Source organism: Plecotus auritus (genome assembly GCF_963455305.1).
Source record: "Plecotus auritus genome assembly, chromosome: 2".
NCBI lineage: Eukaryota > Metazoa > Chordata > Mammalia > Chiroptera > Vespertilionidae > Plecotus > Plecotus auritus.
This window is the reverse complement of record NC_137771.1, coordinates 113,677,628-113,821,806: the sequence shown is the minus strand read 5'-3', so window position 1 is coordinate 113,821,806 and position 144,179 is coordinate 113,677,628. Positions and strand designations below refer to the sequence as shown.

Genomic DNA, 144,179 nt, shown 5'->3' with positions numbered 1-144,179 from the left:
CGTCTGAGGACTTGGCTCTGGGAAGGGAGCTGGAGTGACTGACGCAAGAATCCCTGTGCTGAGTCTTTCTCTAATACTATAGTACGCATCTTTCTTGGGTAGAGCACTTCCCTCGTTGCTGCATCAGCCTGTGAAAAAGAAATTGCCCACCTTCTGGCCCTTTTCATCTCTACACTGCAAAACCTAAGCCATACTGAGAAGTCAGCTGCCTTGATCAGGGTGTACAGGGCTTGGCAAACTCAGGGGGTGTCAGTGACTGAGTTGTCACACTTTCCCATGAACCTTACTGGCACTCCCCCAACATAAGAGATCCAATAGAAACAACTTCCATCTTTCTGCAGACCCAATCTCCAGTCCCTGGAGGCCTCTGACTCCTAGTGTTGCTGCCATGCCTAGGTCAGGGCAAAATCTAAGACAGACTAAGTAGTGTGTCTCTGGGGCAGGGACCACAACCAAAACCTTCCCTGAAGCCTGAATGACACCTCCCCTGCCAGAGACTGTTTCAGTGGCTAAAACTAAAAGGCAGCCAGCAGGGTGAGGCAGGTGGAGGAAGATAACATTGGAGTACTTTAGGACTTTTGTTGACCTGCCCTCAGACCCAGTGCTGATAAAAGCCAGCCTTGGTATACAGCTTGGTCCTTCCCATGCACACGTAAGCCCAGCAGAGGCAACCACAAACAGTGGATCACTTGTAGCTCCAAACAAGTTGCTGAGGACCAGACACAGACAGTGTCAGATACTGGCCTGCACCAGAGTCTCTCCCAATACGTCCAGAACAAAAACATCCAGTGGCCAGCATGAGGCAACATTGGAGCAGGATCCAATTACTTCACAAAGAGCATATCCAAGGGGATATCTCAGCAGGCACTAAAACCTGCTGAAACAAATTCCACTATGTGTGGTCAACACCTGCACAGCAGTTTGCATACCAGGATTAAGGTTGAAGCTCATAGTAAGATAACCTAGGGGTTGATCCCTAGGGGTCAATAGCAATCAAGACTCAATTACAATAGAAGGGCCCACATAACCTACACAAGGGACATTCCTAGAGTACTCAGATCAGTGATCAATGTGACTGTGCCACTGGGTGCTACAGGATATCTACTATGTAAGGCCATCATATGAAGACTGGGAGTCATAGCAGATCTACAAAAAACATACAAACAAATACAAAGTGGGAGCCAAAATGGGGAGACAAAGAAACAAGCCAAAATGAAAGAACAGGAAAAATCTCCATAAAAAGAGTTAAATGAAATGGAGGCAAGCAATTTACCAGATATACCAGTGGCTAAGACTACAAGGCAGCCAGTAGAGTTCAAAGAAATGGTTATAAGGATGCTCAAGGAACTTAGTGAGAACTAACCCAGCATGAAAACATACATATGAACCATGAAAAGAACCAATTGGAAATGAATATTACCATATCTGACATCAAGAATATACTGGAAAGAATAAATAGTAAGTTAGCTTAAGCAAAAGTTAGCTTAACTAAAAAGCTTAAGCTATTTGGAAAAAGACACCCAATCAGAGCAACAGAAAGAAAAGCTCATTTTTTAAAAATGATGATAGCCTGGCCAGGTTGGCTTAGTGGTTGAGCATCGACCTATGACCCAGGAGGCCATGATTCAATTCCCAGTGAGGGCACATGCCTGAGTTGTGGGCTTGATCCCCAGAGAGGGAGGGGGGCATGCAGGAGGCAGTCAATCAATGATTCTCTGTCATCAATGATGTTTCTATCTCTCTTTCCTCCCCTTTCCTCTCTGAAATCAATAAAAATATAGTTTTTAAAAATGAGTATAATTTATGGGACCTTAAGAACAACATGAAGCATAAACATTTCTGCATCATAAGTGTATCAGAAGGAGAAGAGAGAGAGCAAGGGATTGAGGAAATATCCTATCTAATAAAGAGGTAATATGCAAATTGACCATCACTCCAACACACAAGATGGCTGCCCCCATGTGGTCAAAGATGGCTGCCCCTTTGTGGACACAAGATGGCTGCCACAAGATGGCCGGCAGGGGAGGGCAGTTGGGGGCAACCAGGCCTGCAGGGGAGGACAGTTGTGGGGGACCCAGGCCTGCAGGGGAGGGCAGTTAGGGGCAACCAGGTTGGCAAGGGAGGGAAGTTAGAGGTTACCAGGCCGGCAGGGGAGCAGTTAGGTGTCGATCAGTCTGGCAGGGGAATGGTTAGGGTATGATCAGGCTGGCAGGCAGAAGTGGTTAGAGGCAATCAGGCAGGCAGGCAGGCAAGCAGTTGGGAGCCAGCTGTCCTGGATTGTGAGAGGGATGTCCAACAGCCCATTTAGGCTTGATCCCACCTGGATCGGGCCTAAACGGGCCTTCAGACATCCCTCGAGGGGTCCTAGAATGGAGAACATGCAGGCTGGGCTGAGGGACAACCCCCTCTGTGCACAAATTTCGTGCACTGGGCCTCTAGTTTTAAGAAATAAAGACTCAAAATGTCCCTAACTTGTGAAGGAAAAAGAAACACAAGTCCAGGAAGTGCACAGAGTTCCAATCAAGATGACCCCAAAGAGCCCAGATCAAGACAATTCATAATTAAAATGGCAAAGGTTAAAGAGAAAATCTTAAAAGCCACAAGTGAAAGGCAATGAATTATCTCCAAGAGTGTGCCCATAAGGCTGTGAGCTGATTTCTCAACAAACATTTTAGGCCAGAAGGCATTGGCATAATTTTCAAAATGTTGAAAAGTAATGACCTACAACCAAGACTACTTCACCTAGCAAGACTATAAAATTTAAAATTAAAGGAGAAATAATGAGCTTTCTAAATAAGAAACAGCTAAAGCAGATGGTTACCACCAAACCTGTATTACCACAAATATTAAAGGGCCTGCTTTAAGAAGTATAAGGAGCAAAAACTAAACAAACAAACAAAAAACACACACACAAAAAAAAACAGAAGGAAACAGTAGAAAGAATAAAATGGCAATAACTACACACCTACGGATAATTACTTTATTTTTGCAATTTAAATTTTTTATTGTTTAAAATATTATATATGTCTCCTTTTTTCTCTATTGTTCTCTCCCCGGCTGATCCCACCTCCCCCTAGTACATGCCCTCACCCCACTGCTGTCTGTGTCCATGCATACAAGTCCTTTGGTTGATCCCTGCCTTAGTTTCCATTCCCCTGCCTTCCCTCTGAGGTTAGATGGTCTGTTCAATGTTTCTATGTCTCTGGATCTATTTATGTTCATTAGTTTATGTTGTTCATTATATTCCACAAATGGATGAGATCATGTGATGTTTATCTTTCTCCAACTGGCTTATTTCACTTAGCACAGTGGTCGGCAAACTCATGAGTCAACAGAGTAGCAAACCACGGCTCACGAGCCGCAGTTTGCCGACCACTGACTTAGCATAAGTCTCACAAGGTCCATCCATGCTATTGAAAATGGTACGATTTCTTTCTTTTTTACTGCAGTACAGTATTCCATTATGTAGATGTACCACAATTTTTTAATCCACTCATCTGCTGATGGGCACTTAGGCTGTTTCCAAATCTTAGCTATTGTAAATTGTGCTGCTAAGAACTTAGGGATGCACATATCCTTTCTGATTGGTGTTTCTGGTTTCTTGGGATATAGTCCTAGAAGTGAGATTACTGGGTCAAATGGGAGTTCCATTTTTAACTTTTTGAGGAAACTCCATACTGTTTTCCACAGTGGCTGCACCAGTCTGCATTCCCACCAACAGTGCACTAAGTTCCTTTTTCTCCACAGTCTCACCAGCACTTGTTGTTTGTTGATTTGTTGATGATAGCCAGTCTTTGCCTGGCTAGAGGTGTCATTGTTGTTTTGATTTGCATTGCTCAGATGATTAATGACTTTGAGCATGTTTTCATATGTCTCTTGGCCTTCTGTATGTCCTCTTTTGAAAAGTATCTATTTAGGTCCTTTGTCCATTTTTTTATTGGATCATTTATCTTCCTTTTGTTAAGTTGTATGAGTTATCTATAAATTGTGGAGATTAAACCCTTATCTGAAATAACATTGGCAAATATGTTCTCCCATGCAATGGTCTTTCTTGTTGTTTTGTTGATTGTTTCTTTTGCAGTGCAAAAGCTTTTTATTTTGATGCAGTCCCATATTTTTATTTTCTCCTTAGTCTCCATTGCTCTAAGAGCTGTGTCGGTAAAGATATTGCTACGACATATGTCACTATCTTGCTGCCTATGGAGTCTTACAGGATTTTTAGGGTTTCCCGTCTTACATTTAAGTCCATTAGCCATTTTGAGTTTGTGTTTGTGTATGGTGTAAGTTGGTGATCTAGTTTCATTATTTTACATGTATCTGACCAAATTTGCCAGCACCATTTATTGAAGAGACTGTCTTGACACCATTGTATGCTCTTGCCTCCTTTGACAAATAATAATTGAGCATAAAGGCTAGGGTCGATTTCTGGGTTCTCTGTCCTGTTCCATTGGTCTATATGTCTGTTCTTGTGTCAGTACCAGGCAATTTTGAGAACCGTGGCTTGGTAATAACAGCTTGATATGTGGCATTGTGATCCCTCCAAAGTTGCTCTTCTTTCTCAGGATTGCTGTGGCTATTTGGGTCTTTTTATATTCCAGATGAATTTTTGGAGAGTTTGTTCTAGGTCTTTGAAATATGCCATTGGTATTTTAATGGGATTGCATTGAATTTATAGATTGTTTTGGGTAGTATGGACATTTTAATGATTTTGATTCTACCAATTCATGAACATGGTATGTTGTTCCATCTGTTTATATCTGACTCTATCTCTTTTTTAAATGTCTTGTAGTTTTCTGAGTAAAGGTCTTTTACCTCCTAAGTGAACTTTATTTCTAGGTATCTTAATTTTTTTGATGGTAAATATGATTGTTTTTTTTTTGTTTGTTTGTTTGTTTTAGTTTCTCTTTCTGTGAGCTCATTATTGGTGTATAAAAAGGCTATAGATTTATGGGTGTTAATTTTGTATCCTGCTACATTGCTGAATTCATTTATTAGGTTTAGTAGGTTTTTTTTTGTTTTTTTGTGTTTTTTTTTAAATATATTTTATTGATATTTCACAGAGAGGAAGGGAGAGGGATAGAGAGCTAGAAACACCGATGAGAGAGAGACATCGATCAGCTGCCTCCTGCACACCCCCCACTGGGGATGTGCCCGCAACCAAGGTACATGCCCTTGACCGGAATCGAACCCGGGACCCTTCAGTCCACAGGCCGACGCTCTATCCACTGAGCCAAACTGGTTTTGGCAGGTTTAGTAGTTTTTTAATGGAGTCTTTGGTGTTTTGTATGTAAAGTATCATGTCATCTGCAAACAAGGACAGTTTAACTTCTTCTTTTCCAACTTGCATGCCTTTTATTTCTTCTTTTTGTCCATCTGCTATGGCTAGCACTTCCAGTACTATGTTGAATAAGAGTGGTGAAAGCGGACATCCCTGTCTTGTTCCACTTCTTAGGGGAAATGAGATTAGTTTTTTTCCCATTTAGTATGATGTTGGCTTTAGGTTTGTCATATAAGGCTTTTATTATATTGAGGTATATCCCCATTTTACTGAGAGTTTTTAATCAAGAAAGGGTGTTGGATTTTGTCAAATGCTTTTTCTGCATCATTTGATATGATTATGTAATTTTTGTCTCTCACTTTGATCATGTGATGTATCACGTTTATTGATTTTCAGATATTGTACCATGCTTGCATCCCCGGAATAAGTCCAGCTTGGTCATGGTGTATGATCTTTCTAATATAATGCTGAATCCAATTTGCTAGAATTTTGTTAACGACTTTAACATCTATGTTCATCAAGGATATTGGCCTATAGTTCTCTTTTTTTGTGGCATCTTTATCTGGTTTTGGAATTAGGGTAATGCTGGCATCATAGAAAGAGCTTGGAAGTGTGCCTTCCACTTGAATTTTTTGGAATAGTCTGAGGAGGATAGGTTTTACTACTTCTTTGAATGCTTTCTAGTTCTCCCCTATAAAGCCGACTAGACCAGGGATTTTGTTTGCTGGAAGATTTTTTATTACTGCTTCAATTTCTTTGGTAGTTATGGGCCTATTCAGGTTTTTTCTTTCTTCCTGATTGAGTTTTGGGAGCTTGTATTTTTCTAAGAAAATGTACATTTTGTCTAGGTTGTCCATTTGGTTGGAATAGAGTTGTTCATTGTATTTATTCATAATCTTTTGTATTTTTGAGGGAATGGTTGTTACGTCAGTCACCTCTTTCATATCTGATTTTGTTTATTTGGGTCCTTTCTCTTTGCTTCTTGGTGAGCCTGGCTAGAGGTTTCTTGATCTTGTTTATCCTTTCAAAGAATCAGCTCTTGGTTTTGTTGATCTTTTCTGTTGTTTTTGGTCTCTATGTCATTTATCTCAGTTCTGACCTTTATTATTTCCTTCCTTCTGCTTTCATTGGGTTTTCTTGTTACTCTCTTTCTAACTCTTTGAATTGTAGGGCTAGATAATTTATTACCATTATTTCTTGTTTATTGAGATAAGCGTGTAGAGCTATGAACTTTCCTCTCAAGACTGCTTTCTCTGTGTTCCATAGAGTTTGGATTGTTGTTTTTTCATTGTCATTTGTTTCCAGTGTACTTTGTATTTCTTCTTTGATCACTTTGGTAACCCAATCATTGTTTAATAGCATGTTATTTAGCGTTCAGGTGTTTGAGTTTTTTCATTGTTTTTATTGTAGTCGATTTATAATTTTATGCCACTGTGATCTGAGAAGATGCTTGATATAATTTATATCTTCTTGAATTTGAAGAGACTTTGCCTGTGTCCCAATATGTAGTCTATCTTGGAAAATGACCCATGTGCACTTGAGAAGAATGTATATTCTGTGGCTTTGAGGTGAAATGTTCTGAAGATGTCAATTAATTCCATCTGGTCTATTGAGTCATTTAGGATTGCTATTTCTTTGCTGATTTTTTGTTTAGAGGATTTATCCAGTAGTGTTAGTGGGGTATCAAAGTCCCCTACTAAGACTGTATTGCTGTCAATCTCTCCCTTGATATCCTTCAGAATTTGTTTTATGTATTAGGATGCTCCTGTATTGGATGCATATATTTTTACCAGAGTTATATCTTCTTGTTGAATTGTTCCCTTTAGTATTATGAAGTGCCTTCCTTATCTCTTCTTATGTCCTTCACTTTGAGGTCTAATTTGTCAGATATAAGTATTGCTACCCCAGCTTTGTTTTTTCATTTCCATTCACCTGAAAAACCTTTTTCCATCCCTTGACCATCAGTCCGTGTGAGTCCTTTGTTCCGAGGTGGGTCTCCTATAGATAGCAGATATATCAGTCATGTTTTCTTATCCACTCAGCTACCCTATGTGTTTTGATTGGGGCATTTAATCCATTTACATTTAAATTTATTATTGATAGGTACATGTGTATCACCATTTTTATTCTTTATGCCTGTGTTCCTTCTTTCCTTCCTACTTATTCTTTTTACAGCAGACCCTTTAGCATTTCCTGCATAGGTGGTTTGGTGGAAATAAACTATCTTAGTCCTTTTTGTCTGTGAAGCTCCTTATTTCACCCTCAACTTTGATTGATAGCCTTGCTGGGTACAGTATTCTTGGATTCAGACCCTTGCTTTGCATGACTTTTTATATTTCATTCCATTCCCTTCTGGCCTGATGTGTTTCTGTTGAGAAATCAGCCAATAGTCTGATGGGAGATCCCTTGTTGGTAACTTTTGTCTCACTCTGGCAGTCTTTAAGATTCTTACTTTGTCGTTGGTGTTTGCCAATTTAATCATAATGTGTCATGGTGTCAGTCATTTTGGGTTCATCTTGTTTGGTAATCTGTGAGCTTCTTGGACTTGTGTACATTTTTTCTTCCCAATATCAGGGAAGTTTTCTGTCATTATTTCTTCAAACAGATTTTCTAATCCTTGCTCAGTTTCCTCTCCTTCTGGGACCCCTATTATGTGGATGTTGTTTCATTTTGTGTTTTCCCAAAGTTCCCTTGGGTTCTCCTCCTGTTTTTTAAGTTTTTTGTTTTGTTTTTTTTTTTCCCAGTTGCCGCTCTGCTTGGGTATTTTTTTTCTACCTTGTCTTCTAGCTCACTGATGCGGTCCTCCACTTCTTCTAGTCTACTGTTAATGGTTTCTATTGTGTTATTGCAGTAATGTCATTCTTCATTTCTTCTTGGTTCTTCTTCATTTCCTCTGTTCTTACACATATTATTGAATTTTATTTCATCATTTTCAGCATACTTATGACCATTGCTCTGATTTATTTCTCTGACATTTTTCTTGCCTCCATTTTATTTACCTCCTTTTCCCATTATTCCACCTTTTCTTTCATATGGGGTCTGTTTCTTTGTCTTTCTATGTTTGCTCCTTTCAGGGTGTCTGGTTATGTAGCTCTCTCCCCTGCTTTCACTTAAAGGCACAAAATACAACACGACAACACACAATACACAGGGCACCAAACACAAATGTATTCAAGTTACCAATAACCCCAAATAAAGGTGACCACCAGAAAAAAGAGAATTAGAGGAGAGAAAAGAGTTCAAAAATGATATTGTGAAAAAGAAAAAAAATGTAAGAGAGAAAAGAAAGAGAAGAAAACAGAAGGGGGAAAATATATGTATATGGAGAGAAAACTCCAAAAAACAACAACTAATCCAAGAAATGCAAACAAGAAAAACCCAGAGATGAATGCAAACAACAAAGAACAACTTCTATAAAAAATGCAAACAACAAACACCCACATGAATCTGAAGAAGCAGAGCTTATTTGCAGAAGGTAAGGTCAAGGAATGGAATGAATGGGGAAATAGCCACATTTCAGTATAGAGGAGATATAAAAAGAATGAGTGTGTAAGAAGAAAAGTAAAAAACAAAATACAAAAAGAGAGAAAAATATATATATATTTATATTGAAAATATATATAAAAGAACATTTATATATACAAAACATATATATATATATATATATATATATATATATATATATATATATATTCTCTTTCTTTAATCTATCTATCTATGTATTCATCTGTTATTGGAAATGGAACTGGAGAGTAGATAGGCCTGAGTTGGTGATTGGAATTAATTAAGCTCTTAGTAGAAGAGAACAAGTGAGGAGAGGAAAAACAGAAACAAAAAAAGGAAAAAAAACTAACAAACAATCAAACAAACAACAAGACAGAAAGAAAGAAAAAGGAAAAAAAGTTTTGGTTAATGAAGAAAGAGAGGAGAGAAGTGTGTATGGACTTGCAGCAGAAGAGAGAAAATTAGATTTATGAGTAAAGTCAATTTTTAACAGGGAGTAAAAAGAAAGGATAGAGAAAAACTAAAGCAGGAATAGGGTAAGAGAAAGAGGACAAAAAATGCAAAAAGGAGGAAGAGAGTTTTGGCATAAAGGAAAAATTGAGATAGAGTAAAATAATGCTAAAATAAAAATAGAATGTAGAACTAATCCTAAAATAAAATAAAATAAAATAAAATAAAATAAAATAAAATAAAATAAAATAAATAAAAAATAAAATAACATAAAACTTAAAAAGTAAAATAATAGTATTAATAATAGTAATTAAAATAAAAATATAATAATAAAAAAACGTAAAATCAAGTGAGAAAAACAATTTAGTTTCTTAAGTAAAAGATAAAAAAATAAAAATTGAAGTAGTGAAGGTCATTCACTGCCTTTACTCTTCTGCCTAGCACATCTGTTTCCTGTCAGGTAGTTAGCACAGTGCTGAGGTTCCCTGTGATCCATGGCTCCTCTATGTCATAAGCACAACCTTGTTTTCAAGCAGGCACGATATCTCTGTCACTTTGTTTCTCTTTCAGCCTTCAGTTGTATTTTCACAAGAGTCAATTTCTGACACAACCCCTGGGTGGCAGTGTTTCTGTATTAATTTTTAGGACTAAATGGCCCCCCTACCCAGTATTTAGATTCTTCTTTCCCTTCTGCACTTAATACTTGGTTGGAGGGACAGACTGACCCAGAGCTGGTTTCCTGCTCATGTCTCCTTATTCTGATCTCCAGTTTCCACAAAAACAACTTTCTCCTGCAGTCTCGGTGAGTGTTTTTAATTGGAAGATCCTATGTACTGGACTTAGCAGGCAAAAGCAAGGAGGTAAAAAAAAAAAAAAAAAAAAAGACAAAGGAACTGTGCTGACTTGCTTCTTTTTCCACTGGCAATGCGTGGGCAGTATAAAACTTCAAGCTGCCTTTCTAGTGCACAGTTTCCCATGGCTGTGGGCTTAAATCTAGAGTCCCCCTCTGCCAGCAGCCCTGTGGACCCCCTTCCACATTCAAGGGCTACACTGACCCCAAGGGCCAGGGGTTTGGTGGAGCGCAGTCTCCCTTTGAGTCTCTAGTCCGCGCTGTGTGCTTTTCTCCCTCCAGCCTGGATCCCAGATCTCACCTCTCTCTAGGTCAGTGGTTCTCAACCTTTCTAATGCCGTGATCCTTTAATACAGTTCCTCATGTTGTGGTGACCCCCAACCATAAAATTATTTTCATTGCTACTTCATAACTGTAATTGTGCTACTGTTAATGAATCGTACTGTAAATATCTGTGTTTTCCGATGGTCTTAGGTGACCCTGCTAGCAGTTCTCAACCTGTGGGTTGCGACCCACAGGTTGAGAGCTGCTGCTGTAGAGCCTAAGACCATTGGAAAACACAGATATTTACATTACGATTCATTAACAGTAGCACAATTACAGTTATGAAGTAGCAAGCCTATTCAGGTGTTTTTGTTTTGTTTTTTTTTTCATTCTTCTTGATTGAGTTTTGGAAGGTCATATTTTCCTAGGAATATGTCCATTTCCTCTAGGTTGTCCAGTTTGTTGGAGTAGAGTTGTTCATAAAGGTTTATTATAACCCTTTGTATTTCTGTGGGGCCAGTTTTTACTTCACTTCTTTCATTTCTGATCATGTTAATTTGGGTCCTCTCTCTTTGCTAGAGAGAGGTGAACCTGGCTAGAGGTTCATCAATCTTGTTTATCCTTTCAAAGAACCAGCTCTTGGTTTTTTGTTTTGTTTTGTTTTTGTTTTTGTCTCTACATTGTTTATTTCTCCTCTGTTCTTTATTATTTCCTTACTTCTGCTTACTCTGAGCTTTTCTTGTTACTCTCTTTATACTTCTTTAACTTGTAGGATTAGAGGATTTATTACCATTTTTTTTTTGAGGTAGGTTTGTAGAGCTATGAACTTCCCTCTCAGGACTGCTTTCACTGTGTCCCATAGAATTTGGATTGTTGAGTTTTCAATGTCATTTGTTTCCAGTGTGCTTTTCATTTCTTCTTTCATCTCTTTCTTAACCCAATCACTGTTCAATAGCATGCTATTTAGTCTTCAATGCTTGATTATTTTCATTGTTTTTATTGTAGTTGATTTCTAATTTTATGCTATTGTGATCTGTGAAGATGTCTGATATTATTTCTATCTTCTTGAATTTGAAGAGAATTTGCCTTTGTCCCAATATGGGTCTATCTTTCAAAATGTTCCACGGGCATGTGAGATGAATATATATTCTGTAGCTTTAGTGTGAAATGTTCCAAATATGTCAATTAATTTGATCTGATCTAGTCAGTCATTTAAGATTGCTGTTTCTTTGCTGATTTTTTTGTTTAGAGGATTTATCCAATGGTGTCAGTGGGGTAGCAATGCCCCCTACTATGATTGTATTGCTGTCTATCTCTTCCTTGATATTTCCAGAAGCTTTTTTTACATATTTGGGTGCTCCTGTTTGGGTGCATATATGTTAACTGGAGTTATATCCTCTTGTTGAATTTCTGCCTTTAGTATTATAAAATGGTCCTCTTTATCTTTTGTTATAGACTTCACTTTGAAGTCTAATTTGTCAGATATAAGTATTGCTACCCTAGATTTTCTTTTCATTTCTATTTGCCTGAATAAATTTTTCGCACCCCTTCATTATCTGTCTGTGTGAGTCCTTTATTCTGAGGTAGGTCTCTTGTAGAACACAAATATATGGGTCATGTTTTTTTTTTTTTTTTCCATTCAGCTACCCTATGTCTTTTGATTGGAGCATTTAATCCATTTACATTAAATGTTATCATTGATAGGTATTTGTTTGTTGCCATTTTTATTCTTTATGCCTATGTTCCTTCTTCCCTTTCTCTTTCTTCTTTTTACAAGAGTCCCTTTTACATTTCTTGCATTGCTGGCTTGATGGTAATAAATTCCCTTCAATTTTGAATGATAGCCTTACTGGCTATAGTATTCTTGGATTCTGTCCCTTGCTTTACATCACTTTGCATATTTCATTCAATTCCCTTCTGGCCTGATACGTTTCTGTTGAGAAATCAGTTGATAGTCTAATGAAAGATCCCTTGTAGGTAACATTCTCATTCTCTCTGGCAACCTTTAAGATTCTTACATTGTCATTGATGTTTGAAAATTTAATTATGATGTGTCTTGGTGTCTGTCTTTTGGCATTTATCTTTCTGGGACTCAGTGTGCTTCTCAGACTTGGTGACTTTTTTCTTCCCCAAATCAGGGAAGTTTTCTGTCACTATTTCTTCAAACAGGTTTTCTATTCCTTGCTCAACTTCCTCTCCTCTGGCACCCCTATTATGCGGATGTTGTTTAATTTCATGTTGTCCCAAAGTTCCCTTAGGCTCTCCTCCTGATTTTTAGGTTTTTCTTTCCAGTTGCTGCTGTGCTTGGGTGGTTTTTTCCTACCTTGTCTTCTAACTCACTTATGCAATTTTCAGCTTCTTCCAGTGTACTGTTGAAACTTTCCATAGTGTTTTTTCTTGCAGCCATGTAATTCCTCATTTCCTCTTTATTTTTTTCTTCCTCTTCATTCTTTTTTTTAAAATATATTTTATTGATTTTTTACAGAGAGGAAGGGAGAGGGATAGAGAGTTAGAAACATCGATGGGAGAGAAACATCGATCAGCTGCCTCCTGCACACCTCCTACTGGGGATATGCCTGCAACCAAGGTACATGCCCTTGACCGGAATCGAACCTGGGACCCTTGAGTCTGCAGGCCAACGCTCTATCCACTGAGCCAAACCGGTTAGAGCTTCCTCTTCATTCTTACACATCTTGTTGAATTTGTCTTCCATTCTTTTCAGCATTATTTTAACCTTTGATCTACATTCTGTCTCTGACAAATTGCTTGCCTCCATTTTGCTTATTTCTTTTCTGGAGATTCCTCCTTTTCTTTTGAATGGGGGTTGTTTCTTGGTCTCCCCATTTTTGCTCTTCCTTTGTGTTTGTTTCTATGTATTAGATCAAACTGCTATGCCACCCAGATTTTTTGAGTTTGTCTAATATATTTGACTAGAGGCCCGGTGCATGAAATTCGTGCATGGGGAGGTGTGACCCTCAGCCCAGCCTGCACCCTCTCCAATCTGGGACTCCTCAAGGGATGTCTGATTGCCTGTTTAAGCCCAGTCCCAGTAGGATCAGGCCTAAATGGGCAGTTGGACATCACTCTCACAATCCTGGACTGCTGGCTCCCAACTGCTCACCTGCCTGCCTTTCTGATTGCCCCTAACCGCTTCTGCCTGCCAGCTTGATCACCCCCAAACCACTCCCCTGACAGCCTGATTGATGCCTAACTGCTCCCCTGCCAGCCTGATTGCCCCTAACTGCCCTCCCCTGTAGGCCTGGTCCCTCCCAACTGCCCTCCCCTGCTGGCCATCTTGTGGCAGCCATCTTGTGTCTACATGGGGGCAGAATCTTTGACCACATAGGGGCAGCCATCTTGTGTGTTGGAGTAATGGTCAATTTGCATGTTACTCTTTTATTAGATAGGATAGAGGACTGGTGCATGGGTGGGGGCCGGCTGGTTTGCCCTGAAGGGTGTCCCAGATCAGGGTGGGGATTCCCTTGGGGCATGGGGTGGCCTGGGCAAAAGGCCTGTGGTGGTTTGCAGGCCAGCCACACCCCCCGGCGACCCAAGCGGAGGCCCTTGGATCTGGGATTTATTTATCTTCTATAATTGAAACTTTGTAGCCTTAAACAAAGGCCAAGGCAGGCCAGGGCTGTGGAAGCTTGGCTTCCTCCATCGCCAGGGGCAACTCAAGACTCCTGCTCTCTCTAACTCTGTGGCTGCCACCATTTTTGTTGGGATTTATTTATCTTCTATAATTGAAACTTTGTAGCCTTGAGTGGAGGCCTGGGCCCACCAGGGTGTGCAGAAAGCTTGGCTTCCTCCATTGCCCGGGAAACCCAAGCCTTCTGCTCACTCTGTGGCTGCAGCCATCTTGGTTGGGTTAATTTGCATGCTCGCTCCTGATTGGCTGGTGGGCATGGCTTGTGGTTGTAGCAGAGTGATGGTTAATTTGCATATTACTCTTTTATTAGATAGGATATTTTGTGGGACCCAGTGGTGTAATCTCTCAAGTCTTCTGGGCTGGGTATTCTAGAGCTGCCCCCTACTTGGATATTTGTGTTCTCTTGATTTAACTGGTCTTGAGTGTTATTGTCCCTTTCGTAGATGGAGTTTACTCTCTGGGTGTCTGGTTATGTGGCTCTCTCTCTACCATGTTGACCAAACACCACAAAATTCAACTGGACAAGACATAACACAAAGTGAATAAAGCATGAATGTACTCACAACACCGATAACCCCAATAAAATTGTATACAGAGAAAAGAGCATTAGGATAGAGAATAGAGAGCAAAAATTATATCAAGAAATGCAAAAAAAAAGGTAAGAGAGAAAAGAAAAAGACAAAAAGGAAAACTAAAAATATATGGGGAGAGGACAACACAAAACAAACAAATAAAACAAAAAATATAAACTGCAAACACTCAGAAAAATGGAGGAGGGCAGAATCTGTGGAGGCAGAACTTATATAGAGAAAGGAAGGTTAAGGAATTGAATGAATAGGATAAGAACCACAGTTTAGCAGAAGAGTTAGAAAGAGAATGAGTGGATAAGCTGAAAATAAAAATAAATAAATAAAACAAAAATTTTTAATTTATTTATTCATTTATTTTTGGAAAAAACATAATAGAGGAGAGAGCATATAGGCTTGATTTTAGTGAGTGAAACTAATTAAACAATTAGGGAAGAAGAGAGCAAGAGAGGAAAGGAAAAACAAAAGCATAAAAATTGACTAGAAGAAAGAGAAAAGAGATGGGTACATGAACTTGGAGCAGAAGAGGAAAATTAGGTATATTAGGAAGCCAACAGAGACTACAATAATAATAATATATCAATAAATCAGATAAAGGAGATCCATTTTTGACAAGGAATAAAAAGAAAATCTAAAGTGGGGACAGAAGGAGAGAAAACAGGATGAATAAAGGAAAAGTGGGAAAGAAAAGAAAAAAATAAGATAAAATAAAATAACAATAAGAAAATAAAAGTAGAATAAAAAAATAAGAGAAAAGGATTTAAAAAATAATTTAAATAAAAGATAAAAAATAAAAAAGTGAAGTGTTGTTCACTTCAGCTGAGTTTTAATGCCCTGTGCAGGCTGCTTTGAGACCCCATTCTTCTGTTCTGTCTACCACTTCTCAGTTTCCTATTAGATAGTCAGCACTGTGTTGAAGTTCCAAGCGGTCCACTTCTCCTCTGTTTGTGTCTGTGTCCACAGCCCTGGCTGCAAGCTGGTGTGACCTATCTGCCCACTTTGCCTGCCTGCCTTCTTTCAATCTTAATTACTCCAGCATCTGTTTCTCACAGGGCTTTAAGTGGGGATGTGCTGTGTTGCTTTCCAGGCCCCTCTTCAATCCAGTCCCTGAGGCTCTTTGGGGTTAATCAGTGTTTTTGTTTCCTTTGTAAAGCTCAAAGGAAAGCTGGGTGTGGCTGTAATAGCTGTCTTGAGACTGCTGGGAGGGGCTGGCTTTTCAGGAGAAAAATGGCTTCTTAGATTTGGAGGGCCCTGAATGTCTCAGTGCTGGATTTCTGGTCACCTCTCACTGTGCTGCTCTCCTCCTCAGCCTCTCCCCAGCCTACACAAATTGGCACCTCTAACTGCACTCAGGTGAGTGTTTGTAATAAAAAGGTCCTATGAACTGGGTTTAGCAAATAAAAACAAATACAAAACAGAGGCAAAACAACCACATGACTGTGAGTTTCTCTCCTTCTAGCACTGCAAGGCTCAGGCAGCTTTTCAAGCCACCTTGCTGGGCACAGCATCTTGTGGCTGTGGACTTAGATCTAGATTCCACAGCTGCCAGCAGCCCTTCCAGAGTCAGATGTTATTCCTGCCCCACAGGAATGCAGACTTGATGCAGTGCAGCTTTTGTTCCTTCTGACCCTCTCTGTCTGGTGGCCATCCATCTCTCTCGAGCCCAGTTCCCAGAACTTACCATTCTCCTGGCATCCTTTGCCTTTCCTAGCTGTGAACTGTCTCACCAGCTGTGTCTGATTCACCAATTCCCGTTGGATGTTATTTGATTTAGTTGCTCCTTCTATCTGCTCTGGGACAAGATGCAGGACCCATCTATCTATTTGGCCACCATTTTTCCTCTCTCCCAAAAATTATTTTAAATATAAATAGCTTAAATGCTCCAACCAGAAAACATAGCATAGCTGAATAAGAAAGCAAGACCCAAAGAAAAACAAAAAAAATATATTTAATAATAATGAAAGACCCATATATATCCTTTCTGCAAGAGATTAGCCTTGGGGGGTGGGGGAGGGAGATACACACAGATTAAAAGTAAAGGAATGGGCAAAAATATTTCAAGCAAACTGATATTTTAAAAAATCCCTGAAATAACAATACTTATGTCTAACAAACTTGACTTTTAAACAAAAGCTATAATAAGAGACAAAGCCAACATTACATAATGATAAAGGGAGCAACCCAAATAAAGAATATAACCCTATAAACATTAATGAATCCAACAGAGGAGAACCTACATATTGCTAGACATAAAGGGAAAAATTGAAAGAAACACAGTCATAGTAGGAGATTTTAACATCCCCATTGACATCAATGGATAGATCTTCCATACAGAAAAATCAACAAGGAAATAGTTGCCTTAAATGACACACCAGATCAGATAGATTTAATTTATATCATCAGAGCATTTCACCCGCAAACAGCACAATATACATTCTTTTCAAGTGCACATGGAACATTTTCTAGCATAGACAACATATTAAAACACAAAACAAATCTCAATAAATGTAAGAAGATTGAAATCATATCAAGCATCTTCTCTCACCATATTGGTATGAAACTAGAAATCAATCACAAGAAAAAAAATTGAAAAATACACAAAGACATGGATGCTAAATAACATGTCACTAAACAATTAATGTGCTAACAATGAATTAAGGGAAAAATCGAAAGATACCTTGAGAGAGAAAAACCAAGATGGTGGCATAGGTAAACACCTGAACTTGCTGCCTCGCACAACCACTTCAAAACTACAACTAAAAGACAAAATGAACATCATCCAGAAACACAGGAAGGCTGACTGAGTGGAAACTCTACAACTAGAAGGAAAGAGAAAAGCACATTGAGACTCAGAGGAGGTGGGCAAGTAAAGGCAGAGGTACGGAGGAGCGCATGGAGAAGGCTGGCAACTGAGTACGCAGCTGTCTTTTTCAATCCAGAGGGAGACACAAGCTCTCGATTGCTCTGAACTCCAGTTCCAGGAGAGACTCTGGGGACCCAGACTCAAACGGGGAGAAACTGGACTGTCTGGCACCCAGTGGAACTCAAGGGAGGCTTTCTCTCAGAGGTGCTTACAGCGATTACTGAGGGACACTGAGACCTGAGGGCCTCTTAAGGCAGGGCTGACGGTCAGCCATTGCTGTTTGCTCTGTCCTGAGACCCTGGCCCATCCAAGCTGTGTGCAGAGGCTTTTGCATATGAATGGCCTGGTCCTTTGAAATCTAAAATTACCTAACAAACTGCAGCTGAGTCAGAGAGACCCAGAATCCAAAAGAAGGCCCAAGGCCCCACAGCAGCTTGCATTGCTTCACAACTGGGCCTTATTTGGGCACCTCCAAAACCCAAACAAAGAAGAGTAATCTGCAGATCTCTCCGTAGCTCCTGCTGGGTGGCTTCAGGCAGAGGCTAAATTTGCACCTCCTTGGAGATCCAAGAGCCAGTGTACCCAGTGGTCAGAGTGGGACCATCCAGATTACAACCCCTCAGATCCATAAGGGACACACTCAGGGGGCAGACTCAGTGAGCATCAAAGCCCCACTGAAGCAAGTCTTGCCTCATAAGGGTGTCTCCAGCACAGAAATTCTCCCATTGTAGACAGAGCTGATCCTCACAGCCAATTGGTCTGGAGGTCAATTCCTCCCAGTGATACCAACAACAATCAAGGCTTAACTACAACAAGACTGTGTACACTGTCTGCAAAGAGGTGCACCAAGAGTGTCCACCTCAGGTAACTGGGGAGGCTGAGCCACTGGGCCCTATAGGACACCTAGCACACAAAGCCACTCTATCAACACAGGGAAGCAGCCAAAATGTGGAGACAAAGAAACAGGTCACAAATGAAAGAAATGGAGGAAAGCAAACTATTGGATATAGAGTTCAAAACCATGGTTATAAGGTTTTTCAAAAATTTTCTAGAAACCACCGATAAATTTAGTGAGACCCTCGAGGATATGAAAAAGGACCAACTAGAAATTAAGCATGCACTGACTGAAATAAAAAATAATATACAGAGATCCAACAGCAGACTAGAGGACCGCAAGAATCAAGTCAAAGATTTGAAATACAAAGAAGCAAAAAAAAAAAAAAAATCCAGAAAAGCAAAAAGAAAAAAGAATCCAAAAATATGAAGATAGTATAAGGAGCCTCTGGGACAACTTCAAGCATACCAACATCCAAATTATGGGGGTGCCAGAAGAAGAGAGAGAGCAAGATATTGAAAACCTATTTGAAGAAATAATGACAGAAAACTTCCCCCACCTGGTGAAAGAAATAGACTTACAAGTCCAGGAAGTACAGAGAACCCCAAACAAAAGGAATCCAAAGAGGACCACACCAAGACAAATCATAAATTAAAATGCCAAGAGCAAAAGACAAAGAGAGAATATTAAAAGCAGCAAGAGAAAAACAGTTAGTTACCTACAAGGGAGTACCCATACTATTGTCAGCTGATTTCTCAACAGAAACTATGCAGGCCAGACGGGAGTGGCAAGAAATATTCAAAGTGATGAATAGCAAGAACCTACAACCAAGATTACTCTACCCAGCAAAGCTATCATTCAGAATTGAAGATCAGATAAAGATCTTCACAGATAAGAAAAAGCTGAAGGAGTTCATCACCGCCAAACCAGTATTATGTGAAATGCTGAAAGGTATTCTTTAAGAAGAGGAAGGAGAAGAAAAAGGTAAAGATAAAAATTATGAACAACAAATACATATCTATCAACAAGTGAATCTAAAAATCAAGTGAATAAAAAATCTGATGAACAGGATAAACTGGTGAATATAATAGAATCAGGGACATAGAAAGGGAGTGGATTGACAATCCTCGGGGGGAAAGGGGTGTGGGTGCGGAAAGAGACTGGACAAAAATCATACACCTATGGATGAGGACAGTGGGGGGAGGGGGAGGTAAGGGCAGAGGGTGGGGTGGGAACCATGTGGAGGGGAGCTATGGGGGGAAAAAGAGAAACAACTGTAATAATCTGAACAATAAAGATTTATTTTAAAAAAAGATACCTTGAAACAAATGAAAACATAACAATCCAAAATCTATCAGACCCAAAGAAAACAGTCCTAACAGGGAAATACATAATATTACAGGCTTTCCTTAAGAAACAAGAAAAATGTCAAATAAACAATAAAAGTTTACACTTAAAAGTACTACAAAAAGAACAACAAATAACCCTAAGTGAGTAGAAGAAAGGAAATAATAAATATGAGAGCAGAAATTAACAAAATGAAATCTAAAACAACAATAAAAATATCAGCAAAACCAAGAGCTGGTTGTTTGGAGAAGTAAATAAGATTGACAAACTTTTAACCAGACTCCTCAAGAAAAGGAGAGAGGACCCAAGTAAATAAAATCAGAAGTAAAAAAGATTGTAAGAAAATATAATGAACACAAAATGCCAGCAAATTGAACAATGTGCATAAAATGGATAAGTTCATAGAAACATACAATCTTCCAAAACTGAATCAGGATGAATCAGAGAATGTGAATATACTAATCTGATTCTCTGATTCATCCTGATTCAGTTTTGGAAGATTGTATGTTTCTAGGCAAAATCGATGCAGTAATCAAAAAACTCCCAGCAAACACAAGTCCTAGACCAGATGAATTCACAGATGAATTTTACCAAACAATCAAAGAAGAACAAACACTTATTCTTCTCAAGCTATTACCAAAAGTTCAAGAGCAGGGAAGAGTCTCAAACTCATTTTACAAAGCCAGCATTATTCTAATTCCAAAATCAGCTAAAGACACTGCAAAGAAATAAAATCATAGCCCAATATCCCTGATAAGCATACATGCTAAAATCCTCAACAAAATATTAGCAAATCCAGCAGTACATTACCAAGGTCCTAAATCATGATTAAGTGGATTTATTCCTGGGATGCAAGGTGGCTACAATATTTGCAAATCAATAAATGTGATCACCACATAAACCAAATGAAGGATAAATATGACATGAGCATATCAATAGATTTAGAAAAAAATGGTTGACAAAAATCTAGCACCCATTTATTATAAAAACTCTCAGCAAAAGTGGCAATAGAGGGAATATACCTCAACATAATAAAGGCCATATATGACAAACCCACAGCCAACATCATACTCAATGGGAAGAAACTAAAAGCATTTCCCTTAAGATGAGATACAAGACAGGTATGTCTGAATTCACCACTCTTACTCAACATACTACTGGAAGTAGTAACCTCAGTGATTAGACACAAAGAAGAAATAAAAGGCATCCAATTTGTAAAGGAAGAGGTCAAATTATCATTATTTGCAGATGACATGATACTGTACATAGGAAACTCTAAATACTCCACCAAAAACTCCTAGAACTGGGAAATGAATTTGGTAATGTAGCAGAATACCAAATTAATATTCAGAAATTGGTGACATTTTTATACATCAATAATGAATGATCAGAAGAGAAACTAATAAAACAATCCCATTTTAATATGCAACAAAAAAATAATAAGATATCTAGGAATAAATTTAACCAAGGAGGTAAAAGACTTGTATTCAGAAAATTATGGGATACTGAAGAAAGAAATTGAGGAAGATATAAGTAATTGGAAGCATATACTAAACTCATGGATAGAAAGAATTAACATCATTAAAATGTCCATATTACCTGAAGAAATCTATACATTAAATGCAAATCCTATCAAGTTACCAATGGCATATCTCACAGAACAAGAACAAATATTTCAAAAGTTCATATAAAACCACAAAAGATTCTGAAAAGCCTCAACAATCTTGAGAAAGAACAAGTTGGAGATATCATAGTACCTGATATCAAACTATATTATAATGCCAAAATAATCAGAAAAGCATGGTACTGATATAAAAATAGGCATATAGATAAATGGGACAGAATAGATAGCCCACTAATAAACCCATGTCTTTAAGGTCAATTAATATTTGACAAAGGAGGCAAGAACATATAATGTGGTAAAAATAGTCCATTCAATAAATGGTGTTGGGAAAACTGGACATATACATGTAAAAAAATGAAACAAGACTATCTTCTTACAACATACACAAGAATGAACACAAAATGTATAAAATACTTAAATGTAAGTTGTGAAACCATAAAAATCCTAAAAGAAACATAAGCAATAAAATTTCTGATATTTCTTGTAGTAATATTTTATTTCTGATACTAGAGATCCAGTGCACAAAATTCATGCACTGGAGGGGTGGTCCCTCAGCCCGGCCTTGTGCCCTCTCATAGTCCAGGACCCCTCAGGGATGTCTACTTGCTGGCTTAGGCCCACTCCCTGGGCGATTGGGCCTAAGCCAGCATTCAGACATCCCTCTCGCAGTCTGGTGCTCTCACAGTCCAGGACCCCTCACTCCTTACTGCCCACCTGTCATGAAGGTGGGAGAGGCTCCTAACACTGCTGCAGCACTCACCAGCCAGGAGCCCAGCTTCTGGCTGTGTTGCATCCCCTCCCGCCTCTGTGGAAGGCACAGCACCAGACCGGAACTGCACCGCCCCATCTCCCACAGCCTCTGCGGAAGGGGCACTGCTGGGACCAGGACTGGGCCCACACTGCCACCTCTCCCATGGCCTCTGAGGAAGGGGGGATGCTGGGACCACCATAGCTGGCCTGGTGGTGCAGGTCCACTGGCCCCACCCCCAGCCCAATGGTCGTTCCGGAAGGTTGTTCCACCATCCAGTCTAAGTAGCATATTAGCTCTTTATTGTATAGGATATTGCCTCAGGCAAGGGAAGCAAAAGGAAAAAAAATGAGAGTGCATAAAACTAAAAAGTTTTTGCACAACAAAGGAAGCCATTAACAAAATCAAAAGGCAACCACTGAATGTGAGAACAAATTTGCCAATGATACATCTGATAATGGGTTAATTTCCAAAATTCATAAAGAGCTTTTAAAACTCAACACCAAGAGATCTCAAGGAAGGTCATTCCAATCAGACAGAAAGACCATTGCCAAGCCCTGAGGTGGGTAAATTCCAATATGGTAGGAGTAGAGTAAGCTAAAAAAAGAGAGAGAGATTAGTGGGAAGTAGTGCAGATTATTCTATAGTCTTGTTCCTCAAAGTGTGATTTTTAGAACCAGTAGCATTAGTATCAAAATTTAGGAGCATATTAGAAATGCTGAGAAATTAAAAATGCTGGTGGAGTAAGTGAATGTTGCAGGGACACCCAAGACCAAAGTGAAATTACAACTAAAATACAGAAAAGCTTACTGAATAATCAACAGAAGACTCGCTGGAAAGAACTGTGATAACTGAGGATTGGAAGTGAAGACTGCATACAGACTGGTAGGAGGGGAGGACACATGAAAGGGTTGGTGGGCTCCCACAGACAACTATATGACAGCAAGCTGGACAAAGTTGATGAAGTGGACAAATTCTTAGAAAAATAAATCTTCCAAAACTGAAACAGGAAGAAGCAGAAAACTTAAATAGGCTAATAATAACTGACAAAATAGAAGCAGTATTCAAAAACCTCCCAGCAAACAGAAGCCAGTACAGATGTTTAACCAAACATTCAAAGAACTATTACCTATCGTCCTCAAAGTATTCCAAAAAATCTAAAAGGAACACCTCCAAGCTCTTTTTATGAGGCCAGCACTACCCTAATTTCAGAAACAGATGAAGACACTACAAAGAAGAGAATTACAGGCCAATATCCTTAATGAACATAGATGCTAAAATCCTCAACAAAATATTAGCAAATAGGATCCAGCAATATATTTAAAAGGTCATACGCTATGACCAAGTGGGATTTATTCCAGGTATGCCAAATTGGTACAATAATAACCATTTTTGATAAAAACTCAGAAAAGTGGGAATAGAGGAAGCATACCTCAACATGATATAGTCCATATATAACAAACATACAGTGAACATCATACTCAATGGGAACAAAAACCATTTTCCCTAGCAACAGGAACAAGACAGGGATGGGTGCTTTCACCATTCTTATTCAACATAGTACTGGAAGTCCTAGCTACAGCAATCAGATAAGAAGAAATAAAAGGCATCCAAATTGGAAAGAAGGATATAAAACTCTCATTATTCTCAGATGACATGATATTGTACATACAAAACTCCAAAGACTTCACCAAAAAACTATGACATTTAATAAATTAATTTGACATTGTAGCAGGATACAAAATCAACATCCCAAAATCAATGTTTTTTTTTTTATACACCAACTAGAGGCCCAGTGCATGGATTAGTGTACTAGTGGGTTCCCTCAGCCTGGCCTGCAGGGATCTGGCCAAAACCAGCTCTCCGACATCCCCAAGGGGTCCTGGATTGCGAGAACCCTCCTGCAGGCCCAGCCCCCAGGACCTTGATGCCCACCAGCTCCCTCCTCCCTCCTCTCTGGGTGGGGGGTGCAGGTGAACCAGATTTGGGGCCAACAGTGCCCCAGCAGCAACCTAACCCAGGGCTGATTTCTCAAGGAATCAGGCTCCCTCCTCTACTTGTTGAAGCATCTGCTCCCTGGTGGTCATTGCATGTCATAGCTACAGGGCGAATGGTCGAACTGTTGGACGGTCGCTTAGGCTTTTAAGTAAATATAGATAATGAATTCTCAGAAAGAGAAACTAAACAAGCAATACCATTTACCATTGCCACAAAAAATTAACATACTTAGGAATAAACTTAACCAAGGAGGCAAAAGACCTATATTCAGAAAACAACAGGATGCTGAAAAAAGTGATAGAAGAAGATATAGACAAGTGAAGGAATATACCATGTTCATGCATTGGTAGAATCAACATCATTAAAATGTCCATACTACCCAAAGTGATCTATAGATTAAATGCAATCTCTGTTAAATACCAATGGCATATTTCACAGACCTAGAACAAACTCTCCAAAAATTTATATGGAATAAAAAAAGACCCTGAATAGCCACAGCAATCCTGAGAAAGAACAGAGTTGGAGGGATCACAATACCAGATATCAAGCTATATTACAAAGGTACTGTTCTTAAAACTGCCTGGTACTTGCACAAAAACAGACATATAGACCAATGGAACAGAACAGTGAACCCATCAATTGACCCAAGCCGTTATTCTCAGTTAATATTTGACAAAGGAGGCAAGAATATACAATGCAGTAAAGACCGTCTCTTCAATAAATGGTGTTGGGAAAATTGGACAGATACATAAAGAAAAAAAATGAAACTAAACTACCAACTGACACCATACACAAAAATGAACTCAAAATGGATAAAAGACTTCGACGTAAGACGGGAAATCATAAAACTCTAAAAAGAATCCAAAGGCAGCAAAATATCAGACATATGTTGTAGCAATATCTTTGCTGATACATTTCCTGGTACAATGGAAACTAAGGAGAAAATAAACAAATGGGATTACATAAAAATAAAACGTTTCTGCACAGCAAAAGAAACCATCAACAAAACCACAAGAAAGCCCAGTGCATGGGAGAACATATTTGCCAATGTTACATCCTATAATGGTTTAAACTTCAAAATTTACAGGGAACTCATACAACTTAACAAAAGGAAGATAAACAATCGAATCAAAAAATGGGCCAAAGGACCTAAATAGACACTTTTTGAAAGAGGACATACAGAAGGTCAAGAAGCATATGAAAAAATTAACAAAGTCACTTATCTTCTGAGAGATGCAAATCAAAATGAGAATGAGGTATCACCACACACTTGTCAGAATGGCTATCATCAACAAATCAACAAACAACAAGTTCTGGGAAGGATATGTAGAAAAGGGAACCCTCATGCACTGCTGGTGAGAGTGCAGAGTGGTACACCCACTGTGGAAAACAGTATGGCGTTTCATCAAAAAATTAAAAATGGAACTCCCATTTGACCACTTTTAGGAATATGTCCCAAGAAATTAGAAACACCAATCAGAAAGAATATAAGCACCTCTATGTTCATAGCATCACAATTTACAATAGCTAAGACTTGGAAACAGTCTAAGTGCCCATCTGCAGATAAGTGAATTAAAAAAACTGTGGTACAGCCGAAGCCGGTTTGGCTCGGTGGATGGAGCATCGGCCTGCGGACTGAGGGGTCCCAGGTTCGATTCCGGTCAGGGGCACGTGCCTTGGTTGCGGGCGCATCCCCAGTGGGGGGTGTGCAGGAGGCAGCTGATCAATGTTTCTCTCTCATCGATGTTTCTGACTCTCTGTCCCTCTCCCTTCCGCTCTGTAAAAAATCAATGGAATGTATTTTAAAGAAAAAACAAAACAAAACAAAACAAAAAAAAAACTGTGGTACATTTACACAATGGAATACTATGCTGATGTAAAAAAAGAGAAAGAACTCTTACTATTTGCAATAACATGGATGGACCTGGAGAGCCTTATGCTAAGTGAAATAAGCCAATCTGGAAAGATAAATATCACATGATTTCATTCATTTGTGGAATATAATGAACAACAAAAACTGATTAACAAAAGTAGATCCAGAGACATAGAAGCATGGAACAGACCATCAAACATCAGAGGGAATGTAGAGGAGGATACAAGGGGTGGGGGAATAAGTAATCAACCAAAGGACTTGTATGCATGCAAATAAGCATAACCAATGGACACAGACATAGCGGGGGGAGGGCATGTGCTTGGGGGACAGGATCAGCCAGGGAGAGTCAATGGGGTAAAAAGTAGACATATTTGATACTTTCAACAATAAATAATTTATTTTTTAAAATGAGAAAGAACCTAAATAGACACTGCTCCAAAGAGGAGATTCAGATGGACAATAGACATATGAAAAAATGCTCAAAGTTACTGATCATCAGAGAGGTGTGAATTAAAATGACAATGAGGTATCACCACACATCTGTCAGAATGGCTCTCATCAACAAATCAACAAATGACAAGTGCTGGCAAGGATATGTAGAAAAGGGAACCTTAGTACACTACTGATGGGAATGCAGACTGATGCAGCCATTATGGAAAACAGTATGGAGTTGCCTCAAAAAATTAACTATGGAAATTCCATTGACCCAGTGATCCCATTTCTAGGAGTATATCCTAAGAAACCTGACACACCAATAAGAAAGAATGTATGCACCCCTATGTTCCTACCAGCACAATTTACAATAGCTAAGATCTGGAAATAGTCCAACTGCCCATCAGTAGATGAGTGGATAAAAAAGCTATGGTACATTTATACCATGGAATACTATGCAGCAGTAAAAAAGAAGAATAACTTACCCTTTGTGACAGCATGGTACCTGGAGTGTATCATGCTAAGTGAAATAAGTCAGTCAGAGAAAGGTAAGTATCACGTGAGCTCATTCAGATGTGGAATCTAAGTAACAAAATAAAGTGATGAACACAGTGGATCCAGAGACATGGAAGCATAGAACAGTGTTCAATCTCAGAGGGAAGATGGGGAAGGATGGGTGGTGGGAGGTAATCAGCCAAGGACCTTGAATACATATATGTATAACCCATAGTCACAGACAATAGGGTGCTGAGGGCCTTGGGCAGGTGGGATGGCAGGGAAGCTGAAGGCAGTCAATGAGGGATCAAGGGGACATCTGTAATACTTTCAACAATAAAGAATTATTTAAAAATATAATAAATAAATACATATATAAACATTATTTTTAAAAAAGAAATAAGTGCTGGATGAAGACACATCCCCCCCAAAAAAAATAATAAATAAATAAATAAATAAATAAATAAATAAATAAATAAACTCAACACCAAGAAACAACTTAATTAAAAAATTGAGCTAAGGACCTGAATAGACACTTCTCTAAAGAGGACATACAGATGGCCAATAGACATATGAAAAGATGCTCATCTTATCAGGGAAATGCAAATGAAAACCACAATGAAATACCACCTCACATCTGCCAGAATGGCTAACATAAATTAATCAACAAGCAACAAGTGTTGCCGAGGATGTGAAGAAAAGGAAACCTTCCCGCTCTGCTGGTGGGAATGCAGACTGGTCCAGCCACTGTCGAAAACAGTGTGGAGTTTCCTCAAAAAATTAAAAATGGAACTTCCTTGGACCTCACAATTCCACTATTGGAATACAGCTGAAGAAATCAGAAACACTGATTTGAAATAACGTATGCTTCCTATGTTCATTACAGCATTATTTACAATAGCCAAGATGTGAAATGAGTACCCATCAATAGATAAATGGATGAGAAAAAGCTGTGTTACATTTGTGCATTGGAATACTACTCAGCCACTAAAAAAAAAGGAAGTCTTATCTTTTGCCACAGCATGGAATCTATTTCATGTGGAACCTACTGAACAAAATATGCTAACAAACAAAATAGAATCATAGATACATGTAACAGACTGACAGCTGTCATAGGGGAGAAGGACTGTAGGGCTGGGTGAAAAAGGTGAGGGATTAAGAAGAAGAAAAAAACACATAGCTAAGGACAAAAATATGGTGATTGCTAGAGGGAATGGGGGGGGGTGAGAAAGGTAGATGAGGGTAAATGGGGGATAGATGGTGGAAGAAAGAAACTTTACTTTGACTAGTGAAAACATGATGCAGTATGCAGATGATGTTTTGTTGAGTTGTGCACTTGACACATGTATGGTTTTATTAACCAATGTCAGCCCAAAAATTCAAAGAAAGGAAAGAAAAAATGAATTCATAAATATACAAATTTTAAATATATATTTTTATATTATGTGTCTAGGTATACTTTTTACCTGAAAATATATACACTAGAGTGCATAATAATCATTTGAGGGGAAAGGAACTAATGTGGGGAAAAGATAATTTTTTACTTTCAATTTGTTATTTCCACTATAATTTCAAGTTATTTTACATATAAATGTTGTTAATTTTATTTAAAAATAAATAAAATATTGAAGTTCAAAATTATTTGGAAAGACATATATGTAATGGAAAACAGAAGATTAACAAACAATTTTTAACCTGTCACCAGCCTGCTAGATCAATATACTAGGATTTACATACTCAAAACAGCAGCCACTAGCCACAAATGAGTACTGATTATTTAAAAATTGGCTAGTGCCACATTTTGAAATTGTAATATGTTGGAAATATTATTTAAATTAATTGTTTTCTGTTTATATCCTAATGTGGCTACCAGAAAATTTCAAATTACATATATGCTCAAAATATATTTCTATTGACAACAGTACACTAGAATCTATTTAGTAACTTGAGAAAAACATAACTAAACATATTTCAAGATAAAAAATATACAATACATAAATGGACCTCACTTTAAGGAAACACAGAATTATTACAGTTATGCCAAAAACTTAATAGTATACCTTGTGCAAATCACTATTGACTTTAACTTAAAGTTGGGAACAAGATCCTAATTCTTATTCATTTTTCTCAGTTCAGACATTTGCTTATCGACTAAACTAGAGGCCCGATGCACAAAATTTGTGCAAGGGGCTTGGGCCCTGCTGCTGTAGCAGCTGCCTCTGTCTCGCCCCGACCACTGTGGCTTTGTCCAGAAGGTCATCTGGAAGGATGTCTGGTCTAATTAGCATATTACTCTTTTATTATCTCTATAATAAAGAACCAGGGTGTAACATTGTTATGACCGAAGCTCAACCAGACCAGAAGTCAGTGCTGGGTTGCCGTAGCAACCCAGCACTGACTGCTTCCACTGCAGGCTGCAGGCCTGGTGCCCCAGCACTGATTGCTGAGGGAGCTACGAATCAGGGCCAGAGAGAGGCCTGAAGAGAGAATCAGGGACTGATCCATTGCTTCTGTGGCAGCTTTTGACCAGCACTTGCCTCTCTCTTTCTCTCCCAGTCTGGCCAGCAGCCAGGCCTCCATTTCTCTCCAGGACTCCACTGGGGCTGCTGATTAGCCCCGCCTTTCTGATCAGACCCCGTTGATAGGCCCAGAGATGCTGACTGGCATAGAAACTGACCAATCAGAACCAAATCTGGGGGCTTAGAGGTGTTTCTGTCCAGGGAGAGTGGTCAATCTGGAGGCTAGCTCCAGCAATGGCTTCACAAATTTACAGAAAGTGCTCATCAGTGACAGCCTGGACCCTTGCTTCTGAAAGATCCTGCAAGATGGAGGGCTGCAGGTGGTGGAGAAGCAGAACCTGAGCAAACAGGAGCTGATAGCCGAGCTGCAGGACTGCAAAGGCCTTATCCTCCGCTTGGCCACCAAGGTGACTGCGGATGTCATCAACACAACAGAGAAGCTCCAGGTGGTGGGCAGGGCTGGCCCTGGTGTGGAAAATTTGGATCTGGAGGCTTCCACGAGGAGGGGCATCCTGGTCATGAACACTCCCAATGGGAACAATATTAGTGCTGCAGAGCTCACCTGTGGGATGATCATATGTCCAGCCATGCAGATTCCCCAGGCTACGGCTTTGATGAAGGATGGCAAATGGGACCGAAAGAAGTTCATGGGAACCGAGTTGAATGGAAAGACCCTGGAAATTCTTGGCCTGGGGAAGATCCGGAGAGAGGTGGCCGTCTGGATGCAGTCCTTCAGGATGAAGACTGTAAGGTACGGCCCATCATCTCACTAGAGGTCTCAGCCTCCTTCAGCATTCAGCAGTTGCCCTTGGAGGAGATCTGGCCCCTCTGTGACTTCACCACTGTGCACACCCCGCTCCTGCCCTCCACGACAGGCCTGCTGAACAATAGCACCTTCGCCCTGTGCAAGAAGGGCGTGCGCATGGTGAACTGCACCCGCGGAGGGATCGTGGATGAGGGCACCCTGCTCCGGACCCTGCAGTCAGAGCAGTACGCGGGTGCAGCACTGGTCGTGTTCACGGAGGAGCCGCCTCGGGACTCTGCCTTGGTGGGCCATGAGAAAGTCATCAGCTGCCCCAACGTGGGCACCAGCACCAAGGAGGCCCAGAGCGCTGCAGGGAGGAGATGCTGTTCAGTTCGTGGACATGGTGAAGGGGAGAGCCCTCGCTGGGGGGTCGTGAATGCCCAGGCCCTTACCAGCCCCTTCTCTCTGCATACCAAACCTTGGATTGGTCTGGCAGAAGCTCTGGGGACTCTGATGCAAGCCTGGGCAGGGTCCCCCAAAGGGACCATCCGGGTGGTAACGCAGGGCTTTTCCCTGAAGAATGCCGGGGACTGTCTGAACCCTGCAATCATTGTTGACCACCTCAGATGCTTTTAATCATGTGGATGTGAACTTGGTGAATGCCAAGCTGCTGGTGAAGGTGGCCAGCCTCAATTTAACCACCTCCCATAACCCTATTGTGCCAGGAGAGTAAGGATGCAGGGAAGGCCTCCTGAGCGTGGCCCTGGCAGGTGCCCCCTACCAGGCTATGGGCTTTGTCCAGGGCACCACACCTGTGCCGCAGTCACTCAACGGAGCTGCCTTCAGACCAGAAGTGCCTCTCCGCAGGGGTCTGCCCCTGCTCTTGTTCTGGACTCAACCCTCCAACCCTGCCATGCTGCCTACCATGATTGGGCTCCTGGCAGAGGCAGGCATGCAGCTGCTGTCCTACCAGACCTCAGTGATGTCTGATTGGGAGACCTGGCATGTCATGGGCATCTCCTTTCTGCTGCCCAGCCTGGACGCCTGGAAGCAGCATGTGATCAAGGCCATTGAGTTTCATTTCTGACCTTGGGGCTCACCAGGACCAGCCTTGGGGGCTTTGTGATCAACATTGACAGGTCACATTCCTGGGGCTGACACCACTTACGTGGTCTGACCACTGTAATAACCACTTAATAAACAGCCCACCCTCCCCCCCAAAAAAGAACCAAATCTGGGTCAACTGTGAGGAGCCAATGGCTGCCTAGGAGGAGGAGCTTTTGACGCTGACTGGCATAGAAACTGACCAATCAGAACCAAATCTGGGTCAACTGTGAGGAACCAATGGCTTCCTAGGAGGCAGAGCTTTTGACACTGACTGGCATAGAAACCAACCAATCAGAACCAAATTGGTTGGCAGAGGAGGGCAGTTGGGGATGAGATCAGGCTTGCAGGAGAGGGCCATTGGGTGTAAGATCAGGCCGGCAGGGGAGGGCAATTAGGGGCAATCAGGCAGGCAGGCAGAGTCAGTTAGGGGTGATCAGGCAGGCAGGCAGAGGGGTTAGGGGCAATCAGGCAGGCAGGCAGAGGCAGTTAGGGGCGATCAGGCAGGTGAACGATCAGGCAGGTGAGCGGTTAAGAGCCAGCGGTCCCAGATTGCGAGAGGGATGTCCGACTTCTGGCAGTCAGACATTCCCCAAGGGATTCCCTGAATGAAGAGAGTGCAGGCTGGGCTGAGGGGACCCCCTCCCTCCATGCACGAATTTCGTGCACCAGGCCACTAGTTATAGATAATCAAAAGAAGATGACCCAAACAAAAAACAATATTTTTGGTGACATCTTTTCTATCATTTTTTCAGTTAACATTTCATGAATGCTTACAATGGGTCAGGACCTACATTAGGCAACAATAAGAAAAAGAATTTAGACAAATAACAAAAATAGGCCTTGCTTTTCCACTCCCCTTCAGTGAAGTGCCATTCTCCATGGCATACAGGGCACAACCTACTCTTTTAGCCATCATTTAGCCAGGCATGTATTCAAATGTGGTAACACTTTCTCAATGATGTGGCCTGTGAATAGAACCAGAAGAAACACTGAACATGCACTAGTAAAGCTAAATTAACTATAAAATATTTTGTCTATATATTTAATATATATTTGCTATAATAAATATCTCAGTTTCTTGGGAACTTTGCTCTTGGGGAGATCCAAGTTTGAGGATGCTTATTTTCAATGCTGGAACTGTGAAGAAAATGTTCTGCAGAAAACAATTGGTGTACTCCAACAGGCACAAGATTGCATCTGCACCAGCTGTGTGTAATATGACTGCTATCTGTAAAGCAGTAGTATGTCGGGCTGTCTGCTGCAACTACCAAAGGGCCTGGTGCAGTATTTTGGTGATGTCTGAAGATATAGGCAGATGTTGGGAGGGAAAAATGACCACACTGAGCAAGGCCAAGAACCAAAGCACAAGGTAAGTATATTTAAAATAATGGTAAAAATGAGTCGCAGGGCAGATACGCGTGTTAGTAGCTCGCTGGCGGAGACTGGCAGTGGAGGGAGCTGGCTCCAGGGATGGCCTCCTGGAGGAGTTGGCGTTTATGCGTGGCGGAGCAGAAGAGTTTTGCTTTTAGTGCATGCTTACAGTGGACTGAGGGGTCCGTCGGGAGCCTCCCCTCCTCTGCCCTCAGCCCTGCATGGAGCTTGCGGGGGGGTGGGGTGAGCGAGCCAGCCAGTGGGAAGTGTGCTCCCCCGAGCCCAGCGACTGGAGCCGCCCCCTGAGTGCCCAGGGCTATGCGGGAGCAATCCATGAGCGCCAGCCTGGGACCGGTGCCCCAGCTACCGTCCCAGCAGGACAAGCCCGTGTTTGCGCAGCTCAAGCCCCGTGCTGGGCGCCGCAAACCCGGCCGCGACAGGGCACTCTTCTCTGGAGAGGAACTGAGGCACCCGCACCATCACCAGAAGGAGCAGCCTGCACACCCGCAGCCTCCGCAGTATGCACTAGTGCCGGGCCGCGGCTGCCCCTTCCGCCCCCCTGCCCCGGCACGAGGAGCTGGTCCAGACACCTCAGCTTCCTCCAGTTTCTATAATTCCAGACCATAGAAAGTATAGATGAGACAGTGCCTCAGTCGTAGACCAGTTCTTCACTGACAGTGAAGGGTTACATTTACAGTACCAACATGAAGATCTTCCTCCCTGACAACACTCACCTGAGAACTGGCCTCTACAAATCCCAGAGACCTTGCTTAACACATATCAAGACAGAACCTCATATCAGGCCTTAACACACACACCTCTGCTGTTCCGCAGACTACGATGAAACAATTCCAGGACATACACCCTTGCACATACACAATGCCAAGTCAGTTTCTTCCACAACAGGCCACTTACTTTCCCAAATCACCACCAAGCTCAGAGCCTGGAAATCCAGATAGACAAGCAGAGATGCTCCAGAATTTAACCCACCTCCATCCTATGCTGCTACAATTATTTCTAAAGTGGCAATTCACAATCCAAATTTACCTGCCACCCTACCAGTTAATTCGCAAAACATCCAACCTGTCAGATGCAACAGAAGGAGTAACTCTGATTTGGAGAAACAACCCATCTACTACTGCGATTACCCTGGCTGCACAAAAGTTTATGCAAAGTCTTCTCATTTAAAAGCTCACCTGAGGATTCATACTGGTGAGAAGCTGTACAAATGCACCTGGGAAGGCTGTGACTGGAGGTTCGCATGCTCTAATGAGCTGATGTGCCATTATCAGAAGCATACCAGGGCCAAACCTTTCCAGAGTGGGGTGTGCAACCACAGCTTCTCCCACTCCGACCGCCTGGCCTTGCACATGAAGAGGCACCAGAACTGAGCTGCTGCAAGGACCTGCGTGCTTATGCAATCACACTGATGGTCTGTAGTTCACTTTGCAAAATTTTAATTACAAACTTAACTATATATATATATATATACATATATATATATATATATATATATGCAAAAAACTGGAAATGTATATTTTGTATATTTGAGAAAACAGAGAGTACATTGTATTAATGCCAAAGTATTTGGTCCTTTTAGGAATCTGGAATGCTTGCTATAATGTATATGACTTTACTCAAGCAGATTTCATCTCATGGCAGGCAGCACATCTCAGCATGGGTAAGGGGATGGAGGTGGAATGTGTGTTTGCAGAGTTTTTGCCTAAGCACCATCATTTAATGTGACAGTGTTTAGTAAACAAGTAAGTTGGCAGGCACAGGGAGAAGGCTGGATTGTATGTCAAGATTTTATTTGACATCAAGTTGTTTTCAATAATAGAATGTTGGTGCCTCTCGTTAGGGCGCCATAATTGTTGGTGTCCCTTGTTAGGGCGTCATAATGCCAGGGTTCTTTTCCCAGCCTTACAAAGGGTTCAGCATTCTGGAGAAAGGGGCTGTGTGTAGATGATTAAGAAGGAGTCCAAAGATGAAAGATATTTTTGAAAGGCATTGGGGGTCAGAGGAGCTTCAGCTAAAGGGAACTGAAGACTCTCCTCCTTCACTCAGGACCCTGCTTTTATTCACACGATTTATCCTAAAGCAAGGTGGAAATATACACATCAAAGGGTAGAATACAGAAGCATTATCAGTTTGGGGAATAGCCTACAGCTGTTCAGGTGTTTGGCCAACAGGAGGCAATAAAATGTCCGGAGCTGTCTGGCAGCTAACAATCCTATTCAGGTTTGGGGGAAATGCTGTTTAGCCATTTCCAACAGGTAAACTACATATGTGGCTCACCCTTGTTGAGCTTCCCAAGTCCCGTAAACCTTTTGATGGAACTCTTGTAATTATTACATGCTGGAATTGGTTCTCTGCAATAGAATAATTCCTTAGAGGTACGCAGTGTACCTGGCAATTCACAAATAGCCATTGAACAAATAAGTGTTTGTTTTGTTTTGTTTTTTTATGAGTTACCTATATTTGCTATTCAAAATTTTGTAAATATGCAAGTCAGCTTTATAGGTTTATTACAAGTTTTCTAAGATTCTTTGGGGAAGAAATCATAAGGAATTTGAAAATTTCCATGGAGACATTTACAGTTGGAATTTTGTTGCAAGATACCTTTAAAAATCTTATCAAATTCATTTCTTTAGGGGGAAAGATAATCATCATTCAAATGAACTTAAAAAGCAAATTTAATGCACTGATTAAAATAGGATTGTTTATTTTAAATATGGAAGAGTTTTATATGAATTTGAATTCAAGACCTTAAGGATAGTTACAATATATGAAAGTTAAACCTCTTAAAATAAGCTAAACAGTATCATTTTATAGGAGAAGGACTTATGTAGTTTTCACATGGCAATGTTGAATTTATGATGCAGTTTTCTGGTATGAAAATATTAAATTTATGATGCAGTTTTCATATACTGAATTATTTGTTCATGTGGTACTGTTGGTTAAGTGCCAGTTTAAGTGGATTTTGCATGTAGTATACAGTGACCCAGCAATTTTACCTAAATTACAGTGCAGTTTAGTTAATCTATTGTTCATATTGACTCAGTGTCTACCTTTAATTACAAATGATATGTTGAAAACTTAAGGCAAGTGCTGCATATATGTGATATAAAATAGTAATGTGATGCTGATGCTATTAATCAAAAGGCAGAATAAATAAGCAAAATGTGAAAAAGGGGTCTTAATTGAAATGAAATTTTAATTTTTTTAAAAAAATATTTTTTATCTTTATTTATTTTGTGGTAATAGAGTAAATTTTTAGAAAATTTTTATAACTTGATAAATTTTAATTTTGTTTGTTAGAAAAGTTGCTCTTAAAATGTGTAAATAGATGACAAGTGGTGTAAATACTTTGTAAGCATCTTCAAAATGTTTATATGTGGAACATACCTACATAAAAAGCTAAAACCTGAAAACAAAATAATGGTAGAAATAAAGATTTTCAAAATGATAAAACAATTCTTGGTGGAAAACATTGGGGTCTCTGAAGATTTTTATTGTCTTCTTAATCCTCCCTCTCAACATAGCTCCAATTTCTTCTCTAGATAGATGATAGATATATGATAGATAGATATCATATATCCCTCTCCTTCTCTCTCCTCTCTTCTCAGATATGCAGATAATGTTCTATACCTTGTAGAACATCTAAATAAAGAGTTGTTGATATGTCATATGTCTGTAATGTTTTTTGCAAATAATTTATGTCACTTTTTCTAGTAATATAGCTTGGAATAAGTCAGAACCTCTCAGAATATTCCCTCTTCTTTTAGACACTTTAAAGGAAAATATAATCAGGAGCCATAAAAGTGTTTACATTATGCATAATAGATCAGGCAAATGCCAGAAGACAGAGCACTGTAAAGACAGATTACTTCAAAGAATTCCATTAAACTTAGTGTCTTACCTAAAGAAAATGTATAAGGCTGAAAATTTAAAAAGAACTTCCATGTATAAACTAAACTTTTGCTTCTGCATTGGGCTTTAAAAGTACTGATTATGGGATACCATTGTCCCTTGGGTCTGTACACAGGACTCTAATTATGAGTCTTTTCCATATTATCTTGGAAAATGGGAACCACTCTTGATATATTTGCTCCAGAACCAGTTTGTCTTAGTTCCCCAGATTCTTCTTCTCTGTATCCAGGATTATTTTCCTTTTTTCAATTTTTTTAAATCAATATCTTGTTAAGTAGGCAGAAAAAGAGGAGTAAGAAATTCATCTCTTTCTAACAGCTAAGAAGCATGATCTGGTTTACTATCCTTTCATTATTTAAGAAAGAATATCTTAATAGTTATTTTCCTGTTTAAAGGAACAGAAGAAAGGGAAATTAGACATGTATGTGTGAAATAAAGTTTGCTCATTTGAAAGATGAATTACTGATCCTAATTAGTTTTGCTTTACAAAGAGAGAATGACTTACATTATTGCATTCTTAAGAGATTGTAACTTAGTTTTTAAAAATAAAAATATTGCATCCCTTTATTGTGATACTCCTCTGGAGTACATGTTCCTCCTGGGTGGATGTTGTATCATTATATCTCAGTATGCTCTATAATGCTATGCTTATAGTAAAAAGTTAATACATGCTTATTGAATGAATGAATGAAGCACTGTATCAAAAGAATTCTATATAATAAAAGCCTAATATGCTAAGTGTCCAGTCGTCCAGTTGGCCATTCAACCAATCAAAGAGTAATATGCTAATGATATGCTAAGGCTGCTCAACAGCTTACTATGACGTTCACTGACCACCAGAGAGCAGATAGTCGGCTGGTCAACTAATCGCTATGATATGCACTGACTACCAGGTGGCAGACGCTCCAATCAATAGGTTAGCTTGCTGCTGGGGTCTGGCCAATCAGGACTAAGTGAGATGGGCGAGACATACATTGGAGCCCTCCCACGGTCCCTCCCCGCCTGGCCAACCTCCCATGTCCCTCCCTGGCCCTGATCATGCACCAGAGGGGGCCCTTGGCCTGGCCTGTGCTCTCTCGCAATCTGGTACCCCTAGGGAGATGTCGGAGAGATGGTTTCGGCCGATGGCAGAATGACCAGTCGCTATGCTGCTCACAGACACTCAACGCAGGAGCTGCCCTTGGTGGTCAGTGTGCTCCCACTGGGGGAGCGCTGCTCTCCTGCCTCCACAGCAGCACTAAGGATGTTCAACTGCCAGCTTCAGTTGGACATCCCCCGAGGGCTCCCGGACTCCGGACTGCAAGAGGGCACAGGCCGGGCTGAGGGACCCCCTACCTCCGAGTGCACAAATTTCATGCACTGGGCCTCTAGTAGGTTTGAATAAAATAGTAAAAAAATGCATTCTGATAGGCAGTTTGCACAGTGTGAGAAATGGTTGCCTAAATAAGAGTTGCACATTCCCAGGGAAGAAACTTCCACATCTACATTAAGGGATTGGATATTTCATATCTAATAATGTAGTTATAACCAAAGGTCTTATATGCATGCATATAAGCCTAACCAATGGGCATAGACACCAGGGGGGTGAGGGCATGAGTGTGGGGTTGTGGGGGGCAATGAGAGGATAAGGACACATATGTAATACCTTAATGTAGAATAAAAATAAAAACAATATATCTCCCTAGATTTGTTTTATTTTCTTCATTAATTTCTTTATACATATCCTGCCTTGTTTCATAACAAATTTAATGCAAGAAACTATAAATTCAGAGGTAAGATTTATACATGCTGCATGTGTGTGGTTCACATTTTAGGAGGTCAGGCCATTAGACTCACCAAATGAAATGAGCTATTTTATCATTAAATTATAGTCCATTTGTGAACCACTTCCTACCTATAGCATTACTTTTTAAACCAGATATTTATAAAAGTTGCTGTTAGTTATTCTGACGTGATATAGCATGATATGGAGAGATGAAAACAAATACACACAAAGGTGTTTACATTACTCAGATGATAACAAAAGACCCCTGGATGCTGCCTTCTCATAAATTGATATCTGGGTATCCCTTGTTGATTTTTCACTCTACCAACCAAGCCTGTTTTGAAAAGGAAATGTGGAAAAGAGAATGCTTATCCATTACTGTTGCTTGTAAATTGGCACAAGCCCTTTGAAGATCTATTTGATAATATCTGGTAAAGATAAAGAACTTAATACCCCATAAGCTGGCATTTTCCTTTCCAGACATATACTTTCAAAGGACATCTAGACATGTGCATAAGAACCAATGCCTTACAAACAGAAACAATCCAAATGTCCATTAAAAGGGCAAGGATCAAAAATTGTATTTATTATATCCATAAAATGTAATAATAAGCAGTTGCTAAAAATAAATATAATTTTATGCATTACCATGAATTTTTAAAAATGTGATTTTAAGTGAATAAAATGTTTTTTAGAATTTTACCAAAATAATATTTATATAACTCAAGAAAAATAAATAATTTTCTCCCATTCCATATATATTTGATTACATATGGACATATATATATTTATGTATGTATATGTACCGTGTTTCCCCAAAAATAAGACAGTGTCTTATATTAATGTTTGCCCCCAAAGACACGCTAGGTCTTATTTTCAGGGGATGTCTTATTTTTCCACGAAGAAGAATATGGTACACATTTATTGTTAAATGAAAATAAAGGAAATTTATTACCTGTATACGGTACGGTAGTACGGTAGTTGTCAACACAAACCAGACAAACTGTGAATCCTACAGTATCAAGAATTTATTCATTTATTCAATGACAATCATGTCATCATCTTCTGGAACATCATCATAACAATCCAGTTCCTGAATTTCCTGGTGAATTTCTTGTGACTCCATTTCTTTCAGAATCAGTGGACCAAATCTCTCATGTTTAGCAATAGCACTGTCTTTAAATGAGTACTTCTTGTCAAGGTAGCCTGCTCGCAGTGCATTTGCAATGCAACTGTCAGTGATTTTCTCCCATGAATTCTTCACCCAAGTCACAACTTCTTGCAGTTTAGGTTTCACAAAGTTTCCACGCTGATTTCTCTCCATTCTATTTTCAAAGTAGTCATTAATTTCCATGTGCAAATTGTCTTTGAATGGCTTGTTTATTGCAATATCAAGTGTCTGGAGATAGGCCATCATTTCTGCGGGAATCATTATCTGATCTATTTTTCTTTTGTGAAGAAATGTCTTCATGTCTTTAGCGCGGTAAGTGTTGGCTGCATCCCAGACTAGCAGACCTCTTTGGCTTCCTCGCATAACAAGCGGCAGTATTAAATCGACCCACTTCCTTATAACTGCTTGTGTGGCCCAGGCTTTTTCAGTTTCAAGAATAAAAATGCGCAAAACACGTTCAATCTTTTCCTTCTTGCCCTTAGAAATGATTAAAGGTGGGATTTTTGTGCCATCCAGACGAATTGCCAAAATACAGGAAACACGTGCACTTTCGTAAGCAGTGGAGGGAATGTACGCTAAGGAGGCACCCCGCTGTTCAATTGTTGTTTGAGATGATTGGCCCATAAACACTGCAGTTTCATCCATAGCAATCATGTTGGAAAGATTGTATTTAGAGAAGTCAGCATCATCAATAAAGGACTTGAATGCAAGTGCTCGCTTAATAACTTGAGTATCTTCCAACCTAAACAATGTTGTAGATCTTCTTAAAGACAGTTCACTTCGCTGAAGGAAATTATCCAGCCAGTGTTGTGATGCTTTGAAGTCTTCGGGGGCTATGTCAAACTGTGGTGCCATTGCAAGGGCAAATTCTTGAATCTGAGCCCTATTCACAACCAAAGCCTTTGCTCTCCTGTCAACAACCCATTCACAGATCAGGTCTTCCAGCTTGGAAAATAATGGTTGCCGACCTGATCCCCACTTGCGCTTTTTAGCATTTCCCTTGTCCGCTTGTTCAATGAGGTTACCATACTCTGCTCGCCATTTTTGGACCAATTGGATACTCAACATCTTCTCTTTGCAGAAAGCAGTAAGATTTTGGCCCAAGAGTCTTCCACGATTCCTTTCTTGTACTCCACGGAGTAGCTTTTTCTTTTTGCACTCATTTCTAGGGGTTAAAAAAAAAGGAATTGGGGTATCCAGGTGGGGGGAGGGGGATTACTCAAAATGACACAGGGGGAATCACAGGGGGGAATCAAAATGGCACAGGAGAATCAGAGGGGGGATTACCATTTTAGTAACCCCTTTTGATCCTCCTGTGTCATTTTGATTGCCCCCTCTGATCCTCCTGTGTCATTTTAAGTGATCCCCCTCCCCCCACCCCTGTGCCACTGAACACCTTCACCAGACATCCCCCCTACCCCTGGGGCCTGCCTGGGGACTGTCACTGGGCTTGCTGGGGCCTGGATCTGGGCTGGAGCAGGGTCTGCCACTGACTGAGAACCTTGAGTCATCATGAAGGCGGCCGCGAGCATCAGGTAGTGTCACCAGAGACAGACCAGCAACCACCACCTTCGCTGCGTCCCGTCCGCTCTAATCCTCCTGTTCTTCTACACGCATCTGCGAAAGTCTCCTCCTCTCTCCCGCCCCGTGCTCACCACTCACTCAGACCTCCACTCCGCCTCCATACAGCAGTGACGTCAGGACTCCTAGTAACATCACTGGTTGCTAGACGCCAGTTGGGGCGGCCCTAGCGACCAGTTTACGGTAAATTAATGTTCATTCTGAGACACAGCCTGGGGCCTTATTTTCGGGGGATGCCTTATATTTCACCCAGAAGGAAACCTGTAAGTAGGTCTTATTTTCAGAGGATGTCTTATTTTCGGGGAAACACGGTATATATGATTTTTAGGAACACACGATTTTATAGTAAAACCAAGGGCAGACTAACCATAAAACTATATAACTATTCCTAAGACTAGTTCAGTGGTCGGCAAACTCATTAGTCAACAGAGCCAAATATCAACAGTACAACGATTGAAATTTCTTTTAAACTTCTTCTAAGGCCACTTCTTCAAAATAGACTCGCCCAGGCCATGGTATTTTATGGAAGAGGCACACTCAAGGGGCGTAAGAGCCGCATGTGGCTCGCAAGCCGTAGTTTGCCAACCACGGGACTAGTTCATCAGTCTTTGGCCTTAGTCCTGTCCCTGACCTGTAGGCTAACATTTTACTCCATACCCATCCTTGCCCCAGAGGATGCAAACTGGAACACATCGCTGTTCTTGTTTTGTTTTATACAGGCATCACTCTAGATTTAAATAAACTGGCAGCCTCTTCCTTTGTACTAAAAAAGACTAAATTGGTGAGCCTTTTCTGTCATGAAAATTTAATTCAACTATCTAGCTATTAAATAAGTAATAGGGAAGTTCTGTTTAATGATGTAATATTGAATGAACAGACCTTCAAAAATAGTGATGGCATGCCCTGCAAAAAGGCCATGGGCAGGGGTCAATGGTGGTGAGATTATGATGCAATTTTTTTTTCTATTTCCTCTTGGAAAAAAAGGAAGACAGTGAGAATACAGAGGCCCCTCTTTCAGGAGGGACAAGGACAGGCAAAGCAGAACATCTTGAGGAATGACCATGCCAAGCAGCAAAGCAGAGGCTAAGGAGAGAGAGGGTAGCTAACTTTCCTGAGATCCCTGTGTGCCAATATTCATTTGTAAGTCTTTTTTCTAGTACTGCATTCCAACTATGTTACCTTCAAGCCTTGGGTTATGTCTGTTAAACATATTTGTATTGCTATATTTCCTGGAATCAAGGGAGCAGAGCAGAAACCTGCAACCTGATGACAGAGTGAAACTGATACTGACGCTGCTTGAAAAAGCCAAGTGCTTCATAGTGGGAGATGAGGATGCAGTGACCATTTTGAGTAATAAATGGTGGTCCTGGTTCTTCTTTGGAGGTGGGAGATGTTTGGAGAGGAGGACTGAGTGTACCATGAAGGTGAAGGGCAGCAGCAACAGCAGCAGGAAAGGAGGTGAGGCCAGCTCCTGGAGAAACATCACCTGGCTGCAGAAGCATACATCAACAGGACACATGAACATCTGAGAGATCCATTAAGGAAGGTTTGTGAGTATGACCTAGAGAAAGGCTGGCAAACAGAAAAGAGTGGAGGGAAGGGGATATGAAACCTCAGGTTGGTATCTGCTGGGTCTTTGGCAGAACTGAGGGAGAAAGCATGGAAAAAGAAATGGGCAGTGTCTAAACTTTACCAAGTTAGATAGCCTGGGAAGTCTCTGTTGCAGGCTAAATATTCAAAGATTCCATCAGTCAGTCATATGGCCAATACAAATACATAGATGTTTGGCTTTGTACAAGTCAAAGTATATGTTTAATTCACTTAGACGTTTATTTTTTAATTTCAAATTGGTGCTCTAGAGAAAGTAAAAATTAACTTGTCAATTATGACCATAATTTAAAATGCCAGGTTTGATAGTGTTGACAACAATTTAGGGTTGTTTTGTTTTTTTAGAATAAAGTGTTTCCAAATGCCCATGACAAACATTAAGAAATTTAGCAAACATATCATTTAATTTAAAAATACCGATCATGTTTCTATAATTTTCCTACAATTCAAATAATGGCAACTCTTTTTAATCCCTAACATTTCAAAACAACAATAGTAAAAAGAAATCTCTCTTTGCCAAATAAGAAGAACCTAAACTTTTGGCTATCTATAACCTGTGAGGCTGACTTTATAATTTTTCATCATTCTTTATGCTGTTTCAGGCTGCTTAACTATTTTTAGAAGTAGAGATTGTTGCTTATAATGCAGTATATCATGCAACTTCAACTTTTGCAAATTGTGCCATCCAGGGCAATTGACTTGGTGAGCAAAATTTCCATGTTCACCTGGTCAGCTGCATTTAGAAATGTGAGCTGCCTGGTTTCAGTGCTTTTCCCCCCTTTGTATGCAGTGCACTTAAATATCACCTGTATGTTCCAATGAACTGCAAGGTTATCAAAGGTTTGTATTTCCAAATGTCTCTGATACATCAAATGCAATTAAAAATGAAAATAAAGATTTATTTATGTACATAAATAGAAGGGAATACATGCTCTTTTTATTTGTTTGAGGGAGAGAGTGGGTAGAAATCTCGGGAGAAAAACAAGGAAGTTCATGTTCAAACATTTTCAAAATATAAAATATTGTACTTAGAACTGTCAGAAAGTTATACACGATAGAATATTTTATCATGACTCTGGCACAGGAGACATAGAAACCAGAAAAATAGAATATGTCTAATGTATAGTGAAAGCAAAAGTATATACTCCAAGGGAACACAAAAACGACTAAGTGGAAACAAGACTTTTGAAATGAGTGTTATATATTTTCTTTTCTGGTTTCCATTATTTTTAAATTGTTCCTTCAGCCACCAAGTAGTATGATGGTTTCTGAGTAGTGTTTACCTTTGGTGGTGGCTTTATCTTCCCCTGTTGTTCAAAGTGATAAAATACAGCTCTCTGAAGGCTGAATGAGGCAATCCTTTCCTCTGTTATTTATAAGTTGACATGGAACAGAAAGACACCTTATGAAGTTTTATTCATGCCATGTTTCCTCTCCTTGCTGCAACAAGAAAAGCCTTTTTTTTTTTTTTTTTTTCACATGGCTGTCTTTGAAGACGTGACTCAGAAATCTTCATGGCCTCTAAAGGTAAGAGCAATATAGCCAGCTAATAAATTTTCTTCATATTATGACTTAAAATCTAGAGAGTGATACTTTAATTTTTTTAAATTTTAACTCCAAGGAGCATATTGCATTAAATAAATAAATAAAAAAACACACTCTATCTGATAGAATGTGAAAGTTAAGCTGTAAACAATGTCTTAGATATCATGAATATCAACAGTGAATTAATAAGAAAAGCTTCATAGCAAAATTTAGAATGGAAATATTTAAGGCCAAACACAAGAACAGGTTGATCTTCCAAGTTTAAAAGGATTTGAAGAAAACTTTTCACACGTAAGTTAAAAAGTGTTAAAGTACAATTCAGTGTTTAAAAAATTTCCATTTGTTGTTCAAAATAGGTGATACAGTCATTTATTATAATGAATTCAACATGTGTTATCAGTAAATTTTAAAAATGTAATGGACTAGTACTAAATATTTCTGAATTACAAATCAAAAATTCTTTCAAAATGTCTTTGATAGTAAATTATATATATACAAAAAATAACTAACTTAAGCAAGCAGGTTAATTAGGTACTGGAGGAGCGAGCTGGTAAGTTTTTCCTCAAATCCCTGAAATTGTACAAATATCATTAGTGTTGTTTAACTTATCTTACTTTAAAAAACTGCTCAAAAAGATAAGAGATATCATTGTTTTTTAAGGTAATGAATTGCAACCTTACTAAAAACACTTGTGAAATTATATAAAAATGAAATTGCAATGTGCTTTCATTCCATCATCAGAACAAGCCATTAAACTCTAAGCTATAATAAAAAGTGTTATCATGAAGAACTATGATTAATAATTGGTGGAAACCTAACCTAGTTACAAGTAGGGTATTAGAGTCCACCAATTTAAAATATCCTAAATTAAATTAATGATCCATTCAAAGAAATGTGTATGCTTCTTTGCTTCTTTCATCAAAATACACATCGGATACTATTTAATATGGAACAAACAATGTAACTTTTTATTTTAATGTATACTAGTCCATGAGTATCATTGAAAAAGCTCAAACAAATTATAAAATATAGGCTTGAGACATAAAAATCATTCATTTTAATATGCACGCTTCATTTTTACACTGAAGACAAACAAAAATATCTTGGCATGTCTTTTCTTTCATTTAAGATTAACACTAACACTTAGTTCAAAACACTTCATCACTTGATAAAATAAGAGTTACAAAACTATAGCCTGAAAGGTAAAGAGTTGCAGAGTACTTGAAATATTTATGAGCTAGTTATACATTTTTAAAATAGTAGATAGAAATTCAAAGCCAGATGGAAATTCAAAGGAGTTTCTTCTTTATCTGGTGGTCTGAGTCTTTGAAGAAACGTGTGACTAGAAAGTAATACTACGATCAGAATATGATTAACCTACCAAGAAAGCAGTGAAGTTCATTAATGATAAGTGCTCAACACTAAACTTAGAGGTAAAACTTCTGGTGGAAAATTAAATTCCTGCAACCAACTCAAAAGAACCTGTGGAGTGGGTAAAATATCTGTTAGAACACCTAAACTGCTTAAAGGGAATAAAAATGAAGCGTTCTTTTGATTTAGAAATCATGTTTGAGGTGGCAAGTTGAATTATCATCATTATTTACTTAAACAGTTTTGTGGAAAGTTTTCTTCAGATATGTTTAAAGACATTATTTGTAATGTCATGAATGTTCTCTGGCTCATGAAACTATATTGGCAATTATACTTTTCCCAGGGAAGACAGGCTTATTGGACATTTCACACATTTTGTAGGCAGTTCAATTGGCACCACTAAATCAAAGGACAGTCAGAATACTAGATGTCATTAGAACTGAAGAAATATTTGTGTAGTCTGAAGCCCCCTGTTAGGGTAAATAAACACAATTTAAAAACAAGTTGGTATGAAACTTTTTGAGAAAAATGGATTTTCCAGGATGATCAAACCTGATAAAAGATTCCTCTAAAGGCTGCTCCAATGTGAACGGCAATCCCAGAAGATGAAGCAAGTGATCTCAGAATAGGGACCCCAACAGTCTCCAGCTACTGGAGCTACTAATGAATAAAAACTTTGGACATGATCTGCTGTGGGCCCATGTGTATTAATTCCTCTGGACCTGCTGTGAGGTCTAAGAAACTATACAGACCCGGGTCAGGAATGTAGAGCCACTTGACAGACACTCAATAACCTACTACATTTTGTTACAGCAGACATAGATTACATGATAAAATTAGAGTAATTTCCTAAACTTTTTTAATAGTAACATTGACAGAGAGAATCTAACAATCTTCTACCAGCTATTACTAGAAATTGATTCCTACACGTGTGTTTTTTAATTAAAGGATAACATGAGAACAAAGAAGTACATAATGAGCATCCAACTTAAGCTGTATGGTTTTTAAATAAGATGCACTTGTGTAACTACCACCAAGATCAAGATATAGAACATTTCTAGTACCTCATAAAGTTCCGTTTCCAGTCACTAGTGATGTACCTTAACTCCCAAAAAACTCTATTCTTAATTTTATCATCATAAACTACTTGTCCCTAGATCACGATTTTGCCTGTGTGTTTCTCTAAAAGTCAATGGCAACAGGGCTTTGGCACTAATACTGAAGAAAAGATGTTTGTTGCCTGTTATTTTTCAGCAGTTATTACTACACTAACTATTAACTCCTCTCCCAAACGTGATGTAGTGCTACGTAGTCTTCCTCTCAGATTACCACTTAGGGTCCCTTTCAGGCTCCTTCTCAAGTGTAAGAGGAGTCAGTTCTAAGGCCTCTATCATCTGTGTCTGCCGCGATCTGAGAGAAGTTCAGTATGGGGTCCTTGTGGGAAGCAAACTGCTATGTTATGGGTAGAGAGCTCTATTTTAGTAGGGCAAAATGAAAAAAGTTTGTTTCCATATGGTCTTAACCCTGATGCTTGTCCAAATTCTAAATGCCACAGAGCAGTACAAACAGCTGTCTTGGTCTATTTTTGCTACCTTAAGGTTAAATAAATAAATAAATAAATAAATAAATAAAGGAAGAAACTGCTATTGTTCCTCTTTAATGCCACACCTACACAGAGCCTTAATGACCTCCCATTACTAGAAACAGTTTATGTCAGTGTTCAAAGGACCATTTCTTTGATGCCTAATTTCTTTACCAGTTTTTTGTGATTTTTTAAAAAAATCCCTATGTGCTCATCCTGGATAAAGTTGAATTCTCTTTTTTTAAAAAAATAAATCTTTATTCAGATTATTACAATTATTTCTCCTTTTTCCCCCCATAGCTCCCCTCCACCCAGTTCCCACCCCACCTTCTGCCCTTACCTCCCCTCCACTGTCCTCATCCATAGGTGTATGATTTTTGTCTAGTCTCTTCATGAACCCCCCATACCCCTTTCCCCCTGAGAATTATCAGTCCACTCCCTTTCTATGCCCCTGATTCTATTATATTCCCCAGATTATTCTGTTCCTCAGGTTTTTAATTCACTTGATTTTTAGGTTCACTTGTTGATAGATATGTATTTGTTGTTCATAATTTTTATCTTTCCTTTTTTCTTCTTCCTCTTCTTTAAGAATACCTTTCAGCATTTCATATAATACTGGTTTGGTGGTGATGAACTCCTTTAGCTTTTTCTTGTCTGTGAAACTCTTTATCTGCCCTTCAATTCTGAATGATAGCTTTGCTGGGTAGAGTAATCTTGGTTGTAGGTTCTTGCTATTCATCACATTGAAAATTTCTTGCCACTCCCGTCTGGCCTGCATAGTTTCTGTTGAGAAGTCAGCTGACAGTCGTATGGGTGCTCCCTTGTAGGTAACTAACTGTTTTTCTCTTGCTGCTTTTAATATTCTCTCTTTGTCTTTTGTTCCTGGCATTTTAATTATGATGTGTCTTGGTATAGTCCTCTTTGGATTCCTTTTGTTTGGGGTTCTGTGGGCTTCCTGGACTTGTAAGTCTATTTCTTTCACCAGGTAGGGGAAGTTTTCGGTCATTATTTCTTCAAATATGTTTTCAGTATCTTGCTCTCTCTCTTCTTCTGGCACCCCCATAATTCTGATGTTGGTACGCTTGAAGTTGTCCCAGAGTCTTCTTACATTATCTTCAACTTTTTGGATTTTTTTTTTTTTTTTTGCTTTTTGCTTTTTCGGTTGAGTGTTTTTTGCTTCTTTGTATTTCAATTCTTTGACTTGATTTTTGTGTTCCTCTTGTCTGTTTTTGGGTCTCTGTATAATATTTTTTATTTCAGTCAGTGTATGTTTAATTTCTAGTTGGTCCTTTTTCATATCTTCGAGGGTCTCGTTATATTTATCGGCCTTTTCTAGGATATTCTTAAAAAGCCTTATAACCGTGGTTTTGAATTCTATATCCAGTCGTTTGTTTTCCTCCATTTCTTTCGTTTGTGATCTGATTCTTTGACGCCGCATTTTCACTGATTCCCTGAGTTGGTAAGGTAGATTTGTGTGCTAGGTTTCCTATATGGCCCAGTGGGTCTGCCTCCCCAGTTAACCTGAGGTGGACACTCTTGGTGCACCCCTTTGTGGACTCTGTGTACAGCCTTGTTGTAATTAAGTCTTGATTGTTGTTGGTATCACTGGGAAGAATTGACCTCCAGGCCAGTTGGCTGTAAGGATCAGCTGTGTCTATGCTGGGAGAAGTTTGGTGCTGGAGACAGCCTTATAGGACTAGACTTGCCAAATTGCAATAGCCTCTGTGCTCAGCTTGGATGGGGTGGAGTCTCAGTCTTGGCTTCCAGTCAGCCTTGCTGTTGCGCGCATGTGCATGCCTTCAGACCTCTGCCTTCCCGGCTCCCGAGTCTCCGCCTGAGAGTCCAGACTCCCCCCACAAGAGCGTGGGTCCCCAGGGGCTCGTCTGGAACTGGGGTTCACTGCAGTCAGAACTGGGGCTCAATGCAGTCAGGAGCCTCTGACTCCCTTCCACTAGGGAAAGCCTGTGGCACCCTCCGCAGCCTTTGTGCGCACTGGCACACACGCGCCTTCAGACCTCTTCCTTCCCCTGCTCCCGAGTCTCCGCCTGAGAGTCCAGACTCCCCCCATAAAAGCGGGGGTCCCCAGGGGGCTCGCCTAGAACTGGGGTTCAGTGCAGTCAGAACTGGGGTTCAGTGCGGTCGGGGGCTTCCTTCCCCCTTCCGCCAGAGAAAGTCAGCCAGGCTCTCAGCCGCCCTTCCTCTCTGCGCGCACAAAGACCCTTTGCCGTACCTCCAATTCTCTGTGAGCTTTTCTCTTTTTTACTAGTTGTAGAATTTTCACTCAGCCAGCTTTCCTGTGGTTCTGGATGGTGTCCGTTCTGTCTTTTAGTTGTAGTTTTGAAATTGTTGTGCGAGGCAGCAGTTTAGGTGTTTACCTGTGCCGCCATCTTGGTTTCTCCTGAATTCTCTTACATATGAGGAACTTAGTATCTCCAAGAGCAATTCTGTCTTTTTCCAAATTTATTTTTTGGAGATTTAAAAGATTCAGAAAACACCCCCTCCACATACACAGACACAACTTACATGAATTTGAATGTCAGTGAAGATAAATCATTCTAATTTATTGTGAATTATATAGATGTCACTCTAACTTTAGTATATGTATGAGGATACTTGTTCAAATCTTTGTGCAATTGGAACAAATTTCTTTCTTATAGTAAACCAGAACCATTTTCTTTATCCTTTCTATTCATCTGTCTTTAGAATAGTCTGAAATATTTGTCTTTATAATGGCCCCTCTAATATGTGAAAGGTCATGAATCTATTTTTTTTTGGTGATACATGTATGTAATTCTTTTTTTAATTTCTTTATTGATTGAGGTATTACATATGTTTCCTTATCTCCCCATTCATCCCCCCATTCATGCCCTCACCCCCTTGTTGTCTGTGTCCACTGGTTAGACTTTTATGCATGCATACAAGTCTTTTGGTTGATCTCACCCCCTTACCACCACCCTCTCCTGACTTCCCTCTGAAGTTTGATGGTCTGATTGATATTTCTCTGTCTCTGGATCTGTTTTTGTTCATCAGTTTATGTTGTTCATTATATTCCATAAATGAGTGAGATCATGTGATATTTATCTTTCTCTGATTGGTTTATTTCACTTAGCATAATGCTCTCCAGGTCCATCCATGCTGTTGCAAATGGTAACTCCTTTTCTTACCGCAGTGTAGTATTTCATTGTGTAGATGTACCACAATTTTTCAATCCACTCATCTGCTGATGGGCACTTAGGCTGTTTCCAAATCTTAGCTATGGTGAATTGTGCTTCTATGAACATAGGGGGGCATATATCCTTTCTAATTGGCGTTTCTAGTTTCTTGGGATATATTCATAGAAGTGGGATCACAAGGTCAAATGGGAGTTCAATTTTTAGTTTTTGAGGAAACTCCATACTGTTCTCCACAGTGGCTGCACCAGTCTGCATTCCCACCAGCAGTGCACAAGGGTTCCTTTATCTCTGCATCCTCTCCAGCACTTGTCCTTTGTTGACTTGTTGAAGATAGTCATTCTGACAGGTGTGAGATGATACCGCATTGTTGCTTTGATTTGCATCTTTCGGATGATTAGTGACTTTGAGCATGTTTTCATATGTCTCTTGGCCTTCCTATGTCCTCTTTTGAAAAGTATTTAGGTCTATTGCCCATTTTTTGATTGGGTTGTTTATCTTCCTTTTGTTAAGTTCTATGAGTTCCTGTAACAACAGTTACAGGAGATTAAAGCTTTTTCGTTGAAAACATTGGCAAATATGTTCCCCCATGCAGTGGGCTTTCGTGTTGTTTTGTTGATGATTTCTTTTGCTGTGCGAAAGCTTTTTATTTTCATGTAGTCCCATTTGTTTATTTTCTCTTTAGTTTCCATTGCCCTAGGAGCAGTATCAGTGAAGAAATTGCTTTGGCATATGTCTGAGATTTTGCTGCCTGTGGATTCCTCTAGTATTTTTATGGTTTCCCATCTTACATTTAAGTCCTTTATCCATTTTTAGTTTATTTTTGTGTAAGGTGTAAGTTGGTGGTCTAGTTTCATTTTTTTGCATGTATCTGTCCAATTTTCCGAACACCACTTATTGAAGAGACTGTCTTGACTCCATTGTATGTTCATGCCTCCTTTGTCAAATATTAATTGAGCATAGTGGTTTGGGTCAATTTCTGGGTTCTCTATTCTATATATTGATCTATATGTCTGTTCTTATGTCAGTACCAGGCTGTTTTGAGAACAGTGGCTTTGTAATACAGCTTGATATCTGGTATTGAGATCCCACCTACTTTGTTCTTCTTTCTCAGGATTGCTGGAGCTATTCAGGGTCTTTTTTTATTCCAGATGAATTTTTTGAAGGTTTGTTCTAGGTCTGTGAAATATGCCGTTGGTATTTTAATGGGGATTGCATTGAATCTTTAGATTGCTTTGGGTAGTATGGACATTTTGATGATGCTGATTCTACCAATCCATGAACACGGTATGTTCTTCCATCTCTTTACATCTTCCTCTATCTCTTTTCTCAGTGTCCTATAGTTTTCTGCATATAGGTCTTTTACCTCCTTAGTTAAGTTTATTCCTAGGTATCTTAATTGTTTTGGTGTGATGGTAAATGGGATTGCTTTTTTAGTCTCTCTTTCTATAAGTTCATTATTGGTGTATAGAAATGCCATAGATTTCTTGGCGTTAATTTGTACCCTCTACATTTCCAAATTTATTTATTAAGTCCAATAATTTTTTGATGGAGTCTTTATTTTTTTTTATGTACAGTATCTTGTCATCTGTGAATCAGGACAATTTTACTTCTTCTTTTCCAATTTGGATGCCTGTTATTTCTTCTTAGTGTCTAATCGCAATGGCTAGTACTTCCAGAACTCTGTCGAACAGGAGTGGTGAGAGTGAGCATCCCTGTCTTTCTCCTGTTCTTAGGGGAAATGGTTTTAGTTTTTGTCCATTGAGTATGATGTTGGCTGTGGGTTTGTCTTATATGGCTTTTATTATTTTGAGGTATGATCCTTCTATTCCTGCCTTGCTAGTCAAAGTCATGAATCTTTATCCATACCTACACTCATTCTAAAACTGCATAGTATTGATAAACTAAATGAATATACGTGTGATAACTTGTTAATTAATTGATTAATAAGTGAGAAGTAAAAACACTGATAATTGTTTTAAAAAAATTGGTATCTATTGAGGGAGGTATGCAAATGGCAGGCATATGAAAAGAAAGAGGAAAAATAATCGTAGAAAGAATTATTTCTATTCTTTAACAAAGAAGAGTGCTATTTCAGGCACCTCTTATTAGGGCTTATGCACAATTTGGCACAGGCTCCAGATTAATACAGGGGAAATAGCAATCTCCAAATTTCAATCTAAGATATCACTGAAAAAGCAACATTTTTACCTGGCAATAATATAAAAACAGGTAATTCTCTAAAAAAAATATCCAAACATTATAGAAACCTGTAATTATTTAACTTTTATAATATTCGGTGAGCTACAAAGTGATTCATATTGTGAAAGAAAAATTTTTAGTCCTGGCCGGATAGTTTAGTTTGTCTTCCTGATACCAGCATTGCAAGTTCAATCCCCAATCAAGGCACTTACATGAATCAATCAAAGAATGCATCAATAGGTGGAGTAAAAAATATATGTGTCTCTCTCTTTAAACCAATAAAAAATATTTTTTAAATTTTTAATGCTTTTATACAAAATACTGAGACCTAAGTTAAAGTTAGATATTAGATATTACATTGTCCTTAGGAAGCCCATAAATTAGTTATGAATATTCTCATAGTATATAGAATTAAACAAATTAGTTCTCAAAGTATATCATCAGACCAGCAGCATTAGCTTATCTGGGAGCTTATTAAAAATGCAAATTCTCAAGCCCCACCCCAACTACTAAGTCAGAAACTCTGGAGTGGGGCCCAGATATCTTATTATCACAAGCTCTCCAGGTGGTTCAGGTGCTGGCTAAAGGATAAGAAGCACTGAATTAAATTTAGTCATCACAGTACGATTGATAAGGACACAAATTATTCTTCAAATTATGAGACACCCTCATAATATTTGGGGAAGAAAGAATGTGCCTTGAAAGTCATAATATTATTCAAAACCTATATCTAAGGTTATCCTTTTACAAGTAGAAAATACTTGGTTCCTTTTACCATTCCCATTTCATTTGTAGTTTATAATTTTTTAGCTCTTTGAATAGAAGTCTTTAAGGCCTTCAAAAAATACATTTTAGCCAAAACCGGTTTGGCTCAGTGGATAGAGCGTCAGCCTGCGGATTGAGGGGTCCCGGGTTCGATTCCGGTCAAGGGCATGTGACTTGGTTGCGGGCACATCCCCGGTGGGAGGTGTGCAAGAGGCAGCTGATTGATGTTTCTGACTATCTATCCCTCTTCCTTCCTCTCTGTAAAAAATCAATAAAATATATTTAAAAAAATACATTTTAAAAAATAATGTGCTTTGCCCCAATTATCCATTTTTTCTCACATCTATTGCTAGCAATCTTCTACATTCATTTTCTCTGTTTTAGGTAGCAAGTGGTAGTGACAGTGAAAATGAAAAAATAAAGTAAAGCCTACTGCATGGGAGAACATATTTGCCAATGCTATTTCAAATAAGGGTTTAATCTCCAAAATGTACAGGGAACTCATACAACTTAACAAAAGAATGATAAACAATCCAATCAAAAAATGGGCAAAGAACTTAAATAGACACGTTTTGAAAGAGGACAGTTTTCTGGCTATGAGACATATGAAAACATGCTCAAAGTCACTAATCATCCAAGAGATGCAAATCAAAACAACAATGAGATACCATCTCACACCTGTCAGAATGGCTATCATCAACAAATCAACAAAGGACAAGTGCTGGCAAGGATGTGGAGAAAAAGGAACCCTCATGCACTGCTGGTGGGAATGAAGACTGGTCCTCAAAAAACTACAAATGGAACTCCCATTTGACCCAGTGATCCCACTTCTAGGACTATATACCAAGAAACCAGAAACACCAATCAGAAAGGATATATGCGTCCCTATGTCCATAGCAGCACAATTTATAATAGCTAAGATTTGGAAACAACCTAAGTGCCCATCAGCTGATGAGTGGATTGAAAAATTGTGGTACATCTACACAATGGAATACTATGCAGCTATAAAAAGAAGGAACTTTACCATTTGCAATAGCCTGGATGGAACTGGAGAGCATTATGCTAAGTGAAATAAGCCAGTCGGAGAAAGATAAATATCACATGCTCACTCATATGTAGGATATAATGATCAACATAAACTAATGGACAAAAATAGATCCAGAGCAAATGGCAAGGGAGGTGGGGGTGGGGGGTTAGAGATCAACCAAAGGACTTGTATGCATGCATATTAGCATAACCAATGGACATAGGCACTGGGGTGGTAGGTGGGAATTGTGGGGGGTGTGTCAATCTGGGAAAAAGGTGACATATGTAAAACTTTAGACAATAAAAAAGCATCCCCAAAAAACATGAAGGGCAGCAGGAGAGAATCTACCCACTGAATTAAGAAGTAACAAATATTATAAGAAAGACTAAATGTAATAATCTGAATTTAAATGTAAGCTGGGATTTTCATTCTCTTGCAGATGCACGGAACCAAAGAAGTAGAGGCCTGCCTGGTTTTCTTCCTAGAGCTTCAGACCCAGACCACAGCCTTTATGTCTCACCTTCCAATCCAGACAACCAAGTGTGGCAGCCAGGTCACCCTCCACCAGGCAGCCTCCCTCCTGGTCTAGATTATTTAAGCCAGGTGTTTGTTATTTCTCTGTTTCTATATATCTCCCCTTGAAATGAATATAAATGTGATTTCTTGCTTTTCAACCAAGGTTGAAGGACTTCAACAAATAACTCACTGAATTAAGAATAGTATTATGAACCATCAAGTTATAATATTTTATTTATTTCTATTTTGAGGGAAGGAATTTATGTTTACAATTATTACTACTTTTAGTTTCCTTATTTATTTGACAGAGTAACAAGAGCACATTTATCCTCATTGCTCAAAGTATCAGCAAATTGATCCTCAAAGAATTGTCTAATACGTATGTCTCAACACCTACAACTATTTAAAGAATATTTATTGAGTACTTGCTAAAATCAAGGTACATAGAAAACATAAAACCTAGACTCTAATTGGCAAGACAAAAAAAATTTGACAAGAAGCACGAGGCTATGTACCAAAGCCAGATAAGCACACAACTGTAACATGTGCATAGAAGGGAAAAAAGTTGTTATGCCTGAAGAGAGGCTTCTACAATGATCTGAGAGTTCAGTGTTTTCAACTGAATATCAAAAAGTGGATAGATATTTCCAAATCTTAGCTATTATAAATTGTGCTGCTATGAACATATGGGTGCATATATACTTTCTGATTGGTGTTTTTAGTTTCTTGGGATATATTCATAGAAGTGGGAACACTGGGTCAAATGGGAGTTCCATTTTTAACTTATTGAGGAAACTCCATACTGTTCACAATGGCTGCACCAGTCTGCATTCCCACCAGCAGTGCATGAAGGTTCCTTTTTCTCAGCATCCTGACCAGCACTGGTCATTTGTTGATTTACTGATGATAGCCATTCTGACAGGTGTGAGATGGTTCCTTATTGTCGTTTTGATTTGCATCTCTCGGATGATTAGTGACTTTGAACATGTTTTCATATTTCTCTTGGCTTTCTGAATGTCCTCTTTCAAAAAGTGTCTATTTATCAGGGGTCCTCAGACTTTTTAACCAGGGGGCCAGTTCACTGTCCCTCAGACTGCTGGAGGGCCAGACTATAGTTTAAAAAAAAAAACTATGAACAAATTCCTATGCGCACTGAGAGCCCGGGACGAGTCGGCTGCTAAGCAGGACAGGCAGCGGCACCCGGCGGGCCAGATAAATGTCCTCAGCGGGCCACATGTGGCCCGTGGGCTGTAGTTTGAGGACGCCTGATTTAGGTCCATTGCCCATATTTTGATTGGGTTGTTTATCTTCCTTTTGTTAAGTTCTATGAGTTCCCTGAAAATGTTGGAGATTGAACCCTTTTCGGTGATAACATTGGCAAATATGTTCTCCCACGCAGTGGGCTTTCTTGCTGTTTTGTTAATAGTTTCTTTTGCTGTGCAGAAGCTTTTTATTTTCATGTAGTCACATTTGTTTATTTTCTCCTTAGTTTCCATTGTCCTAGGAGCTATATCGGTGAAGATATTGCTTTGGCGTATGTCTGAGATTTTGCTGCCTGTGGATTCCTCTAGTATTTTTATGGTTTCCCATCTTACATTTAAGTCCTTTATCCATTTTTAGTTTCTTTTTGTGTATGGTATAATTTGGTGGTCTAGTTTCATTTTTTTGCATGTATCTGTCCAATTTTCCTAACACAATTTAATGAAGAGACTGTCTTGACTCCAAGGTATGCTCTTGCCTCGTTTGTCAAATATTGAGTATAGTGGTTTGGGTCAATTTCTGGGTTCTCTATTCTATTCCATTGTTCTATATGTCTGTTCTTGTGCCAGTACCAGGCAGTTTTGAGACGAGTGGCTTTGTAATACAGCTTGATATCTGGTCTTGATATAGCTAAGATTTGGAAACAGCCTAAGTGCCCATCAGCAGATGAGTGGATTAAAAAACTGTGGTACATCTACACAATGGAATACTACGCTGCAGTAAAAATGAAGGAACTCCTACCATTTGCAACAGCATGGATGGAGCTGGAGAGCATTATGCTAAGCTAAATAAGTTAGTCAGAGAAAGATAGATATCACATGATCTCACTCATTTGTGGAATATAATGAATAACATAAACTGATTAACAAAAACAGATCCAGAGACAGAGAAAGCACCCATCAGACTGTCAAAGCTCAGAGGGAAGGTAGGGGAGGGTGGGGGTAAGGGGAAGAGATCAACCAAAGAACTTGTATGCATGCATATAAGCCTAACCAATGGACACAGACAACAGCGGGGTGAGAGCATGAGTGCGGGGAGTGGAGGGGGACATGGGGGGATAAAGACACATATGTACTACCTTAATCAATAAAGAAAAAAAGATGGATAGAAATCAAAGGGAAAGCAAACACCAAGTTGATAATATTGTCTTTGACATTGTTGCATCTCCAAGCCAATTTGCTTGAAAAATCATTTTATTATATATAGTCATTAGTCATCATTGGAGTATAAGCATTGATTGAAGCCTTATAGTAAAACAGTAAAGAAATAACATCAGAATTATGTGGCACATGAATAGCAATTATCTATGTATAGTTGTTGTTTGGGTATTTTATCCTACAAAAAATTAGAAATACACCTACACTAATATTGAGATGCAGCACATCTGCTGCAATTTTCTGCTTGTTTGGCATTATTTCAAAGTATAAAGTTTATCTCTTTTAGCAAAATCAAATCTCTGTTAATTCCCTTAAGGTACAAGAGATTTCTGTTATGCCTGATAGATTTAAGCTGCATGCAGCATATGTTCCTGGGAAAATGTTTATTATTGCAGATACTTTCTCCAGAAACCCACTGGCAGACAAATGTACTTTAGAGACTGTGGAGCTCAGGGAGATATGTAAAAGAGCTGGGAAAGCTAACCCACCATCTTCCATCTGCAGAAAGGATCAGCTGGAATAGCTGACTCGAGTTGATTAACTGCTGCAAGCTGTTTAGGAACGTTGTCAGACAAGGTTTTGGCAAGGATAAGAGTAATAGACCAGTAACAGAGGGCTTAGGTTTGATGATCACATACGGTCATCACATATTCTTCTTCCATCCATTAATTATGACACACCTAGAGCAAGATGCTTGACATGAATACATTTTTTTCACATTCAATAAATAGAGGTATAAGCTCTTTGGCTTCAGTTCTAAAACAAAAAGTCAATTTTCCAAGAATATACCTTTGGTAATATTTTACAGAATACAAAAATACACCACAAATTGATGAATATTTTATTTCAAAGGTAAAGATAGTTTATTCATTTTACACTAAATGAATACATATTTGTTTTAAAGCAGTGTATTTTTAACAGAATGAATGACCATTTTAAAAGCTTTCTACCACAAGTCTGTAAGAGACATAGAATGCATTAACTTTTATCTAAAAAATGTAAGAATTAAGTAAAATTATGAACTTTTGAAAATAGTACATTTTCTATAAATAAACAGGAAAATACACAAAAATATACAAAATTCTCTAAATTAAAAAAATCAAAGCAAAATTTTAAAAAATCATCTATTCTCCTTTAATCAAGTTCACTCAATCACTATTGAAAATCTTTTTTTCATTTACAATTTGTAAATAAATTCCCAGGTGTGTGTGTGTGTACACATATGCATATTTGTAGATGCATATTTTTTTCAATAGGTTAAACCTAAGAATGATATAAAGCTTCTCCTTCCAGATTAGATTAACATGTTCAAAATAGTCAAAGATATTTTATTCTACAAGTGTCAAAGGATAATTATTATAATTTATTTATGTAGAGGTAAGAGTAGTGAGTTATAGTCTACAAAAAATGTAAAGATTCAGTTCATTTTGAAGTAGAGTTGAGCCTTGAACAATGCATAGGTTAGGGACACTGATCCCCTGAATAGTCAAAAATCCATGTAAAGCTTTGGACTTTCTCCAAACTTAACTACTATTATAGCCTGTTATTGACTGGAAGCCTTACTGATAACATACTCAATTAAGAAAAATTTTGTATGTTATATGTACTATAAACTGTATTTTACAATAAAGTAAGCTAGAGATAAAGAAATGTTATTAAGAAAATCATAAGGAAGAGAAAATATATTAATAATATTTACTGAAAAAAATGTGCATATAAGTGGATCCATACAATTCAAACTTGGTTTGTTCAAGAATCAACTGTACATATATTAAATGCAATTCCTGAGACTTGCAAACCTGATGAATTATGGAGAAGAATTTATTATTAAGCTATATATTCAATGCTGTCATTAGATATCCATTCTACAACTTTCATACTTCAGGAGTACTTGACTTGCCCTGACACCTGAATATATGATTCAATTAAGTTTAAATTTTATACTTTCCAACAACTGCCAGTTTATATATTAATAGCAATGGATGGAAAGGGCTCATTTGGACCATGGTTGATACATGGCCTAGGAATAAAGGAAACTACAAGAACAACCAAAATGAGACCCTCAAATGTAGGAGATTTCTCACAAAGATATATCAAATCAAGTAAAATGTTATTACAGAAGATGGAGTGAATAGAAGAGTAGAGAAAATATGAAAGACAGGTATTCAAAAGTTCAATAGTATCACTAAAGAATTGCTTTTCTCAGGTTCTAAAATTAGTTTAGTGATGCCAGTGTAACAGACTGGAAAGCATATCAAAATTGGCTACTGTACAGCCAGGGTTCAAGTCCTGGCTTAACAATTTGCAAATTGCAATTCTTGGACAAACTACTTAATCTATCTGGAATTGTTTCTGCATATGTAAAACATAATGATATCTACCTCTGAGTTCTTCTGAGAATTAAATCAGACACTATGTCAAAGTGTTTAGCACAGTGACTACTACAGAGAAGTCATTAAAGGAACAACTGCTATTATTAGATACTAGAGGCCTGGTGCATGAAATTCGTTCATGGGGTAGGGGATGTGTGTGTCCCTCAGCCCAGCCTGCACCCTCTCCAATCTAGGACCCCATGAGAGATATCCAGCTTCCCGTTTCCTGGTAGGATCGGGCCTAAACGGACATCCCTCTCACAATCCAGGACTGCTGGCTCCCAACTGCTTGCCTGCCTGCCTTGCTGATTGCCCCTAACCACTTCTGCCTGCCAGCCTGATTACCCCCTAACCACTCCCCTGACAGCCTGATTGATGCCTAACTGCTCCCCTGCCAGCCTGTTTGCCCCAAATTGCCCTCCCCTGCAGGCCTGGTCCCCCCCAACTGCTCACCCCGGCAGGCCTAGGTCCCCCCCCAACTACCCTTCCCTGCAGGCCCAGTAGCCCCCAACTTCCCTCCTCTGACAGCCTGGTCACCCCTAACTGCCCTCCCCTGCAGGCTTGATCACCCCCAACTGCCCTCCCTTGCAGGCCTGGTCCCTCCCAACTGCCCTCCCCTGATGGCCATCTTGTGGTGGCCATCTTGTGTCCACATGGGGGCAGCCATCTTGTGTGTTGGAGTGACAGTCAATTTGTACATTACTCTTTTATTAGATATGATAGAGGCCTGGTGCACGGGTGGGGGCCGGCTGGTTTGCCCTGAAGGGTGTCCTGGATCAGGGTGGGGGTTCCCTTGGGGCATGGGGAGGCCTGGGCGAGGGGCCAGTGGTGGTTTTCAGGCCGGCCACACCCCCCAGCGACCCAAGCAGAGGCCCTGGTATCTGGGATTTATTTATCTTCTATAATTGAAACTTTGTAGCCTTGAGCGGAGGCCAAGGCAGGCCAGGGCAGGCGGAAAGCTTGGCTTCCTCCATTGCCGGGGGCAACTCAAGCCTCCTGCTCTCTCCAGCTCTGTGGCTGCTGCCATTTTTGTTGGGATTTATTTATCTTCTATAATTGAAACTTTGTAGCCTTGAATGGAGGCCTGTGCCTGTCAGGGTGTGTGGAAAGCTTGGCTTCCTCCATTGCCAGGGAAACCCAAGCCTCCTGCTTGTTCCTGGCTGCAGCCATCTTGGTTGGGTTAATTTGCATATTCGCTCCTGATTGGCTGGTGGGCATGGTTTGTGGGTGGAGTGGAGTGATGGTTAATTTGCATATTACTCTTTTATTAGATAGGAATACAGAGGTACAATTTCCTTTTCCATTGTAGAGCTGATTTTTTATTTTTTTAATAATAATTTATGGTTAAAAGTATTACATATGTCCCCTTTTCTCCCCATTATCTCCTGTCAGGCCATCCCAGCCCCTAACCCCAGGCCCTCACTGTCCATTGTCTGTGTCTATGAGCTACGCATATATGCACACAAGATCCTTGGTTGATTACCCACCACCTTTCCTCCCCTGCCTTCCCTCTGAGATTCTGCACTCTGTTCCATGCTTCCATGTCTCTGGATCCACTCCATTCATCAATTTATTTTGTTACTTAGATTCCACATATGAGTGAGATCATGTGTTACTTATCTTTGTCTGACTGACTTATTTCATTTAGCATGATACTCTCCAGATCCCTCCATGCTGTCTCAAAAGGTAAGATATTTTTCTTTTTTACTGCTGCATAGTATTCCATGATATAAATGTTACCCAGCTTTTTTATCCACTCATCTACTGATGAGCATTTGGACTGTTTCCAGATCTTAGCTATTGTAAATTATGCTGCTATGAACATAGGGATGCATACATACTTTCTGATTGGTATTTTGGGTTTCTTAGGATATATTTCTAGTGGTGAGATCACTAAGTCAAAAGGCAGTTCTCTATTTAATTTTTGAGGAAACTCAATACTGTATTCTATAATGGCTGTACCAGTCTACATTTCCACCAGCAGTGTATGAGGGTTCCCTTTTCTCCACATCCTCGCCAAACTTGCCATTTCTTAATTTGTTGATAGTAGCCATTCTGACAGGTGTGAGGTGATAACTCATTGTTGTTTTGATTTGCATTTCTCTGAGGATCAGTGACTTTGAGAATTTTTTTCATATGACTTTTGGCCATCTGTATGTCCTCTTTGGAGAAGTGCCTGTTTAGGACCTTTGCCCATTTTTTAATTGGATTGTTTGCCTTCCTTTGGTTAAATTGTATCAGTTCCTTATATATTTTGGATATTAATCCTTTAACAGATGTAGCATTGACAATATGTTCTCCCTGGTCTCCCATACACTGGGCTCTCTTTTCATTTTGTTGATTTTTTTATTTTTTGCAAGGCAGAAGATATTTATTTTGATGTACTCCCATTTGTTTATTTTATCCTTAGTTTTCTTTGCCCTAGATTTATCCATAAATGTATTGCTATGAGAGATGTCTGAGATTTTGCTGTCTATGGTTTCTTCTAGGATTTTTATGGTTTCCCAACTTACATTTAAGTCTTTTATTCATTTTGAGTTTATTCTTGTGTATGGTGTAAGTTGGTGGTATAGTTTCAGTTTTCTGCATGTATCTGTCTAATTTTCCCGACACCATTTATTGAAAAGACTGTCTTCACTCCATTGTATACTCTTGCCACCTTTGTCAAATATTAATTGGGTATAATGACTTGGGTCAATTTAAGGGGTCTCTATTCTGTTCTATTGATCTCCATTGATCTCTATTGATCTCTATGCCTGTTCTTGTGCCAGTACCAGGCTGTTTTGATTATGGTGGGTTTATAGTATAACTTGAAATCTGGTATTATGATTTATCCAACTTTGTTCTTCTTTCTTAAGATTGCTGTGGCTATTCAGGGTCTTTTTGAGTTCCATATAAATTTTTGGAGAATTTGTGCTATGTCTATGAAATATGCTGTTGGTATTTTAATAGGGATTGCATTGAATCTGTAGATTGACTTGGGTAGTATGGAAACTTTAATGATGTTGATTCTACTAATCCATGCATATGGTATATTCTTCCACTTGTCTATATATTCTACTATCTCTTTTTCAATATCCTGTAGTTTTCTGAATACAGGTCTTTTGCCTCCTTGGTTAAGTTTATAACTAATTATGTTAATTTTTTGTTGCAATGATAAATTGGATTGCTTGTTTAGTTTCTTTTTCTGAGGATTCATCATTGATGTATAAAAAATCCATCAATTTTGGGGTGTTGATTTTGTATCCTGCTGCATTGCTAAATTCATTTAATAAATCTACTACTATTTTGGTGGAGTTTTTAGGGTTTTCTATGTACAATATCATGTCATTTGCAAATAATGAGAGTATTACATCCTCCTTTCCAATCTAGATGCCTTTCATTTATTCCTCTTGTCTGATCTCTGTGGCAAGACTTCCAGGACCATTATATATAATAAAAGGCTAATATGCAGATTGACCAAACAATGAAATGACCAGTAGCTATGACAAACACTGACCACCAGGGGGCAGATGCTCAAAGCAGGAGCTATCCCCTGGTGGTCAGTGTGTTCCCACAGGGGCAGCACCACTCAGCCAGAAGCAGGGCTCATGGCTGGTGAGCACATTGGCGGTGGTGGGAGCCTCACCCGCCTCTGCAGCAGCATTAAAGATGTCCAAGTAACAGCTTACATCCCCCCAAGGGCTCCTGAACTGCGAGAGTGTGCTGCCCGGGCTGAGGGACCCACTTGAGTGCATAAATTTTGTGCACTGGGCTTCTAATCTATACTAATAAAAAGGTAATATGCAAATTGGTTACAACGCCCGCACAGTAACAACCAAACAGCAGGCTGCGTGGGGTGACAAGGCCGGCAGGGGTTTAACGAGGGACAACCAAACGACTGACCAACAGGTTGTGTGGAGCAACTGGGCCAGCAGAGGGGGCAGCTAGGGGAGACCAGACCAGTAGGGGGGGGCAGTTGGTGGCAACCAGGCCAGCAGGGGGTCATTTGGGAGTGACCAGGCCAGCAGGGAGGGGGGGCAGTTGGAGGGCAACCAGGCTGGTGGGAGCAGCAGTGAGGGGTGACCACGTTGGCAGTGGGGGCAGTTAGGGGCAACCAAGCCAGCAGAGGGGGGCAGTGAGGGGCAACCAGGCTGGTGGGGACAGTTGAGGGCAACAAGGCCAGTGGGGGAGCTATTGGGGGCAACCAGGCCAGCAGGGGGGACAATTGTGGGCAACCAGGCTAGAGGAGGGGGCAGTTGGGGTTGACCTGGCCAGCGGAGGCGGGCGGGCGGAAATTAGGGGGAAACTGGGCTGGCAGGAGGGGCAGTTAGGATCCATCGGTCCCGGATTGTAAGAGGGATGTCCAACTGCTGGTTTTTGCCCAATCCCTGGCAGTTGGACATCCCCCAAGGGTCCCGGATTGGAGAAGGTGCAGGCTGGGCTGAGGGGACCCCCCACCGTGCATGAATTTCGTGCACTGGGCCTCTAGTGCTAAATAAGAGTGGTGAAAACAGATATCCCTGTCTTGTTCCTGTTTTTAGGGAAATGGTTTTAGTTTTTGCCCATTGAGCATGATGTTTGCTGTAGGTTTGCCATATACTCCCTGTGTTGAGATATGCTCCCTCTATTCCCACTTTGCTGAGAGTTTTTATCAAAAATGGATGTTGGATTTTGTCTAATGTTTTTTCTGCATCTATTGATGTGATCATATGATTTTTGTCTTTCAATTTGTTTATGTGATGTATCACGTTTATTGAGTTGCAAATATTGTACCATCTTTGCATCCCCAGAATAAATAACTCCAGCTTGGTCATGGTGTATGATCTTTATAATATAACTAGAGGCCTGGTGCATGAAATTTGTGCACAGGGGAGGGGGAGTCCCTCAGCCCAGCTTGCACCCTCTTGTAATCTGGAACCGCTTGCTCCTAACCGCTCGCCTGCCTGCCTGATCGCCCTTAACCCCTCTGCCTGCCTGCCTGATTGCCCCTAACCACTCTGCCTGCCTGATTGCCCCTAACCACTCTGCCTACCTGCCTGCTTATCCCTAACTGCCTCTACCTGCCTGCTTGATCGCCCCTAACCACCTCTGCCTCAGCCCCCACTGCCACAGTTTCATCTGGAAGGACATCCAGAATGATGTCTGGAAGGTCGTTCAGCTGTCTGGTCTAATTAGCATATTATGCTTTTATTATTATAGATGCTGGATAAAATTTACTAGTATTTTGTTGATTTCATAGACTTTAGCATGTATGTTCATCGGGGATATTGGCCTGTAATTCTCTTTCTTTTTAGTGTCTTTGTCTGGTTTTGGAATTAGGGTAGTGCTAACCTCATAAAAGAGCTTGGAAGTGTTCCTTCCTCTTAGATTTTTTTGAATAGTTTGAGAAGTATAAGTATTAGTTCTTCTTTGAATGTTTTGTAAAACTCCCATGTGAAGCCATCTGAGCATGGGCTTTTATTGGTTGGGAGTTTTTTTATTAATTCTTCTATATCATCAGTTGTTATTGGCCTATTCAGGTTTTCTGCTTCTTCCTGTTTTCAGTTTTGGGAGATTATATTTTTCTAGGAATTTGTCCATTTCATCCACATTGTCAAGATTGTTGGCATATATTTGTTCATAGTATTTCCTTACAATCCTATGTAATTCTGTGGTGTCAGTGCTTACATCTACACTTTCATTTCTGGTTTTATTTATTTGGGTCCTCTCTCTTTGTTTCTTTTTTTTAAATTTAATTCATTGTAGTGTTTAATACAGAAAAGCTTTTCTACAGACTGGGAATCAGGCCAACACATATAAATAAATGAGTTTTATTTATTTTGTGGATTTTTTATTGTTTAAAGTATTACAATAATAGGACATCAGTCCCCTTTTTACCCCATTGACCTCACCCCGGCCACCCCTACCCCTGGGCACATGCCCTCACATCCCACCCCAGTGTCTGGGTACATTGATTATAATTATATGCATGCATACAAATCCTTCGGTTGATCTCTTACCCACCCCCTCCAAACCTCCCCTACCATCCCGCTGTAGTTTGACAGTCTGTTCTATACTTCTTTCTCTCTGTATCTATTTTTGTTCATCAGTTTATAATGTTCTTTATATTCCACAAATGAGTGAGATCACGTGATATTTATGTTTCTCTGACTGACTTATTTCACTTACCAGAATGCTCTCCAGGTTCATCCATGCTGTTGCAAATGGCAAAAGTTCCTTCTTTTTATAGCAGCCTACTATTCCATCATGTAAATGTACCACATTTTTCTAATCCACTCATCTGCTCATGGGCATTTAGGATGCTTCCAAATATTAGCTATTGTAAATTGTGCTGCTATGAACATAGGGGTGCATATATCCTTTCTGATTGGTGTTACTGGTTTCCTGGGATATATTCCTAGAAGTGGTATTACTGGGTCAAATGGCAGTTCCATTTTTAATTTTTTGAGGAAACACCATACTGTTTTCCACAGTGGCTGCACCAGTCTGCATTCCAGCCAGCAGTGCAAGAGGGTTCCTTTTTCTCTGCATCCTCTCCAGCACTTGTCATTTGTTGATTTGCTGATGATAGCCATTCTGACAGGTGTGAGATGGTACCTCACTGTTGTTTTAATTTGCACCTCTCGGAAGATTAGTGACTTTGAGCATGTTTTCATATGTCTCTTGGCCTTCTGTATGTCCTCTTTTGAAAAGTGTCTATTAAGGTCCTTTACCCATTTTTTTTTAATTGGATTGTTTATCTTCCTTTCGTTAATTTGTAAATTTTGGAGATTAAACCCTTATTGGAGATAACATTGGCAAATATATTCTTCCATGCAGTGGGCTTTCTTATTGTTTTGTTGATGGTTTCTTTTGCTGTGCAGAAGCTTTTTATTTTGATGTAATCCCATTTGTTTATTTTCTCCTTAGTTTCCATTGCCCTAGGAGCTGTATCGGTAAAGATATTGCCACAAAAAGTGTCTGATATTTTGCAGCCTATAGCTTCTTCTAAGATTTTATTGTTTCCTGTCTTACGTTTAAGTTCTTTATCCATTTTGAGTTTATTTTTGTGTATGGTGTAAGTTGTTGGTCTAGTTTCATTTTTTTTGCATGTATCTGTCCAATGTTCCCAGTACCATTTATTGAAGAGACTATTTTGACTCCATTATATGCTTTTTACACTTTGTCAAATATTAATTGAGCATAATGGCTTGGGTCAATTTCTGGGTTCTCTGTTCTGTTCCACTGGTCTATAAGTCTGTTCCTGTCCCAGTACCAGGAAGCTTTGAGAACAGTGACTTTGTAGTATAGCTTGATATCTGGTATTGTGATCCTTTCAACTTTGTTCTTCTTTAGCAAGATTGCTACATCTATTTGAGGTCTTTTTTTTTATTCCAGATGAATTTTTAGAGAGTTTGTTGTAGGTCTTTGAAGTATGTTGTTGTATTTTAATGGGATTGCATTGAATTTATAGATTGCTTTGGGTAGTATGGACATTTTAATGATGTTCATTCTACCAATCTATGAACATGGTATATTCTTCCATATGTTTATGTCTTCCTCTGTCTTTTTTTTTTCAGTGTCCTGTAATGTTCTGAGTACAGGTTTTTTACCTCCTTGTTTAAATTTATTCTGAGATATCTTAATTTTTTTTGTTGCAATGGTAAATAGGATTTTTTTTCCAGTTTCTCTTTCTGTGAGTTAATCATTGGTGTAAACAAAAGCCATAGATTGATTTCTGGGTGTTAATTTTGTGTCCTGCCACATTGCCAAATTCATTTATTATGTGTAGTAGTTTTTTATGGAGTCTTTAGGGTTTTCTATGTACAATATCATGTTATCTACAATCAATGACAACTTTACTTCTTCCTTTCCAATTTGTATGACTTTTATTTCTTCTTGTCTGATTGCTTTGGCTAGCACTTCCAATATTATGTCTAACAGGAGTGGTAAGAGTGGGCATCCCTGTCTTGTTCCTGTTTTTAGGGGAAATGGTTTTTGCCCATTGAGTATGATGATGGCTGTTTGTTTGTCATATATAGCTTTTATTATGTTGAGGTATGATCCTTCTATTCCCACCTTACTGAGAGTTTTTATCAAGAAAGGGTGTTGAATTTTGTCAAATGCTTTTTCTGCATCAATGGATATGATTATATGGTTTTTATCTCTCAATTTGTTTATGTGATGTGTCACGTTTATTGATTTTCAGATATTGTACTATCCTTGCATCCTCATAATAAATCCCACTTGGCCATGGTGTGTGCTCTTACTAATGTAATGCCAGATTCAGTTTGCTAGAATTTTGTTGAAAATTTTGGCATCTATGTTCATGAAAAATATTGATCTGTAATTCTCTTTCTTGTATTATCTTTATTGGGTTTTGGGATTAGGGTAATTCTGGCTTCTTAGAAAGAGCTTGAAAGTGATCCCTACTCTTGAATGTTTGGAATAGTCTAAGGGAGATAGGTTTTATTTTTTCTTTGAATGTTTGATAAAAGTACCCTGTGAAGCCATCTGGTCCAGGGCTTTTGTTTGTTGGAAGTTTTTTTATTATTATTATTTTGCTTCAATTTCCTCCATAGTTATCAGCCTATTTTGATTTTTTTATACTTCCTGATTGAGTTTTGGAAGGTCATATTTTTCTAGGAATATGTCAATTTCTTCTAGGTTGACTAGTTTATTGGAATAGAGCTGCTCATGGTATTTTTTTATGAGTCTTCATATTTCTGTAGGGTCTGTTATTATTTCACCTCTTTCATTTCTGGTTTTGTTTCTATATGTCCTCTCTCTTTGCTTCTTGTTGAGCCTGGCTAGATGTTCATTAATCTTATTTGTCCTTTCAAAGAACCAGCTCTTGTTTTCATTGATTTTATTTTGGGGAGCTCTGTCATTTATTTCCACTCTGATCTTTATTATTTCCCTCCTTCTACTCACTCTGGGCTTTTCTTTTTGCTCTCTTTCTAATTCTTCAGGTTGCAGAGTTAGATGGTTTATTACCAGTTTTTCTTATTTGCTTGTCTGTGTTTTTTTTTAGGTAGTACTGTAATGTTATGAACTTCCCTCTCAGGACTGCTTTCCCTGTGTCCCATAGATTTTGTATTGTTGTGTTTTCATTGTGATTTGTTTCCAGGATGTTTTTATTTCTTCTTTGATCTCGTTGGTAACCCAATAATTGTTTAGTAGTATGTTTTTCAGCCTTCAAGTGTTTGAACATTTGTGATTCTTTTTATTGCAGTTTATTTCTAATACTAGAGGCCTGGTGCACAAAATTTGTGCACTGATAGGTTCACTAGGCCTCAACGGCAATCAGGGCCTTCCTGCTGCTGGCTGGGTCCTTCTTCCCCTCACTGCCAGCTGCCAGCTGGGACCTTCCTTCATTCAACACCACCTCCTCGTGGTTAGAGCATGTCATACCAAGTTGTCAAACTACTGAGGGGACAATTTACCTATTAGCCTTTTATTAGCTAGAATAGAACTTGGGACCCTTCAGTCCTCAGGCCAATGCTGTATCCACTGAGACAAACCAACTAGGGCAATAGTTTGTTGTTGATTTTTCTTGTTTTTTTTTTTTGTTTTTGTTTGTGTGTGTGTGTGTGTGTGTGTGTGTGTTGTTTGTTTGTTTGTTATTATTTGAGGTATGCCTGTAATGCTATGAACTTCCCTCTCAAGACTGCTTTTGTAATTTTTGAGATTTGGGGTTGTTGTGTGTTCACTTTCATTTGTTTCCAGGAAGTTTTTTATTTCTTTCTTGATCTCATTGGTAACCCATTCATTGTTTTAATAACATGCTATTTAGTCTCCATGTGTTTTAATATTTTTGTGTGTTTTTACTGTAGTTAATATCTAATTTCATTTCACTTTGATCTGAGAAGATGCTTGATATGATTTAAATCTTCTTGAACTTGTAGAGCTTTGTTTTGTGTCCTAACATGTGGTCTACCTTTGAGAATGACCCATGTACACTTGAGAAGAATGTATATTCTAAAGCTTTGAGGTGAAATGTTCTATCAATGTCCATTAAATCCATCTATTCCAGTGTGTCCTTTAGAGTCACTGTAAATGGGTTAAGTTTTTGTCTGGAAGATCTATCCAGTGAAGTCAGCAGGGTGTTAAAGTCCCCTACTTTAACTGTATTTTTGTAGATTTCTCCATTAAAGTCCTCTAGAAGGTTTTTTATCTATTTAGAAGCTTCTATATTAGTTGTATATATATTTACCAGGGTTATATCCTCTTGTTGGATCGATTCCTTCAGTATTATGTAGTGACTTTGTTGTCTCTTGTGATGACCTTCATTTTGAAGTCTATTTTGTCAGAAATGAGTATTGGTACTTCATTTTTTTTTTCCTTTTCCATTTGCTTCAAAAATTTTTTCTTATCCCATCTCTCTCATCTTGTGTGTGTCTTTTGTTCTGAGGTGGGTTTTTTGTAGACAGCATATAGTTGGGTCATGTTTTTGTATCCATTTAGCTACCCTGGGCCTTTTGATTGAATCATTTAATCCATTTAATTTTAAAGTTATTAGTGATAGGTACTTATTTATTCCTATTTTAATTCTGTATGTCTAGGTATCTCTCTTTTTCTCTTTTCTCATCACAGCAGTTCCTTTAGCATTTCTGATAATGTTGACCTGGTGTGGATGTACTCTAGCCTTGTTTTGTTTTGTTTTGTTTTGGGGGGGGTGTGTTTGGGAAGCTCTTCATTTGATTTTCTATTTGAATAATAGCCTTGCTGCATATAGTAATCTTAGTTTCAGATCTTTGATTTCCATTACCTTGAGTACTTCATGCCATTCCCTTATGGCCTGTAGAGTTTCTGATGAGAAATCAGGTGTCAGCCTTATGGGAGCTCCTTTCTAGGTAACAGTTTTCTTTTCTCTTGCTGCCTTTAAGATTCACTCTTTGTCTTTAATTTTTGGAATTTTAATTATGATGCATTTGGGTGTAGGCCAGTTTGCGTTCTTCTAGCTTGGTGTTCTCTATGTCTCTGGACCTTGTATGAGTTTTTCCTTTACCAGTTTAGGGAACTTTTCTGTCATTGTTTCTTCAAACACATTCTATATCCCTTAACTCCCTTTCTGTCTCTTCTGGCACAATTGCTATTTGAATATTGTTATGTTTCATGTTGTCCCACAGCTCCCTTAAGCTGTCCTCCTGTTTTTTAATTATTATTTTTTTCTTTTTAGTTTTCTGATTGAGTGATTTTTTTCAACCCTGTCTTCTAATTCACTGATTTGATCCTCAACTTCCCCTAATATGTTGTGTATCCCTTCCAATGTGTTCTTTATTTGTGTTATGTCATTCTTTATCTCTGACTGTACTTTTTTCATAGTTATTGTATCTTTTTTCATGCTGTTGAGTTTCTTTGCCATCATTAGTCTAAACTGTTTCAGATAAATTTTCTATCTCTGCTTCATTTTTCTCTTCTTCTGGAGAATTCTGTTTTTCTTTCATTTGGGTTTTTTTTTCTTTGTCTCCTCATTTTGGCCCTGTTTGGGTTTGTGTTAGGTAGTTCCTCTATGCCTCTCAATATCTAGTGCAGGACAATGTCAAGTGCTGTTTCTGACTAATTAGACCAGACAAAGACTCAAAGACTCCAGAGACTACCTCTGTCTACGGACTGATAGGATTCCGACTTGAATAGCCCCAGACAATTGTCCTCAGGTGAGGCAAGAGTTTTTTTCAACAGGGTGGGGTGGTTGCTTCTGCCTGGAGGCTAATTGTTATTTTTAGTCTCTTAAGTGGCCTCAGGACAAGGTGTTTTACAATAGGGTAAGTCAACTGTTTCTCCCCGCCTCAGGCAAGGCAAATGTCTGTGTGGGAAAGATGTCCTCTGCTGTGTGAGGGAATGACTCAGCACTAGAAACTGGGGGTATCTGCCTTCTGTGCTCTAACCCCCACATCCCCAATTCTAGCATCTGCTCACACAGCTCCAGTCCACTCTGCCCTCCCTCTGCTGGAACACAACGTGGGTGGTTCCACAGGGAATTTTGTGCATTGGCCCTTTAAGAGGGTGCCTGAATTTACAGCTGTCTCTTCCTGGAAATTTAGAGCCCCTTGTTATGTGGATACCATTCTCAGTAGTGGTGCTCTCTGCTGAAGGTCCCATCTTGGAAATTATACCCTAGAATTCTCAGGGGCAACCCTTCACAGCTGAGATATCTCTCTGGGACTTCAGTTGCTATCTGTGGGAGCCCACCAGCCCTTTTGCACATCTGCCCCTTCCTCCTGTCTCTATGCGGTCTCCACTTTTGGTCCACAGTTATCAGGGTTCTCTCCAGTGAGTCTTCTGTTGATTATTCAGGAAGTTTTTCTATATTTCATTTGTAGTTTCAGTTTGTTTCTGGGAGCATGTTCATGAAGCATCCACTTTCTCTGCTGCCATTTGTAATCTCTCTTCTGTAGAGCATATCTTAATTGATGGCCTCTCATTTTCAAGACTAAAACTTGATCCATGACACTAATATTCAAAATTCCTAAATTCAAAACCTTAGTCTTGCCTTCATAGTTCTTCCCTCATCCCTAAGTTACTTCTACATATATCATCTGGTAAATCATCATGGATACTTTTTATGAGGCATATGTCTTCTTCTCCCAAAGCTCTACATTTTTTTTCTCAAGAGACCAGAACTAACAATAGTACACTAGAAAAAACTGATTATAATTTTTAATAAATTTATTGAGGTGACATTAATAATATTATATAGGTTTCAACTCTATAACTCTATGATACATCATCTGTATATTGCATTGTGTGCCCACCACTGAAAGTCAAATCTCTTTCCAACAGCATTCAGTCTACGACCTCTACCCTTTATGATACCCCTACCCTTCTTCCTTTTGGTATCTACTATACTGTTGCCTGTGTCTATGAGTTTTTGTTTGTATGTCGTATTTGTTCATTTGTTGCTTTCAGTTTTATATCCCATATGTGAGTGAAATCATATGGTTCTTAATTTTTTTTCTGTCTGACTTATTTTGTTTAACATGATATTCTCAAGGTACATACATGTTGTCACAAATGGCAGTTTTTCATCTTTCTTACAGCTGAGTAGTACCCCATTGTGTGTGTGTGTGGGGGGGGGTGTATACATACATACACACACACACACACACACACACACACACACACACACACATATATATATATATGTGATACATATATATATATATATATATATATATATACATATATCACATCTTATTTATCTAATCATCTAACAAAGGACATTTTGTTTGTTTCCATGTCTTGGCCACCATGAATAATATTGCAATGAACATAAGGGTGCATATACACAGAAGGGGGTTTGCTGGGTCATATGGTGACTTTACTGTTAAGTTTTTTTTTTTTTTTAATATATTTTATTGATATTTTACAGAGAGGAAGGGAGAGGGATAGAGAGCTAGAAACATCGATGAGAGAGAAACATCGATCAGCTGCCTCCTGCACACCTCCCACTGGGGATGTTCCTGCAACCAAGGTACATGCCCTTGACCGGAATCGAACCCGGGACCCTTCAGTCCGCAGGCCGACGCTCTATCCACTGAGCCAAACCGGTTTCGGCTACTGTTAAGTTTTTGAGGAACCTCCATACTCTTTTCCATAGTGGCAGTATCAGTTTTCATTCCCACCAGCAGTGAATGATGACTTCTATTTTCCACAACTTCTCTAACACTTACTTGTCTTCTTGATAATAGCTATTTCAACATATGTGAGGTGATACCTCATTATAGTTTTGATTTGCATTTTCCCTAATAGCTAGTGAAGTTGAGTGTCTTTTCATATATGTTGGCCATGTTTATGTCTTCTTGGGAGAAGTATCTGTTCAAGTCCTCTACCCATTTTTTAGTTGAATTGTTTGGTATCTTTTTATTGTTGAGTTGTAAGGGTTCTTTATATATTTTTTATGTTAACCCCTTTCTGGAGCTGTTATTTGCAAATGCATTCTCCCATTTGGTTGGTTCTAATGTTTTAATTTGCGTAATTGTTAAATTAAGTTTTAGAATATTTAAAATCATAAATTATTTTTGGAAAATACTTGTTATAAATCTTAAGAGGCCACATGCACACTTTTATCAATAACAATATTTGAATTAAATAAATATTAGCTTTACCTCAAAATCAGTATATGGAAGGAGAATAAACAAAATAAGGTAACTTCCAATTTTCTGAGTTTGTGATGCCCAATGCCAAATATTAGTAGTGTCTACTTCAACTTAACAGATACATATGAGTTTATTAATGTGGAAGAGAAAAAAGTACATTTAAAAGCAACATAGAAAATTAAACATTAGAAAAGACAATCAGCATTAGATTTTGTATTGACTTCAAGGACTGAATGTCAAATTTAAAATATATATATAAAGTAATTCATTCATTCTAAAAGCACATTTTTATTATTTTCTTTAAAAACAATTTGCATTACCTACTTTTTAACATAGTAATTTCTCATTCGTGTGCATACTTTATCACTGTAAATGGACTTCATTTCTAATTGCATAAGGAAAGTTTTACTGTTATGCATTTAGTGACATAACTTTTATTCTGCTTAAATTGATGTTTTATCAACATCAGCAGGATTTCTGTTTTTTTCTAGTCCAAAGGGAGGTATGAGTGAAAAAAAATTTCCACAATAAGCTCTTTCTGCTTTAACAAGGATATATCATCACTGTGGGCAATGAGGTGCTGCATGACCCAGTAGGAGTAAAGTTAGGCAGGGTTAGAACGAGCGGCCAGACATTCAGATCCTTGTTGTTTTATTTCGTTTTCTTATAAAAAGAAGGGGAATCAACTTTTAAAACATCATAGGGATTATTATTCATAGAGATTGTTTAAAAATCTTCTCAAAGTATTGATTCTAATAGCTACTCTTTTACCCATTACCACAGAAAGAGAGCATAGTTAAGCACAGTTTCTATTTATATTCTGGGCAAATCTGCCTTGGAATTTTCAAGGTTCTTGCAATTTTTTATTTTCACTTAAATAAAAAAAAACATTTTATTTTCTTTTTTAATATAAAATGTTAGTTGTGCCTGGCCAGTGTGACTTAGTGGTTAAATATCGATCTATGAACCAGGAGGTTATGGTTCGATTTCAGGACAGGGTATATGCCCAAGTTGTGGGCTTGAGGCTCAGTGGGGGGAGTTTAGGAGGTAGCTAATCAATGAGTCTCAGCATTGATTTTTCTATCTCTCTCTCCCTCTCCTTTCCTCTCTGAAATCAATAAAAATATATATTTAAAAATAAATAAGTAAATAAAATAAATGTGAGTTGTATTCAACTGTTTTGAATAGAGAACATGAAAATCATCTAATTTCATATACTTTAGTAAACAGGTTGATATTATCTCCAAAAGACTTCAAAATGTTGTGATGTAATGTTTCATGGCCTTCATGTTACCTTTAACAGTTAGACCTAATTTTATGTAGTCTAGTAAACAGGTTAAGAATATCCCCACAAAATATAATGAACAACATAAACTGATGAACAAAAACAGATCCAGAGACAGAGAAGTATCCATCAGACTGTCAAACCTCAGAGGAAAGGTAGGGGAGGGTAGGGGTAAGGGGGAGAGATCAAGCAAATGAGTTGTATGCATGCATATAAGCCTAACCAATGGACACAAACACCAGGGGGTTGAGGGAATAAGTGGGGGGTGGGGAGGAATGGGGCGATAAGGACACATATGTACTACCTTCATCACTAAAAAACAAAAAAGAAAGAAAAGATAAAAATCACAAAAGAAAAAATAGTATAGCTACTTTAGCCTATCTGAATTCCAAAAGCTGTCTCTTCAGCTCTGCGAGGTTATTAGACTCTGATTTTACACAGCCTTTGCTGGGGCTGGGAAACAGACTCCTGCAGTAATATAGGACAGTTGTAAGATTTACTTCATTTTTTTCCTTCTCTTAGGTATCACAGTCCTGTAAGGCCTGTTTTCAAATATCTGAAAAGAACATTTTCATATATATTTTCTGCTTTTTAAGGTGTTTATAACAGAATTACAATTCCTGAATTAGTTAGGTTTTTTTTTTGTTTGTTTGTTTGTTTTTTTGACCAGTAGTATAAACTTTAAAACATATAAAGTGGAATATTTTTTGAGTTTTTAAACAAATAGCCAATTTTCATGTTCCATGGTCTTTTTTTGTGTGTGAAAATAAATATGCTTCTCAAATAAAAAAAGAAGAATATCCCCACAAGTTTTCAGTGTTGTGATGTAATGTTTCCCTGTCCTGTCGCCCTCACAGTTAGACCTGATCGTTGTACACCAGCAGGTGGAGCTTCTTGGAAGTAAGTGTATCCTCTTCTATTAAAGTTGTGGAAAATATTTTAGGTTTCAGAAGTTCCTATATATCTAAATATTTTATAAAGGATAAAGTTAAATGTTTATAATAGCTGTTTTAAAAATAGCACTATTTTATTTTTTAAAAATAAACATTGAAAGTAAAATTACTAGGCTGATGAAAATAAACCTAAAAGCGTAAAACTCTCAAAGTCTTTGGTGATATGCCATTAGAAATCTAGCATTATTTTTAATCTTAAAATGATTTTAAAAATGTGATCATTTCCCTGGTTGCTAATACTTTTATTTTTTCTTAAGAATTCCAGAAATGCAAATCAAGTTTGAGACTAAATTTAAAAAAAAAAATTCATCAAAACAAAATTCCACTGTTTCAAGATTTCATCGGTGATTAATCAAATGGGCAAATTATTTAACAATAAACAAATTTACGAGTATGACTAACTTGCAAATTACTTGAGTACTTTTTGTTCTTAACATATTATGTTATTTCTAAAATATGTCAAAATTGAAATAGCAGGATAACATACAGCTGAAGATATATTGTCAGACATAGATTTTAGACAAAATTCTTAGTATCATATGAGTTGTCCCAATAAATTTCATATTAATGACCGAATTATTATTTGAGTACAACATTCGGTTCTTGTTGACAGCATTGCTTTCCTAGTTGAAAGTGGTATTGCATGTTTCCAAGTAGAGCATTTATCTAGAATAAAAATTTATTCAGCACACAGTTCTGTTCTCAGAGTTTACTTTAACTTTCATGGAGTATCCTCAAGTTTTAGAGCATGGATGTAGATTTGTGTAAAGAAGGTACAATATTCTTAATAAATAATCTGTCACTATGTTTGTTTTTCATTTAAAGGCATGATACTAAGCACAGCATTATTTTGATGAATTTTCTTTTTTGTTCCATCAGTGATACTTGGCACTGAAACTGTGAACAAATATGAGATTAAAAACAGCTTGGGGCAAAGAATATACTTTGCTGTGGAGGAAAGTATCTGCTTCAATCGTACTTTCTGTTCCACACTTCGATCTTGCACTCTGAGGATCACGGACAACTCGGGTCGAGAGGTGATTACAGTAAACAGGCCCTTGAGGTGTAACAGCTGCTGGTGCCCTTGCTACCTACAAGAGGTCAGTCATTGGCTCTGGTGTGCTTTTCCCTTCTACTTTTGAAAAGATTAGCAAATATTTCTTTAATAAATGGCATTCATCTGGAACTATGGGGAAATTAGCTTTTCAATTGTTTGGATTAGTACATCACTCCTTTAGAATCAGAACACCTTGAAAATTTGGTAATTCACTAATTTTTTTCCCCTTTCCAACCAAAAATGACAGTGGCTTCTGTGATCTTAACTGGTGAAGACAGTTCATGCATCATGTAAATGAGACATACCTTCCTGACTCTTGTTAATAGCATTTAATTTTATATAGTCTAATAGAGGCCTGGTGCACAAAATTCATGCACAGGTGTGGGGTTTGTGTCCCTCAGCCCAGCCTGCACCATCTCCAATCTGGGACATCCCTCTCACAATCCAGAACTGTTGGCTCCAAACCACTCACCTGACTGCCAGCCTGATCACCTCCTAACCACTCCCCTGCCAGCCTGATCGATGCCTAACTGCTCCCCTGCCTGCCCAATTGCGCCTAACTGCCCTCCCCTGCCAGCCTGGTTGCCCCTTACTGTCCTCCCTTGCCAGCCTGGTCCCCCCCCAACTGCACTCCCCTGCAGGCCTGCCCCCCCCCAACTGCCCTCCTCTGCTGGCCCAGTCACCCCTAACTTCCATCCCCTGCTGGCCTGATCACCCACAACTGCCCTCCCCTGCCAGCCATCTGGTGGCAGCCATCTTGTGTCCACATGGGGCGGCCATCTTTGACCATATGGGGGTGGCCATCTTGTGTATTGGAGTGATGGTCAATTTGCATATTACTCTTTTATTAGATAGGAGGATGAGTTCCACCATTAAGCAAATCTACCCATTGTCCCTTTGTCTTCTCTCACTGTAGCAAAATTCAGGAAGTGTCAAGTGATACTGAACTCTTCTAAGGTGGTTTCTCTTGGTTAGGTAATATTATTTAGAACAGATGTCACATTGCATGCTCTCATTTATGACAAACATCAAGGTTTGGAAAAGACAATGTTATTGTTCTAGAAGGAATCATTCAATTATTTTATTTCAATACTAGAGGCCCGGTGCACAAAATTCGTGCATGGAGGGGGGTTCCTCAGCCTGACCTGCATGCTCTTCAATCTGGGATCCCACTTGCAATCCGGGACAACTGGCTCTTAACCATTTGCCTGCCTGCATGCCTGATCACCCCTAACCCCTCTGCCTGCCTGCCTGATCACCCCTAACTGCCTCTGCCTGCCAGCCTGATCACCCCTACCTTGCCCTGCTGCCAGCCTGATTGCCTCTACCTTGCCCCCCTGCCTGCCTGATCGCCCCTAACCTCTCTGCCTGCCTGCCTGATCACCCCTAACTGCCCTCCCCTGCTGGCCTGATCACCCCTAACTGCCTCTGCCTGCCTGATCTCCCCTAACTGCCCTCCCTTTCCAGCCTGATATCACTCCCAACTTCCCTCCCCTGCCAGCCTGATCGTGCCCCCAACTGCCCTCCCCTGCTGGCCTTATCACACCTGTCTCTGCCTCGGCCCCCACCACCATGGCTTTGTCCAGAAGGAAGTTGGATGTCTGGAAGATGGCTGGTTGATCTGGTTTTATTAGCATATTACCCTTTTATTAGTATAGATAGATTATATAGGATAGGATTGCTTAAATGAGGGGAAGGGAAAGCCTTTTTCAGCAGGAGGGGATGCTCTTGGCAGACAAAAACACATAATCCCTATATCTGGACTGATAACCAGCCATATGCACTATACTGCCAAACCGGTCATTAAAAAATTGAATCACTTTCTTACACCTTACACCAAAAGCTAATGACCTTAAAACCCCTCCTTAGTCCCCACCTTAGGTTTTGCCTTCACAGTTCACCCAGAGTAGGTTCTGACTGGTCAGTTTCTATGCCAGTCAGCGTCAAAAGCTCCGCCTCCTAGGCAGTCATTCGCTCCTCACAATTAACCAAGATTTGGTTCTGATTGGTCAGTTTCTATGCCAGTCAGAATCTCCAGGCCTATCTCCGGTCCTGAACATAAAGGCAGGGCTGATCGGCAGCCACCCAGGCTGCTGGCAAGTGGGCTGAACTGCTGACCTTTGGGAGAGAGGGAGAGAGGCTTGGCTGCTGGCGAGGCCCAGAGAGAGGAGCAGGGTCTGATGGCGTTTGGTGGAGCCTTCAGTCATTTTGAATGTTATGACCCTGGCTCTTTATATATATAGATATAATAGATTCCATTACCCTTTAATGGACCTGTAATAATAGCTTTTATTGACATAATGCAGGTGATGAAGAACGTTTACTTACTTAGACATCTTCAGTATCATGACATTTCTATGAGCTAGAAAGAATAAGTTTTACTCTCCACATTTTGCAGTTGAGCAAACTTGTGCTTAGAAACTGGAGATGATTTACCTATGATCACATATCTAGAAAATATCATAAATGGGACTTGATCCAGGTGTTCTTATTCAAGCCTATGTGTCTTAATAAAGTAGTGTATAAATACTCTATTTAGCACAATATAAATAAATATTAATGAAAGAAGAATAATTAGGGAAGTTTATTCTCCAATTAATTCTCCAACTATTTATAGCTAATCACTTGGCTAAGTGATAAGATAGCTAAGGTACTTATACATGAACCAAAGAATTTCTATCCTCCTACTGAGGATATTTAAGATCTAATATGCCCCAACATGGTATAATCACAGAATATTTCTGATAATTGATGTTTTATTTTTATAGTAGTCATTATCACATAAATTAAACATAAGTTGTATCTTGATACCCATTAATAATTTTAAAATTTTTGTCATAATCAAACCAATAACTTTGAAAGTGATCCCAGAACAATTGTATGTAATTCTAAGCAGTCTTTTTGAAACTACTTTTGTCTATGCAAAAACACTATAGACACGTACATAAGACTATTAACTTAATAAATAAGAAAAGACAGAATGAGATCTGATGATGGAGAGGTAGTTTGATTTACAAGCAAACAATTTTCATTTTTGTACCCACTTCCAGCTTATTATACAAAGGATTTTTTTGGGAAAATGCAATAATTGCTCATTTTTAACACTTTGGAAAAAGTTAAACAGTGATAATATAGGTGTGTAATAACTGAACACTGCAGAAACATTTACTTTTAATAGGACACAGAGGAGCTGGAAGTTGACAATCTGAAGAGAAGAAATATGCATACTTAATAATTGATAAGAATATTAAAAATAGATGTGTGTTGTGGCAACAAATGAAAGGGAATAGATATTAGGGCCCTCATGGGAAACAACTTTCCATGCTTGACCAACTGCTGTAATAGGAACAAAAGTGGCAAAGAATCCAGTGTCCCAGGTTCTAAAGATAGTTCTGGGATAGATTCTTTTTAGGAAATAAGATCAAAGATATGGACTTTTAGTGCATAATACCAAACATATATCTATACAGTAAGTATATTCATTTCTATAAAATATGAGTAAACACTGCTTTGCTCCTTAGAACCAGATATTTAAAATGGCTTGTGTAATGTGAAAATAATTTCATAAAAGTATATTGTTTAGAAGTAAATTTACATTATAATAAAATTAAAATACAATAACCTTAGAAAATCTTATTTTTATTATTTCTTCTTACAGTTAGAAATCCAAGCTCCTCCTGGTACTATAGTTGGTTATGTTTCACAGAAGTGGGACCCATTTCTGCCTAAATTCACAATACAAAATGCAAACAAAGAAGATATTTTGAAAATTGTTGGTCCTTGTGCAACATGTGGCTGTTTTGGGGATGTGGATTTTGAGGTATGACAGACAAAATCAAGTTTTTGCTTAGATCCTGATTTGTTGCAACATAAATTATTTTAAATGTTCAAATCATGGGTTCCTCTCCCGATTGGAGGAAGATGGCGGCACACAGGACAGAGATGAGGGAAAGGGTGTTAGTGAGGAGGTGAAAGGAGAGTGTGTGGATCTGTGTGGTATGTGTGTGAGTGAGTGAGGGACAGTTAAATCCAGCAGGAGCAGCAGGGACTGGCAGACCAGGCTCTCTTGGACAGGGAGAGACTGCCAATGCTGTGGGCACTCCCCGGACTGTGGGACTCAGGCATGGGCACGAAGTCCACGCCATCTTGAAGGGGAGAGCTGACTCTTCTAGGAACTCATCAATACCACCACCCAACAGGCCTTGGACACTGCCTACGACCCAGCAGCCACTCCAGCCAAAATCCTGCTGTCCCACCCACAGAACCACAGACCCTGGGACCTCCACCTCCAAGGCTGCACACTACCACAGCAGTAAGTGCAACTTCCCCGTCCCCAGCAGCTTAACTCCTGATGCCACAGTCTTGCTTCTCCAGCACCATAGTCGTGCTTTTCAAGCACACAGACTGCCTGAACCCACCACTCCACAGGCTTCTAGTGGGTGCCACCGTGGGGCACACTCTTCACTATTACCCAAACAAGGGACCACTGCCCCGGCAGTAGAAATTCTGGATTCACCCTTCCTGGATACCTCCCCACAGCCACCTTGGTCACACAGATTCAGTGCCAGGGCTCCTCTGGGTGCCTGAGTGTACCACTACTTGGATGCGCAAACCTAACCAAGGGCATAAGGCCTCCGGCAGTAGAAATACGGACTTTCCCCACTCCCGGCTGCCTGCCCAGAGACACCTCAGTCACAGGGCTTCAGCACAAGGGCCTATCTGAGTGCACCGCCCTGGCAATCGGCCCCGGGGAATCCCTGGGAGCCACCATTGGGCTCATGCAAATTCAACCAAGGGCACAGCAGCAAAAACTAAGTTTTCCCATTTCACAGCTGCTGATATCTGGACGCCACAGTCATGCTCTGCCAGCGTGCAGGCCCCCTCAGCCCAAGGCCACAAAGATGGCTCTTGGGTGCCTCTGTGAGCCCCTGCTGAGCGTGCTTTTATCCAAACAAGGGCCCACTGCCCTGGCAGTAGAAACTCTGGATTCCCCCTTCCTGGACACCTGCACACAGTCTTCTCAGTTGCACGGCTTCAGTGTCAGGGCCCCTCTGAGTGCCTGAGTGCGCTACTCCTGGGTGTGAGCGAATCCAACCAAGGGCATAAGGCCCCCGGCAGTAGAAATTCGGACTTCCCCCACTCCCAGCTGCCTACCCACAAACACCTCAGTCACGCAGCTTCAGTGCAAGGGCTTTTCTGAGTGCACTGTCCTGGCAAACAGCCCCAGGGTACCTCTATGAGCCACCACTGGGCAGATGCAAATTCAATCAAGAGCACAGCAGCAAGAACTGAATCTACCCAATTCACAGCCGCTGACGTCCGGACACCACAGTCATGCTTTTTTAGTGCGCAGGCCTCCTGAGCCCACCACCCCAAAGGTGGCTCTTGGGTGCCTTGGTGAGCCCTCTCAGGGTGCACTTATATCCAAACAAGGGTGCACAGCCCTGGCAATAGAAATTGGGACTTCCCCCCATTCTGGATGCCTAGCATAGACCCTTGCTCACGTGACTTCAATGCAAGGGCCACACTGAGTGTTCCACCCTGGCAAACAGCTTACAGGTGCCTCAGTGAGCTGCCGCTGGGCGCACACAAATCCAACCAAGGGCACAAGGCCTCGGCAGCAAAAACTGAGCCTTCCCACCCCACAGCTGCCAACCTCAGGACACTGTAGTCACACCTTTTCAGAGTGCATGCATACCTCCTGAGCCCCACTACCCCAGCAGATGGCTCCTGAGTGCCTCTGTGAGCCCCCACTGGGCACGCGTGATTTCAACCAAGGGCACAAGGCAGCAAAAATTGGGACATGTCCCTACCTGGCTGCTGACCTCTGGACACTGTAGTTGCACCTTTCCAGCACATAGGCCTACTGAGCCTGCTTCCCCTATAGGCAGCTCCTGGGTGCCTGCTTGAGCCCTAGATCGGCATGCTCATAACCAAACAAGGGCACACAACCCTGGCAGTAGAAATTTGGACTTCCCTCTTCCCAGCTGCCTACCCACAGATAGCAGATACCGCGTCGCGAGGTTTCAGCATTCAGGCCACTTGAGGACACTGACCCAGAAGGCGACTCCTGGGTGCCTCTGTGAGCTGCTTCTAGGTGCACTTATATCCAACCAAAGGCTCAAGGCCTCCCAGCAGAAACTCAGACTTCCCAGTCCTCAGCTGCTGACCTCCAATCACTGCAGTCTCACCGATCCAGTGTGCAAGCGCCCTGAGCCCACTGCCCTGGCAGGAGGCTCCCAGGTGCTTCTTGTATTGGCCACAAGGTGCAAGCCCAGCTGCTGGCATCCAGTCTTTTTGTGGTAGTGCCGCTCTGGCAAATAAGCCCCCTGAGCCCACTGCCCCAGCAGACAGCTCCAGGGCACCTCTGTAAGCAGCCATTGGGGATGCACATCCAACCAAGGATGCACATCCCCTGAAGCAGAAACCAGGACTATTCCTTGCACAGGGCCAGTGGCACACCACAATCACTCTGATCCAGTATGTGGGCCTCACAAGCTCACACTCCCAGCAGAAGGCACCTGGGCTCCTTTGTGTGCTGCCACTGGTCATGTGCCTCTCCAACCAGGGACGCATGGCTCCCTCAGTAGGATCCACAACATCTCTCTCCCGGCTGCCTACCTCTGGACAGATCAGTGAATTATTGAGGACTTGCCCCAATGGACAAGGTCACATTATTTCAGCCACAGACCCTGAGATTCTGACATCCCCAGCCACAGGATCCTAAATGCCCTTGTGATTCACAGGGGAAAACAACTTTGGCCAGAGTCCCACTGTCTCAACCAGAGACTACGAGACATCCAACCCCCACTGTCATGGGCTCAGTGCCCCTAAAACTGAGTTGCAGAGTGATGCTATCCAGCAGGAGCCACACCACAGTGGCCAAAGTCACAGTACCCGAGCCTCAGGCCCTGAGACTCCTTCTTCCCAGGCTGTGGACTCTGGGAACCCACAGTGATAACATATCAGTGAGACCTCAGACAACCTTTTCCACAAGAGCCGGAACCACAATCACATCCAAAAAAGTGTGCACAACGAAGCTGGGGGTGACTCATATTGCCAACCCCAGACAAGAATTCACCACGAATAAGAAACATTCAAGATCCACCTACATCAAGAGAATCCAAATAGCTCAAGTAAGGAGCTCCACTAGATCACCAAGCCCAGGAGACCTGAGAGATTGCACCTCTAGTACCACCCCCAAAAGAACCTGGGTACCGAAGCAGTTGGATCTAAGAAACACAAATAATTAAAATGTTACAGCAAAAAATGTGGAGACAAAAAAAAAAAAAAAAAAAAAAAAAAAAAAAAAACAATTCCCAAAGGAAAGAAAAGGAGGAATCACCAGAAAGGGAATTAAATGAAATGGAGGCAAGCAACATGTCAGAGAAAGAATTCAGAGTAATGGTTATAAGGATGCTCAAACAGCTGGTTGACAAATACACACAACTCAATGAGAATTATGAGGAGCTGAATGAGAATGTCACCAACATGAAAAGGAACCAAGAGGAAATGAAGAATGACATACCTGCAATAAAGAACACAACGGAAGTCTTAAACAGTAGACTAGAAGAGGCTAAGGACCTCATCAGGGAATTAGAAGACAAGGTAGGAAAAACACACAAACACAGCAACAACTGGAAAGAAAACTTAAGAGAGGAAAAATGGCGGCGGAATAGACATACGTGTTCCGAGCCTTGTCCCGGAGCAGAAAGAAAGAACAGCTGAGGGTCGCACAAGGAGTGTTTGTTGCTGCGGGCTTGGACGCGGAGTCTGCGCCATCTGGAACTGGAAAGTGGAGCTTATCGGAAGCCTGAGAATCCACAACTGCGGCACCCACGGAACAGCTGCGAGCCCCAGAACAACGCTCCCCAATTGGCGCAAACACACGGGTTCAGAGGAGCTCTACACTCCACCACGGAAAGGTCAGATTTCGCCTGGGATAAGGTGAGGTCTCTGGTCCCAGCGCGAGAGAGGAACGCGCATTTTGCGGGAGCTGGAGGACCAGGGAAGTCTGTGCCTAGAAAAATCGGTGGCTGTTGGGGCTGGCGTGATCTGTGAATGTGGAAGGGGGTCCTCAGAGCTGCTAACAGAAGGGCTCTCTAAAAAGCAACCCATTTTGATCTGACGTGCAGGGACACCCTAAGAATTTCAGGGGTGTGCTAGACTTACGCGCAGCCACGGAGTGCGCACACTTGGGCTTTTTCCTCTTGAAATTCTTGCTTCTGATTACTAAGCCCAATACATAGGATCACCCAGTTGGGGACACCCTGGGAGACTGCAGGGGAAAGTTGTTTTTCTGGAACCTGGGGATTGGAGCGGGGAGTGACCATCAGAAAGCCAGCTCTGAGGCAGCCCACTCCCACAAACCGGTAGTGAGTGCCACAGGGCAAGAAGGCTCTAACAATCCCTAGAGAGGCCATAGATAAACCCAGAAGTCAATCCAGAAACACTGCCACCCAGGGGCTGAATCACAAATTGACTCTTGTGTAATCAAAAATAAAGGAATACGAATTAAGACACACCGCCTTCTTAAAATCAGGACTGGCTGACATCACTGAAGAGCAGTGGAACGCAGGGAACTGCAATACTGTCCGGACTGAGAAACAGGCATGCCAAACAGAACAACAGAGGAAGTGAATGACCTTCACTACTCCAAATTTTATTTTTATTTTTTAATTTTTTTATTTTCATTTTTTGCATCTTTTACTCAAGAAACTAATTTTTTTCTTTTTTCCTCACTTGATTTTACCTTTTTAATTATTACATTTTTATTTTCAATCCGTATTATTACTACTGCTATTTTATCTTTTTTTTTTTAAGTGTCATTTTATTTTCTCTTCATTTTGTTTTGGGATTAATGTTCTACATTCTATTTTTATCTTTCCTTTAGCATCATTTTACTCTATCTCAACTCTACCTTTATGCCATCACTCTCTTCCTCACTTTTCCCTTTTCGGTGTCCTGTTTATCTTACCCCTTTCCTGCTTTAGATTTTCCCTATTCTTTCTGTTTACCCCCGTTAAAATTTCACCCTACTTATATATCCAATCTCCAATCCCCTGCTCCAAGTCAATACACACCTCTCTCTTCGCTGTCTTAACTATCCAAAAATTGTTTTTCTCTCTGTCCTTTTGTTGTTGTTCGATTGAATGTAGATTATATCGAATTTTTATGCTTTTTTGTGAGATTGTTTTGCTTATTCTTCTTTTGTTTATTTTTTTGTTTGTTTTGTGCTTCTGTTTTCCCTTGCCTCACTCAATATTAGTTGGTGTTGTAGTTTGTATTAATCCCCAGGTACTTGTTGCTGGCATTTGCTGGGATAAGTGATTGTTCTATTGGAGTTTTATCCCCAATATATATAGTCTGTTTCCCTTTCTCTCTTAGTCTCTTTCTTGTCTCTCTTACTTTTTTTTTCTTCTTTTATCCCCTTTCCCAATTTCATTTTGACACTCCTTTTTTCTCTTCTTCTTCTTTCTTTCTTTTTCCTCTTCTTCTTTCTCTCCTATCCCCTAATTTGCCTTTCTCTGGTGGTCACCTTTATTGGAGGTTATTAATATTGTGAATACATTTCTGTTCAGTGCCTTGTGTGTTGTACCTGATAGTGCTGTATTTTGTGCCTTTAAATCAACACAGGAGAGAGAGAACTACATAAGCAGACACCCAGAGAAGAGAGACCATGGGGAGACAAAGACACAGCCCGCATATGAAAGAAAAGCAGGCATCACCAGAAAAGGAAGTAAACAAAATGGAGGCAAGCAACCTTCCAGAAAAAGAATTCAGAGAAATGGTCATAAGGTGGCTGAAAAGAATGGAAGACAAATTCGACAATATGAGCAAGAACCAAGAGGAAATGAAGAAGAACCAAGAAGAAATAAAAAATGACATCACTGCTGTAAAGAACTCAATAGAAAGCATCAAGAGTAGACTAGAAGAAGCAGAGGACCACATCAGTGAGCTAGAAGACAAGATGGGAAAAAATACACAAGTAGAGCAACTTCTAGAAAAAAAAAATTAAAAGGCAGGAGGAGAGCCTAAGGGAACTTTGGGACAACACGAAACAAAACAACATCCGCATAATAGGGGTTCCAGAAGGAAAGGAAGCTGAGCAAGGAATAGAAAACCTCTTTGAAGAAATAATGACAGAAAATTTCCCTGATATAGAGAAGAAAAAACCCACACAAATCCAAGAAGCTCACAGAGTCCCAAGCAAAATGAACCCCAAAAGACCGACGCCAAGGCACATCATAATTAAATTGGCAAACACCAACGACAAAGTAAGAATCTTAAAAGCGGCAAGAGAGAGACAGAAAGTTACATACAAAGGAACCCCCATCAGACTAGCAACTGATTTCTCAACAGAAACTCATCAGGCCAGAAGGGAATGGAATGAAATATACAAAGTCATGAAAAGGAAGGGTCTGAATCCAAGAATACTGTACCCAGCAAGGCTATCAATCAAAATTGAAGGTGAAATCAGGAGCTTCACAGACAAAAAAGGACTAAGGAAATTTATTACCACCAAACCAGCAATGCAAGAAATGCTAAAGGGTCTGCTGTAAAAAAAGAAAGAAATAGGAAGCGAAGAAGGAACACAGGTGTAAAGAATAGGAATGGTGACAAATAAGTACCTATCAATAATAACTTTAAATGTAAACGGATTAAATGCCCCAATCAAAAGACATAGGGTAATGGGCTGGATAAGAAAACATGACCCATATATCTGCTGTCTACAAGAAACCCACCTCAGAAAAAAAGACGCACACAGACTGAGGGTGAAGGGATGGAAAAAGGTTTTCCAGGCAAATGGAACTGAAAAAAAAGCTGGGGTAGCAATACTTATATCTGACAAATTAGATCTCAAACTGAAGGACATAACAAGAGATAAGGAAGGCCACTTCATAATAATAAAGGGAGCAATCCAACAAGAAGAAATAACTCTGGTAAACATATATGCACCCAATACAGGAGCAACCAAATACATAAAAAAACTCCTGGAGGATATCAAGGGAGAGATTGACAGCAATACAATCATAGTAGGAGACTTTAATACCCCATTATCACCATTGGACAAATCCTCTAAACAAAAAATCAGCAAAGAAACATCAATCCTAAATGACTCACTAGACCAGATGGAATTAATTGACATCTTCAGAACATTTCACCCCAAAGCCACAGAATATACATTCTTCTCAAGTGCACATGGGTCATTTTCAAAGATATACCATATGTTGGGACATAGGCAAAGTCTCTTCAAATTCAAGAAGATAGAAATCATATCAAGCATCTTCTCAGACCACAGTGGCATAAAACTGGAAATCAACTACAATAAAAACAACCCAAAGAAATCAAACACATGGAGGCTAAACAGCATGCTATTAAACCATGACTGGGTTACCAGAGAGATCAAAGAAGAAATAAAAAACATCATGGCAACAAATGACAATGAAAACACTACAATCCAAAATCTATGGGACACAGCGAAAGCAGTCTTGAGAGGGAAGTTCATAGCTCTACAAGCCTACTGCAAAAAACAAGAAACAATGTTAATAAATTACCTAACCCAACAACTCAAAGAGTTAGGAAAAGAGCAACAAGAAAAGCCCAGTGTAAGCAGAAGGAAGGAAATAATAAAGATCAGAGCAGAGATAAACGACATAGAGACCAAAGAAACAATACAAAAGATCAACAAAACCAAGAGCTGGTTCTTTGAAAGGATAAACAAGATTGATGAACCTTTAGCCAGGCTCACCAAGAAGCAAAGAGAGAGGACCCAAATAAACAAAATCAGAAATGAAAGAGGTGAAATAACAACAGATCCCAATGAAATACAACGGATTGTTAAAAAATACTATGAACAACTCTATTCCAACAAACTGGACAACTTGGAGGAAATAGACATATTCCTAGAAAAATATAACCTTCCAAAACTCAATCAAGAAGAATCTAAACAGCTCAATATGCCAGTAACTATGGAAGAAATTGAAGCAGTCATCAAAGAGCTTCCGGCAAACAAAAGCCTGGGGCCAGACGGCTTCACAGGAGAGTATTACCAAACATTCAAGGAAGAACTAAAACCTATCCTCCTCAGACTATTCCAAAAAATTCAAAAGGAAAGAACACTTCAAAGCTCCTTCTATGAAGCCAGCATCACCCTAATACCAAAACAAGATAAAGACAACACAATGAAGGAGAATTACAGGTCAATATCCCTCATGAATGTAGATGCCAAAATCCTCAACAAAATTCTAGCAAATCGGATCCAGCAGTACATCAGAAAGATCATACACCATGACCAAGTAGGGTTTATCCCAGGAATGCAAGGATGGTACAATATCTGAAAATCAATAAATGTGATACATCACATAAACAAATTGAGAGATAAAAATCACATAGTCATATCAATTGATGCAGAAAAAGCATTTGACAAAATCCAACACCCTTTCTTGATAAAAACTCTCAACAAGGTGGGAATAGAAGGATCATAACTCAACATAATAAAAGCTATATATGATAAACCCACAGCTAACATCATACTCAATGGGCAAAAACTAAAACCATTTCCCCTAAGAACAGGAACAAGACAAGGATGCCCACTCTCACCACTCCTGTTTGACATAGTACTGGAAGTATTAGCCATTGCAATTAGAAAAGAAGAAGAAATAACAGGCATCCAAATTGGAAAAGAAGAAGTAAAGTTGTTATTTGCAGATGACATGATATTGTACATAAAAAACCCGAAAGACTCCATCAAAAAACTAACAGATTTAATAAATGAATTCGGCAATGTAGCAGGATACAAAATTAATGCCAAGAAATCTATGGCATTTCTATACACCAACAGTGAACTTACAGAAAGAGAGACTAAAAAAGCAATCCCATTTTCCATCTCACCAAAAAAATTAAGATACTTAGGAATAAACCTAACCAAGGAGGTAAAAGACCTATACGCGGAAAACTACAGGACACTGAAAAAAGAGATAGAGGAAGATGTAAACAGATGGAAGAACATACCATGTTCATGGATTGGTACAATCAACATCATCAAAATCTCCATACTACCCAAAGCAATCTATAGATTCAATGCACTCCCCATTAAAATACCAACAGCATATTTCACAGACCTAGAAAGAACTCTCCAAAAATTCATCTTGAATAAAAAAAGACCCCGAATAGCCACAGCAATCCTGAGAAAGAAGAATAAAGTAGGAGGGATATCAATACCAGATTTCAAGCTGTATTACAAAGCCACTGTCCTCAAAACAGCCTGGTACTGGCACAAGAACAGACATATAGATCAATGGAATAGAATAGAGAATCCAGATATCGACCCAAACCAATATGCGCAATTAATATTTGACAAAGGAGGCATGAGCATACAATGGAGTCAAGACAGTCTCTTCAATAAATGGTGTTGGGAAAATTGGACAGATACATGCAAAAAATGAAACTAGATCACCAACTTACACCATACAGAAAAATAAATTCAAAATGGATACAGGACTTAAATATAAGACGGGAAACCATAAAAATACTAGAGGAATCCACAGGCAGCAAAATCTCAGACATATGCCAAAAGAACTTTTTCAGCGATACTGCCCCTAGGGCAATGGAAGCCAAAGAGAAAATAAACAAATGGGACTACATCAAAATAAAAAGCTTTTGCACAGCAAAAGAAACCATCAACAAAACAACAAGAAACCCCACTGTATGGGAGAACATATTTGCAAATGGTATCAATGATAACGGTTTAATTTCCAACATCTACGGGCAGCTTATACAACTTAATAAAAGGAAGATAAATGATCCAATAAAAAAAATTGGCAAAGGACCTAAATAGAATATTTTCGAAAGAAGACAGAGGGAAGGCCAAGAGACACATGGAAACATGCTCAAAGTCACTAATTAACCGAGAGATGCAAATCAAAACGACAATGCGATACCATCTCACACCTATTAGAATGGCTATCATCAACAAATCAACAAACGACAAGTGTTGGCGAGGATGCGGAGAAAAAGGAACCCTTGTGCACTGCTGGTGGGAATGCAGACTGGTGCAGCCACTGTGGAGAACAGTATGGAGTTTCCTCAAAAAACTGAAAATGGAACTCCCATTTGACCCAGTAATCCCACTCCTAGGAATATATCCTAAGAAACCAGAAACACCAATCAGAAAGGATATATGCACCCCTATGTTCATAGCAGCACAATTTACAATAGCTAAGATTTGGAAACAGCCTAGGTGCCCGTCAACAGATGACTGGATCAGAAAACTATGGTACATCTACACAATGGAATACTATGCTGCCATAAAAAAGAAGGAATTACTACCATTTGTAGGCACCTGGATGGAATTAGAGAACATTATGCTAAGTGAAATAAGCCAGTCAATGAATGAAAAATATCACATGATCTCACTCATTTGGGGATAATGAAAAACATTATAAACTGATGAACCAAAAGACAGTTACAGAGGCAGTAAAGCATCAAACAGACTGTCTAATTACAGCAGTAAGGTTAGGGAGAGGTGGGGGAAATAAGAGATCAACTGAAGGACTTGTATGCATGCATATGAGAGTAACCAATGGATGCAAAACATTGGGGGGTGAGGGCATGTATGGGAGTGGGGTAGGGGGGGGCAATGGTAAGATATGTACACATATAATACCTTAATAAAAATTTGAAAAAAAAAAAAGAAAAGAAAACTTAAAAAGTAAGAGGAGAGGCTAAGGTAGTTTGGGACAATGAAAAACCAAACAACATCTGCATAATAGGGATGCCAGAAGGAGACAAAACTGAACAAGGAGCAGAAAACCTGTTTGAGGAAACAATTACAAAACTTTCCTAATATTGGCAAGAAAAAAAATGCAAGTCCAAGCAGCACGTAGAGTCCGAATCAAGATGAACCCCAAAACACCAACACCAAGACACATCATAATTAAATTGGCAAACATCAACGAAAAAGTAAGAATCTTAAAGGCTGCCAGAGAGAGACAGAAAGTTACCTACAAGGGATCTCCCATTAGAATATCAATAGATTTCTCAACAGAAACACACCAGGACAGAAGGGAATGGAATGAAATATACAAAGTGATGCCAAGCAAGGGACTGAATCCAAGAATACTATACCCAGCAAGGCTATCATTCAAAATTGAAGGTGGAATCACGAGCTTCACAGACAAAAAAGGGCTAAGAGATTTTATTACTGCCAAGCCAGCAATGCAAGAAATGCTAAAGGGACTGCTGCAAAAAGAAGAAACGAAAGGCAAGAAGGAACACAAACATTAAGAATAAAAATTATGACAAACAAGTACTTATCAATAATAACATTAAACGTAAATGGACTAAATGCTCCAATCAAAAGACATAGGGTAGCTGAATGGATGAGAAAACATGACCCATATATATGTTGTCTGCAAGAGATGCACCTCAAAACAAAAGATTCACACAGACTGATAGTAAAGGGATGGAAAAAATTTTTTTCAGGCAAATGGAAATGAGAAAAAAGCTGGGATTGCAATACTTATATCTGACAAAATAGTCCTCAAAGTAAAGGCCATAACAAGTGATAAGGAAGGCCACTTCATAATACTAAAGGGAGCAATTCAACAAGAAGATATCACTCTACTAAACATTTATGCACCCAATACAGGAGCACCCAAACACATAAAACAACTTCTACAAGATATCAAGGGAGAGACTGATAGCAATACAATCATAGTATGGGGATTTTAATACCCCACTGACATGACTGGACAAATCCTCTAAACAAAAAATCATCAGAGAAACAGCAATCCTAAATGACCCACTAGATCAGATGGAGTTAATTGACATCTTCAGAACATTTCATCCCAAAGGTACAGAATATAAATTCTTCTCCAGTGCACATGGAATATTTTCAAAGATAGACCAAATATTAGAACACAGGCAAAGTCTCTTCAAATTCAAGAAGATAGAAATCATAACAAGCATCTTCTCAGACCTTAATGGCATAAAACTAGAAATCAACTACAATTAAGACAATGAAAAAAAAATCAAACAATTGGAAGCTGAAATAATAGCATGCTATTAAATAATGATTGGGTTACCAAAGAGATCAAAGAAAAAATTAAAAACATCCTGGAAAGGAATGACAAGAAAACACAACAATCCAAAATCTATGGGATACAAAGAAAGCAGTCCTGAGAGCGAAGTTCATAACTCTACAGGCCTACCTCAAAAAACAAGAAAAAATGGTAATAAGTTATCTAACCTTGCAACTTAAAGAACTAGAAAGAGAACAACAAGAAAAGCCCACAGTAATCAGAAGGAAGAAGATAATAAAGAACAGAGCAGAAATAAATGACAGAGACCAAAAAAACAATACATAAGATCAATGAAATCAAGAGCTGGTTCTTTGAAAGGATAAAGATTATTGGTGAACCTCTATTCAGGCTCACCAAGAAACAAAGAGAGAGGGCCCAAATAAACAAAATCAGAAATGAAAGAGGGGATGTAACAACTGACCCCACAGATATACAAAGGATTGTAAAAAAATACTATGAACAACTCTACTCCAACAAACTGGACAACCTCAATGAAATGGACACATTTTTGGAAAAATACAATCTTCCAAAACTCAATCAGGAAGATTCAAAAAACCTGAATAGGCTGATAATGACTGATGAAATTGAAACAATAATCAAAAAGCTTCCAACAAACAAAAGCCCTGGACCAGATGCCTTCAAAGGGGAGTTTTACCGAACACTTAAAGAAGAAATAAAACCAATCCTGATCAGACTATTCCAAAAAATTCAAGAGGAAGGCACATTTCCAAGCTTTTTCTATGAAGCCAGCATTATTACCCTAATCCCAAAACCAGATAAAGACACCACAAAGAAAGAATTACAGACCAATATGCCTGAAGAATATAGATGCTAAAATCCTCAACAAAATTCTAGCAAAGCAGATCCAGCATTACATTAGAAAAATCATACACCATGACCAAGTGGGATTGATCTCAGGGATTCAAGGATGGTACAATATCCACAAAGCAATAAATGTGATACATCACATAAACAAAGTGAGAGACAAAAATCACATAATCATATCAATTGATGCAGAAAAGGTATTTGACAAAATACAACACCCTTTTCTGATAAAAACACTGAGCAAAGTGGGAATTGAGGGATCATTCCTCAACATAATAAAAGCCTTAATGACAAACGTACAGCCAACATCAAACTCAATGGGCAAAAACTAAAACCATTTCCACTAAGAACAGGAACAAGACAGGGATGCCCACTTTCACCACTCCTGTTCAACATAGTACTGGAAGTGCTAGCCACAGTAATCAGACAAGAAGAAATAAAGGGCTCCAAATTGGAAAAGAAGAAGTAAAATTGTCCTTATTCACAGATGACATGATACTGTACATAGAAAACCCTAAAGACTCCATCAAAAAAACTACTAGAATAAATAAACAAATTTGGCAATGTAGTAGGATACAAAATTAATGCCAAGAAATCTATGGAATTTCTATACACCAACAGTGAACTTACAGAAAGAGAAACTAAGAAAACAGTCCCATTTACCATCACACCAAAAAAATTAAAATACCTGGGAATAAACTTAACTAAGGAGGTAAAAGACCGCTAATCAGAAAACTATAGGACATTGAAAAAAGAGAGGAAGATATAAATAGATGGAAGAGCATACCATGTTCATGGATTGGTAGAATCAACATCATTAAAATGTCCAAAAATGCCCTATGATCAATCTATAGATTCAATGCACTCCTCATTAAAATACCAACAGCATATTTCACAGACCTAGAACGAACTCTCCAAAAATTCATCTGGAATAAAAAAAAAAAGACCTTGAATAGCTGCAGCAATCCTGAGAAAGAAGAGCAACGTTGGCGGTATCTCAATACCAGATATCAAGCTGTATTACAAAGCTACTCTTCTCAAAACTTCCTGGTACTGGCATAAGAACAGACATATAGACCAATGGAATAGAATAGAGAACCCAGAAATCGACCCAAACCACTATACTCAATTAGTATGTGACAAAGGAAGCAAGAGCATACAATGGAGTCAAGACAGTCTCTTCAATAAATGGTGATGGGAAAATTGGACAGATACATTCAAAAAAATAAAACTAGACCACCAACTTACACCATACACAAAAAGACACTCAAAATGGATAAAGGACTTAAATGTAAGAAGGGAAACCTTAAAATATTAGAAGAATCTCAGACATGCTGAAGCAATATCTTCACCGATACAGCTCCTAGGGCAATAGAAACTAAAGAGAAAATAAACAAATGGGACTACATCAAAATAAAAAGCTTCTGCACAGCAAAAGAAACCATCAACAAAACAACAAGAAAGCCCACTGCATTTGAGAACATATTTGCCAATATTATCTACGATAAGGGTTTAATCTCCAATATTTAAGGGAACTCATAGAATTTAACAAAAGAATGATATAAACAACCCAATTAAAAAATGGACAACAGACCTAAATAGATACTTTTCAAAAGACTACATAGGAAGGCCAAGAGACATATGAAAACATTCTCAAAGTCACTAATCATCCGAGAGATGCAAATCAAAACGACAATGAGGTACCATCTCACACCTGGCAGAATGGTAATCGTCAGCAAATCAACAAATGACAAATGCTGGCAAGGATGTGGGGAAAAAGGAACCCTTGTGCACTGCTGGTGGGAATGCAGACTGATGCAGCCACTGTGAAGAACAGTATGGAGTTTCCTCAAAAAACTACAAATGGAACTCCTATTTGACCTAGTGATTCCACTTCTAGGAATATATCCCAAGAAACTAGAAACACCAATCAGAAAGGATATATGCACTCCAATGTTCATAGCAGCACAATTTACAATAGGTAAGATTTGAAAACAGCCTAAGTGTCCATTAGCAGATGAATGTATTAGAAAACTATGGTACATCTACACAATAGAATACTATGCTGCTTTAAAAAAGAAGGAACTTTTATCATTTGCAGCAGCATTGTTGGAACTGGAGAGTATTATGCTAAGTGAAATAAGCCAGTCAGTGAAAGAAAAATACCACATGATCTCACTCATTTATGGATAATAAAGAACATTATAACCTGATGAACAAAAAGATAGATACAGAGGCAAAGAATCATTGAACAGACTGTCAAATTACAGCGGGAAGGCTGGGGAGGCGGGGAAGTTAAAAGATCAACCGAAGAATTTGTATGCATGCATATAAGCATAACTAATGGACATAACACCCTGGGGGGTGAGGGCATGTATGGGAGTGGGGTGTGGGGCAATAGAGGGATATGGACACATAAGTAATACCTTAATAAACAAAAAAATTGAAGAAAAAATGTTCAAATCATGAAATATTTCTGTAATAAACTTAGAAAATAATATATTTGTGAAATAATGTAATAAACCAATATTGTACATCCCTATAGTAACTCATAATTTCAGAAATACTAAGGAATTTTTAAACATACTACAAAAATTTTATTTATGTAGAAGGATAGCACCCATTGTATAAAGCAAATATATATAGTTTAGAGTCACATAAATTACATCCTATAGCACTGGTGGTAACATACCACAGTTCAGATCTCATCTCAGAAGCACATTACATTAAAATACCACTAATTTAAAAGTTATGTTCATAAGACTTGCTATCTTTGTTTTATAGAACAATATATTCTCACATAAATGTATTTATGTAAATTGAATGTTAGAAAACAATAAGTTGTTGCATGTCAATATGAACTATCTTAGTTTCTCCACCTTAGGCAAAGGATATGGTCTGATTTAAACTGTATGTTAATTTTTTATTTATTCATTCATGTATACCACCTAGGACATTCAGTTTAACAGCATTCACATAGGATACAATGTAAATTTTGCAAAAGGAGATCTCTTAACTCCACTCCATTCCAAAAGGACTTGGCATGGCTCTCCTAAGAATAAAGTATAAAAACATGCCCTATGATCAAAGAAGAACTTAGACATAAGTGTTTTAGTATTCTGGGTATAGGGATGTCCTAAGTAACTTTCTCTATTTTCTACCTTCTACTGACATACTGAAAATGAAAGTTTATATTGAATCACTTTCAGCCTTTGAATGGGAAACAAGGCAAGTAAATGAATAGCTGATAAAGTTTCATTGTGAATGCCTAGCTGAAGAGGACTATAAGTTTTTTTCATGTCAAATTAGTCTGAACTTCCTGTGTGGTATATTAGGATTTTTTAATGCAAAAATAGTGCTTATGATTGGTTATTAAATAAATTAGCTAGTAAACGTCTAAGTATAATATAAAAATGAGATTAAGCAATGGCTAATAAAATTTAAATGTGTTTGTAATTATAAAATCAGTAATAAAATTTAGAAGTTAATAAATTGCACCTAGAAGTGAAGCTAATTATTTCTAAAGCCTTTATCTTTTTTCCTTTCTTTCTCTCTTTCTTTCTCTCTCTTTCTTTTTTTTATGAGGAATTGAGGTTTAAAATTTGGGACCTCCAGTAAAGGAATTACCTTTTTGGTTAGACCACATAATTGAAACTATGTACTTGCTGCCATCTTGTGGTCGGCTGGCCTTAATTTTGTATTGCTATTACATTCTCCATCTGTATACAAAACAAAATAAAAATTTATGATGGATTAGAAAACTGTCAGGAAAGCAAAAGTCCTGAAGAGTGAAATGGAAAGTTAAATACATAAACTTGTGCTTATGTAAAGAAATGAGTAACATCATATTGTCATTTAGAGACAATGAATAAAATAATTAATCTCTCATGAAATAAGCATGTGAAGAAATATAAGACCTTCCTCTTATTTTCTTTTTAAAGGTGAAGACCATTAATGAAAATCTTACAATTGGGAAGATTTCAAAGTACTGGTCTGGGTTTGTAAACAATGTTTTCACCAATGCTGACAACTTTGGGATTCATGTTCCTGTGGATTTAGATGTGAGGGTCAAAGCAGCCATGATTGGTGCCTGTTTTCTCTTTGTAAGTATGGTCCTGAAGAGTGTAACTGACTTGTTTCTCTCTCAATTGTCAATTACAAACACAGCATTTCACACTCCCCCAGGACTAAGCTTTACATAGAAGGCCAGTTTAGAACCAACATTCTTCAGGAGTGAGAATGCATTTCTGGCAGGCAGACCTTCTTGTATTTCCTAAAAACCTAAGTTTCCCTTTTCTTTCAAATTCAATTTAGATTTTTTGGCTTATTTTCACTTTCACTGAAAAATATATAAACAAAAGTATCCCAATTATTTACCTTGGATAAAGTTCAGGACAGCTTCATTGCTTAACAAAGAACTAGGTGATGTTCAGAATGTGAAAAGAGCCCTATTTCTGCCCTTCTGATGTGTACATAGATATAAGATATGGCAGATTTTCCATGTTATAAAGATATTATGTCTTTATCCTTTCTTTCCAACTTTCAACTTAATTAGCAACCTTTTCTTCTTTGGTTTTGGATAAAAGAATAGAAATTTAATAATACCTGTGCCAAAGGATTGGCTGTCTCCTTTTCCCGATGTCCCTCCAATATCTTCCTCACTTCGCAGCATTTTCAGTGCAATAACAAAAACTCATGGAATTTAAAAATAAACCTACAGAAGATTAAAAATGGTGGCAGAGTAAGTGGATGCTTCATGAACATGCTCCCAGAAATAAACTGCAATTACAACTAAAATACAGAAAACTTCCAGAATAATCAATGGAATACTCACAGCAGAGAATCCTGATACACAGGGACCAAACATGGAGACTGTATAGAGCCTGGTAGGAGGGGCAAAGGCACAGAGGGGCTGCCCGGGCACCCACTGAAAGCAACTGATGTTCTGGAGAGATATCTGTTGGGGGTTGGGACTGAGAATTCTGGGATCTAATCCCAAAGATGGCCCCCCCAGCAGAGAGCACCACTCCTGAGAAGGATACACACATAACATGTGGCTGTGAAAAGCAGCAGGGTAGTTGTCTGCCAGGAAGAGACAACTGGAATTTCAGGCACCCTCTTAAAGGGCCAATGCACAAAATTCCCTGTGGAACCATCCACGTTGTGCTCCAGCAGAGGGAGAGCAGAATGAACTGGAGTTGTGTGAGCAGATGCTAGAATTGGGGATGTGAGGGTTAGAGCACAGAAGGCAGATACCCCCAGTTTCTAGTGCTGAGTCATTCCCTCACAGAGCAGAGGATATCTTTCCCACACAGACATTTGCTTTGCCTGGGGGGAAGACAGTTGACCCACCCTATTGGAAAACACCTTGTCCTGAGGCCACTTAAGAGACTAAAAATAACAATTAGCCTCCAGGCAGAAGCAACTACCCCACCCTGTTGAAAAAAACTCTTGCCTCACCTGAGGACAATTGTCTGAGGCTATTCAAGTCAGAATCCTATCAGTCTGTAGACAGAGGTGGTCTTTGCCTGGTTTAATTAGTCAGAAACAGCATTTGACACTGCCTGCACTAGAGATTGAGAGGCATAGAGGATCTACCTAACACAAACCCAAACAGAGGGCCAAAATGAGGAGACAAAGAAAAAATCCAAATGAAAGAAAAACAGAATTCTCCAGAAGAGATAAATGAAGCAGAGATAAGAAATTTATCTGAAACATTTCAGACTAATGATGGCAAAGAAACTCAACAGCTTGAAAAAAGATACAGTAATGAAAAAAAAACAAAAACCGTCAGAAATAAATACTGAAATAACACAAATAAAGAACACATGGAAGGAAAACACAACATATTAGGGGAAGTTGAGGACCAAATCAGTGAATTAGAAGACAGGGTTGAAAAAATCACTTAATCAGAGAACCAAAAAGAAAAAAAAAATTAAAAAACAGGAGGACAGCTTAAGAGAGCTGTGAGACAACATGAAACATAACAATATTCAAATAATAAGTGTGCCAGAAGAGGCAGAAAGGGAATAAGGGATAGAGAATGTGTTTGAAGAAACAATGACAGAAAACTTCCCTAAACTTGTAAAGGAAAAACTCACACAAGTTCAGGAGGCACAGAGAACTCTAAGCAAGAAGAACCCAAACAGGCCCATGACCAGACATTTCAATCATAATTAAAATGCCAAAAATTAAAGACAAAGAGTGAATCTTAAAGGCAGCAAGAAAAAAAAAAAAGAACTGTTACCTAGAAAGGCGCTCCCATAAGGCTGACACCTAATCTCTCATCAGAAACTCTACAGGCCAGAAGGGAATAGGATGAAGTACTCAAGATAATGGAAAGCAAAGATGTGAAACCAAGATTACTACATCCAACAAGGCTATCATTCAAAATAGAAGGTGAAATAAAGAGCCTCCAAGCCAAAAAAAAAAAAGGCTAAGGGAGTGTATCATGATCAAGTGAGCATTTAAGAAGAAATGCTAAAGAGACTGCTGTAATGATAAAAAGATGATAAAAAGAAACAGAGAGAGAATCTTAGTCATACAGAATTAAAATGGCAATAAATAAGTACCTATCCTATCTAATAAAAGAGTAATATGCAAATTGACCATCACTCCAACACACAAGATGGATGCCCCCATGTGGTCAAAGATGGCTGCCCCCATGTGGACACAAGATGGCCACCACAAGATGGCCAGCAGGGGAGAGGAGTTGGGAGGGACCAGGTCTGCAAGGGAGGGCAGTTGTGCGTTATCAGGCCAGCAGGGGAGGGCAGTTGGGAGGGACCAGGCCTGCAAGGGAGGGCAGTTGGGGGCAATCAAGCCTGCAGGGGAGGGCAGTTAGGGGTGACCAGGCCGGCAGAGGAGGGAAGTTGGGGGCGACCAGGCCTGCAGGAAAGGGCAATTGGGGGAGACCCAGGCCTGCAATGGAGAGCAGTTGGGGGGGACCCAGGCCTGCAGGGGAGGGCAGTTAGGGGTGACCTGGCCTGCAGGGGAGGGCAGTTATGGGTGACCAGGCCTGCAGGGGAGGGCAGTTAGGGGTGACCAGGCCTGCAGGGGAGGGCAGTTAGGGGTAAACAGGCTTGCAGGGGAGTGGTTAGGGGGTGATCAGGCTGACAGGCAGAACCGGTTAGGGGCAATCATGAAGGCAGGCAGGTGAGCAGTTGGGAGCCAGCAGTCCTGGATTGTGAGAGGGATGTCCCAGATTGGAGAGGGTGCAGGCTGGGCTGAGGGACACCCCCCCCCCATGCATGAATTTCATGCACTGGGCCTCAATAATAACCTTAAATGTAAATTGATTAAATGATTCAATCAAAAGGCACAGGGTAGCTGAATGGATACAAAAACATGACCCAACTATATGCTGTCTACAGGAGACTCACCTCAGAACAAAAGACACTCACAAGATGAGAGTGATGGGATAAAAAACATTTTTGAAGCAAATGGAAAAGGAAAAAAAAATGGAGTAGCAATACTAATTTCCGACAAAATAGACTTCAAAATGAAGGCCATCACAAGAGACAACAAAGTTACTTCATAATACTGAAGGGATCGATCCAACAAGAGGTTATAACCCTGGTAAACATATATGCACTCAATATAGGAGCTTCTAAATATATAAAAACCTTCTAGAGGACTTTAATGGAGAGATCAACAAAAATACAATCATAGTAGGGGACTTTAACACCCTGCTGACTTCACTGGATAGATCTTCCAGACAAAAACTTAACCTATTAATAGTGATTCTAAAGGACACACTGGATCAGATGAATTTAATGGACATTGATAGAACATTTCACCCCAAAGCTTTAGAATATACATTCTTCTCAAGTGTACATGGATCATTCACAAAGATAGACCACATGTCAGGACACAAAACAAGTTTCTACAAGTTCAAGATGATTGAAATCATATCAAGCATCTTCTCAGATCACAGTGGAATGAAATTAAAATCAACTACAGTAAAAGTACCCCAAAACATTCAAACACATGGAGGCTAGCTAACATGTTATTAAACAATGAATGGGTTACCAATGAGATCAAGAAAGAAATAAAAACCTTCCTGGAAACAAATGAAAATGAACACACAGCAACCCAAAATGTCTGGGACACAGCAAAAGCAGTCCTAATAGGCAAGTTCAAAGCACTACAGGCATACCTCAAAAACAAACAAACAAACAAAACAAAAAAAAAACACAAGAAAATCAACAACAAACTAGCCTTACACCTTAAAGAACTAGAGAGAACGAGAAAAGCCCAGAGTAAGTAGAGGGAAGGAAATAATAAACATAGCCAAAGTAAATAACACAGAGACAAAAACAAACAACACAACAACTCAATGAAACCAAGAGCTGGTTCTTTGAAAGGATAAACAAAATTGATATACCATTAACTAGACTTGACAGAAACAAAGAGCGAGGACCCAAATAAGTAAAATCAGAAATGAAAGTGGAGAAGTATCTACTGACACCACAGAAATACAAAGGATTGTAAGGAAATACTATGAACAACTATATGCCAACATGCTGGACAATGTCCATGAAATGAACAAATGTCTGGAAAAATACAATGTCCCAAAACTGAATCAGGAGTAATCAGAAAAAATCAATAGGCCAATAACAACTGATGAAATAGAAACAGTAATAAAACCTCCCAGCAAACAAAAGGCAAAGCCTGGATGGCTTCACCGGGGAGTTTTACCAAACATTCAAAGAATGAACACCTATGCTCCTCAACCTATTTCAGAAAATCCATGAGGAAGGAACACTTCCAAGCTCTTTTAATGAGGTGACCACTATCCTAATTCCAAAGCCAGATAAAGACACTACAGATAAAGAGATTTATAGGCCAATATCCCCGATTAACATAGGTGCTAAAATCCTCAACAAAATATTAGCAAATCATGTCCAGCATTATATTGAAAAGATCATACACCATGACCAAGTGGGATTTATTCCAGGGATGCAAGGCTGGTATAATATTTTCAAATCAATAAACATGACACATCACATAAACAAATTGAAAGACAAAAATCACATGATCATATCAAGAGAAGCAGAAAAAAGCATTCGATAAAATCCAACACACGTTTTTGATTTAAAAAAAAAAACAACTCTCAGGAAAGTGGAAATAGAGGGATCATACCTGAACATAATGAAAGTGTTATATGACAAACATACAGCCAACATCATACTCAATGGGGCAAAACTAAAGCCATTTCCCATAAGAACGAGAACAAGACAGGGATGTCTGCACTCACCACTCTTATTCAACATAGTGCTGGAAGGCCAAGCCACAGCGATCAGACAAAGAGGAAGAAATAAAAGGCATCCAAATTGGAAAGAAGGATGTAAAACTCTCATTATTGGCAGATGACATGATATTGTACATAGATAACCTAAAGACTACACCAAAAAGACTATTAAATTAAGTAAGTGAATTTATCAATGTAGCAGGATACAAAATCAACACCCAAAAATCGATGGCTTGTATACACTCCAATAAGTAATTTTCAGAAAGAAAAACTACACAAACAATCCCATTTACCATTGTAACAAAAAAATTAACAGTTAGGACTAAACTTAACGAAGGAGGCCAAATACCTGTACTTGGAAAACTACAGGACACTGAAAAAAGAGATAGAAGGAGATATAAACAATTGGAAGAATATACTGTATTCATGGATTGGTAGAATCAACATCATTAAAATGTCCATACTACCAAAAGCAATCTACAGATTCAATGCAATCCCTATTAAAATACCAACAGCATATTTCACAGACCTAGAACAAAACTCCAAAAATTTAAATGCAATGAAAAAAGACCCCAAATAGCTGAAGCAATTTTAGGGAGAAAAAAAAGATGGAGGAATTACAATAGGAGATTTCAAGTTATACTACAAACCCACCATAATGAAAAGAGCCTGGTACTAGCACAAGAGGCATATAGATCAATGGAACAGCACAGAGACCCCATAAATACATCCAAGCCATTATGCTCAAATAATATTTGACAAAGGTGGCAAGAGCATACAATGGAGTCAATACAGTCTCTTCAATCAATGGTGTTAGGAAAATTGGTCAGATACATGCAAAAAAGTGAAACTAGACCACCAACTTACACCATACACAAAAATAAATTCAAAGTGGATAAAGGACTTCAACATAAGATGGGAAACCATAAAAATCTTAGAAGACTCCATAGGTAGTAAAATATCAGACATATGTCATAGCAATCTTTAGTGATACAGCTCCTAGGGCAATGGAAACTAAAGAGAAAATAAACAAATTGGACTACATCAAAATAAAAACTTCCACACAGCAACAGAAACCATGAAAGAAAGAAAGACAAAGAAAGAAGGAAGGAAGGAAGGAAGGAAGGAAGGAAGGAAGGAAGGAAGGAAGGAAGGAAGGGTGGGAGGGAGGGGGGGAGGGAGGAAGGAAGGAAAGAAGGGAGGGAGGGAGGGAGGGAGGAAGGAAGGAAAGAAGGGAGGGAGGGAGGGAGGGAGGAAGGAAGGAAGGAAGGAAAGAAGGGAGGGAGGGAGGGAGGGAGGGAGGGAGCCCACTGCATGGGAGGACATATTTGCCAATGTTATCTCTGGTAGGGTTTAATCTCCAAAATTTATAGGGAACTTAACAAAAGGAAGATACAAGTTAACAAAGGGAAGATAAACAATCCAATCAAAAATGGGTAAAAGACCTAAAAGTCATTTTCAAAAGAGGACATACAGAAGGCCGAAATACATATGAAAACATGCTCAAAGTCACTAATCATCCAAGAAATGCAAATCAAAACAACAATGAGGTACCATCTCACACCTGTCAAAATGGCTATCATCTGCAAATCAACAAACAACAAGTGCTGGCGAGGATGCGGAGAAAAAGGAACCTTTGTGCACTGATGGTTGGAATGCAGACTGGTGCACCCACTGTGGAAAACAGTATGGTGTTATCTCACAAAGTTAAAAATGGAACTGTCATTTGATCCAGTAATCCCACTTCTAGAAAAATATCTCAAGAAAATAGAAACACCAATCATAAAGGATATATGCACTCCTATGTTCATAGCAGCACAATTCACAACAGCCAAGATTTGGAAACAGCCTAAGTGTCCATCTGCAGATGGATTAAAAAATTGTGATACATCTACAGAATGGAATACTACACTGCTAGAAAAAAGAAGCAACTTTTACTATTTGCAACAGCATGGATGGACCTGCCAGCATTATGCTAAGCAAAACAAGCCAGTTGAAGAAAGATAAATATTGCATGATCTCATTCATTTATAGAATACTAGAGGCCCAGTGCACGAAATTCATGCACGGGGGAGAGGGGTGTCCCTCAGCCCAGCCTGCACCCTCTCCAATCTGGAACCCCTCGAGGGATGTCCTACTGCCCGTTTAACGGACAGTCAGACATCCCTCTCACAATCCAGGACTGCTGGCTCCCAACTGCTAGCCTGCCTGCCTTCCTGATTGCCCCTAACTGCTTCTGCCTGCCAGCCTGATCACCCCCTAACCACTCCCCTGCCAGCCTGTTTGCCCCTAACTCCGCTCCCCTCCAGGCCTGGTTACCCCTAACTGCCCTCCCCTGCAGGCCTGGGTCCCGCCCAACTGCCTTTCCTTGCAGGCCTGGTGGCCCCCAACTTCCCTCCTCTGTCGGCTTGGTCACCCCTAACTGCCCTCTCCTGCTGGCCTGATTGCCCACAACTGCCCTCCCTTGCAGGCCTGGTCCTTCCCAACTGCCCTCCCTTGCTGGCCATCTTGTGGTGGCCATCTTGTGTCCACATGGGGGCAGCCATCTTGTGTGTTTGAGTGATGGTCAATCTGCATATTACTCTTTTATTAGATAGGATAGAGGCCTGGTGCATGGGTGGGGGCCAGCTGGTTTGCTCTGAAGGGTGTCCCGGATCAGGGTGGGGGTTCCCTTGGGGCATGGGGCAGCCTGGGCGAGGGGCCAGTGGTGGTTTGCAGGCCGGCCACGCCCCCCGGTGACCCAAGCGGAGGCCCTGGTATCTGGGGGTTTATTTATCTTCTACTATTGAAACTTTGTAGCCTGGAGTGGAGACAAGCCTTCTGCTTGCTCTGTGGTGGCAGCCATTTCAATTGGGATTTATGTATCTTCTATAATTGAAACTTTGTAGCCTTAAGCAAGGCCTGGGCTGGCCAGGGTGTGCAGAAAGCTTGGCTTCCTCCTTCACCGGGGGCAAGCCTAGCCTCCTGCTCTTTCCAGCTCTGTGGCTGCCGCTGCCATTTCTGTTTGGGTTTATGTATCTTCTATCATTGAAACTTTGTAGCCTTGAGTGGAGGCCTAGGCTGGCGAGGGCAGGTGGAAAGCTTGGCTTCCTCCATCACCGGGGAAACCCAAGCCTCCCTCCTGCTCTCTGTGGCCATAGCCATCTTGGTTGGGTTTATTTGCATATTCATTCCTGATTGGCTGGTGGGTGTGGCTTGTGGGCATGGCTTGTTGGTGTAGTGGAGTGATGGTTAATTTGCATATTACCCTTTTATTAGATGGGATAATCCTACTAGAGGCCCGGTGCACAAAATTCGTGCATGGGAGGAGGGTTCCTCAGTCTTGCCTGCACCCTCTTGCAATCTGGGGCCCATTGGGGGATGTCCAACTGCCAGTTTAGGCCCACAGGTATTGGGCCTAAACTGGCACTTGGACATCCCTCTCACAATCCAGAACCGCTGGCTCCTAACAACTCACGTACCTGCCTGATTGCTCCTAACCACTCTGCCTACCTGTCTGATTGCCCCTAATAGCTCACCTGCCTGCCTGATTTTCCCTAACCACTCACCTGCCTGCCTGATCGCCCCTAACCACCTCTGCCTCAGACCACTCCACTGCAGCTTCATCTGGAAAGACATCAGAATGACGTCCAGAAGGTTGTTTGGCTGTCTGGTCTAATTAGCATATTATGCTTTTATTATCATTATAGATATAAGAAAAGCCTAATATGCTAAGTTTTTGGTTGTCCAGTCATCCATTCAAGCAATCAAAGGGTAATATGCTAATGATATGTTAAGGCCACTCAACTACTCGCTATGACATACACTGACCACCAGGGGGCAGACACTCCAACCAGTAGGTTAGATTGCTGCTGGGGACCGGCCACTTGGGACTGTACGAGACAGGCCAGACATGCCCTGAGCCCTCCTGCAGTCCCTTTCCAGCTGGCCAACCTCCCACGTCCCTCCCCAGCCACAATCATGGGTGGGTGGGTGGGAGGTAATCAACCAAAGACCATCCTATATAATAAAAGGCTAATATTCAAATTGACTGAATGGCAGAACAACTGTTCACTATGATGTGCACTGACCACCAGGGGCTAGATGCTCAATGCAGGAGCTGCCCCCTAGTGATCAGTGCACTCCCAAAGGGGGAGTGCAGCTTAGCCAGAAGCCTGGCTCATGGCTGGCGAGCACAGCTGCAGTGGTGGGAGCCTCTCTCACCTCCACAGCAGCGCTAAGGATGTCAATTGCACATCCCCCAAGGGCTCCTGTACTGTGAAAGGGTGCAGGCTGGGCTGAGGGAACCCCCGCCAAGTGCACAAATTTTGTGCACTGAGCCTCTAGTGAACAACATAAACTGATTAACAAAGATAGATCCAGAGACAGAGAAACACTGAACAGACTTGCAAACCTCAGAGGGAAGGCAGGGGAGGGGGGTGGTTAAGAGATCATCCGAAGGACTTGTATGCATGCATATTAGCATAACCAATGGACATGGACACTGAGTTGATGGGGGCTTGTCCTGTGGGGTGGGAGTGGCCAGGGATGGGTTGATGGGGAAAAAAGAGACATATGTAATACTTTAAAAATAATAAATGAATTAACTAACCAACAAAAATAAATAAAATAAAAATAAACCTACATGTGGAGTTGAAGTGGTCAATGGGGGAAAGGGGGGAATCTATAATACTTTCAACAATAAAGATAAATTTTAAAAATAAATAATCCTACATTCTAACTCTCGTATTTTGTTGTTCTGGGTTTTATGAATGTAAATCATATGGTTATATTAATGTGTGCTGCTGTGGAAAAAATAACAGACCCTATTTTCTCAGTCTCTTCTAAAGACACTTAGGAAATACATGAACTAAAAATAATTTTCTAATGACTTCATTTAATGAATTTATATAGATAGATTATAGATGATATGGGTATAGATTAGATATAGTTATAAATATCCTATCTAATAAAAGGGTAATATGCAAATTGACCATCACTCCAACACACAAGATGGCTGCCCCCATGTGGACACAAGATGGCCACCACAAGGTGGCCAGCAGGGGAGGGCAGTTGGGGGTGACCAGGCCTGCAGAGGAGGGCACTTAGGGGTGACCAGGTCTGCAGGGGAAGGCAGTTAGGGGCAAACAGGCTGGCAGGGGAGCAGTTAGACATCAATCAGGCTGGCAGGCAGAAGCAGTTAGGGGAAATCAGGAAGGCAGGCAGGCGAGCAGTTGGGAGCCAGCAGTCCCGGATTGTGAGAGGGTGCAGGCTGGACTGAGGGACACCCCTCCCCGTGCATGAATTTCATGCACTGGGCCTCTAGTATATATATAAATATAGATACAGATACAGACAAATGATAGATATGTAGATAGATATAGATATAGATATAGATATAGATATAGATATAGATATAGATATAGATATAGATATAGATATAGATATATAGATAAATATCTTTTGATATAGACATATATAGATATATGGATATATAGAAATATAGAAAATAGATATATAGATATATATAGAATAATAGATATACATAGATATATAGATATATAGATATACTAGAGGCCCGATGTATGAATTTTGTGTAAGAGAAGGCCTTCCTCCCCCTGGCTGCTGGCACCACTTCCTTCTGACACCTGAGACCCGGGCTTTCTTCCAGCCATTGGCAGGCACCTGGGACCCTGCTTCCCTTGCTGCCCTGGCTTCATCTGGAAGGTCATCTGGAAGAACATCCGGTCTAATTAGCCTATTAGGCCTTCTATTATTACAGATAAAGAGAGTATTTTCTTCATAAATTTCAGAGGAGTTACTTTAACTTCACTTATTGGTTCCCTACCATTGGAAGAAGGTAGAATTTTTATATGTAGACCACTATGTTTTTATACTTACTAAGTAGTCACCCTCAATTCCCATTGTTATCTAAACAAATAACAAATACAGCCAATCTTGCCTGACACCCAATATATTTTTCATTCCCTATTCTTCTCTTGCCACTTGACAGGGCTTTTTATTTTTCATTATTTTTTAATTTATATATTTATTGTTTAAAGTATTACATGTCTCCTTTTTTCCTGATTGACCACCCCCCCAGCCACCCCTGAGGGCAAGCTCCCACCATCCCAGTGTCTGCATCCATTGGTTATGCTAATATGCATGCCTACAAGTCCTTTGGTTGATCTCTAATCCTCTTCCCCGCCCCTCCGCTGCCTTCTCTCTGAGGTTGGATGGTCTGTTTGATGCTACCTTGTCTCTGAATCTATTTTTGTTCATCAGTTTATGTTGATCATTATATCCCAGATATGAGTGGGATCATGTGATATTTATCTTTCTCTGACTGGCTTATTTCACTTAACATAATGCTCTCCAGTTCCATCCATGCTGTTGCAGATGGTAAAGTTCCTTCATTTTTATAGCAGTGTAGTATTCCATTGTGTAGATGTACCACAGTTTTTTAATCCACTCATCTGCTGATAGCCACTAAGGCAGTTTCCAGATCTTAGCTATAGTAAATTGTGCTGCTATAAACATAGGGGTGCATATATCCTTTCTGATTGGTATTTCATGTTTCTTGGGATATAGTCCTAGAAGTGGGATTACTGGGTGAAATGGGAGTTCCATTCTTAACTTTTTGGGGAAACTGCGTATTATTTTCCACAGTGGGTGCACCAGTCTGCATTCCCACCGGCATTGCACGAGGGTTCCTTTTTCCCCACATCCTTGCCAGCACTTGTCATTTGTTGATTTGTTGACGATAGCCATTCTGACAGGTGTGAGATGGTACCTCATTGTTGTTTTGATTTGTATCTCTAGGATGATTAGTGACTTTGAGCATGTTTTCATATGTCTCTCAGCTTTCTGTATGTCCTCTTTTGAAAAGGATCTATTTAGGTCCTTTGCCCATTTTTTGATTGGATTGTTTATCATTCTTTTGTTAAGGTCTATGAGTTCCCTGTAAATGTTGGAGATTAAACCCTTATCTGAAATAGTGTTGGCAAATATGTTCTCAAATGCAGTGGACTTTCTTGTTGTTTTGTTGATGGTGTCTTTTGCTGTGCAGAAGCTTTTTATTTTGATGTAGTCCCATTTGTTTATTTTCTCTTTAGTTAACCTTGCCCTAGGAGTGGTATCAGTGAAGATATTTCTACTAAATATGTCTGATATTTTGCTGCCTATGGAGTCTTCTAAAATTTTTATGGTTTCCCGACTTACATTTAAGTCCTTTAACCATTTTGAGTTTGTTTTTTTAGATGGTGTAAGTTGGTGATCTAGTTTCATTGTCTTCCATGTATTTGACTAAATATTCCAACACCATTTATTGAAGAGACTGTCATGAGTCCACTGTATGCTCTTTCTTCCTTTGTCAAATATTATTTGAGTATAATGCTTGGGTCTATTTCTGGGTTATCTGTTCTGTTCCATTGGTCTATATGTCTGTTCTTGTACCAATACCAGGTGTAGAGAGCGCCTGGGCATTTCTTTAAATTGTCAGCTGAATCCAGGGCAGTTGGCAAAGCCACACCCTGGAAACACATTCTGCCAAAAGGCAGAAGTGTTATCAGCTTGACCTTCATTTCAGCCCAGGTTCTAGGGGGTGGGTTTCATTATGTAAATCCAGCCAAGCACCAGGAACGAATAAGAAAACTTCCTGGTATTTGGGGGTATAAAATAAACACACTGCATTGGCTTTGGGTCACTGTCTCTCCATCAGAAGAGGGCAGCGGTCCCACCCAGCCCCAGCTTTTTCCTTCTATCTCTGTGTCTTGTCTCTTTCTTTCATTTTTCTCAATCCCCAGCGGCCCCAACTCAGGAACTGGACCGCTCACTAGCTGCACTGGACGCAGAAAAGAGAGACCCCACTACAATCAGGCAGTTTTGAGAACCATGGCTTTGTAATTAGCTTGATATCTGATATTATGATCCCTCCAACTTTGTTCTTCTTTCTCAAGATTGCTGTGGCTATTTGGGGTCTTTTTTTTATTCCAGGTGAATTTTTGGAGAGTTTGTTCTGGGTCTTTGAAATATTCCATTGCTATTTTAATGGGGATTCATTGAATCTATAAATTGCTTTGGGTAGTATGAACATTTTAATGATGTCGACTCTACCAATCCATGTACACGGTTTGTTCTTCCATTTGTTTATGTCTTCCTCTATCTCTTTTTTCAATGTCCTGTAGTTTTTCGAGTATATGTCTTTTATCTCCTTATTCCTAGGTATCTTAATTTTTTTGGTGCAATTGTGAATGGGGTTGTTCTTTTAGTTTCTCTTTCTGTGAGTTCATTATTGGTGTATAAAAAAGCCATAGATTTCTGGGTGTTAATTTTGTATTCTGCTACATTGTCAAATTCATTTATTAAATCTAGTAGTTTTTGGTGGAGTCTTTGGGGTTTTTTATGTACAGTATCATGTCATCTGCAAATAATGACAGTTTTCTTCTTCCTTTCAAATTTGGATGCCTTTTATTTCTTCTTCTTGTCTGATTGCTATGGCTAGCACTTCCAGTACTATATTGAACAGTAGTGGTGAAAGTGGGCATCCCTGTCTTGTTCTTGTTCTAAGGGGAAATATATTTAGTTTTTGCCCATTGAGTATGATGTTGGCTATAGGTTTGTCATATAAGGCTTTTTATTATGTTGACATGATTCCTCTATTTCCACTTTGCTGAGAGTTTTTATCCAGAAAGGGTGTTGGATTTGGTCCATTGTTTTTTTTGCATCAATGGATATAATTATGTGATTTTTGTCTCTCAATTTGTTTTTGGAATGTATCACATTTATTAATTTGTGGAATTTGTATCATTCTTGCATCCCTGGAATAAATCCCACTTGCTCATGGAGTATGATCTTTCTAATATAATGCTGGATCCACTTTGTTAGAATTTTGTTGATGACTTTAGCATCTATGTTCATCAAGGTTATTGGCCTGTAGTTCTCTTTTTTTGCAGTGTCTTTATCTGGTTTTGGAACTAGGGTAATGCTGGCTTCATAGAAAGAGCTTGAAAGTGTGCCTTCCTCTTGAATTTTTTTGGAATAGTCTGAGGAGGATAGGTTTTAGTTCTTCTTTGAATGCTTGGTAGAACTCCCCTGTAAAGCCATCCAGATCAGGGCTTTTGTTTGCTGAAAGATTTTTGATTACTGCATCAATTTCTTTGGTAGTTATCAGCCTCTTCAGGTTTATTCATTCTTCCTGATTGAATTTTGGGAGCTTGTATTTTTCTAAGAATATGTCCATATCTTATAGATTGTCCAGTTTGTTGGAGTAGAGTTGTTCATAGAAATTTTTCATAATCCTTTGTATTTATGTGGGGTCGATTATTACTTCACCTCTTTTGTTTCTGATTTTGTTTATTTGGGTCCTCCCTCTTTGCTTCTAGGTGTGCCTGGCAACAGGTTCATCCATCTTGTTTATCCTTTTAAAGAACCAGCTCTTGGTTTTATTGATATTTTGTGTTGTGTGTTTTTTGTTGTTGTTATTGTTTGTTTGTTTTTGTTGTGTGGTTTTTTTTTGTTTTTTTGGGGGGGTCTCTATGTCAATTATTTCCTCCTTGATCTTTACTATTTCCTTCTTTCTGCTTATTTTGTGCTTTTCTTGTTGCTCTCTTTCTAATTCTTTGAGATGTAGGGTTAGATAATTTGTTACCATTTTTTCTTTTTTTTCTTTTTTTGAGGGAGGCCTATAGAGCTATGAACTTCCCTCTCAAGACTGTTTTCACTGTGTCCCATAGATTTTTTATCATTGTGTTTTCATTGTCGTTTCTTACCAGGATGCTTTTCATTTCTTCTTTGATGGTTTTGGTAACCCAATCATTGTGTAATAGCATGCTATTTAGCCTCCAATTGTTTAATTTTTTTTCATTGTTTTTATTTTAGTTGACTTCTAATTTTATACTATTGTGGTCTGAGAAGATGCTTGATATGATTTCTATCTTCTTGAATTTGAAGAGACTTTGCCTGTGTCCCAATATGTGGTCTATCTTTGAAAATGGCCCATGTACACTTGAGAAGAATGTTTATTCTGTAGCTTTGAGGTGAAATGTTCTCAAGATGTCAATTAAGTCCATCTACTCTAGTGAGTCATTTAGGACTGCTATTTCTTTGCTTATTTTTTGTTTAGAGGATTTATCCAGTGGTGTCAATGGGGTATTAAAGTCCCCTACTATGACTGTGTTTCTATCGATCTCTCCATTGATAACTTCCAAAATTTTTTTATGTATTTGAGTGCTCTTGTATGGGCTGCATATATGTTTACCAGAGTTATATTTTCTTGTTGAATTGCTTTTTTATGAATTATAATTTTTATGCCTGTGTTCCTTCTTCCCTTCTTATTTTTTCTTTTCACTGCAGTCCCTTTAGCATTTCTTGCATCACTGGTTTGGTGGTAATGAACTACCTTAGCCCTTTTTTGCCTGCAAAGCTCCCGATTTCCCCTTCAATTTTGAATGATAGCCTTGCTAGCTATAGTATTCTTGGATTCAGTCCCTTGCTTTGCATACCTTTGTATATTTCATTCCATTGCCTACTGGCCTGATGTGTTTCTGTTGAGAAATCAGTTGATAGACTAAAGGGAGATCCCTTGGAGGTAACTTTCTGTCTCTTTGGCAGCCTTTAAGATTCTTACTTTGTCATTGATATTTGCCAGTTTAATTATGATGTGTCTTGGTGTCAGTCTTTTTGGGTTCATCTTGTTAGGGACTCTGTGAGCTTCCTGGACTTGTGTGGGGTTTTCTTTCCAATATCAAGGAAGTTTTCTGCCATTATTTCTTCAAGCAGGTTTTCTATTCCTTGCTCAGTTTCCTCTCCTTCAGGTACCCCTATTATGAGAATATTGTTTCACTTCATGTTGTTCCAAAGATCCCTTAGGCCAGGGGTAGGCAAACTTTTTGACTCGAGGGCCACAATAGGTTCTTAAACTGGAACAAAAGCATGGATGGAGTGTTTGTGTGAACTAATATAAATTCAAAGTAAAGGAGTGGAGGGGAGAGCAAGAGAACCCTCCGCTCTTTCGGCTCTGTGGGCCGGATAGAACAGCTAAACAGGCCGGATCTGGCCCGCGGGCCGTAGTTTGCCCACGGCTGCCTTAGGCTCTCCTCCTGTTTTTTAAGTTTTTTGTCCAGTTACTGCTCTGCTTGGGTGTTTTTTCTTACCTTGTATTCTAACTCACTGATGTGGTCTTCAGCTTCTTCTAGTCTACTGTTGATGCTTTCTATTGTGTTCTTCATTGCAGCAATGTTATTCTTCATTTCTTCTTGATTCGTCTTCATGTCCTGATGATTCTTACACATGTTGTTGAATTTGTCTTCCATCCTTTTTAGCGTTCTTATGACCATTGCTCTGAATTCTTTCTCTGACAAATTGATCGACTCCATTTCATTTACTTCCTTTTCTGGTGATTCCTCTTTATCTTTCATATGGGGGCTGTTTCTTTGTCTTCCCATGTTTTCTCCTTTTTGGGTGTCTGTTTATGTTGCTCACTCTCTACCATATTAATCAAAGGCACAAAATACAACTTGACAAGACATGACACATGGGGAACAAAACACGAGTGTATCCACTACACCAATAAACCCAAATAAAGGTGACCACCAGAGAAAAGAGAATTAGGGGAGAGAAAAGCATGCAAAAATGATATTGAGAAAAAGAAAAAAGGTAAGAGAGAAAAGAAAAAGATGAAAAAAGAAGGGGAAAATATATACATATATGGGGGTAAAGCTCCACACAACCAACAACTAAACCAAAAAAATGCAAACAGCAAACATGCAGAATAAAAGGGGAGCTGAACCTGAAGAGGCAGAGCTTATTTCCAGAAGGTAAGGTAAAAGAATTGAATGAATGGGGGAATGGTCACAATTCAGTTTAGAGTAGGTAAAAAGTGAATGTGTGTATAGGAAGAAAAGTAAAAAATGAAATACTCAATTAAAAAAAGATTTCTCCTTTCTTTCATCTATCTATCTATCTATATATTCCTTTATTTTTGGAAAAGGAGAATAGAGTAGGGAGCAGATAAGCCTGAGTTTGGTGAGTGAAACTAGGAGGGGCCTGGTCTTCTCTTAGCAGAAAAAGAAAAGAAGCAAGGAGATGAAACAAAAAAAAAGCATAAAATAGAAAACAAAAACAAACTAACAAACAATCAAACAAACAACAACAACCAGAAAAGAAATTGGCTAGTGAAGAAAGAGAAAAGGGAAGGGTGTGTGGACTTGAAGCAGGGGAGCGGAAATTAGATATATGAGTAAGCCAAGAGAGACTACTATAATAGTAATGCATCAATAAAGCAGATAAATTTTTAAGAAGGAGTAAAAAGAAAGGAGAGAGAAAAACTAATGCAGGAACAGGAGAAGAGAAACAAAATGAAAAAGAGGGAAATGAGGAAGAAAGGGTTGGCATAAAGGAAAAAAATAAGATAGGGTAAAATAATGATAAAAATAATAATAAAATAAAAATAGAATGTAGAATTAAAAAAATTAAAAAATAAATTATATATATATATATATATATATATATATATATATAATTCATTAATTCATTGTTATATATATATATATATATACATACCCCCTTTCCAAAACTTCAATTTGGCATTATTGATAATCACTATACTTAATGTTTATATCAAAAAAGAGATCATCTTTAATCTGTCTCCACCACCTCTTATATGTAACTGGTGGATGGGATGGCAAAAATGTACTATCAGTAATTCTCTATACACTATAAGTTGGAGAAGCACTGACCTAGATAATATCCCAATCATCTAAAAGATAATTTTGAACTCCAGTGTCTTGAGTGAGAAAGATACTACAGAGAACACCCAGTGGCTTCCTTCCTTTTTTCCTTTGTACCATAATATTATAAAACATTTACACTTTTTGCCAACATAGCTTTTAAAACATTTTCTCACCTGTAGTACCAACATAAATTACTGACTTATAAATTGATAGGAATAATTATGTTATTAATTTTTAAATGCTGTCTCCATTTTATGACCTTGTTGTAAGAGATCTTTAAAAAGCTGTTAGTGTGAGGAAATTTCTTGATCTGAACAGCAAAATTCTTAAGTACATCCTAATTTTTGTTCTCCTGTGGTTCAAGGCTACCACTCCACAACCCATAGTTCTAACCTTTTGCCTCTAAAGTTCCTTCTGGTATAGTTTTCAGTACTTCCTCAGATGATAGTTACTGACCACAAAGTAGATGATGATATGACTAATTCTTGTTCAAAAGTCAGTTCTATTATAGCTTTCTGCACTGACTCAGAATGCTCTACAATCTAATTTTACAAAGTTTTGATCACCCAAATTTTTACTGATGATACCTTGCTGATTCAGATAAGGTTTTCAACTTATTTTTGCTCTGAAAAATTAGACATACAAGTGTCATGAAGCTTACAAATTATTTTTTATTTTTCTTCTACTGATAAATCACATGTTACTGGAGCACCACTAGGAAAGATAAATTGCTTTATGTGATCAAAGATTATATGTGAAACTCTTGGTTTTAAATTGTTGCCTTTTGTAAATTCACCACTCATACTCAGAATACTTATTTGTAGGATTTTATGTTCTTTGAACATTCACTGGCTGGATTATAACAATCAAGATGACAAAACAAGAAATATGCAGAACATATTTCTGTAAGTAAAAGACAAGTTTAAATTATCTCTTTCTCTTGAAGATGTTGACATTTGACCCTAATTCTTTTTCATTTTTTTTTTTAGAAACCCTTGGGCTTGGATTTCATTTCTGAATGGTTTGAGTATTTACTAATTTGTAACAAAATGTTAATTATTATATTTAATAAAGTATAGTATATTAAAGTAATTATTTGGTTGTAAATGCATGATAGCTTAAAATGAAATTACTGGCCCTAGCACAATGTTGCTTTGAGAGATTACCATCCTTTCATTTGATTCCTTTGAAGTTATTACATGAGTAAGCATGAAAGATGAGAACTAAGGCTTGCAGCATCACTGATGAAAATTCAATGTTTAAAGAGCACTTTGATTTTTTTTGGTACCAAATCTGGTTACTAATCAAAAAAACTGGATTCTAAAATGTTCTTTTTATAAGTAGTCTTTTTTTAAAATTCATTAATTAATCTTATTGTAGTAAGACTTTATTTTGGAAAAGCTAAAAGCTGGTTAAATAATATGTTTAAAGATGAGAAGGAAGATAGATGAAATCAATTTTTTCTAGTGGCATATTGTACATAGAAAACCCTAAAGAGTCCATAAAAAACTACTAGATTTAATAAGTGAATTCAGCAATGTAACAGGATACAAAATTAACACCAAAAAATCTCTGGCATTTTTATACACCAATAATGAACTCTCATAAAGAGAAATGAAAAAAAATCCCATTTACCATTTCAACAAAAAAATTAAGATGCTTAGGAATAAACATAAACATTTAGTTTTTCTGACCCTCCTCAGTTCTTCCATTTGCTACTTTGCAGAGCTGTGTTGGTAGTTAAGAACCCAATATTTTCTCCATTTCCCCTTATCTATTTTAACCATAATGTGTGTGATTTATGATAATTTATAACAAGCTAAATGAAATGTCATTTTAAAAGTTGATGCATATCTATATATATAAAAGGCTAACATGCGGAGTTCAATCACTTGCTATGATGTGCACTGACAACCAGGGGGTGACATGGAATGGAGGAAGGCCCTGGCTGGCAACCAGCAGCTGGGGAGGGGAGACCCTGGCCAGTGGCCGGGGACCCCGATCAACCCTGGTCGCCGGCCAGGCCTAGGAACCTTACCCATGCACGAATTTCATGCATGGGACCTTTAGTTAACTAATAAAATGGAGGAAAATAGCTAACATTTCCTAATAGGGTAACAGAATGATATGAAAACAAAGGAAAATCTGGCAGTATGTGCAAGACCTGCTCAGATCCCAAATGTTTTTCCTAAGGATGATCCTGTTTTCATATCTTCTTCTTGTCTTTTACTTTGGAGTTCTAAGATGAAATATTTTTGTTGCTGATGTCATAAAAGCAGTGATTGAAACTTTCACAGTGAGGCAAGAATAGGAGGAAAAAATACCACTTATACATGGCGCATTCTAAAATTACAATCTCTTTTGGATTTTTAAAAACTATGCAAATGAACCCTAAAATGAAGTGAAAATACTTTCTAATAAAAGGCTAATATGCAAATTAACCATCACTCCGCTACACCCACAAGCCACGCCCATAAGCCACGCCCACAGGCCAATCAGGAGAAAATATGCAAATAAACCCAACCAAGATGGCTACAGCCACAGAGAGCAGGAAGGAGGCTTTGGTTTCCCTGGCAATGGAGGAAGCCAAGCGTTCCGCCTGCCCTTGCTGGCCTAAGCCTCCACTCAAGGCTACAAAGTTTCAATGATAGAAGATACATAAACCCAAACAGAAATGGCGGCAGCCACGGAGCTGGAAAGAGCAGGAGGCTAGGGTTGCCCCAGGTGAAGGAGGGAGCCAAGCTTTCCGCACACCCTGGCCGGCCCAGGCCTCACTTAAGGCTACAAAGTTTCAATTATAGAAGATACATAAGTAAAAAAAAAAAAAATGGCTGCTGCCAAGGAGCAAGCGGAAGGCTTGGCTCCACTCCAGGCTACAAAGTTTCAATTGTAGAAGATAAATAAATCCCAGATACCAGGGCCTCCACTTGGGTCACCAGGGGGCGTGGCCGGCCTGCAAACTACCACAGGCCACTCTCCCAGGCCCCCCCATGCCCCAAGGGAACCCCCACCCTGATTCGGGACACCCTTCAGGGCAAACCATCTGGCCCCCACCCGTGCACCAGGCTTATATCCTATCTAATAAAAGAGTAATATGCAGATTGACCATCACTCCAACACACAAGATGGCTGCCCCCATGTGGTCAAAGATCCTGCCCCCATGTGGACACAAGATGGCCACCACAAGATGGCCAGCAGGGGAGGGCAGTTGTCGGCAATAAGGCCAGCAGGGAAGGGCAGTTGTGAGGTACCAGGCCTTCAAGGGAGGGCAGTTGGGGGCGAACAAGCCTGCAGGGGAGGACAGTTAGGGTTGACCAAGCCGGCAGAGGAGGGAAGTTGGGGGCGAACAGGCCTGCAGGGAAAGGCAGTTGGGAGGGACCCAGGCCTGCAGGGGAGAGCAGTTCGGGGGGACCAGGCCTGCAGGGGAGGGCAGTTAGGGGCAAATAGGCTGGCAGGGGAGTGGTTAGGGGGTGATCAGGCTGGCAGGCAGAAGCAGTTAGGGGCAATCAGGAAGGCAGGCAGGCGAGCAGTTGGGAGCCAGCAGTCCTGGATTGTGAGAGGGATGTCCGACTGCCCATTTAAGCCTGATCCCACTGGGATTGGGCTTAAACGGTCAGTCAGACATCCCTCAAAAGGTCCCAGATTGGAGAGGGTGCAGGCTGGGCTGAGGGACACCCCTCTCCCCCGTGCACGAATTTCGTGCACCAGGCCTCTAGTAGCTACATAACATCTAAAGATAAAGAGACTCCTTAAAGGTAGAAATCCTTCTTACACTATGGCACACATTTTTAAATTGGCTATTTTATTAAGTAAAACCTGCTGTAGTACTTTACTCCTGAATTAGCACACTATGACATATCCATCTGCCCCTTCCTCGGTAAAGGTGAAATTGACCTTTATGTGTCTTCTATGTTCTAATTTTTGCTTTACCACCAAACATGAGTCCATGAGAGACTAGAGAGACTTTCATTGTTCAGTGACATTTTTAATGAAAAGAATGCAGCTAAATTAGTTGGCTTCTCTGTGCATCATTGCTTTCCCTTTGCCCCACTACCCTCTCAGAAGACAGGATTTAACTGTTCACTTTTACTGTACTGAGAAAACCTAACCAGATTCAAATGCTTCCCATTAATTCATTCATTAATTCATTGTTATATTAATTTAATATTTTTGAGTCCCCTCTATATGCCAAAAGTATAGTTCCCCCTCTTAAAGCTTATAGTTTAGTTAAAGAATAGCTGTTAATTCAATAATGACACAAGCAAAAGATTTCAAACATGAAAATTCTTTAAAGGAAATAGACAAAGGGCTAAGATAGGGATATTTGACTTGGTCAGGGAATGAAATAGTGATGGGGATTTAATATATAAAGAATAAGTAGGAGCAGAAGGAAGAATGTTTCAGACTGAGGTACTAACATTTGCAAAAGTTCTCTGATGGGAGAAAAGGAGACATGACAATCTCAAGTTACTTGAAAAAGGCCAGTGATTAAAGTTCAGAAAGTGAGGAAGAATGTGGTACCAGATGAGAATGAATGGGGCCTGTGGGCCATGTTAAAGATTTTAGACTCTGTTCTATTAGCAAATTATCTGATAAAAGTTTATTAGGAGAGACTACACTGGTAAAAGATAAGTGTGGCAAGAAGGTTGGAGAGGATGCTCACAGACCAATTAGTAGGTTACTAAAGTAATTTAAGTGACAACTAATGGTAGCTTGGATTAATGTCTCCTCACTCATGCAAAGGGAGAGAACTGAGAATATTCAAAATATATTTAGGAGGTAAAATTACCATTACTTGATGCTGAGTAGGAAATGGAAATTCAAGGGAGAAAGAGGATTTCTGACCTATCCCATTTACCAACATAAGGAACATTAGAAGAGGATCTGGTTCAGGAGTAAACAGGATAAAGAACATGGGTTCAGTTTTAAACATATTGAATTTGTAATGTTTTTACTTCTCCCAAATAAGCAGGTGGGCATCTTTGTATTTCTGAAAAGAAAGATGAGTTTATGAGATCTATATGAACCCACAGATACCTGAATATCTGAATAATCACTGGTTTACTTCAAGGATATCCCTCGCAATTCTTTTAAAACATGCATGGACAATGAATTCACTCATTCATTCATTAACTAATGTTTTATGAAATTACTTCTATGCACCAAGCAGTGTTTCAGGCAATGGGATATTATGCTTAGTGGCAATTATTCCTAATCTAAAGATGCATTTGATAAATATTCCTGAAGTTTATATTATGTGCTACGTGCCTATATCAAGCATTGAATTCTAGCAGTGAACAAAGCAATAGGAGTTGACATTAGCTGTGGAAACATGAGTGTTGCAGACTGGCTGGTCAGAAATCTGTTAGCTGGACTTAATATGTTGCTGATTTTCTTTCTCTTTGTTTATTTTTATTTGCATCACCACTTACCCTACCTATAACCTCTCCCACCTCCACCACCCCCCTCACCCCTGCAGTCACCACACTGCTGACCGTGCCCATGAGTTTTTCTCTTTTTTTCCTTTTTTTGCTCAAACCCTCCCTGCCTCCTACCCCCACCTCCATCCTCCAAAACTGTCTGCCTGCTCTCTAGCTAAGAGTCTGTCTCTATTTTCCTTGTTAGTTTAGTTTGTTCATTAAATTCTACATAGGAGTGAATCATACGGTATTTGACTTTCTCTAACTGGCTTATTTCACTTAGCATAATATTCTCTAATTCCATCCATGCTATCCCAAAGGGTAATTTTTTTTTTCCATTTTACAGTGGAGTAGTATTCCATTATGTAAATGTACTAGAGCTGTTTTATCCACTCATCTACTGGTGGACATTTGGGCTGCTTCTAAATCTTGACTATTATAAATAACACTGTGATGAACACAGGAGTGCAATTAGAATTGGTGTTTCAGGTTTCTTTGGTTAAATTCCCAGAAGCGGAATTGATGGGTAATTTTTTTTTTGAGGTAACTACATACTGCTTTCCACATGGCTGCATCAATTTACATTCCCACAAACAGTGCACTAGGGTTCTCTTTTTTCCACATCCTCACCAACACTTATTGTTTGTTGGTTTATTGAGGGTAGCCATTCTAATAGGTGTGAGGTGATATCTCATTATAGTTTTAACTTGCATTTCTCTGATGATTAGTGACGTTGATCATCTTTTTATATGTCTATTGGCCATCTGTATGTCCTCTCTGGAGAAATGTCTATTCAGGTCTTTTGCCCATTTTTTAAATTGGATTGTTTGTTTCTTTAGTGTTGAGTTTTATAAGTTCTTTATAAATTTTGTATAGTAACCCCTGATCTGATGTATCATTGGTGAATATATTCTCCCATTCAGTAGCTTATATTTTCATTTTTTTAATGGTTTCCTTTGTTGTGCAAAAACTCTTTGGTTTGATGTTGTCCCATTTGTTTAGACTTTCTTTTGTTTCCCTTGCCCGGGGAGATATATCAGAAAAAAAATATTGTTATGAGAAATGTCAGAGATTTTACTGCCTATATTTGCTTCTAGGCTTTTTATGGTTTCAAGTCTAACATTTAAGTTTTTTATCTATGTTGAGTTTATTCTTTGTGTGGTGCAAGAAGGTGGTCTAGTTTCATTATTTGCACATGTCTGCTTTTGCATAAAAGCAGAACCATTTATAATAGACTATCTTTAGCCTATTGTATGTTTTTGTCTCCTTTGTCAATATTAATTGACTATAAAGGCATAGATTTATTTGTGGGCTCTCTATTCTGTTCCATTGAGCTATATATGTCTGTTTTTATGCCAGTATCATGCTGTTTTCATTATGATGGCCAATGTAGTATAGTTTGATATCAGGTAGCATGATTCCTCCAACTTTGTTCTTTCTCAAGATCACTGTTGCTATTTGGGGTGTTTTGTGGTTCCATATAAATTTTTGAAAGACTTGTTCTAGTTCTTTGAAATACATGATTGGTATCTTGACAGGAATTGAGTTGAATCTGTAGATTGTTTTGGGTAGTATGGACATTTTCATGATGTTAATTCTTCTTATCTATGAACATGGGATATGCTGCAGATTAGCTATATATGTTTCATTTTCTTTCTTCATTGTCTTATAATTTTCTGAGTACAGGTCTCTTACATCTTTGGTTAAATTTATTTCTAGATATTTTACTATTTTTGAAGCAATAGGATTGTTTTATTACTTTCCCATTCTGATAGTTTATTATCCTATCTAATAAAAGAGTAATATGCAAATTGACCATACATCTGCTACACCCAGAAGCCACACCCACCAGCCAATCAGAAGGGGATATGCAAATAAACCCAACTAGGATGGCTGCAGCCACAGAGAGCAGGAGGGAGGCTTGGGTTTCCCTGGCAATGGAGGAAGCCAAGCTTTCCGCCTGCCCTTGCCGGCCCAGGCCTCCACTCAATGCTACAAAGTTTCAATTATAGAAGATAAATAAAGCCCAACAGAAATGGTGGCAGCCATGAGCTGGAGAGAGCAGGAGGCTAGGGTTGCCCGTGGCAATGGAGGAAGCCAAGCTTCTGCAGCCCTGGCCTGCTTTGGCCTCTGCTTAAGACCACAAACTTTCAATTATAGAAGATACATAAATCCCAAAAGAAATTGCTGCCACCACAGAGTGAGCAGAAGGCTTGGCTCCACTAAAGGCTACAAAGTTTCAATTATAGAAGATAAATAAATCCCAGATACCAGGGCCTCTGCTTGGGTCACCGGGGGGGCATGGCTGGCCTGCAAACCACCTCAGGCCGCTGGCCCAGGCCCCCCCACGCCCCAAGGGAACCCCTACCCTGATCCAGGACACCCTTCAGGTCAAACCAGCTGGCCCCCACCCGTGCACCAGGCCTCTATCCTATCTAATAAAGGAGTAATATGCAGATTGACCATCACTCCAACACACAAGATGGCTGCCCCCATGTGGTCAAAGATCCTGCCCCCATGTGGACACAAGATGGCCACTACAAGATGGCCAGCAGGGGAGGGCAGTTGGGAGGAATCAGGCCTGCAAGGGAGGGAAGTTGTGGGCAATCAGGCTAGCAGGGGAGGGCAGTTGGGAGGGACCAGGCCTGCAAGGGAGGGCAGTTGGGGATGATCAAGCCTGCTGGGGAGGGCAGTTAGGGGTGACCTGGCCAGCAGAGGAGGGAAGTTGGGGGTGACTGGGTCTGCAGGGAAGGGCAGTTAGGTGTGACCAGGCCTGCAAGGGAAGGCAGTTAGGGGCAAACAGGCTGTCAAGGGAGCAGTTAGGCATCAATCAGGCTGGAAGGGGAGTGGTTAGGGGGTGATCAGGCTGGCAGGCAGAAGCAGTTAGGGGCAATCAGGAAGGCAAGCAGGCGAACAGTTGGGAGCCAGCAGTCCTGGATTGTGAGAGGGATGTCCAACTGCCCATTTAGGCCCAATCCTAGTGGGAGCGGGCCTAAATGGGAAGTTGGACATCCCTTGAGGGGTTCCAGATTGGAGAGGGTGCAGGCTGGGCTGAGGGACACCCCCCCCCCTCGTGCATGAATTTCATGCACTGGGCCTCTACTTATTGTATAAAATGCAGCTAATTTCTGGATATTTATTTTGTATCCTGCTACTTTACTGTATTAATCTAGTAGATTTTCGGTGCAATCTTCAAGTTTCTTTACATACAGTATCATGTCCTCTGCAAATAATGAGAGCTTTACTTATTTCTTTCCAATTTGAATGCCTTTTATTTCTTTTTCTTGTATTATCTACACTAATAAAAGAGAAACATGCAAATTACCATCACTCTGCTATGCTACCAGCCAATCAGAGTGAGTATGCAAATTAACCTGAAAACATGACAGCAGCCCTGCCCCCCGCCGTTCTGGGCTTGTGGGGGTCAGAGAAGTCGGGCGCCAGCACCTGAGGCTGGGTGCAGCCCGGGAGATGAAGAAGCCGCCTGTCCCACCATCCCAGGCCTCAGCCAGCCAGAAAATTCTCCCACACCGCATCTCAGGGAAGACGGAGAAGCTGCCCGCCTGTGGCCCAGGTGCCAGCAACTGTGGCTGGCTATAGCCTGATAGAGTGAGAAGCCGCCCACCCCGCAGACCCCGGCACCAGTACCTGCAGCTGGCTGTGGCCCGGGAGACGGAGAAGCTGCCCACCCCGCGGTCCTGGGCCGCCAGCACTTAAAGCTGCAGCCAAGGTGAAGCTACCTGCCCACCATCCCCTTGCAGCTGCAGCTGGCCTGGGCGCCTATGGCTGATCAGAGGGAGGGAAGCCCAGATCCCACGTGCCTGTGGTTGGCTGGAGGAGGGAATCCTGGATCCCAGATGCGGGGCCGAGGCAGAGGTGGTTAGAGGCAATCAAGTCAGCAGGGGAGCAGTTAGGGACAATCAGGCTGGCAGGCAGAAGAAGTTAGGGGCAATCAATCAGGCAGGCGAGTGGTTAGGAGCCAGCAGTTCTGGATTGTGAGAGGGATGTTCGACGGCCGGTTATCCCCTAGGGGTCCCAGATTGGAGATGGTGCAGGCTGGGCTGAGGGACACCCTTCCCCCCACCCCGTGCACCAGGCCACTAGTGTTGAATAAGAATGGTGAAAGTGCACATCCATGCCTTGTTCTTGATCTTAAGGCTCCTTGTAGTTTTTGCCCATTGAGTATGATGTTGGCAGTGGTATTGTCATGTACGTTCCCTCTATTGTCACTTTGCTGAGAGTTTTTATCAGAAATGAGTGCTGAATTTTATCAAATGCTATTTTTGCATCTATTGATGTGAGCATGTGGTCATCCTTCATTTTGTTCATTTGGTATATCACATTTATTATTTTGTGGATATTGTACCAACCTTGCATCCCCAGATAAATCCCACTCGATCTTAGTGTATATCTTTTTTATGTATTGCTGGATTCAGTTTGATAATATTTTGCTGAGGATTTTAGTATCTATGTTCATCAGGGTTATTGGCTTATAATTTTCTTTGTAGTGTCTTTATCTGGTTTTGTAATTAGGATAATGCTAGCCTTATAAAATGAGCTGGGGAGTCTTTCCTTCACTTGAATTTTTTGTAATAGTTTGAGAAGGATAAGTGTTAATTCTTCTCTGAATGTTTGGTAAAATTCACCTGTAAAGCCATTGGGTTCTTTTGTTTGTTAGGGTTGTTTTATTATTATTGTTGTTGTTGTTGTTATTGTTGTTGCTTCAATTTCATTAGTTATAATATGTCTATTCAGATTCCCTGATTCTTCCTGATTCTGTTTTGGAAGATTCAGTTTCTAGGAATTTACCCATTTCATCCTGATTGTCCGATGTGTTGTCATATAGCTGTTCATAATATTTTCTTACAATCCTTTGTATTTCTTTGTGACAGTTATTATTTTCCTCTTTCATTTCTCAATTTATTTGGGTCTTCTCTCTTTTTTTCTTGATGAATCTGGTTAAAGTGTCATGAATCTTGTTTATCTTTTAAAGAACCAGCTCTTGGTTTCATTGATATGTGAATTGTGTGTTTTTTAACTCTATTTTGTTTATTTCTGCTCTGATTTTTATTATTTCCTTCCTTATACTCACTCTGGGTTTATTTAGTTGTTCTTTTTCAAGTTCCTTTAAGTGTAAAGTTAGATTTTTTTATTTGAGCTTTTCCTTCTTCCTGAGATAGGCCTGTAATGCTATGAATTTCCCTGTTAGGACTGCTTTCCATGTGTCCCACAGATTTAGGGTGGTTGTGTTATCATTTTCATTTATTTCAAGATATCTTTTGATTTCTTCTTTGAACTTATTGTTAACTTATTTATTGTTTAGTAACCTGTTATTTAACTCCCATATATTTGCATACTTTTTTCTTTTATTCCTATGATTGATTTCCGATTTCAGAGCATTATGGTAGGAAAAGATGCTCGATATGATTTCAATCTTTTTTGTTTATTGAGACTTGTTTTGTGTCTTAACCTATGGTGTATCTTAGAAAATGTTTCATGTGCATTTGAAAAGAACGTATATCCTACTTCTTAGTAGTGAAATGCTCTGAAAATATCAATGAAATCCATTTGATCCAGTATGTCATTTAAGGCCACCATCTACTTATTGACTTTCTGCCTGGAAGATCTATCCATTGATGTCAATGGGGTATTAAAATCCCTGACTATAACTATATTCAATAATCTATTCCTTTATGTCCATCAAGATTTGCTTTACAAATTTAGGTGCACCTATGTTGGGTACATAAATGTTTACAAAGGTTATATCCTTTTGTTAGGTTGATCCCTTATTATTATGTAGTTTCCTTCTTTATCTCATACTGTAGCCTTAGTTTTAAAGTCTATTTTGTCAGATATAAGTATTGCTACCCCAGATTTTTATCCCTTTCATTTGCATGAAATATTTTTTCCATTCCTTTACTTGTAGTATATGTGTATCTTTAATTTTGAGGTGGGTCTCTTGAAGACAGCATATACATGGGTTTTGTTTTCTTATTCATCCAGCTACCTTACATCTTTTGATTGAAGCATTGACACCATTTATATTTACAATTATTATTGACAGATATGTATTTATGACCATTGTATTTTATTTACTATATCCTCTGTGGTTTTTTCTTTTTCTTCTCTTTCTTCTTAAAGCAACCCTTTAACGTTTCTTGTAATACTTGTTTGGTGGTAAAATACTCCTTTAGATTTGTCTTGCCTAGGAAGCTCTTTATCCCTCAATTTTAAATGATAGCTTTGCTGGGTAAAATATCCTGGGTTATTTAACCTTGCTTGTCATCACTTTGAACATTTCATACCAGTCCATTCAGGTCTGAAATGTTTCTATTGTGAAATCACCTGATGGTCTTATAGGAGATCCCTTGTAGGTAACTGTCTTTTTCTTGCAACTTTTAAGATTTTTTTTTCTTTGTCTTTAACTTTTCCTATTTTATTATAATGTGTCTTGGTGTGGGCCTTTTAGGGTCCATCTTGTTTGGGATTCTCTGCACTTCTTGGACTTGCATGCCTTTTTCCATCATCAATTTAGAGAAGTTTTCAGTCATTATTTCTTCAAATATTTTCTTGATCCCTTGCTCTCTTCCTTCTCCTTCTGGTATCCTTATGACATAGATGTTACACTTCATGTTGTTCCAAAGGTCCCTTTAACAATCTTCATTTTTAAATATTTTTTTTTTCTTTTTGCTACTCTATTTTTGTGTTTTTTTCTACCTTGTCTTCCAAGTCGCTGAGTTGATGACCTCTGCTTCTTTAAGCTTATTGTTTATTCCCTCCAGTGTATTATTTATTTCAGAAATGGCATTCTTCATTTCTGACTGGTCCTTTTTTATGGTTTCTATGTTATTTTATTTTTCATGCTATTGAGCTTCCTTATGATCATTACTCTGAACTCTATATATGATGAATTGTTTACATCCATTTCAATTAGCTTTTCTTCTGGAGAAATCTCTTGTTTCTTCATTTGGGGCCTGTTTCTTTGTCTTCCCATTTTGGATGCCTCTTTGTGTTTGTTTCTATGTATTAGGTAGATCTACTATGACTCCCAGTCTTGATAGTATGGCCTCATATAGTACGTTTTTGGTGAGACCAGTGGTGCAGTCTCCCTGATCACCTTAGCTGGTGCTCTAGAAATGCCCTTTGTACATGTTATGTGCATCCTCCTGTTGTAATGGAGTCTTGATGTCTGTTGGCTCATTTGTGCATGGTATTGACCCTCAGGATGCCCAACTGCGAGGCTCAACCTCCAATACAGTGTGTAAGCTGCTGTGGAGGTGCTGATCACATGAAATTCACCTCAATAGGATTTGGTGCCTGCCAATATTTCTCTGTGGATATACTGCTTATGAAGCTTATTGGATACTGCTCTGTTATTGCCTGAGCAGGATCCAATTGGGTATATTGATTCTGGGCCTTTTTGGAGTGACTCTAGTGCAGGCCAATGTCAGTGACTGGTCCTGGGCAACCTGCTTAGAGCTATCTACAATTCACAGCTTATGGCTTCCTCCCTTGGACCTGGATGCATATGGAAAGGTGATTTTCTGATTTTCTGAAGTTAATTGCATAGGATGTTACTAGTTTTCATTCAGAAGTGTGTGCACTTTTGTAATCAGTCACTGAGTGATTAAACCTGCTTAAAATAATGGTTTTGATTGTTACTTGTTGCTCTAATGGAAAACAATCAATTTCTTACTAAGAGCAAGAGAAGATTATATTCTCAAAACTATAAAGAAAATGACTTCAGTATAAGGAAATAGAGAGAAATGGAGATGCTGTTACATTTGTCCAGAGAAAGGGAGGAAAGTAGCAATTTATAACAATATTTTGGAAAGGCAGATGGAAAAGGAAGTGCAAGCATTCTAAATCAAGAGCCTGATGGGAAAGTTTGAGAAACAGAAAAGCTAAGGAACTGGAATATAGTAAGCAAGAAGAAGAGAAGCACGCATTGCACCAGGAAAAGTAGTTGAGGACCAGATCCTATATAGCCCTAACTATATATGCAAGTCAAGATTGGAAGAGGAATTTATAAAACCTGACACTTGATTGAATTTGGGATGCAAGATATATTAAGAACTTAAATACCAGTTTCTGTTGTAGGAAACTGAAAGTATGGCCATGTCACTCACCCAAACAGGTGTAATCCAGTGTTACAGTTGCTATAATAAAAGAATGTACATCAAGGCAAGAAGAACTAACATTCAATGCACTTAGGGTGTAAGATTAGAACCCTTAGAGAGTAGATAACATATGAGATAAGTGTGTGTTTCCCAGGCCAGGTAAGGTCAAAGCCAGGAAATGTATGGCTGGGAGAACATTCCCAGTCAAGAGTACAGCACAGAGGCATAGAAATAAGAATCATTATGGCTATCACCAAGATGAAGAAGCTTCAGGAATTCAGGATGTGCCTAATGAGTTCAGACTCTCTTCTTCAGCAATTAGGCCACACTTTCCCATTCAGCCACACCCCAGGTTTCTTCCAAGTAGTAGTGCTATATCATGATTTCAACAATAGCTTCACCCTGCCTGGGTGACTCAGTTGGTTGGAGCATTGTCCTGTATACCAAAAGGTAGTGGGTTCAATTCTTGATCAGGGCACATACTGAGGTTGTGGGTTTGATCCTCAGTCAAGGCGTGAATGGGAGGCAACTTATTGATGTTTCTCTCACATCAGTGTTTCTCTCTAACTGAGAAGGCTAAAAAGGGCTAATTCCAATGTAACCCTGATATTTGGGGCTAGTGATCTGAATCCAAGCCAGCAAGCTCAGTGTACATTCCTGATAACCTATAATTAAGTCACTACCTCCTTCCCAGATACTGGTCTTGCAGAACCTGTCACTGTGAACAGTGCACTGCCCCAGAGGGAGGGTTATTAACAGTGGCGCCAGGCCAGACCATCAGATATGGCCTGGAGACCCCTAACACCTGGGGGCCTTCTTGCAAGGCCCACTAAAAGGACCTGAAGCATAATCCATATTTGCTGGACAAAGACCACAGGGACATATAAAGGAAAGCCCCATGCATGTTTCTTCACTCAGATTTGGACGGCTGTTCCCTGAGTCCACTGATGTATTAAACAGTGTCCCTCCGCTTCTTTGAAGCATCCTTGGTTTTCTTTGGTCTTCTGCAACATCACTACCTCTCGATTTAAAATAAATAAAACCAGATCCTTGGGTGAAGATTTTGAAAAAGAAAAAGAATAGCTTATTTTCCTGGATATATGTATGCTGGAGGCTAATTCCAGCAGGTCATAATTATGCAAGAAGTTCATCAGAAGGCTAATGGATCCTGGGGCTTCAGCAGGGCTGAAAATCTGCATATATTATTATCTGCTGCTGGAACAGCTGTAGGCATTCCCCCTAATCTGATAATCTTTCCCTGTTTACCTGCTGCTGGCAGAATAGCTGAAGGAATTTCCCCTAATCTGGTAATCTTTTCTTGCTTATTAAACTTTACCTGTTTGCATTCCTAAAGGGCCAATGTGTTTCCCAACAAATAAAAAGCCGTGGGTCCTGACATTCGGAAAGCCCACTTCACTAGAAAGTGGAGCCTCCCCTGGCACCCCCATGGGTCCCAAATTTGTATTTCATGTCTAGTCTCTTTATTCAATTTACACACAACCCTTCTCCAGATTCCTGAACTCTTGTAGCTGCGGAAAGATCCCAGCATTTATGGCGCCTGAACAGACCACTTACCACAGACTGATTCCTTTGATGCCTGGCAGCAATTTAAAGGGACATGAAAGAACTCAATCCTTTCCATTGAATTTAAAAATCTTAAAAGGACCCAAGCTCTGCAAATGGCATACATATGTACTTTGTTGTTGTACTTTGAAATTTAATTAGAAACTATATTGAAATCAGTAACTAAGTCTGAGTAAACCAATTGGTACTGGGAAAAAATGCCTTGAATATCTTTCCCTATTCATAATATCCTAGAGGAAGGAAACTAAAACTCCTTTGGTAAATCATCAGTATTTTCCTCCAAAAGAGGAGCAGTAATCTGAAGTATAAGTGTATGGCCCAGGCAGCATATATGGCAGTTTACTAAAATTTGATTCATAAAGGCAGTCTATATACTACATTTATTATAGATCTGGTTTTTATCAAAATGAGAATAAACCTAAGAAATAAGATAAAAATTAAGTACTTCACAATTTTCTCTTATTTAATTTTTACAGTTCTGTCACAGTATCTTTAATTGTTAAAATTAGGAGGAAAATAAATTATTTATAATATTTTGAGTTCTCAAGTTTATCAAGTTTTCCTTTTAATAAACTTCAATAGTTTTCTTTCTTGTAATATTTTGTGTTGGAATCTGTTGATTATCTTAGAAAGAAAAAATTATTTCTAATAAAAATTCTCTAAATTCAAATGGCTTATTCTATTTCTTACAGTAAGACACTTTTTGCCACAAAATGTGAGCATTGTACTTAGTGGCATGTATTATAGTTCATCCAACTGTCCAGGTGTTAAATTCAGGCATTACAGATTTCAGTAATTTAAATTAAGTAATTTATGGAATCTATGGTTTATTTTAAAAAGAAAAAATAATTAAAATTTTGTTAGAAAAAGGAGAAAACCATATTGGGATTTACTAACTTAGCCAGTATTTTTATGACTGTATTCAAAAAAAGTATTGTCAAAATAATTGAAATGCATTTTCTATGTAATTATAAATATCTGGTTTTTAAGATCACTTGCAATAGAAATATAATAAATCTGAAGTATGGAAATGTGTTATTTTGCTTGAAACAAAACTAAATGTGATGAAATGATTTTTTTTAATATATATTTTATTGATTTTTCACAGAGAGGAAGGGAGAGGGAGAGAGAGTTAGAAACATCGATGAGAGAGAAACATCGATCAGCTGCCTCCTGTACACCCCCTACTGGGGATGGAGCCCACAACCAAGGTACATGCCCTTGACCGGAATCAAACCTGGGACCCTTCAGTCCGCAGGCCGACGCTCTATCCACTGAGCCAAACCAGTTAGGGCGTGAAATGATTTTTTTTTAATGAATATATAAAAGCTAATATTTATGAGTACATTTTAGGCATTATGCTAGACATCTCACATACAATTCTCATTTAATTTCAATGCAACACAACAAAATGATTATTGTAAGTCCAAAAGCACAGATAAGGCAATCAATGTTAAAGTAATTTGACAAATTTTACAGAGCTATCAGGTTTTTGCCTACCTTCTACTATGAGAATATGAGTAGACAAGAAATGGCAAAAGGAAAAATTCTAGAATACATAGAATGTGAATTCAGAAAACTAGGAGAGAAGTATTCTCATCCCCTTAAGACTTGAATAAGTAATATTCTCATCAATGCTATGTGCTATCTCTTTTTTAGAAAAACAACATATAAAAAACAACTTAAAATATTTAATCCACTGACTATATATTTGATGTCATTTTTGTGGATGTCTCTCTGGTTACTATTCTAGATAACAGATTAAGTGGGAAATAGATAAACCTGAAAAAGATGTTTAAATTTTATTGGAGTATTTTTCTAACTTTGTCAAACATAAAAGATTTAGAAAATATTTTCTTGTATAAATAAATCATAAAGACTATTGTAATCTACTTTTTTCATTCCCTTTTCAATTTCAGCATAATCAAATAATAAATATAATACCATTATTTATTTTAGCATCTATATCATATTCACAAATACTTTGAATGTTTTAAAATATATTATATATTTAAGTATGTTTAAAGCTAGCTATAGAAAATACATAGAAAACTAATAGAAATATGAAGCAGTTCTTATATTTTAAATAAGCAGGTTGTTCAAAACCCAGTTATATAAGTGTAAGTAATATGCTTGTAATGTGTCTCATGCTGCAGATGGCAACAACACTTCACATTATCAACTCTGCTTAGCTATATCAACAGACTCATGGAAATATATATTTTTATTAAATATTCACTTTATTATTTCTGTAATCTGCAATAAAAAATGTATTGATTTTGTATTTAGAAGGGTGAATTTGATGTTAATTTTGTTATCAAACAAAAAACAGGCCATTTTTATGGATACATTATACAAAGCATAAAAATTTAGTAATTACTATTTTTTATTATGAGACTGAATACAATTCCAATCAACTTAGTGAATGCAAATATTCCTATTTTTCCCAGGAGACTGAGTACACTCTCTTATCAAATAGTTAAATAAAGTCAACCATAGAAATTGAGCATGTGATGAAAAGTAGATTCCCAAATTTGATTTGCTATTCCTCTTCAAAAAACAAAATAGTCAATGCAAAAAAAATCTAAAATTACCTAGAATCATGCAGGAAATACCTTCTTCATTGTGGTCATTTGTATGTTGCATCTTGATCATCTTCACAGGAAATGTATAGGCAAAGCTGTGGCACATGTATGGAATCAAATCTCTTCCAGATTTGGTGATTCAAGGTCATAAAGTGAGGGTGAGTAGGTCTGATCACAGATGGAGTGCCCCAGCATTTTAAAATAGACTTTTAAGATAGTAAAGTGATAGGAACACAAATATCATAATGATGGGAGAAGGGGGAGCAGAAATGGGGGAAATGTAGTGTAAAATATAGAGAAATTAACTTTATTCTGTATGGGTGATTTTCAATACAGGCTAAATGTTTAAATCAATTTTTTAAAAAATAATGATTGTGGAGAAATTTTAAAAAAAAATACCAATACCTTGGCTCATTCTAAATCAATTAAGTCAAAATCTCTATCAGTGTCTCCTGGGCCACTGTGTTCTTTTATTAAGCCTGAAGCAAGTTCAACTGGAGCAGAGAGACAAAAGTAAGAAACAACCCCCAGAAGAACAGCTACCTGATGTTTTTATGGAAAGGGACTCCCCTTCCAAACAATAACATCCTTTCATCCCTCCTCTCCATATTGTCATCAGTAGCTCTCAACATTAAAGGACCTCACATTTCATTTACCATAAAGAATGTATGGAGTTTTAACATGGCTGCAGTCAGTGAGGCTGCGGTGCCAGGTAGGCCCCAGGTTCTTGCATGCCGCTGGGGGAGCATGGCCGTCCAGAGTGGGAGAAAAAGCCCTTCTTTCCAGAAGAACGTGGATGGTTTAAACTTGCATAGAGAAACTGCAGCGTTACTGACATGGCTATGTCAGTACCCCGAGCTGCCTGTCAGTGCCCGACCACAGGCTTCAATGTGGAGCATAGGCCCATATGTGGGCCAGGACATGGCTTTGGCAGCCGGATTCACCGCTGGCGTCGCCTCAGCATCACGACTTCACGACCTCACCTGCAAGTGGCCATTGCTGCTGGTCTGTGGGCCCCGGTGAGCCGGCACTGTGCATGCTCAGGGCAGCGCTCTCTGTGTTTCCATTGAAAGGAAACAATATATGATGGGTGCTGTTGATTCCTAAAGGTTGAAAGGGGGAAGCCTGAACTTGCTTACGACACAATCTTTTCTCTGATTTTATTGCACAGTCTTCTCGGGCTCAGGGAACCAGCAGCCACTGGAGCACCAGCTTGGCCATCCCACACAGCCAGATGCCACCAGGAAGCACAGAAATGCCAAAGCCCCAATGGAACCCATTGTGAAACAGACCCCAGTTCACATACTGGAGCGGAAACAAGAAAACAGTGGCACATGTTGGACCTCAGCTAGGACTGTGCCCGTGAGTCTGTCTGCAGGGTTCCTGCACCCTCGCCATGGTCAAATGGCCAAGGAATCTCTGCAAGCCTTGATTCTGGAGTTATGGATCTTAACAAGTAGGCAGGTGCACAAAGGTGGAGTTGAAAATAGCAAGGTTAGACAGTGTGTGAGTGTGTGCATTTATACACATATATGCCATTTCCCCCAGTCTTTTTCTGAGCTGTTTGAGAACATACTCTACACATGACAGGATGCATTTGTGCTCCCCTGTGTATTTCCCAAAAGCAGACACTCCTACATAACAATTCTCCACCCAAGCACATGAGGATATCTCCATTCAAATGGTATTAAGGTTCAATCCTCAGACCCCATTTGAATTCTGTTCCCCACTCCCCACCCCAGGATCCCATCCACCTAGGATGCATCCTCTGTCATTCTTGTCCCTGACAGTTTTTCAGTTTTAATTAAAAATCATAGACTTTTGCCCTAAAAAAAATTAAATAAATGAAAATAAAGAAAGACCCACTGGTGCTTCGAGTTAGGAGCCAGCGGTCCTAGATTGTGAGAGGGATGTCTGACTGCCGGTTTAGGCCCAATCCCACAGTCCTTAACCGGCAGTCGAACATCCCCTAAGGGGTCCCAGATTGGAAAGGGTGCAGGCTGGGCTGAAGGACACACCCCCATGCATGAATTTCATGCACTGGGCCACTAGTTCATAATAAAAACTCTCAAGAAAGTGGAAATAAAGGGGTCATACCTCAACATCGCATGAAAAACACAGCCAACACCATAGTTAATGGGAAAAAACTAAAAATATTTCCCTTAAGATCAGCAACAAGACAGTGATGTCTGCTTTCAACACATTTATTCAACATACTGCTGGAAGTCTTAGCCACAGTGATTAGACAAGAAGGAGAAATAAAAGGCATTCAAATTGGAAAGGGAGAAGTAAAATGGTCTTTATTCACAGATGACATGATACTGCATATAGAAAACACTAAAGAATCCACCAAAAAAACAACTACTAGATTTAATAAGTGAACTTGGTAAAGTAGCAGGATGCAATATTAAGATCCATAAATTGGTGGCATATTTTACACCAATAATGAACTCTCAGAAAGAGAAACCAAGAAAACAATCCCATTTACCACTGTAACAACAAATAAACAAGGTACTTAGAAATAAACTTAACCAAGGAAGTAAAAGAACTATACTTGCAAAATTATAGACCACTGAAAAAAGAAATAGAGATAAACTAAAGAATATATATGCATATATGCATAGTCCATTGACACAGACAATAATGTGGTAAAAGTCTAGGGGAATCAGGGGCAGGGTAGAGAAAAGCAAAGGGGTGCAAATGGAGGACATCTATAACAGAGTCAACAATGAAAAAAATCTTCCCAGTGATAGAAATGTGCAACCAATGTTGCAAACTACTTCCTACTCAATTCTGACAAAATGGTATAAACCTTATTTTTAAGTCTAAATCCAAATTGGGCATTTTTAGTAATCTGGCTCTGGTTTGCTTATATAAACTTCCTGGTAGTCTGACCTCTTTATAGTGCAGTCATGTCCTTCCAGGTTCCCTGTGAGAGTCCCTAGTCTATTACTCATGTTTCCAATAGGTTGAGTAATTGCAAAATCACAATAACAGTAGTAGTATCATCTATACCTATCTTCATTAATAAAAGAGAAGCATACAAATTGACCGTACCTCTGCTACACCCATGAGCCACACCCTCCAGCCAATCAGGAGCGAGTATGCAAATTAACCCAACCAAAATGGTGGTGGCCATGGAGCTGGAGCAAGCAGGAGGCTTGGGTTGCCCCGGTGATGGAGGAAGCCAAGCTTCCCGCCCTCCCTGGCTGGCCCTGGCCTCTGCTCAAGGCTACAAAGTTTCAATTATAGAAGATAAATAAATCCCAGATACCTGCTTCTAGCTGGCCCTGGCCTCCGCTCAAGGAGGCGCTGAAAAAAAAAAGAAAAAAAGGAGGGGCTGGGAGCTTGGGTCTCTGGGGGGTGATCAGGCCAGGATGGGATGGCAGTTGTGCATAATCAGGCTGGTGGGGGGTGGGGCCATTGGGGTAAGCAGACCAGCAGGGGGCCAGTGGGGGTGAGCAGCCCATCAGTGGGGGTCAGTTGGAGGTAATCAGGATAGCAGGGGGATGCAGTTTGGAGTGAGCAGGCCAGCAGGGGGCAGTTGGGGGTGAGCAGGCCAGTGGGGAGGGAAGGTGGGGACGAGCAGGCCAGCAGGGAGCAGTTGGGGGTGAGCAGGTCAGCAGGCAGAGTGGTTAGGGGCAATCAGGCAGGCAGGCAGGCAGGTGAGTGGCTGGAGCCAGCAGTCCCAGATTGTGAAAGGGATGTCTGACTGCCGGTTTCGGTCCGATCCCTGTAAACTGGTAGTAGGAGATTCTTCGAGGGGTCCCAGATTGGAGAGGGTGAAGTCCGGGCTGAGGAACACCCCCCCCATGTGCACGAATTTTGTGCACCAGGCCACTAGTCTTACCTAATAATAGACAAACATGTAAATTGACCATACCTCCTCTATGCCCACAGTCAATCAGAGTGAGTATGAAAATTAACCCAACAAAGATGGTGGGATAATTTGTATATGCAGGCGTGGAGTGGCTGGGAAGGGCAGGACACCTGCTATGAGGGGGAGGGAGGTGGTGGAGGGAGCTACAGGACGGTGCTCCGGACAGAGGCAAGGACTTGCCAGCTCCTGGGTGGGCCAGGAGCGGGGATGTGCCGGCTCCTGGGCAGCTGGGAGTGAAGCCAGGGGAAGGAAGGCCTATTCTTGCATGAATATCATGCAACTGGCCTCTAGTTAATAATAAAAATGTAATATGCTAATTAGCCTGGATGACCTTTCGGACGAAGCTGGCGCTGCGAGTGAAGCCTGGGTCCTGGGTGCTGGAAGGAAGCCCGGGTCCTGGGTGCCAGAGGGAAGCCGGTACTGGAAACCAGGGGAAGGAAGGCCTACTCTTGTATGAATTTTGTGCATCAGGCCTCTATCCTATATAATAAAAGGGTAATATGCAAATTGACCCTAACAGCGGAATGAGCAGAATGACTGCTCAACCAGTCACTGTGAGGTGCACTGACCACCTCTTGGTCCCTTTCCCTGGCCAGCAGGCTCCCATCATCCAATGGTGAATGGGGAACTGAGGGTGGGTGGTGGGGGATGCAGGCAGCCCCAGACCAAGGGCCTCACCCTGCCAGTTGCCCCACACACAGAGGGCGACCCATGGTAGGGGCAGGACTGGTGACTGGGCAGGAACAGTCAACCTCTCAGTCCCTCCCCTGGGTAGGCAGGCTCTGATCACCCAATTGTGAATGGAGAACCAGGGGTGGGAGGCGGCAGGGGACAGGGCCAGCTGCCAGCATCTGGGGAAAATGGCCCTGATCACAGGCCAGGCCTAGGGACATACCTGCCCAAGTATTTCATGCACTGGGCCTCTAGTAGTCCTATTAATAAAAGCATAATATGCTAAGTGTCTGATAACCAATCAAGGCATAATATGCTAATGATATGTTAAGGCAGCTCAACCACTAACCATGACGTGCACTGACATCAGAGGGCAGACGCTCCAACCAGTAGGTCAGCTTGCTGCTGGAATCCAGCTGATCAATACTGAGCAAGATGTGCTGGACGTGCCCTGGAGCCCTCCCACAGTCCCTCTGGCTGGCCAACCTCCGCTTCCCTTCCTGGACCTGGTCGTGCACCAGTGGGGTCCCTCAGCCTGGCCTGCACCCTCTTGCAATCCAGGACCCCTCAGAGGATGTCAGAGAGCCAGTTTTGGCCAGATCCCGCAGGCCAGGCCGAGGGACCCCACCAGTGCATGAATTCATGCACTGGGCCTCTAGTATTGGTATAATTACACAGAGTATTTCAAAGCATATCTATACATAGGGCCTCACAAGAAAAGAGAGACATAACTTTGGAGATGACCAAATGATCTCTCACCCCACTCCTTCCCTCTGAGATCTGTGAATCTGTTCCATGTATTCATGCCTCTGGTCTTATTTTGTTCATCATTTTATTTTGTTCCTTAGATTCCACATTTAAGTTATATCAGGTGATATTTATCTTTCTCTGCTGGCTTATTTCACTTAGCATAATATACTCCAGATTCATCTATACTGTTGCAAAGTGTAAGAGTGATTTCTTTTTAAATTTTATTTGTATACTAGAGGCCCGGTGCACAAAATTCTTGCACGGGTGTGTGTGTGTCCCTCAGCCCAGCCTGCATCCTCACCAATCTGGGACCCCTCGAGGAATGTCTGACTGCCCATTTGGGCCCGATCCTACTGGGATCGGGCCCAAATGGGCAGTTGGACATCCCTCTCAGAATCCAGGATTGCTGGCTCCCAACTGCTTGCCTGCCTGCCTTCCTGATTGCCCCTAACCGCTTCTGCCTGTCAACCTGATCTCCCCCTAACCACTCCCCTGCCAGCCTGATTGATGCCTAACTGCTCCCCTGCCAGCCTGTTTGCACCTAACTGCCCTCCCCTGTAGGCCTGGTACCCCCCAACTGTTGTAGGCCTGGGTCCTCCCTAACTGCCCTTACCTGCAGGCCCAGATGCCCAAACTTCCCTCCTCTGCCAGCCTGGTCACCCCTAACTGCCCTCCCCTGCAGGTTTGATTGCCCCCAACTGCCCTCCCCTGCAGGTTTGATTGCCCATAACTGCCCTCCCTTGCAGACCTGGTCCCTCCCAACTGCCCTCCCCTGCTGGCCATCTTATGGTGGCCATCTTGTGACCACATGGGGGCAGCCATCTTGTGAGTTGGAGTGATGGTCATTTTGAATATTACTCTTTTATTAGATAGGATAGATGCCTGGTGCATGGGTGGGGGCCAGCTGGTTTGTCCTGAAGGGTGTCCTGGATCAGGGTGAGGGTTCCCTTGGGGTGTGGGGCAGCCTGGGAGAGGAGCCTGTGGTGGTTTGCAGGCAGGCGCACACCCCCTGGCGACCCAAGTGGAGGCCCTGGTATCTGGGATTTATTTATCTTCTATAATTGAAACTTTGTAGCCTTGAGTGGAGGCCTGGGGCCACCAGGGTGTGTGGAAAGCTTGGCTTCCTCCATTGCCAGAGAAAGCCAAGCCTCCTGCTCACTCCATGGCCACAGCCATCTTGCTTGGGTGAATTTGCATACCCGTTCCTGATTGGCTGGTGGGCATGGCTTGTGGGTATAGCTGAGTGATGGTTAATTTGCATATTACTCTTTTATTAGATAGGACTAGAAACCTGATTCACAAAGATTCATGCAGAATGAGCCTTCCTTAATTTGGCTTCCAGCACAGCCTTTGCTCCGGCCTGGAGCAACCTTTGCACCTTCCTATGCTGCCCAGAGGCCGTGAGCGGCTGGGTGGTGCAAAACGCCGGTGTCATGGCGATGACGCAAGCATCCTGCCCCCAGCCACTGGGCGCCTATGTATGCAAATTAACCCACCACCTTTGTTGGATTAATTTGCATGCTCACTCCTGATTGGCTGGTGGGCGGCACAAAGGGTATGGTCAATTTGCATCTTTCTCTTTTATTAGTGTAGATTTTTAATATATATTTATTGTTGACTAGTGGCCTGGTGCACGAAATTCGTGCACAGGGGGTGTGTGTCCCTCAGCCCAGCCTGCACCCTCTCCAATCTGGGATCCCTCTCACAATCCAGGACAGCTGGCTCCCGACTGCTCACCTGCCTGCTTGCCTGCCTGATTGCCTCTAACTGCTTCTGCCTGCCAGCCTGATCACCCCGTTACCACTCCCCTGCAAGCCTGATGACACCTAACTGCGCCCTTGCTGGCCCGATTGCCACTAAATGCCCTCCCTGCCAGCCTGGTTGCCCCCAACTGCCCTCCCCTGAAGGCCTGGTCCCTCCCAACTACCTTCCCCTGTTGGCCTGATCGCCCACAACTGCCCTCCCCTGATGGCCATCTTGTGGTGGCCATCTTGTGTCCACCTGGGGGCGGCCATCTTTGACCACATGGGGTCGGCCATCATGTGTGTTGGAGTGATGGTCAATTTGCTTATTACTCTTTTATTAGATAGGATAGTATTATAGATATCTCCCATTTTTTTCCCTTTACTTCCCTTCTCCAAGCCCCTACCAACCCACCCTCAGGTTGTCACTACCCTACTGCTCATATCCATGGGCTATGCATATCCTATATAATAAAAACCTAATATGCTAAGTATCTGGTCATCCAGTTAACTATTCAACCAATCAAAGCATAATCATATATAATAAAACTCTAATATGCAAATCAACTGAACGATGGAACGACCAGTTGCTATGACATGCACTGACCACCAGGGGGCAGACCCTCAATGCCGGAGCTACCCCCTGGTGGTCAGTTCGCTCTCACAGGGGGAGCAATGCTCAGCCAGAAGCCAGGCTCACAGCTGGCAAGTGTTGCGGTGGTGGCGAGAGCCTCTACCACCTCCGCCGCAGGCGGGTGGTAAGGAGCAAGGGGTCCAGGACTGCAAGAGCCCTGGACTGCAAGAGGGTTGTCTGACTGCTGGCTTAGGCCTGATCCTTCAAGAGATCAAGCCTAAACTGGCGGTCAGACATCCCCTAAGGGGTCCCAGACTATAAGAGGGCACAGGCCAAGAAAGAAGAACAAAATAGGTGGGATCTCAATACCAGCTATCAAGCTCTATTACAAAGCCACTGTTCTCAAAACAGCCTGGTACTGGCACAAGAACAGACATATAGATCAATGGAATAGAATAGAGAACCCAGAAATCGACCCAAACCACTATGCCCAATTAATATTCGACAAAGGAAGCATGAACATAAAATGGAGTCAAGACAGTATCTTCAATAAATGGTGTTGGGAAAATTGGACAGATACATGCAAAAAAAAATGAAACTAGACCACCAACTTACACCATACACAAAAATAAATTCAAAATTGCCCTGACCGGTTTGGCTCAGTGGATAGAGCATCGGCCTGCAGACTGAAAGGTCACAGGTTCGATTCCGGTCAAGGGCATGTACCTTGGTTACGGGCACATCCCCAGCAGAAGGCATCTGATCAATGTTTCTCTCTCATCAGTGTTTCTAACTCTCTATCTGTAGAGGGCCGTCTGGGAAGGCACATGGATACTTTTTTAATTCTTATTCAGCTGAGCCCAAGGGCACTGGCAGAATCCTGTTATCAGTACTGATTCCATGTACTTGGAATGAGGAACAAAAAGGACCTTGACCCACCCAAAATAAGGAGCTTACTCAGATCCTGATGAATAGGATTTGGGCACACCTGAAACTCCTTTTTATCATAAAATCCCTTTTGGAAACCAATAAATATGCTGTGTTGTCTGAGGTGAGGGTGACTGTCTCTCTATCAGAGGACAGGAAGCCACCTGGCACCCAGCTTGAATCTATTTCTGTCTCTTGCCTCTTTCTTTCTCTAATTTCTTAACCCCCAGCTCCTCCACTCAGGAACCTGTCTTTCTCCCTTTCCGTGCGGGACGCGGAAAAGGAAGAAACACCGCACCATATTTGGCGCCCGAAACAGGGACCTGAGTACGGAGGGAAAATAGGCGAGGGGGTCACTTCCACGACGTGCGCGCAGATTAAGGTAAGTTTTTGGGAAGTGTATTGTGTGTTGTGAATTGTGAATTCACTTGAATAACCGGGTATAAACATGGGTAATTCAGAGTCTCGGAAAGGAGATTCTTCCTCCTCCTCCTCCTCCTCCTTCTCCTTCTCTTTACCCCCACCTTCCCCCCCTTCACCCGCTGCCGCTCCTGCCGCTGCTCTTAAGAGTCGGCCTAACAAGTATTTACCTCCTAAATATGAGAGAAAGCCAGAGATTGAGAAAAGGGGATACAAACATTACCATGAGCGAGATGATTTAGATGATGAGGAAGATCTTGCTCACAGTTTTGAAAAAATGACCCTAGCCCCCCGGCCTTTACGGCCAGAAACTGGCACACAGCCAAATATGAAAGTAACTACAACTGCTGTGCCGCCGGTACTATCCCCTTTACAGCTGACCTTACAGGAGGCAAGACGAGCTGGAGAGGATATTACAGGATTTTCAATGTATCCGATCCTAGAAAGGCCAGACCCTACCAACCCAGAGCAGATACTGAGAGTGCACGAGGCCATTCCTTTTAAAACCCTCAAGGAGTTTAAAACCTCTGTCTCCACGTATGGCCCCACTTCTCCATTTGTCTTGAGCTTGATTGACACTGTAATTAGTGAAGCTCTGCCTCCTCAAGACTGGCAAACATTGGCTAAGGCATGTCTTTCCCCTGGAGATTATTTACTGTGGAAATCCAATTGGACTGAAATTAGTGAAAAACAGGCAGCTAAAAATCAACAACAAGGTGTGCCTATCACTCTTGAAATGTTAACAGGAACTGGAACATGTAGCAGCTTACAGGCTCAGATGATGTTCCCTTTGCAAGCTTATCAGCAGATAAATATTTGTGGCACTAAGGCTTGGAGGGAGTTGCCCACTAAGGGAGAAAAAAGCATGGACGTTACAAAAATTATACAGGGGCCAGAGGAGCCCTATCAGGACTTTGTGGCACGGTTGCTTCAGGCAGTAGACAGAGTGGTTGAATATTCCAATACGGGATCCCTGTTAGTGAAGCAACTGGCTTTTGAGAATGCCAATAGAACATGTCAGGAGGTCCTACGCCCCTTCAGAAAAAGGGGGTCAATTTGAGTTCATCCGTATTAGTGCTGATATTGGGCCATCCTATGTTCAGGGAGTGACTTTGGCTGCTGCATTGAAGGAGTCTCTGCAAAGGGACCATTCAGGGAGCAAAGAAAAACAGACTTGTTTCCCTTGCGGAAGGCCAGGCCATATTGCAAAGAATTGCTGACAACAGGTTGCCTCAAGGGGACAAGGAAGTTCAGCTCCTAGTCTCCCTGCTCCACAGTTGGGGTTTTGTCCTCCCTGTGGCAGGGGAAGACACTGGGCCAATAACTGCCGCTCCCAGAGAGGCACTGATGGCCAGCCTCTTGACCCACATCAGGGAAAAAGCAAATGGGGCCGGCCCCAGCCCTGCCAAACAGTAGGGGCACTGTCGTACCATACCGGCCTGCCTACAACCGGTCCACTATCAGGGAACTCTATCTCGCCACCCCAGGAAGTGCAGGATTGGACCTCTGTCCCACTGCCAAATATGTACTAACTCCCCATATGGGTCCACAAGCAATCCCTACAGGGATTTATGGACCATTACCTAAGGGCACCATGGGACTTATTTTAGGAAGAAGTAGCTTATCTATGAAAGGATTAGAAGAATATCACTACTTGCTCCTGGGAGAGGTGCAGAGAATGTACAGTTTGAATTTGAATTGCCATTGGCT

The 144,179-nt window shown here is 40.0% G+C and overlaps 1 protein-coding gene and 1 pseudogene across 2 annotated transcripts; both read left to right on the top strand.

The window, feature by feature from the left end:
- The first annotated feature begins 32,857 nt into the window (after nucleotides 1-32,857).
- On the top strand, nucleotides 32,858-33,930 carry LOC308241183 (Krueppel-like factor 5; annotated as a pseudogene). Its single transcript has 2 exons — nucleotides 32,858-33,057; nucleotides 33,325-33,930. The product of its transcript is annotated as a Krueppel-like factor 5 (transcript).
- Nucleotides 33,931-42,161: 8,231 nt separating this feature from the next.
- On the top strand, nucleotides 42,162-116,658 carry PLSCR5 (phospholipid scramblase family member 5; the record flags this gene model as incomplete). Its single annotated transcript, XM_080654661.1, has 7 exons — nucleotides 42,162-42,447; nucleotides 54,699-54,862; nucleotides 75,770-75,812; nucleotides 76,745-76,965; nucleotides 80,581-80,742; nucleotides 97,774-97,935; nucleotides 116,620-116,658. The coding sequence occupies 7 exons, from the start codon at nucleotides 42,162-42,164 to the stop codon at nucleotides 116,656-116,658; spliced, it is 1,077 nt and encodes a 358-aa protein (XP_080510787.1).
- Nucleotides 116,659-144,179: the final 27,521 nt, after the last annotated feature.